Consider the following 126,837-nt stretch of genomic DNA (forward strand, 5'->3'; position numbering starts at 1 on the left):
GCAAAACAACACTATATATATTTTTCCTTTCTATAATGTCATGTCTCTCCGGAGGCTCATACTCTATCATGTGGGGGAAATAAATGAGAAATGCTTTTCTCTCCTTCAACCACCACTGTCGGTGTGCCCTTGAGCAAGGTACAGAGTGTCGGCGCGCTTGCTGAGAAGGGAACTTGTATTTGAGATTGATGAGCAACTTTGTCGCGCAGGTTCCAGGCCGTTGATTCTGTCTTTATCAGTGGATGTTTGTCTGAATTGTATGTAGGCTTTGCAGTTCTGTGGAGTCTCCTAGCAACCATCTTAAAGATAGTCTGAAAAGAAATAGATGTGTGGAAATAACGGCTTAATATATCAACCACGCTACAAAGAAAACATATGAAATGAATACAGGTCAAAGTAACTAGCCTAAAGAAACACGGCTGTACACTACGATGTGTCAGATCTGTCAACTTGAACAGTTCTTTGGCTTTAATAGCGGGCCAGTGAGGCAGCAAGCTGGTACGTTTTATGAAAACAAGTACAAGTCTGACCCAGCATTGTTTGAAATCCAAACGGCTTTACGGTGCTGTTAATGTAGATCTCTTTATTTTACCATAATAGTGCTGATATGATACCTAAGTTTTGGCACAGACACCAGAACGATGCTGATGATTTAAGAAATATGAAAGTTTTGTACAAAACAAGAAAAACCTCTCAAATGTTCAATGTTATCTAAAGACGATTGGCTGTACAATAATTGAACCTAAATACTGTCAGAAATGGGCAAAATTAGGATTTAAACCAGAGACTCTGATTCAAGAAGAACTAACTATGAACTTTTTGGTATTTGACTGTTTTGATACTCAATGCTGTGGACGTTTAGTCGGTACCAAAAAAGTATTCATAAAGTAAAGGTTCGATACTCAGCCCCACAGGACGTTTACGTATTGAGTTGCTTTAAGACATAATAATCTTAAACCTCCTCTCTCCCATCTGTAGGGCTGCCTTTGCCCTGACAAAGCCGCTCAAGATGAACATGGTGAAGAGGATCATGGGGCGGCCGAGGCAGGAGGAGTGCAGCCCCCAGGACAACGCGCTGGGCCTGATGCACCTGCGACGCCTCTTCTCCGAACTGTGCCACCCTCCTCGCCACATGACCCAGAAGGAGCAGGAGGAGAAGCTCTATATGATGCTTCCCGTATTTAACAGGGTAAGACACACCAGGGGTGGAGGGAGGCCTGGAGGCCCTGAGGCAGCGTCCAAACGCAGCCAGATGAATGTGGAGCGTATCAATTACAATTCTGAATAGAACAGAACAGACATCAACTCTCCCTAAGGACCCATTCAAGGAACTTTCATTTGGGTTCTGTGATATGTGAAGCTGGCATTCAAACCCGGTGTTTGTTGTCCATGTAGTTTTTAAAAAAGATGAATTGTCGCCAGGCACTCCGTTGGATGTTACAGATAAGTTGGTGCTCCATGAACTCACACAGTGCCTCTTACATCATGGACTTAATTGATGGATAGCTATAAACTGAAATGAGATGTCCCCTGGGAACTATTTGGCATTAAAATCCTGTGGTTAAAAGCTCATTTCCATTCACACCTGACGAGACAGGATTCAGATGCAGCCTGCAGTTAAATCTGATGGAATTGAGGCCGAAGTTCAGCTGAAGAGAGCACAGTTTTCAGTCCAGCTTCGGGTCACATATTTACTGCCATCTACCATGTAAATGATCAAACTGCTGTATATGGAATCATACTTCATCATAACCTCTAGCATTGACACTGACTTCAATCTTGAAGGCTGATCTCCACAAATATGTAATACACAGGCTGCATCAAAAAAGGATTGAACTGACAAACAGCTGAGACTATCATCAATAGATGGGACAAATGACAATCTACTGATTGCCATAGCATAAAATGCATAAATAACTAAAGGGTAGATGAAATGCTTTAATGCAGGGGACTGAATGGGATGTCAAGTAGGAATATATGAATGTATTAAAACGTGTGCATGAGTGTTTATCCAACAAAGCAGAGAATGCAGGACTCGGTGAAATGATTTTCTTTATATTACACTGATGGAGTAGCATGCCTCTTTGTTTTGCAGCCGGCGCTGCAAGCAGCTCTGTTGAGTGTTCTTGTCAAACTGAAGTGCCGCACCAAGGGTCTCTTGACTTGTCAGCTAATTATCCAGCACTGGCTGTGATTCAGTCACTGGTGGCATAATTCATGTCAGAATTCAAAAGTAGAGTACTCCCGGTGCAGCGGGACGCCAGGCTCCGCGCCTACTTTCATATCAGATTTGCTGGATAAATAAATACGTGATGAGTCGTTGTCGAATTAAGTGTAGTTTATCTTTGCCCTGCTCCCCCAAAGGCTCAGACCACAGTGAGCTTTGTGGTCGTAAAATTAGGACATGCCGGGAAAATCCCAGAGAGATGTAAGCCAGTGTACCTCCACCTTAATGAGTCCGGTGTCCCTGCTTGATGTGATTACAGCTGTAATTGTGAGGAACTGCAGCCTTTAATTCATATCCAATTTGTTTCATTTTCTCTTTATTTGTACGCCTTTGTTTTTGGTTTGTTATTACCTCAGTTTTAATTTTTTGGGGTCTGATTTAACCTAAGCTGATCCGTCTCTTTAGGTGTTTGGGAATGCTCCACCCAGCAGCATGATGGAGAAGTTCTCCGACCTGCTGCAGTTCACCACCCAGGTCTCACGACTCATGGTGACCGAGATCAGACGAAGAGCATCTAATAAGTCCACAGGTGAGCCCTCTGACACTCTGAGATTTATAATGGTGAAAATGTAATAAGAAGTATTTTTGAATACCAGTTTATCATTTCTTGGCATCAGTTATTTCCCATTACTGGTTTGCTTCTTGTCACAAAGATGATCTACTGGTTCCCTTCTCTGGAGGTGTGCTTGTTCTCCCTTCGGCCTTAGATGTTGGAAGGGATTCCTTTACTCCTTCCTTTATTAAGTTTTGCTCTAAAGCCGCAGCAAATGATCAACATAGATAGATGTTTTCATCCATTCGGAACAGTGTCTGTCTTTTCCCACATCCCTGACTAAACATGTAACATTTAAAATGACCTGTTTCTCACCCAGTAGATATTTTTGTACAAAGGACCAGTGCAGTGTGTGTTGAATCTGACATGAAAGGTTAGTCTTCACTACAGGTGAGCCAGCAGCCTCTCCTCAAAGCTTTGACTGTGGCTTCCCCACAGGAAAGACATTAAACAGACTGACAGACGTTCACACGCTTGCATGCACCCACACACACACCAGTGTTTCCCACTGGCTGAGAATTTACTTGTGGTGGGTGGCGCTGCGTTGTGATGGGCTGGTTCAGTAATAAACTAGTCAAACAAAGCTTTATGAATAACACAGCGAGACCTAATGTTAGTTAGCTGTTATGTTAGCTAGCTAGTTAATTTAGCGATACATCATTTCAGGGTGGCTAGGCTAACATTACCAGCTAGCCAGTCCAACTACACTCATAACACATTAACTAGGACAAGGCGTTCTTTTTTAGGCATCCAACACTAGAGGTGGAATGGTACACAAAAGTCATGGTTCGGTTTGAACAGCAGGGAAACCAAAAGATGCCATGACATTTATTTTGAAAAATGTAAACATTCAACGGCTGTAATACTTACTGTAACAGTTAAGACTCTCCTTCCAGGATGTATGGGAAACACTGCACACACAGACAGGGTTGTAAGTCTCCAGCTTCCCGTCTTCATCATCTCTCCCTCGTCTCTGTCTGAACATGTGATGTGTTGTTTTCTTATTTTGCAACACCGCAGTCTAAACACACACTTGTCCAGGTGGTCACCAGGCCTCTGGTTGCGTCACTAGTTGACTCAGGCTCTCCGCAGACTTTGCAGCACTCAAATCAAAACAACAGATTTTGATTCACTCTAAATCAAGCGTGAGCAAGCTAGACTTGAATGCATTGCATTCTCTAACTGTGTGGTGATGACGCAAAGTGACGGTGATCAATAAATGTCAGAAATCTCAATTCACTGCTCACTGTTAAACTAGCGTCTGTTGTACAGGGAGTAGTAAATGAGTGTTTTTGAACACAGCGCTGGTGTTGTTCTCAAGAATGGTTGATAAATCTAAGCCAATCAGAGCCAATAAAGATGATGAGCCAGACAGATTGGATCATCTCATACATAACTGGACAGTCGGATAAACGTCCTCTGTGAAGCATGCTGGTCTTGGAGCCAATAGATAGCCTGTTTATTTAATGGTTTCTGTGTCCAACAGCTACAGGAGCCACGTGTGAGACGGACATCTGCCTTGCCACCCGTTTTTAAAAAGAAATACCATTATTATTAAACAGAGCAGAAGAGCAGAATATACTATTCTAATTCATCTGCAAGAAATTGGTTCCTTCACTGTGTATTAAGCAGGAGAATAAACTTTTCAGAGAGGATATAATCTGGAAAATCATGCATCACATTACGACATATGCTGATAACATCTTAATGTACAAATTCTGTTGTTTGCAGAAGTGGAGTGTAGACAACACAAATGTGACATCCACCAAGATGATTTATTCGTTGCATAACTGATCATTGTTCCAGCAGTCCATCTGCCTGCCACAATGAGCTGTCACTTTCCATCGAGTTAACTGTATGTATTTATTTGTGTGTGTGTTTGGTGGTACAGAGGCAGCCAGTCGAGCCATAGTCCAGTTCCTGGAGGTGAACCAGAGTGAGGAGGCGAGTCGTGGCTGGATGCTTCTGACCACCATCAACCTGTTGGCCTCGTCCGGACAGGTTGGTAGAATAACACGATACATCATCTGCATGACCAAGTGCTCTATCTTTACACAATAAGTATGTTTTTACATTTTCCTGTTTGTGTTCCTTGTTGTTTTTGGTTTGTGAGGATTTCCCTCATACATGCGAGTGCAGATGTAAGATGAAATTGCAGGAAACAAGAGAGGTTTCTCTGTATTCTGTCTCTCTTTGACCCATTTGCATCTCCCCTCTTTGATCTCACAGCAGAAAATAGCATCAGCCTCTGTAAGAGCTGAGAAACAGGCTCTTGAGTACAAAGTAAAAATCCCCACCGGACCCATCCCAGCTTATTCTCCCCAAACACAAATATGTTGCATACAATATTTTTATAATTGTATGCAATGAGATCAAGTCAAATATTGGATTTGTATGTCTAGCATCTGGTCACCATGCAACACTACTCCACATGATTCTGAATTTTAATATGGCAGCTTGGTTTAAAGGTTAGACATTAAGGTTTGGTTTTTTTTTGAGCCTCTGCTCTTGCACTACGGCCAACAGACATCTTTTGAACTTTTCGGCTTGCATTCCTCTGGAGGTCTTGAGGGGAGCACTGCTGTCAGCTGACCGGCTGGCTGCTTTTCCTGCTCCGCTGCACTTCAGAAATTCACTGTTGTTGTTGTCGAGTCAAATGCTTCCTCTCTCCTTCTGCAAACATGTTTTAAAACCACTTAAATCCTCTCTGCTTTCACTTTGACTTTAACAGTATCCATTGGAGAAGTCTTCTGCTTTAGGTTAACTCAAGCTCTGCTACCACACTTACTTTACCATCTGTGCAGAAATAAATGTGGAAGCTTGAGAGAAAGAGTGAGATATACTTGTGTTAGTACTAGTTTGTTTCTGCTGCATTATGTTCAAGACAGTGTTCTCTGCAGGACTAATGCAGAGAAGTTGAAGAATAAATGCCTCAAGGGGGAACATTAAAGTGCCACTGCTTACTGTGTATACAGCAATTCAAATACACACATTCAAGCTTGTACACATGCACAGAGCGAATCCTCTACTGTCAGGGAATAAAACCAAGGGTTATTTTTATACTCTTTTTGCTTTAATTCACACTTGTCTGAAGTGGCCTCCCTGGTGCCCACAGCAAACAGAAGACACTTCAGCATTTAAACCACTCACACGTCACCGAAGTTAAGTTTCTTTTCTGTTAGAGGCTGGTTAAGCTTTATAGTCCCATCAGCCTTTTCTAAATGCATACTTGTGCATTTCATTTGGTTTTAAGGATCGTGTCAGTTTTAAGTGAAGGCAGATTGACTGTATTTTATGGCCAGAGAGACTCCACATTGTTGCGTTTTTATTCTTGCTGAACCAGGGAAGTGATTCTTCTCTGTGTGAATGTATACATCTAAAGCTTTCCTTTGCTTTAGATGCATACATCTAACACAACAGCGGCCCTTTGACATTTAAAGGCATTTCAACAACTCTATCGGAGCTCTTGTGTTTTAAGTGCGTATCATTAAGCAGCCTTGATGGTAGTTATAAAATGAGGCACCCTTCACAAGACTTAACTTCACAGCAACACATGAAAACAAACATATTATACACGTAAATACATGGCTCATTATTCATTTTCAAAGCTCAAAACTTGAGTGTTTGAGCTGGTGACGCTCAGGTGTTGACCCCCCGTTTTGTGCCATCTGCTGCTGCAGCTGCCATATATCGCAGGTGATGTAAGATAGAAGATGAGACCTTTGCACTGTGTTACCCAGAGATCACCTGTCAAGCAAACCATGCAGTTAGTACTGAGATCAATTTGATTTTCTGCTGCTGTTTCTGTAGGCACTCTGTGTTCGGACACAGCGCTTATTGCTGCTCGTGCATCTACCCAGTTTGCTTCTTTGCTCCCAACAAATCTCATGTCAGCCACACACAAACTGGGTCCAAAATTAACACCCGCCAAGTGCCGGCGGGTAGATTTTCCGTTTGGCGAGTAAAATCTCGTTACTGAAAGCTTTGCGAGAAAAAGACAATAAGAGAAATGTTTCAAGACATTTAGCGCCTTGGAGCTGATTTGACCTAAAGGAAAACCAGCTTATTTTATCCCACTATTTACCGCCCGGTGAAGTGGTGCCTTTTCTAGGTGATTTGCCACCATCACTAATCCACTGGTATATTCTTCAGTTACGCCACTTTGACTAGTGTTTAAAATATCTTTTAGAATCAGATGATCTGCGTTAATGAGGTAGCTTAAGCATGGTGAGACCATTTATTCACCATAGGGAGGAAACAACATAGGCCTACATACATATGAGTGTTTGATATCATACATGTGATGTCATCGTCCATTGCGATGCTTCACTGTGGACGTCCTCATATGGGACATCGCCCAACTTGCTCATGTGTCATTCTGATAGTCGATGTCATTATACTGCTGCATAACTGTTTGACATCAGTAATCACAAACTGGCAGGAAGAAGGATGACCTACCATCGAGCAGGGGCTCACAGTGCCGTGTGTGTGTGTGTGTGTGTGTGTGTGTGTGTGTGTGTGTGTGTGTGTGTGTGTGTGTGTGTGTGTGTGTGTGTGTGTGTGTGTGTGTGTGTGTGTGTGTGTGTGTGAGAGAGACTGGTTTTAATGGATTTGTATTCCTTTCCTCTGATGTCTCAGACAGTAAAACAAAGGACTCTCCTGGCAGCTGGCCTCCCATAAACCTGACGTCACCCCCGTCTCTTTAATGCTGTCCCTCTCTCCGTCTTTTTCTCCTCACCTCCTGCTTTCTTCCCTCAGATGATAAAACAGCAATATTTTTGTTTGCAGCTCCACGCTGTCTTCTTCTTCTTTTACAGGATGCCCTTCACGCTCTGCGTTCCCAGTGTGCTCGTCTCGCTCTTTGAAACGCTCTCACGAAGATGTGCTTCTTGACGTGTTCCCTCTTTCTCTCTCTTTGTGTCTCTTTTCCTGTCACTCTCTCTCTCTTTTCCTTCTGTCTTTCTTCTCATCCCTCTTTCTCTCTCTCTCTCACACACACACACACACACACACACACACACACACACACACATCCAATAAAGTCTCCTGGCCTCTCTGGTTTTCTCTCTGATTGACTGTTCCCAGTAACCTTGACCTTAAAGCTGCAGCAGGGCCAATATGTCATTGTCTGTAAACACACACACACACACACACACACACACACACACACACACACACACACACACACACACACACAGTCTACCTCACTTGCTGTCTGTACCACAGGTCTCCAGTCTTCCATTATACTGACTCACTATTAACTACAGACTCTCGTGTAGACCTGCCTCCACTGTCAGTGCTGTTTTTCCTCCCTCCCCCACTCCTCCTCTCCATCCATCAGCTGAGGGACTGAATTTGCGTGTGTGTGTGTGTGTGTGTGTTTGTGTGTGTGTGTGTGTGTGTGTGTGTGTGTGTGTGTGTGTGTGTGTGTGTGTGTGTGTGTGTGGTGGTTGTCATGTGTGCAAGTGAAAGAGAAAGTGAGATAATTTGTCAGGGTGCGCTTCTTTTCTGTGTGTGTTTCTGACTCAGGCTACCTTCTGGGACACGTTTCATACTAATGAAACATAATAATAATATATTGTCTAAGTAAACGTGTGTGTGTGTGTGTGTGTGTGTGTGTGTGTGTGTGTGTGTGTGTGGGAGGCAGCGTTTGATTATCTGAATCATTCGCCTCAGTGAGCACAAACCCCATCTCTTTCTCCAATCCTTTTCCTTGCCATGATGACACACACTTACACACACCATAAACACACACATAAAGCCCTCACATCCACTCTACTCCTGACATTTTTTCAGTAACAACAAAACAAAAATACCCATTTATCAAACGTACAAAAAGCATTTTCATCTTTATGCACTCCGCAGATGTTGTTGTGCAACGATTAAATACTTCGGGTGATACGTGTGATGAAACTGCAGGATGCTGCAAACCTTGCGTTGAGCAGATGGTTTAGAAATCCTTGTGTGTAAATCTCATCACTATTCTGGCCCCCAAGTTCTTTTAGGTCCTTTTCTGAGGTTAATTTCTTATTTATGATTTAACATCCTTCACTTTCATCTCTCCCCCCCATCAGAAAACGGTGGACTGCATGACGACCATGTCTGTACCCTCCACGCTGGTCAAATGCCTCTACCTGTTCTTCGACCTGCCTCACATGGCCGAGGCCCCCGTAGGCCCCACCCCGCAGCCACCGCCGCCGCCGCCGCCGCCACCCACCCAGGAGAAGACCCCAGGCCAGGGTCACACCCAGCAGGAGCTTCCCCTGGCTGACCGCAGGGCGCTGCTCCAGAAAGTCTTCGTGCAGGTAAAAAAACAACAGGATTAAGTAATTTTCAAAAATAGATAACATAATCTATGGACATACATCCCTTATGAACACAAACATTGATATAGAGATGACTTTCTGCCTTTTTCATGACATAGAAAACCATTTTAGTCCTGGAGGAAATGCAAATCTCAGTCATTTGTTGTTGATTCTGCAGAAACTTAATTCTGCATCAGCAGTTTATAAAATGGTTATCGATTTAGTTTGATACTTTTAATCCATATGTGCACTGATAGAAAAGGATTGGCGGATCCTTTCCTGCAATCATGGTGGGAAGTTCTACCTGATATGTGTTACATTTACTATAACCCCTGAATGTTTTGTATTTTCACATATTAAAAATGCCAGTAACAAAGGCACTCGTAACAAACAGTCTTCTGTCTGCATGATGAAAGACTCGACTGTGCAAGCGGCTGTTTCTTCCAGCAGCACTTTTATCAGCTCATTTTCAGGCTGATGCCTTTGGCTGGAGTCAATTTCCTGTCCTTTCCCCTCTTGCAGATCCTGGTGAAGCTCTGCACCTTTGTGTCTCCGGCGGAGGAGCTGGCCCAAAAGGACGACCTCCAGCTGCTGTTCAGTGCCATCACCTCCTGGTGCCCCCCCCACAACCTGCCCTGGAGGAGGAGCGCGGGGGAGGTGCTCACCACCATCTCCCGACACGGTCTCAGTGTCAACGTGGTCAAATACATACATGGTATATACACATGTACTGTAAATGTAAAGTCTATTAGTTATTCAACATGAATCCTGGATGGTTTCATTGTGGTCAGACAGGGCTGAAATCTGTGTATGTAGTTACAAGCCTACCCAAGATACATTAAAGATCCATTCATCCAAACCACATCCAACATCTGGAGTCTAATGCAGTGTAGTCACTCACAGCTGTAAACTTGAATCTACAGATCTCATTTCCGTACATTCTGTCACACATCAATCCACCAAAATTCCTCAGAAATCCCTTCCTCCCTGTTAACCCCTCTGCCTCCACCCCTCCATCTACAGAGAAGGAATGCCTGGGCACATGTGTTCAGAACATGCAGCAGTCTGATGATCTGTCCCCGCTGGAGATTGTGGAGATGTTCGCCGGCCTGTCCTGCTTCCTCAAGGACTCCAGTGACGTGTCACAGACCCTGCTGGACGATTTCCGAATGTGCCAGGGTTACGCCTTCCTCTGCGACCTCATGCTCAGGTGCATCTTAGGGCTTCAGTCCTACAGCTAACATGCCATGTTCCATGAGTGTGTTGTTTGAACATTCATTTTCTGTCCGTATCCAGACTGGAACAGGCCAAGGAGGACGAATCCAAAGATGCACTGAAGGACCTGGTCAACCTGGTCACCTGTCTGACCACATATGGGGTGACGGAGCTGAAACCCGCCGGCCTGACAACCGGAGCGCCCTTCCTGCTGCCTGGCTTTGTTCTCCCGCAGCCTTCTGGGAAAGGTTTGTTAATCATGGCAACTGTGGCTGGTTAATCCTTAAATTCATCAGCGGCTTTCATTATTTCCAAGTAGACTTTTATTGATACACTTGACATTCAAATAATCCTTGCTTACAGAAATCATTAGCTGGTAAAACACTCAATGACAAGATGATTGAAAGGTATCTGACCTTGATTAGTGTCTTTTAGTCGAAAACATTTTGTCCCAGACATAATGAAATGAAACATTAAGTCATCTTTGTCTGTGGCAGCCACTTCCTATTATGTGTAGAGTATGTGTAAGAGAATTGTCTGACTGATCTGAGAGGAATGTCCTTAATTAAATTAACATAAGGCAAACCTACGAGAAAAGAAAGTCACCTCACTTCTTCATTTCTGATTTGCCTTTTTCTTGCATGCAACATCTCTGCTCAGTCAGCTGTGCTCTTGTCCATCATCATCATCTGGAGCTGCTAGCATGTGTGTAGTTTTATTTCTTAACAACAGACAGAGACACGCACAACTTTAAGTAAACTAAATATATCATCTTTAAGCTGATGACATGTATTTTGATTCAGGTGTGCTTTTCCAAACAGAAATTAGTAATCGCCGTATAAAATCAAAACACCTCACAGTTTAGTCAGTTGTCTTGTCAAGCAGTCATTCCTTCAAAACTGACTCGAGTAGTCTTTCTCGTGACATTTGCCTTTGGAAACATCTCCGGATGTATCAGAGAAGTGAAAGGAGGACACAAGACACCCAGAGCAACAAATCAACACACAGAACCCCAGACTCATTAAATCAATAATGTGAAAGCACCTCCCTCTGCTAGAATCATCATCCATTGTCTTCATCCAAAGGAGGACTCAGGGACGCTTTGACAGTAAATGTTAAGTGAGGGAAGATGTTCTCTTTCTCGCCCGTCAAGGATACAAGCCAGTGATTTTCGGATCACATGCCCGCCTCTTAAATCCACACTCTCCCACCACGTCGGTGTGCCCAAAGCCCTGAAACAAGAGAGGAATTACTTGTGGAAAAGTCTTCATGTATACCCCAGCCGCCGTATCTCCCCGTCAGATCTTAATCCCCGAAATGACTTTGATGCTTGGCTGATCCCAGTAAGCTTAACCTGTTGACAGACACCATGGCAACTCTGCTGCCTGTCACACTGCTGGAGATGAATGCCTGAAGCCTCCTGCATACAAATTGGCTCTTTGGAGTCCAGAGACGCTTTAGTGGTTCAAAGAATTGTCTTGGGCCACATGTTTACTTCTACTGCCTAAGAACCGGTCCCCCTTGACCTTCTGTCTTGCATCCCCCTCTTCTTTTTTACATTCGTTAGTGAAGAAACGGGCTGAACTTTATATGGCAGCCAGATCTACCTTACATGTAAAAGAATTGTAATGCACTCAAGCTTCCCTATAAAAACATGTAATCAAGCAGTGAAATTTAAAAGGGAGTGCTTGTGATCCTGTTGACACAAAGGAAATTGGTTTTATTACCATATAATGTCGCTGGTTTGATTCCTGCCAGGGACCTTCGTTCCATGTCATACCCCTCGCTCTCTCCCTACGTTTCCCGTCTATATCTACACTGTGAGCTGTCACAAAATCTAAAACACTACATTTCAAATGGGAATACAGAATGGCAGAAGCCCATTATGCGACACTGGAGCTGCATTTTTGTCTAAATCAGCAGCTGAAAATAGACCCAAACAAATATACAGTACTAAAACAATGTTACCCACAGAAATATACAGAGAAAAAAAGTAACCTTGCATCATCTAATAATAAATAAACATCTTTATTTTGGGTGCATTGTAGGGAATTCTGATTATTATGAGCTATTTATCTTATAGGGATCACTTTTGAAAATTATGAGACCTCGACTTTCACTCATCCCTTCATTTCTTTCCGACTCATTTATTTGATGTAAATTACAAATATGAGGTTTTTCTCTGTTAATCTTTCTTTGTATCTATTAAGACTTCTTCATTTTAGGAACATGATGAAATGCTTCTATGTGTTTTAGCGCTTCTAGTAGCTGTACAGTGTAACGTCGTGTCACCTCCGCCCCACGGCTGATGACCGCTTTCTAACCTCATACACTGTGGCACTAACACAGCTGAGCTCTGCTTGGCCACACACACACACACACACACACACACACACACACACACACACACACACAGAGACACTCTCACGTATACACACTTGTGTTTACCCACATAATGACAGCTCCAGCTGTGTGCAAAGTCATTACCAGAAGCCATCATGGTGTGAGGGTCCGCTTACATGCCTAATTAGCCCGCCACATTCAGTTAACGGCTGTGTGTGTTTTGCTGTGTGTGATAACACACATCAGTGTCACTCTTCTTGTGTGTGTTGCCACGACGTGTGTGAGTCACAGCCCCCCCCCCCCAAACACATGGGACTGAGCTAAAGAACTGAATTTTGACATCAAATAAGGATTTTTCTCCCTTAATGCTTAATGCTCAAATACCAAGCTGACAAATCAAACTGCCAACATTTATCATTAAACAACAAAATATATGAGGAAGATAAGGCCTTATGTTGAAGGAGCAGGCCTTTACTACAAGCCGGAGCCGTCTTGTTGACTGTAGAGTGATAGAGTCAGATGGAAAGGAGCAGTCTAAAGTAACAGATCTCAGGATAAGGTCCAAAATACTTGATCTAAAAATAAGATTTTTTTTCTTTGGAGTCATTCAGAAAGATCTGAAGGAACAATTTGTTGCTTAATAATAACTCCTTTGTGTGAAGTGATGGGATTGTCATTTTTTATTAATGACAAAAACAGGAATTGAGTCCTTCATTACAAAAAATATCGTATAAATCGATTAATGGACTAAAAACATATTAGCTAACCAAGACCCTGCATTATTCAACTAATTCTCTATGAGGGGGCCTCCCAGCCCAGCGTGCCTTTTATTGGTCAATCAATCAAACATTTGTTAATTGTGTATCCAACTAAGGTGTGTAATGTAAAGATAATTTATCCCACAACTCCTGGTTTGTGCTACACTTCCTCCTGCCTTACTGATGCTGCCCTATTAAAGCGAATTAGAGCAACCTTTTGTTTGTTGCAGGTTAAAGTCCGTAACTGGGGTTTGGGTTTCCTTTCAGCAAGTGCTGGACTAAATACTGTGAAAAGCTGTAAAAAGATGATTCCCCTCCATAGTGCTTTTTGCATGAGATTGTTTTTCTCAGTGTCACTCCTCCTGCAGTTACTGCTCTTTAGGTTTCATCCACCTTCCAGGCATTTTGGTCTCTTCTTAGGTAACATCAGGAGTGGTCTCAGATATCGGCCGTCAGTTTAGCCAGGGAGGTTTCAAGCCCAAGAAGTCACTTTCTGTATGGCTGGATTAAAACCATCTGAGTCATATGTAGGTCTGAGTCTGAGAAATGTGTCGTCAGCCTCCATCTGTCCACTCTGTTAATGTTTGCTCTCTTTTTTTATCTTATTCTTAATAATTTGCATTATTGCATTAAATGCATACATGATGCAAAGCAGAGCGATGTTTCCACCCCTCAGTCTGTTAACCTGTGTCCAAGTTTTTTGTTTAACTCATGGTTAGATCCAATTTTTTTCTTTGCAGTTATTTTTATATATAAGATTAGTGCCACAAATTCATTTCATTTAACCTTTTGATTACTCATTCATATATATATTTAGTTATAATCACTTCTTCTTTTTCATCTCGGTTCTTCCAGGCCACACAGTGCGTAATATCCAGGCCTTTTCGGTGCTTCAGAACGCCTTCCTGAGGGCTAAAACAAGCCGTCTGGCCTGCATGCTCCTGGACGCCATCGGAAACATCTACGCAGCAGAGCCGGCCAACTACTTCATCCTGGAGTCGCAGCACACCCTGTCGCAGTTTGCAGACCGCGTGGCCAAGCTCCCCGAGGCCCAGGCCAAGTACTTTGAGCTGCTGGAGTTTGTCGTCTTCAGCCTCAACTACGTGCCGTGCAAAGAGCTCTTCAGCGTCAGCGTGCTGCTCAAATCGAGCACGTCGCACGCCTGCAGCATCACGGCCGTCCGGACGCTGCTGAAGCTGGCCAGGCACGACCCGGTGTTCAGCGACGTGCTGCGGGAGGTCGGCCTGCTGGAGGTGCTGGTCAACCTGCTGCACAAGTACGCTGCCTTGCTCAAAGACCCGGCCACTCAGCAGCAACCACACAATAATGACCAAGGTGAGGTGCTTCTCTGATGTTGTAACAACTTCTCTTGTAGTGGGCTGTAGTCAGGACAGGAACTTTAACAGTCCCTTGCCTTAGTAGCAGCAGCCCAAAGGGAATGTAGTGATCCAAAGTGAAACTAGAATAGATGATAGAGATAATTGACCAAACACACAATAGGAATTTAATGTTGTAAATTCTTGCTAAATGCAAAAAATATCCTTATTACTTCATAGTTCTCAATTCACAAAGCTTTCAATGGGAGTCAAAATTAACACCAGGCTGAAAAGCACCACTGTCACCATGACAGTGATGTCATGGTGACACACTAACACACCCTGGAGTACACTTCCACATCACTGCAGAAAGGGGAGAAGTGAAACCACTGAAGGTCAGCAGATACAGGGTTGTTTTAGCTGGTGTTAAGTTGCTCTTTAGAGAACATTGTGTACACAGGTTGGAATTATTTAAAAAAAATGAGTCGTGCAAAGGAAAAGTGCACCAATCACCAGTAAGTTCGTCTTCTAATAGATCTGTAAATACATACGAAGGAGTCAAAATCAACAGCATCCAGTAATGACTGAGCACACGACAAAAGACAAGTCAAAACTGGAGCCACACAGCGTTAAGTCCAAGACTACAGGCTGACCTGAAATGTACTGAGCTGAATCAAAAGCAGATTATAAACCCATTAGAGCCAAAAATGTCTTCAAATACAGATTGTAGGAAAATTCAATTCAGTTTTTTTTATTGTGTTATTGCCCTTTATTATATCATAGTGTTATTTGCTCACTGTGGGCATTAAATGCAGCCATGATGTCGTCTCATGCTAACCTCTCCCCCTCCATCTTCAGCCGACTGTAAAAACAACACAGTAGCAGAGGAGCAGAAGCAGTTGGCCTGGCTGGTGATGGAGACACTGACTGTGCTCCTGCATGGCTCCAACACCACCAACACTAATGCAGGTAAACACACACACACACACACACACACACACACTTTCAGGCACATGCACATTATGCCATACATAGAATTGGATATTATTATTATATTGGATATTGGATATTTCTTTTATTATGTGATGATAGATTAGTATGGGGTTAGGAGACACAACATAATAATAATATGTAGAACTTTTTCTTTTCTTAATTCAATCAATAATAACAAGAAAGGAGACCAACCTGACCTTACAGGATGTGTCCTCACCTTTGTGTCTTTGGATTGGGCAAAATCTTCCACAGCAGTGGGGGCACATTGAGCTCCAAAACTGCAGTAAACAGGATTACAAAGCATTTAAGCTGAACTCAAGTGATGTCTCTTGAAAAGCCACCTTGCAGCTGCAGGTGACTTGTGTTATGCTCTGCAGGATGTTGTGCAGGATCAGGATCAGTGGAGGACACACATTACCGGTGCCTTCAGAACTACTGAGGACACACAAATTGTACTTTTTTTGTTGGCCTTAACTATTTGCGTCAAGCTTGACCTTGAATGCTGATGACGCAAAGCTCTAAAATCACTGCATGTGATTTAATTCGGCCAAAAAAAGTCCAATCGCCCATCTGTGTCTGCATGTATCCACCTTACTGAAGTGCCCTTGAGCAAAGCGCTTACTGTCTACCATCTCCAGGGCTGCTGGGCGTTGACCTCTGACCTCTTTGAAGGTGGAGAGGAAAGCTTCCCCCAGGGATCAATAAAGTATCTTACTACATTTCCTTAAACCTCCCTCTCCGCCCACATTACACAGTCTCTTATTGACTGTGTGTGTGTGTGTGTGTGTGTGTGTGTGTGTGTGTGTCTCAGTCAGCTGTAGAAATGTAATGAGTCACAAAGATTACCAACAGGCTGCACACCGACAGCTCAGAGCTCTCTTCGACCTTGATGATTGCCGGTGGCTTTCGTCAGAGAAACAGGATGATGTGTGTGATGTTTGTAGCACTGCACTCTGACACATTGATTACATTTCCATTTTACACTCGAGGCTCTCAGCTGGCAGTCTTATCTAGAGAGACTTGCAGTGAGTAGAAAGAAATTCGGTGCATCGCAAAAAAGACAAGACTGCAGTCCTCAAAGTTCAGGGTCAGAGCCACAAGGCTCCACCAGGAAACAGATCACCATCAGTAAACAGTAAACAGGAATTTTAGATTTGGGTTCCATCAACCAATTTTTGAAGTCCTTTTAATCATTATAACATTTTAAATTGCTTAACGACGTCCACATGATGAAACGCAGCCACTTACTACAGTCAGTTGTACGTGTGTCACAAGACCACGTTGTTATCTCACCAAGTTTAACCTTAGTAAATAAATAAATAAATAAAAATGAAATGTCACCTTGCAAAATGCCATTAAAGGCTCTAAAAACAAACGAAGTAACATGACATTAAAAGTCATCAAATCAATCACATTACCTAACAGCAAGTCTCTAAAGTGTAATAAGTGGTGATTTTGCACTTTAGGGACCCTGGCAGCAAAAGCTTTATCAGTCTGAAAACATTCAGAGGAGCAGAAAGAGTTCAGCTGTGCTTTAAAGGAATAAGCCACTGAAAATCTGTGTGTGACCGTCTGGAGGACCGAGAGCTGTAGTCAGCGTGGATTCCCAACAGTTATAATAGAACCAAAGGAGACTTAGAGCAGAAGACATGTCAGAACATTTTAAAATGTCCAAAGTGTCCCTGCAGCATAATAAACTTCTCCACTGCAAGTCATGTTACAAACAATCTTCGATTCACTAATAAATTGCTAAATATAGGGCTGAAAGACCGATACGTAAAATGCCAAACACTCTCTGACTCCTTTGGGTTTTGGACTGTTGTTCACATCACTGGACATCACTTTTTTTGTGACAGTGTAATAATTATAACTTGGCCTGGCGACATTGTGTTCAGTCAAAAACGTTGAGATGTGCAAAGACTACATTTCCGCCCTTTGTCCTTTCCGTCTCCCAGCTCTGTTCAGGGAGTTCGGTGGCGCTCGTTGTGTTCACAACATCGTGAAGTACCGTCAGTGTCGGGAACACGCCCTGCTCATCATCCAGCAGCTCGTCCTGTCGCCCAGCGGAGATGACGACATGGGAACGCTGCTGGGCCTCATGCACTCTGCACCGTCCAGTGAACTACAGCTGAAGACTGACATACTGCGGGTAACAGAACACACACACACACACACACTGTCGCTGTCTCACACACTCAGTTATTCTGACTTCTAAAATGTATTTAATGTCAATAAGTTGTATTACTGTCAGGTGACACACTTTTAAATGTATATATTTTAATATCTACCTCAGACTCACAGTAAAATCCTCTCGTCTGGAAACATACTTCCATTTTAGAGAATTTGTCAACTCAAAAATGATCAGAATCTTGATGTACTGTGGTGTAGCTAATAGTTCAGGAGGTGATGTGAGAACATTGAGGTAAGTAAAGTCTGCGATTTAAAAAAAAATCAATATGCATTTGAAGCTCTGCATACAGTAATTGCTTTAAACCAGGGGTAAGATATACATAAAGGCCTACACACACACACTCACACACACAGGATGAGAGGAAGGCGGCTCAATTTCTGAAGCATAATTGCATTTTCAAATTCCACTCCCTCAGACGAGGTAATTCTCACGCCTTCTGAAAGCTTCGGCTGGATTAACCCGTCAGCATTTTGCGCCTATTTCACTAATCAGGGATTTTAATTATCACCCTCACAAAAACTAAAGACTGCAACGAACTTACATAAAATCCAGTTTGAGTAACATATTTTTCATCAGGGTTTATGTACTATTGACAGTAACACATTTCAGACACACAAATAGATCTCAGAATTAAGCTGATTAGCCTTGTGAAAACATTTAACCCTGTAATCTCTGAGGAGGGCGCAGTCAGACTCTGATATGTTGCATCATATCCTCAAGGCCTCCACATGGCTGCTAAAGTTTACACCCGAAACCAACGTTTTACCGGCACGTAGTCGCAGCCTGGTGGTCATTTCCCAGCTTGGAGGACAGGAAGAGGATGTCTTCAACATCCTGTGATTGGTTTAAAAAAAAGAAAAAAAACCCCACTGTGCTGAGTCTGGCAGTATTTTAATGCAGCAGGAAACAGCCGGCTCAGCGGTGCAACATATCGCTCGTTTTTACTTCTCCTTTCTTCTCTCTTCCTCCACTGGGATTCACCCTTATGTCTGAAACTATCCCATGACTTTACTCGATATGTTAGGATCGCAGATTTCATGATTCCCTTTGTAGAAGTGGGCAAAATGGACAAAATCCTCCTATATGGTGACTTCAATATAATCATGATGTTGTCAATTTTATGGAAACTGAGTTAAGACTCTTGAGTAGAAGTGAGAAGTTCATTATTGACCTGAGAAATAGTAGTTTAACAACATAATCTTAGTGGAGTGTCTGTTTTTGGATATTCCAGTGAATTAAATACCTGAAACGTCATCACGTTGCTGCAAAACTCCTACAAAAATACCAGTATTGCCATGAACATGAGCATGAGCCTGGAGATACTAAAGGGATAGCTACCGTATTATGAACAATATCGCAAAATCACTGTTTATAGTCGGTTTATATCGCCAAATTAACCAACACTTTTTTATTGATTCATATTTTACTGTACTTATAGCATCTTAAACTTATGTCTTAAAGTGTGTCAATGTTTTCTCATTGATTACCTGTGGTGTCTATGCAGTTAGTGTGGGTTTTATTTGGTTTTTTATTTGGTTTTATCCATCTCTAAGATTTCTGTTGCCTCGGCAATAGAGTGGAGGTCAAGGACATTTTATTTATTTTGTTTTATTTCAAAACACTGACCGTCTTTTTGTTGGTTTCTCTGCCGCCATTTTATTGGAGTTGTGGCCTAATTTTTGCAGCAGTGAGAAGTGAGAACATAGTTTTTGTGATTTAAGTGAATTAAGACTTTGATAGATTACAGAAGAGATTCTAAATGAGATGTTGCTATAATGATAAAATGCCAGTATCTTGTAATAATCATCTGTAAGACATACACAACTAATGAGTTTTTGAAATGTGCCAATGTTGTTGTTATATTCTTTACTGAAGCACTGATAATGTACTTATTGTATTACCTTGAAAGGCCGGTGGCATATGCACAGAAACAATACCTTATCCTATCATACAATATATGTTTTTGTCCCTTCATTCCCACATTAGATATTCCTTCAGAAGCAGGATTCACTTTGCTAAAATAAAATCCCCAGCAGCACTGAGCCCAGTTTTCCCTGACATGTGCCTTCACTGCACTTCACCTGTGTCATTCAAAGCCTTCATCTGTTGCCGATCCCAGACGTTTTCTCCACTTTTCAGTTGCTAATTAAAAACTTTGCCGTTCTCTGCTCTCAGGCTGTTTTTAGGTCCCCAAACTCATATCTAGGTTACAGTTTGATGTTTCAGTTTAGGTTACTTGCAAATGTGAACCATAAAACTTGGAAAAATGTAGGCTAGAAAAAAATCTGTGAGTCTGTGCAGCGAGAAAAAGAAACCCAGAGGGGCTCATAAATATGTCTCACCGCAAAAGAGGAATGAGTTGATCAATAGAGATGTGACTGAATGAGGCGACAAAAACCAAATGACGTGAAAACTCAACATGGGAGAGAATAACTGAGTAACAAAATGTAAAATAAGTCAGTGAGAGTTAAAATGATGCAGAGAAAGTGAAACAGAGGCTGTGTGACACCTTCAGAATAAGTTATGCGACACACTCCTCTACCCTGGGGAGAGCAAAATAAATATACATATAATAATACATATTCATCTCCTATCACTAAATGTGGTTTGTGTCTTTGTCAACAGCTCGTGAAATAAAGGATTTTAACAGTAAATATCTCGAGGAAAGTTGAATGATCTCTTCTTCTTTAGGCTTTGTTGGCGGTGTTGCGCGAGAGTCACCGCACCCGGACGGTTTTCCGCAAGGTGGGCGGCTTCGTCTACGTCACCTCTCTGCTGGTGGCCATGGAGCGCTCGCTGTGCCAGCCGCCGCGACACGGCTGGGACCGCGTCAACCAGAACCAAGTCTTTGAGCTTCTGCACACCGTCTTCTGCACGCTGACCGCCGCCATGCGCTACGAGCCCGCCAACTCACACTTCTTCCGCACGGAGATCCAGTATGAGAAGCTGGCCGATGCTGTCAGGTAACACCTGAGGGCCTCTTGAGATTTGTATTAATTGGAAAGCTCAGCTGTGTTCTCTTACATGCTGCGGGTCTATAGTGTCCCGGCACCTGGAAGATTAAACCAAATATTAAAATCACATTACTTTTTTACCATTTATGACATTTATAGATATCAGAACAATGATATTTTTCCAAAATTCATTAATATATTTCAGTCGTCTATTCAGACTTTTTATTGAAAAAAACAAATAATTGGTAGTCCAGTGCAGATTGGGCTCTTTTTAGTACTGCTTTACTAATGTAGTGTATAGGCAGGATAATGCATGAAGAACCTTGAAGACAGTTGGCAGTGTATTTCTATGTTTTCTGTCTGTAGTGTTGCGTGGTGTCATTTTCCTCTTTCCTTTTTAGAGCCAAACCTTCCTCATGTTAACCACTATGTCTACTTCCCGCCAGGCTGCTGGGCTGTTTCTCAGACACTAAGAAGCTGGGTCCCACAGGTGTGTTCCCCTCCAACGCTCAGCCTTTCCAGAGGCTGCTGGAGGACGAGGCTGCCCCTGGAGGGTGCGCAGGAGACAGCGTCTGTCCCACACTCAAACACTGCAGCAAGCTCTTCATCTACCTGTACAAGATGGCCACCGACTCTTTTGACAGGTCAGTAGATGACATAAATGTCCCACTAACATGTTTCACACTGTGTGTGTTATCCTAGAGCCAGTACCGCCTTGGCAGAAACCAGTCTCTTCTGTTCACACAATGGCCGGCAGATATCATGGTCATGTGTTTTGTGTGAGTTAAGAGCCTGTCAGTAATGTATATAGTGCACCATAAATCAGGACAGAAGGGTTGAATGTAACTCGGGGGCTGTTATCTCTTTGTGTGTAGTCAGGCCATTGAGCTAATGAATGAATAACGATGAAGCATAGTTGTCAACAAGTTATTTGTTTACTGTTGGTGGTTAAATAAGTGAACAGGGTAGTGAGTTTCTGTGTCAGTGGGCTCTCAATATAAAAAACAGTCAGCAGATTGCAGCCACATGTTCCTTCACAACATTTCTGTAGTGGATCAAGAACCTCACATGTTTCTCTACAATCCTCTAACATGCTGGAGTTCTTAATGAAAACCATAACTTATGTTTCTTTTTCCCGTGAGGGACCGTCATGTTCCTTTTGGCCTCCTTCGAATCTCTAAAGAACCGAGTATGAACATGTTTGAACATTCAGGATCCAGGATCCAATGTGTTGAGCCTGAGGGGAATTATCGTTTGAAAAACAACTCTGTTGTGCTAACAAGTGTTTTCAAGTGACCTAAAAAACTGTTTCAACTTTAGCTGACATGCTGAAGCCAAATGAGAAATGGTGATGTCTTAAATCTGTGCTGTTTTCCAGCTCTGCATGTATTACTTGATTGTTTGAGTTCCAATTCTTTAGCTTCATCAAGTCATCATATAATTATTAATCAGCCTCGCTCTGTACTGAAAGTATTGAAGCAGCTCCGCAGCTGTGTTTACCTCAGCCAGGTCGCACTGCACAGTGACAGCTCCCACTCAGTCGACCTCTTCATCTGAGACGCACGTGGCTGAACTGTGACAGCTGTAAACTCCAAGACGTCTAATAGAGAAGCTCACCGTGGCCCTCGTGCAGCTGCAGCAGCGCTGGTAGTGTTGTCATGATGGAAATCAGTGTCAATGACTAATATTCAGAAATGAATTACTACTGTGACACCATAGCAAACACGAAGGAGCACCTAGATAATGGTGACCAAATAGAAATACACATTTTTTTAACCATTTAAGGTGGGCTGGGAATTGAGTAGAAGATGTTGAGCTGATTAGATTCACTGCAGTTAAACAGACTGCTGAATCATCGATTACAATCCCCTTTTCTTCTTCTGTGCCTGTTTGCACCACCTGGAGGTCACCATCAAAAGCAGTTCCTGTTTGAAGAACACGCTTGCTGAAAGTATGCCAGCTGTATTACAGTTGAAGTCGCTGGTCGTCGTGACAACACTGCGTGCCCAGCTCACGTGTAGTTCTCGCTGGCGTCATGCATGTGCTCCAGCTGTAGCTCTGATCCTGTTTCTCCTTTCAGCTTTTCACTAACAGCTTCTTTCCTTCTTTTCTCTCTTTCTCCTCTTCCTCCTCTAACCTCTGGTGCTGTCTGGCTGTTCATCCTCGGCCTGGTCCATCTGCGCGGCTGCATGTGTGTGTGTGTGTGCGCACATGGGTGTGTGAATACCTGTGCTTTCGTGTGTGTGTGTGTGTGTGTGTGTGTGTGGGGGGGTGTTCGCAAATGTCTGCATGTGTGTTTATGTGCCCTCTTTTTGGTGTGTATGTGCATGCTTGTGTCTGAATGTGTCCTTCTGTGTGTGTGTGTGTGTGTGTGTGTGTGTGTGTGTGTGTGTGTGTGTGTGTGTGTGTGTGTGTGTGTGTGTGTGTGTGTGTGTGTGTGTGCAGTCGTGCGGAGCAGGTGCCTCCCTGCCTGACTCACGAGACCTCGCTGCCCTCGCCGTGGGGCACGCCAGCACTCGCCAGGAAGAGGTAGCTACAGCGCTCTGCCACTTTCCTCGCCCTCATCCCTTCCTCTCCATTTTCTCACCTTCACTCAACACTAGAAGCAAAATGATCACGCGCCCTTCTAACTGTCGCCTAAATCTTTTAGCAAATCCTAAAAATGAGAAGTATCATTTCTTACCATCAGTTGCAAAGATGAGAAAAACAGAAAGTGAGAAGGAATAATACAAAGTTTTGTTTATACTCCCACCGGCACTTTAAGTTAAGACACTCAACATTAATAGTCCACAGCTGATTATTTTCATTACCAAATAATTATGATTTACCATTTAATATATAAAATGTTAAATTTTATTCTGATGTTTTATAGACAAATAATTCATTAATTAAATAAGAAAATAATTGGCTGCTTAATAGATAATGAAAAACCTCACATTTGAGGAGCCAGCACCAAATAATGTTTGGCATTGTTGCTGATAAATAACTTAAACAATGAATCAATTATCGAAATTGCTGTAAATATATTTTCAGTTGACTGACTAATTGATTAATTGGCAATTTCAGCGCGAGTTTCTATCGCTCGCTATATCAACTATAAAGTCTTCTACCTCAAGCAAGCAGTTTTGCTCTAAACTCCAGAAAGTTCTCGATTCTGTTGGTGTTTAGTGGTTCCTTACGTCTTACTTCACATTAAATATGGGATGAAAATGAACAGAGTGATGAAAATGACTGGCTCCTCGTGTTACACTTCTTCCTCTGGAAGAATCTGACTGGTGACAGGCTGTCAGAACAGTTGGAGCAATGGAAAATCACTCAAAAATCTGAGCTACTGTGTGCGACAAACCAACAAAAAATGAGATTACTGAAGTGGAGTGCATTTCTCTTGTTCCCACCACAGAGAAATGTCTGTCTCACCACTTTATTTGAAACATTTTTCCACAGCTTCGCTCAGGCAGCGAAAAGTGTACAGAATCAGCCAATTTACTGTCGGTCTAAAGTAGGCATTTTTGTTCTCATCGCACCCCCCCCCCCCCCTTTTCTTCTGCTTCCTCTCAGCTGAAGTTTCCCCTCCACCTAAAACCCAGACTCTGCTGCTCTTTGAATTTCATGTACAAAAGGAAAAAAACGGTTGGGCTGTTTTAAATGTGCTCTGCCTTAGAGAGCTGTAATGATTGTCAAGGTGAAACTGGGGGTCTCCTCTCAGTAGTCCCCCCGTCTGTCGGCCTGGATAAGCTCCAAGGCTGCATATTCATGAGGTGGACTAATTTGACAACTAGAGATGAAAAGGCTCTTGTCCTTGTTAATGTACTTCGCTTAAAGCTCTTCTTTGTGGACTTCATAGCATAAAAACACAACCTAAAGGTTCTGTGATTGTAAAGTGATTTCAGAACCCATAAAATGTGAGGAGAGCGAGATGCTAATAGCTTAGAATTAGCTTGGTTTTATTCAAATGAAAACATCTCCTGTGATTTAATCTTTATCCAAGTGATAGTCAGCAGCTCCAGAAGAAGTGGCAGCAGTTTGCAAAGTGCAAATGCAGCAATCAGTGCTGTGATGATCCCGCTTGTGACAGAGCTTTAGATTAAACAAATGGGTTTTAGTCTAATAAGGAAAGCCAGGCTCTTTCAGTGGTGCATGTTGGGATATTTCCACTGCTGACTCCTTAGACTGAGTCCACACTGAGCTCGCTAAATCTAAAAACAGTGGTCATGTGTGTTAACAACATGCACTCACACAAACTAAAACACCCGAATGACAGGAAAATTGCTCTTCACGGCTAATCTGTCATCATCACGCACACTGTTCTCATTTACATATTTTCCCATTTCTGTTGTTAGGCCACTAAACGGGCGTAAAATAGTGATTTGATTTTAGCTGATAAAAGCTTCCTCTTAACCAAGCAAACAGTCAATCCTGCACTGATGGCTTAAGACATCAGTCAAATCACTGTTTTATGATTGTGAAGTCCTCTGGAGAAACACAGTTGTTGTCATCCCCACTAGTTATCCACTCTGGAGGCCGTTGTTGCAGAGAAAACGATGTGTTTTCAAATTCAGCCGAATGACTTAGTGTTGACAGTCTCGAGCTGTGTCCCAAATTCATACTACATACTAGGAATTGAGTATGTAGTGTGTTCACACTGAAATAGTGTATCGCAGTATACTCAAAACAGCCAGTATGCAGACTACAAAAAAACTTTTGAGTGCATAAAAAAATGGGAAAACATTTGGATGTCTACTTGCAAAGCTTTATTAGCAATGCACAATTAGTGTATAGTATGCGCTGTATACAGTTAGCATGTTGTATGGAATTTGGACTCGCTGCTTGTCTCCCCCTCATTTGCTTGTGCAAGCTCCACCACCATGTTGATTCACTGCTGGAGCTTCTTATGTGGCCCACCACCTGCCAAACACAACTAACTTTGTCCCCCCTTGTCTTGAAATGCAGCAGATGATAACTTAGAAGTCCAGTTATACTTTAATAACCATTAAAGTGGCTGCTAGCCTCTGTGAACATGAACAACCCAGTTAGTTTCCGGCCCCTCCAGCACTTTACGCTGACTGCAGCCTTTTCCAGCTCGGCATCTCTCCTGGGGGGGGGTTTGACACTTGCATTTGTATCTCAGCAACACGCCTATTTTGTCTAATTGCCCGACTGCAGGCCGCAGCAGATCTCCTGCTCGGTGCTTTAGATGAAACGGTAGCCGACTGGCACCTCGATCTCTGAAGTGTGAAGACCACTGACTCATGTTAAATAAAGATGGAGTCAAAGTGTTAAATACGAAACTTACATTGATTCAGTGATGTAAGTATCTCTGTGTTCGCACTGAGCTATGAAACAGTTTTCAACAAGTTTTCTTCTGTAAATCTGTAAATATCTGTAAATATTTAGCAGCCACTTTCCTTATTTCTGTGTTACGTGTTTTACAGTAGAGTAGGGCTTCCTGAGAGTCCACGGACTTGTCTCATACAACCCAAATGTCACAATACAGTGTTTTTACATTTGACTCATTTCTGTCACTTGTGTTGTGATCTCTGTTTAGACATGTCAGAGTTTTGTGAATGACTTTGGCTTCGCTCAACTGGACATAACTAAATGTGGCTTTCTCGCTCCCAGACAAGGCTACTACGGTACGTCGGGCCCTCCCGCCCCAGTCAAAGCCCTGACAGACCTGAAGCTCCATTTAGCCAACCCTTCCCACCCAGCTTCCTCCTCGTCTTCGTCTGACATGGTGGTCATCCACCCAGGGGCCGTCCTGGCCATACTGGACCTGCTGCCCTCCGTCTGCTCTGACAGCCAGCCAGAGGTGAGGAAACACGAGAAGGAAATGTGCTAACATGCACTTCCTGTTAAAGCGGGTGAAAGAGTTATGTGCAGGGCAGGAAAGCATGTTTTTATGTCTGTTGGGTTTTACGTGTCAAAGCCAACCATGAAGTTTGTGGCGGGCATGCGTGTAGCTGAAAACAAAATAATATTATAGTACATTTTATTGAGAGCCAATTGAGAAATTGTTTATATATTAAAATAACAATGGGAATGCAATTTTTTTTTGCAAATCAAGTAAATTAATGAAAAGGTTGAGTCAACAGACTGACACAACAACAATCCTGTAGCTCAGATATAATAGTAAATACTGAAATCCACTTCCTCCTCCTGTTGTCCCTCCAGCATGCCCTCGACCTGCAGCTGGCGGTGGCCAACATCCTCCAGCTCCTGGTGAACAGTGAGAGGAACCAGCAGGTGCTGTGTGAAGCGTGCCTCCACCAGCGGCTGTTGCAGCGCTGCAGTCAGGCCCTGGGCGATGAAGACCATCCGCTGCACCCCCCGCTGCAGAGGATGTTTGAGAGGCTGGCTTCGCAGGCCCTGCAGCCGATGGCACTCAGGTACACCACTTGGCTAATATTGAACCTGTCTTACGTAGTCTACTACATCCCTAAAGTTAACATTACCATAAGATAACTACCCAACTCTAGTGTGACGTCATTAACACGAATAGTTCCTGAGTCTGAAGGTTTGAAACTCAAACTACAGGAGTACAAGAAAACTATTATTAGGATGCTGCTGGTGATGGAGCAGGACAGGCGAGATGGCCTTTTCCACCCAGCCACAGTGACTGTCTGGTGGTGTAGGTCCACCCTTTTAGCAAGTATCAGTCTTTCTGTTTCCAATTTTCCTGATTGATTAGGTATTTTCAAAATGACAGACATGTTGATTTGCTATTTACTGGCGTGTGGTTGCATGGATGAAAAGTGAGAAAGATGTAACATTTGACCTGAGAGTAGTGCCAGAAGAAAAACGATGTTGACTTAGTTAGAATTTTTGGTGATTCAAAACAATGTAGTAAAATATTCAAAAATAACACATTTGTTTTGCCTCACATTGCGTTTTTGTGAGAAATCCAAAATCAACTTTTCACTATTTATTTACAAGAAATCTCCCAGACTACATTTATTAATATGCCTCTATTGCACTTTGAGCCAAACGCTAAAATTAGCATGCTAACATTAACATTCGCGCTAACATGCATGTAAAAGGTATCCGACGTTAACGGGCTTACATTTACCTTGCAACATTTAGCATTTTAGCATGCTAACGTTTAGTATGTAATGACAGCCAGACGCAAACTGAGGAATCGTCCAACTAATAAGATGCTAGCTTTTAGTGTTACCTGTTGAAGTATACGCAGAGGTGAGGTTTTTCCTCCAGTGACTGAAAAAGACGTTTGGAAACGTTAAACGCTCTGACAGGTTTCAGTGTGTGACGGACGGCTATGTGTGCAGACAAAACAGAGCCATTCTCATTTCCCGCTTGACTAGTTAAGTGAGGTGGGAGGTTGGGGTTGAGGAATGAGGGGAAAGTTATTTGATATGCTGGGTTTTTTATGTAAATGCGTCCTCCCTGGCTGATATTCTCTCCCCCTGTAATTGTGCTGGAGGTAAACGTATCTGCAGCTGTCAATCTGTTTCCCACCCTCCTCTCCTCTCTTCCCTCCCCGTCTGTCTGCCTCGCTCTTCTTCTGTCACTTCATAATTCTTCTCCTCCTGTGTCGTTTCTCATTTTGTCTCTACTCTGCCAACGTCACCTGCAGCTAATCTCCAGAGTCTTTCTGTTTCTTTGTTTTTTGTTGCTCTGAAGCTGTCGGCTTCCAGCAGCGAGCGACGCTCACTCAGCTCTCTGACGACTGACACAAACCATCACTGGGACTCTTTACATTCAACTCGCTTACATGCCAGTCAACCTCATCGTTGACTTTTAAACAGACTGAAACATGCCGTTAACCACAGCTGAGGAGTTAACATGCAGAGTAACCGCTGACTTAACATACTGCGTGCATTTCGATGGATGCTTTACGCAGAACGCTTTATAAGTTTCATGAGAACATATAGGACGTGTTAATGATTGTTGGTCCCTCTGGGAAAACAACAACAATACTTGGCAGTGTTGGAGCCATACTTATCCAGAGTCATACATCTTATACATGCATTTTGTTTGTTGTAATGGTTTGATAACATCTATTGCATGCGTGTCCGTCCTGGGAGAGGGATCCCTCCTCTGTTGCTCTTCCTGAGGTTTCTTCCATTTTTTTCCCTCATTCACATCGAGGGTCTGAGGACAGAGGGTGCTGTATGCTGTACAGATCCAAGCCCCCTGAGGCAAACTGTGATATTGGGCTATATAAATAAAATTTACTTGATACAGATGGATGTAACACCAACCAGTGACAACAACTAATTAATGCAGTCAAAATATGGTGAATTATACTCCTTTACAATAATAAAAGCTGGTAGTTCAACAATAATAATCATGAGAAGACCAGTAATATTATATTGCCAGTTGACTCGTCCTGTTTCCTCTCTTGGTATATTTCTATTCTTGACATCCTGGTCATCTTCCCATCCAGGGAGTTCTTGCGTCTTGGAAACCCTCTGAACTGCGGCGCCTGGGACAAGAAGCTACTGAAGCAGTACCGGGTTCACAAGCCGAGCTCTCTCAGCTACGACGCCGAAATGAGAAGTAAGACAACAACAACAACAACAACAACAACAACCACCACCGCTCTCATCCTAGTTTTGGTCACATGATAGTCACCGTGCCAGGGCTCTCAGAGGAAATGCTGATCCAACACATTTCACGTGTTTTAGACCTGAAACATTATTTTATTTTGAATTAAGTAACACTGTCGTCACAAACATTTATTTACCACTGAATGATAAATTAGAATGAATTTAATCTTTGACTGTAGCTACTAGAATGTATACAAACAGCACAGTGCTAATGTGCAGTAGCTTTTATATATATATATATATATATATATATATATACAGTGCTTAATACATTTATTAGACCACCTGTCATAAAAATGAGAAAACACAAATATTTTAGAAATCTGTCAAAAACTTGTTTCAAACTAAAAATTGTATTGTTATTTATTAGGCAAATAACAAACTGGAACAACTAAATAGTCCTTATTCACATATATTAACCAAAAATCTTAATATTCTGTACGACCTCCTTTGGCCCTGATAACAGCTTGCATTCTTGCAACCACAAAACAAATGTTTCTGTTCAGGAATGCAAGTAAATAACTGTAATTTGGCATCTCAATCAAAAAATAATAATGTCCTTTACTATTTTTTTTCTGCTTTTTTGTAAAACAGTAAATTTGAGAATTCATGGATAACAATAATAATTATATTTTAGCATTAAAGATGTCATTTTGATTAAAGAGCTTGGCTTGCACATACTGGTGGATTAACCATTACAGAAACATAAAATATTTTGGTCATCAGCAATACTGTTAATTTAGGGCAGCGGTGGCAAACACCTTACACTGGGTGGTGGGCTAATACATTTGTTAAGCACTGTATATATATATATATATACACACACACACACGTATATATATGTGTATGTATATATGTATATATGTATATATTTATATATATATGTGTATATGTATATAAGATCTTGGAATATTTCTTCTGTACTTTTGTTCTGTAAAGATTGTTAGCTTTCAAATTAATTTAGGCAAAGTGTTTTTTTTGCCTTATCTTGTAGCTACAGTACATCCCTGAAAACTATTGGTAAATTGCTGAGAAAAAGTTGGACATTTTTATTGGAAGACATTTTTATTATGTTAAAAGCAGTAAAAACAGTCAAGTCAGTTTTTGAGGTGCACATTGAAATTTCACTTCCCAAAAACATCTTTAATGCATTTTCTAGTGAATAAAACATCTAGTAATGCATATATGCAGTTGGCAATGTATTTTTATAACATGTTTGTGCCTCTTTACGAGTGAACCTATCAGTTTTTAATAGCTGAGAATTGAAGAGCTTCATCCACAGCAGTCCTCCAGTACGGTTATGAAATGATAATGTCCTTTGGGGGGCCGTTCCCATCTTCCACAGCGACAATAGCTTCTTCTGAGTAGAAACTTTTGCTCTGTACTAAAAGCTTGTGAAAAAGGCCACCAATCTTCTAGCTATTCTGCTGTTTTTCTTTGCTCACTCTCTGTGAGCTCATTGGGACGAATCCTCCAGTGAATAGGCTGTGATTGAAGAGGATGAGCTTTCCGTTGCCATTTAATTGCCGGTGGAAATGACTAGCACCGGCTCAGCGGTGGAAAGGGATCGATTCTATAGGTTTTCAGAAGGGTTCAGATGATTGCAAAATCAGTAGAACAGCCTGGCTTTAGTATGTGCAGAGTTCAGAGTTGGCAGGAAGACGAATCAGAATGTGTCACTGTTAAATACACTCTGTAAACAAACAGTTTAGGTGAAAAAGTACATGAGCTGCATATGAAGTAGGGTTGCTTAACGGCAGCTCTGCAAGTAGAATAGACCTGCATCCATTTTTAAGCAGCAAGTTGTGAGCTTGTAGGAAACCCAAAGTAGTCTTCTGATTAATACCCGGTTGATGTGTAAACTCCCTGTTTAAACAAAGACTGTCATGCCACTGTGAGTCTAATGCTAAATGCTTTGTTTTCTATTAACAGCTGTTCATGATTGTAATTTTGTGGGCTCCTCAGCATGTCCTAATTGCTTATTGTGTCTCCTCCCAGCTGAGAATGGATATTAAGTCCCTACTAATTACTGCTCTTTATAAACAGCCACTGTTTGAATGCACAGTGCCATCTTTCTCTGTCTGCGAGAACATAATCTCACATGGTTTATTGGCTGCCATTGCTGGGTGTTGTAATACCTGTTTGGATCTAATTTGTCTTTGTCAGATGTGCTGACTCCCAACAAAATAAGAGAAGCAATCCATGTTCTTAGTAGAAGGTAAAATATCGTACCTTAAACCAGGAGTCTAATCTAGGTCATTCAGGAGCTATAGGACTGCAGAAGTGATTATTTAGAGCCTGTTTGTTTTCTAGTTATTTTGATGCATCTACTGTTCATGTGATGCATCTAAAACAAATACAGCGTTTTTTTTAGTGTCTGAGCTCAAAGAGATGTGTGACGAGCAGGAAAGCAGGTACAGAAGTGAAAGAAAGTAATCAACAACAACCCTGCGTATATGCATGTTGGGTGTGATCATAAAGAATCTCAGCTGATAATCATGCTGCTCTGTTGAGTTATAGCTTAAGCCTAAAATTATGCCATAACCTGTTTTTGCAGTAGAGGAGCTAAACAATTAGAGGAGGAGAAAAATGTGCAGAAACCTCATCTATTCATATATATTGCATGAAGGCTCTGGAGTTCTTGGTTCCGTTCACAGAGCACAAGAGGAGGTATTTTATGGAAGGTGTCATCATTTTCACTCGAGGCACTGAACCAGAAAAGAGAAAAAAACGCATTTGTGTCTCTTTTGTTGGATCACGGACTACAGTATGAATTGGATGTGAAAATGCCTTAAAATTGGATCAAAACTTTTTCATGTTCAGTGTTGCCAAATTAAAGCTGGAGAAAGAGAAAACAAGTTTACTGTCCGCACTAGTTTCCTGCCCCGAATGTTGGATTATCATCTCAGCACTCGTGGTTGCACCTCCTGAATTTAACCCCCCCCCCTGACTTCACAGACAGCATGACCATGTCCATGGAGGGCTTCGGTCCTGACAGCGTCTTCGCCACACCCGCGGAGGACAACGGGCAGTATCGCATCAGCCGCAGCCTCGTGCGCTCCGCTGAGGGCAGCACCGTACCCCTCACCCGAGTCAAGTGCCTGGTGTCCATGACAACGCCCCATGACATACGCCTGCACGGATCGGCCGTCACGCCTGCGTTTGTGGAGTTCGACACCTCGCTGGAAGGCTTCGGGTTAGTCGGCATGAACATTAACAACTGAGTGTTTACGTGTCTGGTTTTCTATAAGTAGGCAGTGACAATTGTTTCTTTTTTTGCACTTTTTTTGACCCGGGGAGGCGGGGTGGGTCACATGCTCTTTAAGGAGGAAGGAAATGTGTATTATATACAATTATCCCCTCCAGACAGGACTGTAGCCCCATGTGCTACATTAAATTGAGTTTCATCTGGCAATATGTACAGTTTTAGCCATCGCTGTTTTGCCTTTTTGTACAGCATGTTGGCTGTTTGTAGAACTCTTCTTCTGCCACTTAATTATTAGTCACTATAATTAAGATCCAATACTTTCAACAGACAGATTTTATATGTAATAACAGTTGCAAGTGAAGTGTCACACCATACAGATTTGTAATGATAACCTTTAAAGCTCCATAACAAGCTGAAAAACAAACATACTGTCTTAGTTCTCATGACTTCTATGTTACCTGTCCAATATTCACTCTCCTTTCAGCTCTGGTTTGGTCTCCACCAATTCCTGAGACAAATATCTGGCTCTTTAGCTGCTAAATGTTCCACCTTCTTCACCAGCTAGTCGTTTTATACTGCAGGTTGTTTACAGTGGGTTTATTATCGTGAAAACAGCTGCCTGCTGCTGCTGGGAACAGGGTTGATGAGAGCTGAGACTGAACCAGACAATAATTATGCCGTGAAACTGAAACAATGAGCTAAAAGAGGCTAAAAACTTGTGTAAAGCTGAGGAGGACTTTAGTCACAATTCTTCAGTGATAATAGTTCGCCACTTCAAGCAACGCCTTTCATTTTTCTGTTCATTACATCTAGTAATTTGATCCATTGTTAAAATAAGAACTATTTATTTCAGGAACTTTAAGAATAGTTATCAGCAATACTAATGTTCAAAGGATGTTGGATAAATGGATCCAAAAGGGTTTAAACTTCCTCTCAAGCTCCCTTGTTGAGATTGTTGTCTTCATCCTCTTCTCCTCCAGGGATGGACCAGTCTTCATTACATGCTTTTAAAAATGCTATTGCAGCAACAGATGATGCCAGTCGTCTGTAAACCACTTCTCTCTAAATCTTTCCCTTTGTGGAGCAATTTTCCTCACCAGTGACACCCACCTCAGGGTGCCACATGTTGTTTTTTTCCCCCTGCAATTAAACTGGTTGTGTGTGTTTTTTTCCATCTCTCAGCAGCACCTGCAACTGTCTCAGCAGGAGGCTGTTATTCGCCTCCAGTTGTGGAGCCGCGCATACAAATAGGCTTATTTTCCGCCTTTTATGTCATGCGACACCCTTTACTGCGCTGTGCGGGTGCTGCAGCTGACAGGCTGTGCTGCACCCCAGGCCTTGTGTTATATGTTAGCGGCACAGTGAATGTTGGGGTCAGTGGAAATGATAGCGAGTGGGATGTGACCTTGGCAATTCGCCCACGCACTTCTTTTAGCAGCACATACATGACACACAGTAAACAACTGAGAGACTTAAGGCTATGATACGTTATAGTCTTCATTAATATTCATAAAGACACACATTTAAGAAAAAGGGAGACGTCTCGCTAAAGGTCATTGTAGACGTTTTCTGTCAGTCTAGCCACAAAATGCCAAAGGTTATTTCCTGTGATTACCTGACCAGCGTTCAATTACTCGATAGCATCAGTTTGATTGGGATTATCTGTATATATTATGCTGTTGTAGACTAAAACAGCAAAGGCATTAATTAGAGATTTGAAATCTGTTAGAACTTCACTCTCAAAAGAAAAACTTTGCCTAATTGTTATTTCTAAAGTCCCTGAATCATTCGTGTGCTGTTCTTCAAATACACTTTCAGAGGCAACACACACACACGCTGCGCTGCAGACACACATTGTACAAATGCCGGATTTGTCTGTGTTAAATAAAGTTGATAAAATTGCTGCGTGTGACAGTTTATGCACCACAGCATCCTAAATCAATACAATATTCTGATTAAATAATCTCAACTCAATTCACTAGCTTTTTCTGGAGTTTTTAACCACAACTCACAGTCTTCATCAGTGGATAGAGTTTGCTCAGGTCATGAGATGCAGTTGAAAGCTCCAGAAAAAGCTAGTAAGCGGACATTGAGTTACAATTTTGTCAAACTACTTTTTTCAAGGTGAAGAATGAGCACAGTGTGGAATTTAAGGTCCTCTAAAGACGCTGGTGTCCAGGTCGTTATGTTCTAAGGAAAAATATCTCCTATAATTTACCTACTTCTTTGATTAGTTTCAAAACTTCCAGTCCAAACGGCAAGATCAGTTGCCTTTGACTTAGTACTTTTAGAAACTCCCCACAGCCCAGTGACCATATTTCCTGGTCTATAATTTCTCAGCTCTCCTGTTTCTTTTACTCAGAAGAACCCATTTGACTCGTCGCAGCAGCCGCCTCAGAATAGAACATGGAGTTTCTCCTGAAAACACAGCAAAGCAGCAGCACACAGGCAACGAGGCACTGGCCCACTTTCTACTCAGCATAAACAGAGGACACACACACTCTCTCACACACACACACACACTCACACACAGGCTACCCCTCCTTCCTCTCCCATCTGTCACCATGAAATATTGATGCCCCTGCTGCTATTAGGAATCACACATACATGCACATATCCACTCTCTGTCATGCACAACATGCTTACACACACTCAGACACACCAGTGCACGCTCACCCAGCCGGCCATCTCGTAAGGGGCTGGGTGAGCGGATAAAGACTCATTTCTTTTTGAAGAATTAAGAAAACTGCATCTCATTCTGACTGGGAAAAGAAGAATTAGCATATCAAGCTGGCGAGATCCCTGGAGTGTTTGTTTTTTTCTCCTTTTGTTTAACCTATTGAAGGTGATGACTAATGGGGGGAAAAGACAGCATACATGTAGTTATTCTGAAACAGCAGGGTGGTGTGCTTGTTAGTTAGACAGACAGTCTGTTAAACAGAGTGTCTGCCCTTGAGAAATGTCCTTGAGTAAGTCATTGAATCCCTGCCAGATTCAGGGATGCTGTCCTGCAGCTCACCCTGACCTCTGGCCATCCTGTCCAGGTGGAAAACCAAAAGGAGAAAAAACAAAATCCATTCTTTATTTTCAAGCTCAATCAATGCATCATAAAAGTGCTAATAAAAAGAGGTGAGTTATATATAAGGCTGCAACTAACAATTTTTTACTATTGATCATTGTAGCTTATGCACATAATCAATTGTTAATTATGTCTCTCTCAACAGGGAGGTGTCTTCAAATTGTGTGTTTTGTCCAACAAACCGTCCAAAACCTAAAGATATTTCATTGACAATGATATAAAACAGAGAGAAGCAGTAAATTCTCAGGTTTGAGAAGCTGAAACCAGAGAATGACAACGACTTAAAGGATCAGGCTGACAAAAGTCTTTCTTTTTCTTATTGTCAACCAATCCCAAAACAATCGACCATACCAACAATTATTGTCTTTGTTTCCAAAGCCAGATATGTTTTCCTCTGTAGTTTATTTTGACTTGACCTCACACACACTGTACTATATATATACACTATATGCGCTAATAAATAGTTGTAGACATCTTGAGGTTTTGAGAAAAGCAGAATTGTATTTTGCCTGTGCTCAATGTGGTGCTAGCTTACAGGAGAAGCCCTTTCAGTGCTAATTTCCTCTGATTCTTCCTGGAACATTGCTGCAGTTTTGCTCTCTGTATATAAGAAAACTGACTGAAGTTATAGGGAAGGGTATTGGTATTGATATTGATATTGGTTTGAGATAGAAACATCTTTTAGTGCATGACATTCAAAAAGTAATTTGCTGTATTTCAGTATAAGAGGAGTTCATAAAGGGATACAATAGCTAAATGTATAATTGTATATTGCCTGTGTAGATATGTAGTTATGGTGTTTCAGGCTTTCTGCTGTCATCAGGGGTTATCCTCCAGTGTGGTTCGGTCCAGGCTTTTCAGCTTTCTGTTTGAGGTCTTGTCGTCTCTCAACAATGGATCCCCATGTTCATTTCGTAGAGCACCAGTGTCTTCGGTGCTGGTTCAGGATGATTAGAAAGGAGAGAATAGCACCTTCACCGGGAGGCAGTGAGTCAGCAGAGCACAACGCCAACTCAAAGTCAAGTTCTCTGCAATTTTGTGGAATGATTGTCAGTCTTTGTCTGCTGTAGAAGTCCTTGAAAAACTGGATGACAGTGCACCCAGACGTCAGCCTCAAATGTTCATCAAACAATATAAATGACCTTCATGTTGGAAAGATGCTTACGGGAAACTACTAAACCTTTTATGTTTTGATATTTGTATGCAGTTGTCATTCTTTTTTCCCCCTTTTTTTTTTGCAGTTAATTGTTATATTATCATCAGTATTAGCAAGTACCCAAGCTAACATGCAAGGAGATGTAACCGACTCAGTACGAGCAGATTCCTTTTGGAAAACCAGCCTGAATACATGCTTTCATCCCACCTTTATCCTGCTCTCATACACAATTAATTATTGAGTATTAGGCAGTTGAATCTCCATATTTTAATACAAAGCCCCTCCAGTGCCTCCAGTTTCCAATAGTTTATCTCAGGCATGGAGGCAGACCGCAGCAGTAATTCAGCCAACCTGCAGTGCATCTCTGTTACAATAACTACATGTGTAAGCTGACAGCATGTTTTGTATCTGTTACAGCTGCTTCCCCAGATAACACTCATTCATCTGTTCTCTGTTGTCCCGTGCAGGTGCCTGTTTCTGCCCAGCCTGGCGCCCCACAACGCTCCCACCAACAACACCAACGCCTCGGGTGTCAGTGACGGAGCGGTGCTGAGCGGGATGGGTACAGGTAAAAAGGGCTTTTCATTGTTCTGGGTTATGTTACAGTTGGATAAAACCGTGTTTTTGTGAACAGTTTATATTCTGGTGGAGCGGGATTATATAAAATAATATTGCACAGCATTGCTAATATGATATTTTCCTCTCTTTTCCCCCAAAGGTCAACCATGTTAAGATGGTTTGCAATTGACCAACAGTGCGAATTCACGTGTCAAAGTTCAAACCAGAGTTAAAGCCAATACGAAAGCTGTGATCTTGTGTTTGCAGATTTACTTCCATGAGCGATTCCACAGAAATATATGAGTCACTAACCTCTCACCCATATACAAAAATAAACAAAGTCCAGTTGAAATAATGTAAAGGGTTTAATAAATTGTTGCTAGTATCCATTAAGGGAAAACAGTATAGCCCATAACCAATATAACCCCCCCGGTATACGCCATGTTTCTGCCAAGTTACTCCGAGGGGGGAGTTGGAGAGTTAGTATGACTTGGTGAACGCACGCGATAAACAACAGGATGCTGATGTTTAGCAGTGGCATGGTGTTGAAGTGCGACTTGTTGGATTGTTGGCACATTTCATTTTCTTCAAAAGGGAGAACATTGCATAACCATGGCAAAGTATTTTAATATCATGGGGAGATTTAACCACCAACCAACAGACAATTTCTGGCACATTTCTGTTGTTTTAGCAGCCAGTTTGGCAAACAACAAACTGCTAGCTGGCAAAGTAAGTTGTTTTTTTGCCCCCATGGTATTAACATGTTCCCTCATTGTTTCAAAGTGATTAAGGTATAAAAACATGTTTTTACTGAAGCAGTGAAAGAATAAGAATAGATTCTCCCTGCTGCACATCCCACACACACACACACACACACACACATGAAACACATGATATCTCTCTTTGAACCCCACACAGCACTCACATCCTTGTGTTGGCTTGTTACGTCTTCCTCATCACTTCCATTTGTTTTCCTGTTTGTCGTCTTGATTCTCACTTTCTTTCTTTCTTCTTCTTTGGGTTCAGAGTTTTTGTTTTAAACCTCACAGGATTTCTTCATCTCACCCTCAAAGAGTGTATTTTTTCCTGATGTTTTCAGTTTTCATCATTTGTACACAGAAAAGAAACACTACAACACCTAAAACCCAAACAAGCAGCCCCTCTGATCTCTGTCTTACCTCCCTCCGTGGATTCATAGCTGCAGTTGCAGCCCTCGTCTGTCCTTGGGCCTTTACTTTATTACCAACTGCTGATATAGTTTGTTAAAAACAAATCTGTTTGTTACAAAATGCACCACTGAAAACACAATTTTACCAGCAGAGATTTTACAGAAGAGGCTCTCAGAGACCTGAAGGCAGAGATAAATGTAATCTATGACGTTATGGTAGATTTTCTAGTCTGTAGCCTCATTTAGTATTTATGAAGCACAGCTAGACTCCTCTCCTCCTCTCCTCCTCTCCCCTCCTCCCCTCTACCCTCCCCTCCTCTCCTCCTCTCCTCCTCTCCTCTCCTCTCCTCTCCCCTCCCCTCCTCTCCTCCTCTCTCCTCTACCCTCTCCTCTACCCTCCCCTCCTCTCCTCCTCTCCTCTCCTCTCCTCTCCTCTACTCTACCCTCCTCTCCTCCCCTCTCCTCCTCTCTCCTCCTCCCCTCTCCCCTCCTCTCCCCTCCTCCCCTCTCCTCTCCTCTACCCTCCCCTCCTCTCCCCTCCTCTCCTCCCCTCTCCTCCTCTCTCCTCCTCCCCTCTCCCCTCCTCTCCCCTCCTCCCCTCTCCTCTCCTCTACCCTCCCCTCCTCTCCGCTCCTCTCCTCCCCTCTCCTCTCCCCTCCTCTCTCCTCTCCTCCCCTCTCCTCTCCTCCCCTCTCCTCTCCCCTCCTCTCTCCTCTCCTCCCCTCCCCTCCTCTCTCCTCTCCTCCCCTCTCCTCTCCTCCCCTCTCCTCTGCCCTCCTCTCTCCTCTCCTCCCCTCTCCTCTACCCTCCTCTACCCTCCCCTCCTCTCCTCCTCTCTCCTCTCCTCCCCTCTACCCTCCTCTACCCTCCTCTACCCTCCCCTCTCCTCCACCCTCCTGTACCCTCCCCTCCTCCCCTCTCCGCTCCTCTCCTCTACCCTCCCCTCTCCCCTCCTCTCCCCTCCTCTCTCCTCCCCTCTCCTCTACCCTCCCCTCCTCTCCTCCCCTCTCCTCTCCCCTCCTCTCCTCCCCTCTCCTCTCCTCTCCTCTACCCTCCTCTCCTCTCCTCTACCCTCCCCTCCTCTCCTCCCCTCTCCTCTACCCTCCTCTCCTCTCCTCTACCCTCCTCTCCTCTCCTCCCCTCCTCTCCTCTACCCTCCCCTCCTCTCCTCTCCTCTCCTCTCCTCTCCTTTCCTCTCCTCTCCTCTCCTCCCCTCTCCTCTCCTCCCCTCTCCTCTCCCCTCCTCTCTCCTCTCCTCCCCTCCCCTCCTCTCTCCTCTCCTCCCCTCTCCTCTCCTCCCCTCTCCTCTGCCCTCCTCTCTCCTCTCCTCCCCTCTCCTCTACCCTCCTCTACCCTCCCCTCCTCTCCTCCTCTCTCCTCTCCTCCCCTCTACCCTCCTCTACCCTCCTCTACCCTCCCCTCTCCTCCACCCTCCTGTACCCTCCCCTCCTCCCCTCTCCGCTCCTCTCCTCTACCCTCCCCTCTCCCCTCCTCTCCCCTCCTCTCTCCTCCCCTCTCCTCTACCCTCCCCTCCTCTCCTCCCCTCTCCTCTCCCCTCCTCTCCTCACCTCTCCTCTCCTCTCCTCTACCCTCCTCTCCTCTCCTCTACCCTCCCCTCCTCTCCTCCCCTCTCCTCTACCCTCCTCTCCTCTCCTCTACCCTCCTCTCCTCCCCTCTCCTCCCCTCCTCTCCCCTCCTCTCCTCCTCTCCTCTCCTCTCCTCCTCTCCTCTATTAATCGATCCCCCTCCTCCTCATTACTATCATTCCTCCATCTGTTTGCCTATTCATCTGCTCCCTCTGCACTCCTCCACCCCACGATGTCCTCCTCTTGTGTTCTCCAGCCAGTCACCCGACACTATTTATAGACCTCCTCCATTTCTTCCTGTCACTCACATTTCCCTTTTCTCTGTCCTTTTCATCGCTCATCTCTTTCTCCAACCCTTGTCTTTCTTCCTCCTTTCTTTTTTTTCCTTTCCCTCCATCCCTCTCCCTATTGTCTCCTTACCTCCCCTCCTTTTTTGCCTCATTTGTCTCGATCCTCGTCCTTCCCCTCCTCCTTCCTTCCCTCTGCTCTCCCACTCCTCTCTGACCCATATCTTTGGATGACATCATCAAGAAGCTCATTCGTCAAAATATCCTCCGTCTGCTCAGGAACTCGTAGCACCTCTGTTGTATCAACCAAACCAGTTTTCATCACGGTGTCTTTGTTCTTGCAACAGGTCCTCTGCATCTTTTCCTGCGACATTAATGGATTTTATTTTCTGTAATCCCAAATCTCACGAGTCCACAATCAGCTGAAAAGTAATGTAATGGTACCAGTGAGCTTACATTTAGCTTGTAGTTGGGTCTCTCCTCCAGTAAGGCCTAATACAAAAATCAATCCTGGCTCTGAGCAGATTGTGGTATGACACTGAATTGTGGTCTTCCGGCCATTTTGAAATTGGTTCGGTCTGATAACCTGTTGAGCGGCAGCCTGACCCCGAGGCACAGTGAGTTTGCAGTGCTGTGAGGTGTTAGTTCACTGAGCTGCGGGACAATGTAGCTCAAGGACTCATTTCTGCCTTCATGCTTGGCAGCTTATTTTGATGTGGCTCCGTAATTTAGCTCTTTTTAATGGTAGCATAAGATGTTGTCTGTGTGATTCTGCCCTGCAGGGTGAGTTTAGATCTTTTCTATACACTCAGTGTGTTGTTCTGCCGTATTGTCTGACAAGAAGCTGTACTTTATAAGTCAACTTAGACATCATTTAGTTGGGGGGAAGTTTTTCAGAGAGCTCCAAATGGTGGAAACTGAATATGGTGGACCTGGAGGCAAATTTGTGCAGAGCAAGAATGTGCGTGTCCTATTTTACGCAGTTTAGTGTTGCAGCAGCCAGATTTACATTTACTGGTTGGTAGCAGCTCACTTTGTGTTGTATGAGGAACAGAATGGTCTTTTGAAATATTAAAGCAAATTTCACGTCTCTCTTTTTCTTCCATCTTACTCCACCTCCAGGAGAGCGCTTGTTCCCTCCTCCGTCAGGCCTCAGCTACTCCACCTGGTTCTGCGTGGAGCGCTTCAGCGCAGCTCCTCAGGCCCACCCGGTGCGCCTGCTGACCGTTGTCCGTCGGGCCACGTCCTCCGAGCAGCACTACGTCTGCCTGGCCGTGGTGCTGTCTGCCAAAGATCGCTCGCTCACCGTCTCCACCAAGGAGGAGCTGCTGCAGACCTACTGTGAGTACGGCAGTCAAATTCAACAACCTGCTTTATTGCATCCGATGGTGTTTTTTTTGTTGTTATTTTTACACCAAATAGAGTCCAAATAATTAGAAAAGTCGACATGAGTAACGATGTAGCTCAGTTTACTCACAGAATGGGCCACAGCGGCGACACAGCAGTGAGTGAAGTCAACTTTTACACATTACTCCGAGCAGTGAAGATATTTAGTATGTTTGTGTGAATCTGACATACAAACACATCATTGCCTTTTAAGGGTTTGGTCTAGTGCATATTGTCAAATTTTAAACCTGCTTCTGTGTTGTAGATAACAGTGATGATATAATATTGATAAAAACTGCTCATATATTGTGTTTAAAAGTTTACATTTTTTTAAGTATTGCCTTGTTAATATTGGTGAGTTTGGGGGGTAAATGAGGAGGGAGGGTGGTAAAATGGGAGATGTCTGCATGTGTAAAACGTCGTATAAAGCTGTCCCTTGTGGGGGGGTTTCGGTCAGTAACCCCAGAGTCGATGTTTTTACGTCTGCCCGAGCCGTCTGACTCATCGATATCGCCCCCCCGCTTCCCTCTCCCTCCCCACATCAAGCAGCGGACGAGTCGAGTGAGGAAGCCTCCTTCTATGAGATCCTGCCCTGCTGCGCTCGCTTCCGCTGCGGCGAGCTGATCGCTGAGGGCCAGTGGCACCACCTGGTGCTGGTCATGAGCAAAGGCATGCTGAAGAACAGCATGGCCACGCTGTACATCGACGGCCAGCTTATCAACACTGTCAAGGTAAAGTTAGAGACTGGACGGTATCATACGGACACAACGTCTCAGGAAAAGTCCTCAGCAGTTTGTTTGACTGAGCCTTTAATGAAAATACTGGTGTGCAGCAGATGTTACTGTTATACGTTATTACAGTTGTGTGTGCATCATTTAGCCAAATTATGGCTGCAACTAATGATTTCATAAATGATTGAACTATTAATTAGTAATAATTATAAGCTCATCACGGATCAGTAAAACAGGACATGTCTTCAGATGTGTCTGATGAAGATTAAGTGCTGATATTAGTAGTTGTTTGAAACCCTCTTTTAGTCCTGCTGTCCAAATATTGTACAATTACCTGAAACGCTTCGATGGAGAAGAAGCACAGAAATACATTTCTAAACCAGGCTTTATTTCTAAATGGTAGCCTTGCAGCACAGCAGTCAGCAGACTGTGACGTGTCTTGTGGTTTAGTGACTTTAGATTCCTCTGAGATTAGAGAGCAGAACAGCGACCGCAAGTCTCAGCTTCCTCTCAGCTCCACTGATAACAACGGTTTCATTTCCTGCTGAGGTCGTCATACAGGAAACAACCAGCGGGTCATATGCACCTTATGTGTCTGTGTGCATGTACCAGTGTACTTGTGGTTGTGGTTGTTTGTAAAACACAGATCTTCTCTCTTTAGTATAAAGTCTATAAGGATCCTGTGGGCTCTTTTCATAACAAAAAGTATCTCCCCAGTAACAACAAGAACTCAATAATCAGCCCTCAAACTGATGATTTATGAATAATGAATAGATGTTTGACCAAAGAACTGTTGAAATGTCACTTTGTAGTGAGTGCGAACAGTATTTATTGGCTGCATTTGAATCTTAACCCTCTGTGTACCCTTACCTCTCAAAAATAAGCAAAAATAAAACGCTCGGATTAAAATGTTGCCTGCATATCTAAAACATGAAAGTAAAAAGCTTAGCTCCCTGTTCTGGTATAACACAAATGACTGACTTGTTTAAAGCTTCAGGTACTATTTCTGAAGGTCACGTATCTGTATCGTTACCCTCCGCTTCCCTCTCCTCCAGCTTCACTACATCCACAGTGTACCAGGCGGCTCCGGCTCCACCAACCCCCCCGTGTTGAGCACCGTGTACGGGTATGTGGGGACGCCGCCCGCCCAGCGCCAGCTCTCCAGCCTGGTGTGGCGTCTGGGACCCAGCCACTTCCTGGAGGAGGTCCTGCCTGCAACCAGCGTCGCTGCCATCTATGAACTGGGACCCAACTACGTGGGCAGCTTCCAGGCCGTCTACCTGCCCTGTGAGTGGTTTCATCTTCCAGTGTCTCTTTCTTTTAGTCTTCTGTCTTATTTTTCTATCCTTTCATAACATTTTCTCTCCTTTTTTGTCATTTTATCCTCTTTCTCCTCACCTGTCTCTGTCACCTTTATTGTCCCAGGTAAAGACTCAAAGACCGAGGTAGCACCCACCTCCCCAGTGGCGTTGGTACCAGAGGAGAAGGTGTCCTTCAGTCTCTATGCGCTCTCTGTCTCTACTCTCACTGTGGCCAAGATCAGGAAAGTCTACAACAAACTGGACAGCAAAGCCATCGCCAAACAGGTCAGACATACCGCTGCTCGGTAGACTGAAAGTCACCATTTTAGTTTGTTTTTTTGTTAAAGCTGCTGATGTAACTAACTTGAATGAGTTTAAATGTAATTATTGGAGAAACTTAAAAATACAGGCTGCAGTCCAAAGTGCTGCTGTGTGTAAATGATTGGGTTCATTCACTGTAAGAGTTTTATTTAAAAATCAAATTTCATCAGACATTCGAGACATAACTGAGTTCATTCTTTTTCAAGAAAATTAGTAGATTTTTCTTGGTTTGCCTGAATTAATTTCATATGCGGGGAACGCTTGTTTTCATTAGCAAATGTAGGTGTTTTTTTTCTTAACTTTTCCTTTGAGAGGAAGCTGGAGTCTGACTGAGCGGAGCGTGCTGGAGTGTTGAGCTCACAGACTTTCATTACATCACGTCTGACTGATGTAACTGACTGAAAAAGAGCAGCAGCTCTTTGCTTCGGCCACAGTGCTGATGTTTTCAGTGCAGACCTTCAGCAAGATGGAAAAGTTTGCAGAGAGGAAAGATTTATATCTTAAATAATAAATAATCTGTGGAGGTTTCTATTGCTCACTCTCTATTTATAAATGTAAGCTCACGCATACATGCATATTGGCAAAGGTCAAACTCGCTCTTCAACAGAAAATAGACCGTCTACTTGCTTTCATTCACACATACAGTGCATATATATGCATTTACAGTGACTAACATGCCATCCTTTTATCCCACCAAAAGTGTGTGCTGGAGCTCCAAATGAGCTCCCTCCTCCGTCCTTATCTCTCTCCCCACCTGTCAAGTTATTTCCCAGCCTGCTCTGCTCTCCCCGCTAAGCCTCGGCTCGCGGTGACTCACAGGAAGCAAGCGGCAAAGAAGTGCGGAGGCAGCGTTTTTTGTTTTATAAAAATACAGACTGTAACATTATCGCATCTCATTAAAACTAGGAGACTGCCACATAAAGGCCGTTGTTACAGTATTTTTCACACCTTTTTCACAGCTAAATTGGCCGTCATGTTAAAATGAATAAATAGATCTCCATAAATACAGTATTTTTCTACAGAGCAACAGACTGTGGTGCCCCTTTCTTCTCCTTCTGACTTGCTAAATTGGTCCCATATTTCATTCTAAGTGTCTGAATGAAAGCCTTTTAGAAAGTTCAGACTTTGGTGTAAGACTGCAGATTTCAACTCTAAATTCTGACACCCCCTCCTTCCCTCCTCCCTCCCTCCCTCCCTCTTTAGCTCGCTGTGTCCTCTCATGAAAACGCCACTCCGGTCAAGCTGATTCATAACGCCGCTGGCCACCTCAATGGGCCGGCGCGTACCATCGGAGCCGGAGTGATTGGATATTTAGGTAAACCAAGTCTGTGAGATAACCCATAATATCAGCAAAAAGTCCTGTTTTATTGTTGTGACTGCTCAGGGGCTCATGGGATTGATTTGTTTTGGTGCGGTTCTCTTCTGCAGTGCAAACGTCTTCTTGTCAGAACCTCATGCTTCGCTAGAAATATCTTTGATGATCCCTCACCTTGTTATATCCATCAAGCTGTTAAAGATAAATGAAGAAGCATGATTTATGCCCCTTGAGTGATGACGAGTAATGATCCTTTATACGGCACTGACACTGTGAGGAGCTCATGAATGTCATTTGAAGTAGTCATATTTATACTGCAGCCTCACCAAAGGAAAACACACCTTTCCTTTATTTTCACCCCTTCAGGTGTCCGTGCCTTTGTGGCCAAACCCGTGGCCACCAACCTGCAGTATGTGGGTGGGGCGGCGGCCATCTTGGGCCTGGTTGCCATGGCGTCAGATGTGGAGGGGCTGTATGCAGCTGTCAAAGCTTTGGTGTGTGTCGTAAAAAGCAACCCGTTGGCCAGTAAGGAGATGGAGCGCATCAAAGGCTACCAGGTGAGATACGGTTTAACCCTGGTCACATAACAAGTTCCGATATTCTGGATTTTGCTTTTGGCTGAAAACAGAACAAAAACTTTTTGATAAATATTGATATGGTGTGGAGCATTTTGGGTTTCACTATATACAAAATCCCCCACAGTATTCTCGTGTTTGTTACCTATGTTAGATGTATGAAATCCAACTTACTACTGTTCATTTTCTGGACGCAGTTATTTTTATTTTGTGTGATGACAAAACCCGAAACGTGACGCGACATGAAAAATGTAATGAAATATGATGGTTAAAGTATGGTCGCTGATGTCCGTCCCTTGCAGCTTCTGGCGATGCTGCTGAAGAAGAAGCGCTCGCTGCTCAACAGTCACATCCTCCACCTCACCTTCTCTCTGGTGGGAACAGTTGACAGCGGCCACGAGACCTCCATCATTCCCAACTCCACCGCCTTCCAGGACCTGCTCTGTGACTTTGAGGTGAGGGCTCGGGGGGGTAAATGGACCCACTATGATAGTAAATGCTATATGATTAAAGTAATTAGATTACACAGAATGTTGTAGTCCAGCAGATGGAAGGACTTCGTCTGTCATTTTGGCAGCATCTCGTTAAACCGCCACCTGGCTGATGAAACCGTGAGAGGTATATTTTGGGATGTTCTGGCTGCTGTGACCAGATCAGAAAAAAGTTTCTTACGCGGCGGTTGAACCTTTGAGAAACTGGCACCTCTCCTTGCCAGTAGTCTGAGGTGCCAAACACGACTTGTGTCGCAGAGGTCTCAGTCTGCTCCTTCTGCTCCTCAGGTCTGGCTCCACGCTCCCTACGAGCTCCATCTGTCTCTGTTTGAGCATTTCATCGAACTGCTGACTGAATCCAGGCAAGTGTCAAGACTTTTTTTCCCTTGAGATTTGCCCTGAAATGAAAAATGATTGAATAGTGAATCACAATTAATATTATTTTACTTTCTTTTTGGTGTCATTTCAGCAAAGAAGCTAAACTGATCTAACTGTGTGTGTGTGCACTTTCTGTGTTGAACAGTGAGGCGGCTAAAAATGCCAAACTGCTGAGGGAGTTTCAGCTGATCCCCAGACTGCTGCTGACCCTGAGAGACACCTCGCTGTCCCAGCTGACTGTAGCTGCCATCAGCAACGTGCTCAGTCTGCTGCTGCAGGGCTTCCCCAACCCATATGATCTGCTGCGGTAAACACATGTTCTGACATACCTATCCACAAGTTGTTGTTCATCTCAGCTATGTATGCATATTGCATTCAGTTTTTACTGTGTGCTTAGTGCCAAAAAGTGGAGAATAGAAAGCAAAAACAAAACTCTCCTATTTGTTTTTCACCTCACAGATTTGGCCAGTTCATCTCCTCGACTCTTCCCACATTTGCCGTGTGTGAGAAGTTTGTCGTCATGGAAATCAATAATGAGGAGAAGATCGATGGAGGTAAGGATCATTTAAATGCCGTACGGTTCTTGTTTACGTGGCCAAATGCCGGCAAATACAGAAGCAGGTGTTTTGAGTATTTTTTTGGCTTGTAAAATACACATTCAGTTGTTAGCCCCATCAGCCTGCTCTGGTCAGTGGAATTAATGGCAGATTTTCCTCATGAAAACGTTCTTGTGTCTCCAGGTAATGATGATGATTTCGGCGGTCTCCTGTCAGCCAACCTCATCCTGCTGAGGAACCGACTGCTGGACAACCTGCTGAGACTGCTCTTCACCAAAGAGAAGTGCTCCGTCAACGCCCAGTAAGACAAAAGTCTGATCCCATATCTGCTTATCCTGAAGGCTTTGAGCTCCGAAACAAAATTCCCAGATCACCCATTCATTCTTTTATTTTAGAAAGCTAACCCTAAGAGTAATCTTGGGTGATTGTGAGAGTCATGAAATAATAATTACAAACAGGTATGAGACTGCATTTTTAGCGGTAACGCTGGCAGTAGATCGTCAGTTTACCCCATTTCCTCTCTGTGTCCCCCTGCAGGGCATGTGAGGAGCTGGTGCGGACGCTGGGCTTCGATTGGCTCTTGATGTTCATGGAGGAGCATCTTCACTCAAGCACGGTCACGGCAGCCCTGTGGATCCTGGTGGTGCTGCTCTCCAACCAGTCCATCCTCAACCGCTTCAAAGAGGGCCTGTGTGGAGGAGGCTGGCTGGACCACACCGACTCTGTCCTGACCAATAAGATCGGCACGGTGCTGGGTGAGTGTTCGAGCCTCGGGTGGCTTCATGATCACCATGGCGACACAGTTAATTAAACAAAATCTGAAACATGATATTAACTCCGAAGTTGCATTCAGGCAATTTTTGGCAATTGGAAAGACCTGCTTGATATTAGCTCAAATCGTTGTTTAATTCTTTAAACTTGACCATTGACGTTCCCTTCCACAAGAGTCAGAAGCGTGCAGTAATAATGTCCAGTGTGTATGTTGTAATATGGCTCAGCAGACGCCTCTCCCCACTCTGGCAACGCTTTCCGTCGGAGTTGGCCTTCGTTCAGTAAACAGAAAGCTGCGCAGTTTGTGCGGCGCACAGCCAAGGGTTGGTCCTCTCATTCTTTGCCTCCCTGCACTCCCTGCTGCCGCGACCGTAGTCCCCCCTGAGCTCAATGGTTTTCAATCTCGTCAATTCCTCATTTGAAGTATTTGCAGGTATAAACTTGCATAATTGTGACCTTTGGCTGGTAACTATGATTTTTATTTTCTCTTTATAGGCTCTCATTGTTCACTTTTTAAGCACATTACACACATTCTTTTTCTGTCTTCCTTAAACAACATTACGACCTCACCAATATCATCTCGCCAGCCTCCAGGTTGAGAACCATTGACCTTGCTTATGAAAACCACGCTGAGTAGTGCCATTGCAGAACTTGCTGTAGCATTGTCAAGAGTGTTGAAGCCCTTAGGTTTATTCCGATTCGGAGATTGTCATCCAGCTCAACCAAATCCTTATCTTTTAAGTTGTTTTATTAGTGCTCAGTTTCCAATTTAAATCCTGCTTAAATCTTGGTTATTACTAAAACCACCTCCTTGATAAACCCCATTAAACCGCAAACCATGTACGACAGCTGTATTCACAGTTGCCAGTAGGTGCCTCAGTCAGAGTGTGTATGTGGTCCCCTCCTCCCTTAACTCTCCAACCCCCCCTCTTTAGGCTTCAACGTGGGCCGCAGTGCCGGCGGGCGCTCCACGGTGCGAGAGATCAACCGGGACGCTTGCCACTTCCCAGGATTCCCTGTGCTGCAGACGCTGCTGCCCAAACACACCAACGTGCCGGAGCTGTACTTCCTGCTCATGGCGCTGTTCCTGCAGCAGCCCGTCACCAAGCTGCCAGACAGCCTGCAGGTACATGTTAGTATACCCAACCTTTTTTCTTCTTCTACTCCACTCTCTATAATAATGCATCTGCTCAGTTTGCTTTTGATCTGAATTTTACTGAGCAAAGCTTTTCATCCCTTTTCTCTCTTAAATCAATATATATGAAAATGAAACTTTAATGTCTTTAAGAAAGACTTTTTTTCCTTTTTTTCTCCCTCAACTTAATTTTTTTAAGTAATTCTTCTTACGAAGGATGCAGCTTAATGGTCTCTGACAGCTTAATAGCCATCAGAGTCTGACTGTACATTGAGGGGAATTTACGTTTGCATTTCCTGCAACTGTACCCACTTTTCTTTAGCATGACTTACAACAAATCAGTAAAATATACAGACATTAGTCGGCTTCAAGTTGTTAAAACAACACACGTGGAAGAACACACATGAAGCTTGTTCAAATGTCGTCATTTATAGTTATATGCAGTGTGTGTGTGTGTGTGTGTCCTCTCAGTTTGACCTGGACTCCATCTGGACGTTCATCTTCGGCATGCCGGCCTCCAGTGCGACAGTGGTAGGCTCCATCCACAACGTGTACACCGAGGCTGCCTTCCTGCTGCTGGCCATGCTGCGCAGCATGCTCAACCTGGTGAGAACCGCCGTTCAGCCTGCACTGTGGAAAAAGAGTTCTTTTTAAATCCATCTTTACTGTCATTTTTAAGAAGAACATAATTATCAAGGGTCTAATTTAATGTGACCGATACACCATGAGATTCCACAGCTTTCCTCTTTATTCCATCGACAGAGAGTACAGAAAAAAATGTTTCATTTCTTGAGGACGAAATGCTCTCAGGATCAATATTCCAATTGCATAGTTCAGGTTTAAGAGAAACCTCTTTACGCATAATTTGACTAATTAAATCCAGCACCTTTTCCCAAAAGCAGATTACTTTTGAACACTCCTACACAGAGAGCTTATGTCTTGGGAGACTCTCATATGTGAGAGGTTTCTGGTGTTCATCGGTCCTCTTTAAGCGGCTCTTTATGTAGGATTTCCCTGCAGCTGCTGCCTGGATTTAAAGGTGTCCTTTTAAACTCCATTAATCCAACAAAAATGACTGGGTGCACACGCCGTTTTCATCCTCATCCACACAGTCACGCCTGGGAGTCTCTCAGAGAATCGCTCAGTGCTCGCTGCTGGTTGCTGAGAAGCTTCACTCGACCTCCTGCGAAGGTGGTGTCGCTCTGACGCAGGCTGCTGTTACTGAACGAGCTCCACTTTACTTAGATCCTCCAAACCAGTCTGAGACTAAAACTTCCACCGCTTCTAAATATAAAGTTTGAATGAGAGTGATTCAGTCAAGTCAGTGCTTGATTACTTGTCTTGTGTTTCCAGCCGTGGCAGTCAGAGGAGGAAGGATCCTGGCTGAGGGAGTACCCGGTCACCCTCATGCAGTTCTTTAGGTATCTTTACCACAACGTGCCCGACCTGGCACCGATGTGGCACAGTCCTGAGTTCCTCTGTGCCCTGGCAGCGTCCGTCTTCCCTTTCAACATCAGGCCCTACTCTGAGATGGTAAGGCCGCACGGTTTAGTTGAAGCCAAATGAAGCAATAGGAAATCCTTTAACGTGACCTTTACTGGTGGCTACAAGGAAATGCAGGAACTTTAAAAGCACTTACACAAATGTCTTGTCTCAAGACTTTAAAGTTCAAATCCAGGAGGAGATTTTGTTCCAACACTGAGGTAATGGGTCTGAGATCGGGTTTAAAAGCAGAAAAATCTCATCACCAGAGCAAGTAATCACAGGTATTGATCAGTAACCCTATCAACCCACTGCAGACATGTTGTGATTCTCTCCTATGGGGCAATAAAAGCTCTAATTAACGGCACCTTTGGAGTCTCCTGCGGGCACTGTAAACTACTGCAGTACAAAGAACAAAGACACGGCAGTTTCTCTCAGAACAAAGTGTATTTTCAGACCAATTACTACAGTTTAGATAATTGTATATGATTTTAATGTAATAGAATGTCATTATTTTTATCCCTTACTAAAGTGCTGTTCTGTTGTAACTATTGACAAATCGACTCCCTCCCATCTGTTCCAGGTCAGTGATTTGGACGACGAGGCGGGTTCTCCCACCGAGGAGTTCAAGGCCTTCGCTGGGGACTCGGGTATGAACCGCAGCCAGTCTGAATACTGTAACGTGGGCTCCAAGACGTCCCTGACCAACCACCCGGCCAAGAAGTACGTCTTTGACTTCATGAGGGTCCTGATCATGGACAACCTCTGCATGACCCCGGCCAGCAAACAGACGCCCATCATTGACCTGCTGCTGGAGGTGAGGAGATAACCAGGGTGGGGGTGTCGCCAGGTCATCCAAGCATCTTAATTAACTGATAATCACCTATAATTCAATTTTCTCTCATTTGATTAATAAAAGCATGCTATTACTGCTGTTAACCGTACTTTTCTTTGTACTAAAGACATAAAGCCGATACTGTAGCAGACCCACAGACTCGTTTACTCATCACAACTCTTAATAAATAATGATCTTACATGTGTGTCTGTTCTCCGGCAGGCCTCCCCGGAGCGCTCCACTAGAACTCAGCAGAAGGAGTTTCAGTCCAACATCCTGGACGGCGTCATGGAGCATCTTCTGGCTGCTGATGTCCTTCTAGGTCAGAACAAAGTCCTCAACCCCTCATACAGAGGGATCCAATCCGTCTCAGTTGGTTCAGTTTGTAGTTTACCTGCCACAGCGGCTAGTAGAGAAGACAAACCCGCCGCTTATTTGAACAGTATTTGTTTCAGTGGCTGTCAACAAAGATAGCTGATGATTAGACAGAAAGTGGCCCGGTGAGCATGCTGCAGGACCGCCTGGACCCATTTCTTGGCTCTGAGATGCTTTGATGGATGCATCATGAGTCAGCAAATCAGTCTGAAGCATCTTCAGCATTTTACATTTTGGCTGCTTGTGTTATATTTAGTCTATAGTTTTAAAATGAAATACATATGCATATAAATTATGCGACAGTACACAAAATGTATATTTAATACACACCTTTAAATTGATCTCAGATAGTAAACTATGTTTCAGGTTGTTTTACATAATCTGTAACATGAAAAATCTAATTCTTTCTATTGATAAAGACACAAGACTCTATCCTCATGGGAGAATGTACTTCTCAAAATACTGTACTGACGATCAGTCTCTGAAAGCAGGACAAATAATTATTAAATAGTTGTTTTCCTCTCTCAGCTGTAAGAAGGAACAGATAGTAATCTGCTGAGTAGCCACGAGGGAAACACACAAAGCCTTCAATATCACATTTAGGATAAATGCAGCTATTATCAATTAAATTCAGAAAGCTTTATTGGCGTGAACGTGTGGACAGTACACAATAACAGTAACATGAACTTTAACACAACATTCTTCTCTTTGGAGTATTTTTGTTTTGAGAGCTCATTAAACTCTTTGAAATTACGGAGTTGAACTTGTTAAAAGTTAAAGTTAAAGTTATTTAATTTAATGTTTTACTTCTCCGTCTCAGCCTCACCTGTCCAACAGTGACCACATATTCTGAGCCTGTACTTGGTTATATTAATGTGGATATATTCTGCCAATTCATAATCTCTTTCTAGGGCAGATAACGTTCCTGTCTACTCTGGCTTTTAGTTTCTTCTTTCCAATGTAACCGTCTGTCTTCGTGTTCCTCTCCATTCAGGTGAAGACGCCTCTCTGCCCCTCAGCAGTGGTGGCAGTTATCAGATTCTGGTGAACAACGTCTTCTACTTCACCCAGCGGGTGGTGGACAAGCTGTGGCAGGGGATGTTCAACAAGGACTCCAAGCTTGTGGTGGACTTCATCGTGCAGCTCATAGGACAGGTACAAACCAAACCGCCTTTGAAAATTCCTATTTCACTGACAAAGACATGAAGTTATCAAGCTCACAAAAAGAATCTAAGTTAGTGTTATCGTAGATTGCAAACTGTAAGTTAGATTTATGGTCTTGTGGTGCTAAAAACAAAATGAGTCTGATCTTAAAGGGAATGCTGATGTTCAGTTACTCTTTAAAGGCTTGCTGAAGTTGAAGGGCTGCATTTTTACTCAAATTAAATTGGAATTTCCTGCCTCTCTGTGAGGAAATGTACAGTTTCCCCTCCTGTTACAGCAGAATGTTGCAGACACAGGACTTTAAGAGGCCTGCCTGCATTCGACTCTGTGCCGGAGTCAAATCATAGTAAACAAACTTATCACACCCAACAAAATGCAGCAGCATTCAGCTTCTCAGACTGGACGCTTTTCTCCAGAGCAGCCGGAGGCAGACAGACAGCGTGGATGGAGAAAGAAAACAGGCCTTCTCTGAGTCCTCTTCCACTTAATGGAACCAGCGAACACACTCAGGATTAAATTAGATAAGCTGCATCCGTCTGACTGCAGGCCTCACTCACTCATTTTAGCCCTTGAAGGCACAAACATTCGATATGGCTGTTAGTCCACTTAGGGCCTGACTGACTGACAGGTGTGTATGTGTTAGTGTGTCCGGAGTTGGATGCATGCTTTCCAAATATTCACTGTATGTAAGATTAAGTACAAATGATAAAGGATGGTTTCATAATTGATCATTTGTGTTTCAACTCCCCGGTAAATAAAGTAAAAACAAACATGAGCTTGAGTGCTGAGACATGCGTGTGGACTTTGTACTCTGCTTTTCATGCATTTCCTACATGCTTACTATTCATTCACACTGCTGTGCTGGTGAGAAGATTAGGAGATTATGCTCTGAAATTAATTTTTTAAACCATAATGCGCCTTGGAAATATCCCGGTGTGACCACGTACAATTGTTTTCTTTTCATTTCATTCAATCTACTTGAAATATAAGGACCCAGTCCATACATTATGTCTCTCCCACTGCAGATGTGTACAATTTAAACACATTCTTGAACTAAGTGAGACATTAAAAGAACAGGTTGTATTGTTTTATTCAGTCTCCTCTCAATTAGGCCTTGAAACTGTTCTTCAGTCATCTTTTCATCTATTTATCCTATTCAGAGCAATGAATGTAATATCAAGGACAACTTCAGTGTATCTCAAGCAAGAAGTTACTGCAATATTCTGTGTAATTAACAGCTGAAAAGACTAAAGACTCTTTAACTTGACTTTCTTGATAATATAGACGTAGAAGGACACACCAGTTGTATTTCAGCTTCCTTAACTTCTTTCAAGTCAAGTCTTCTTGTTTTGTTTTTCCCCTTGAAGTCTTTAAGCAGCTTTCTGCCCAGACACTAAAACAACACTAGAATAACAAAGCTACTTTCACAACCCTCTAATTACTCAACCCAGTTCAGCCCTAGTTGCTCAAACAAATCTTCTTTCTGCTGACATATTTCCACAGCAGCCTTATCCATATCCACAGGAACACAACTCTCTTTTCCTCAGCAGTATTTCTCACCTTTCTCTCTCTTGTTTTAGCACTTTCTGTTGTCTGTTGTTGAAAATACTTTCCCTCTAACCTCCCACCACCTGTTTGTTTTCCTCCAGTCCAAGAGGCGTTCTCAGGGTCTTTCCCTCGACACGATCTACCACTGTCTGAACCGGACGGTGCTCTACCAGCTCTGTCGACCCCACAAGACGGTAGCTCAGCAGGTGGCCCTGCTGGACGCCCTGCGGGTCCTGACCGTCAACCGCAACCTGGTGCTCGGGCCGGGCAACCACGACCAGGACTTTGTGGCCTGCCTGGCTCACTGCTTTATCTGCCTGCACAGCGGGAGGTAAGGCAACATTAGGCTTGTCTGGTGGAGGGTGTGTAGCAGGGTATCCCCAGATACTATAAACACCTTGAAAGTTTGTAGATTGAATTTTTAAAATGTTTTAAAAGTCTTATTTTTGATTATGACAGCATTTTTGATCCTTAAAAGCAGCTCAGCATTGGGCAGACATCACGTGTGTAGTCATGCTTTTGTGTTTACTTTGCTAGTTTGACAAGATTAGAGGAATAAACTACATTTGCTGCATTCAACATAATGAAGGAACATGAGTTGTGTTGCATCGAGGTATCAGCAGCATCAGGTTGTGGCTACACAGGCAATATTTGTTAGCTTGATGAATTCATTGTTGCTTTCTGTATTGTAGGGGAACGTTTTTATAGTAAAAAATTCAAAACTATGCCAACCTTACTCTTGAAACCTTGATTCCTGAGTTCTTTGCAAATGTGTATGTAAGTGGAATATATATTTTTGCACCTTTTTATAAATTCTTCTAGGTGTTTGAAGAAATCCAAGAGCCAGAAATGTTCACAAATCGACATTGTTCTGAAAGTTGTGCAAATCACAGCTTCTTTAAGAAGACATGTTAGCGGCTTAATGTGTGCGTATTTACTTATAAAGCAGTTTGTTTAGCAGTAAATGAGCTACGTGACCTTTTAAAGCTCATGTAAAGCTAGTTTGTTATGTCAGATAAAGATCTGTCCATGTGTTATATTTGGTTCTGTGAAGCACGCGTGATTCATAACACACTCATCCCACGGCTTCTGTTACATGTGCTCTCAGTGTGGAGGATTAGATGAATGATGAGCAAACATGTTTCTGATGAAGACACAAATCATGGCCTTTATTTCTGGCTGAATCATTTAAGACAAACAGGAGATAGTCACTGGGATTCATATCCAGCCTTGCTATTTATCAGGAGTCTTAACTTGTTAGCCTAGCTTAGAGCTAGTCAGGTTGGTTAGTTAGTCTGAATGGGAGTATCATGAATGAACAAGTGATCACCAATTCTATTCTATAATATATTTTTTATCGTATTTTGTATAATAGTTGTAGTTAGTAGTTCTTCACGGGTCGCGTTTAGGTTTAAGTCAGTGGGATTATTTCTGAGCCGCTCTGCCTCTGAGGAATGTTTGTGCAACTAAAACACCAGTTAACCACTGACTCTCAGCGTTGTGTTTATCTTCAGTGACTCAGACTGTGGACACTTACCGATGGAGTGTAATTGTGGCAAGACGTGTTTTTTTTTTTTTGTGCTTTGCGTGCGTTCTGCCAGAAGTACAGATAGTTTCCAGAAATGCAGCAGGTGGGGAGAGACTGAGTTTCCTACCACGCTGGGGACACAATATGCCTTGACACAACACACTGTACAACTGCAGAGAGCAGACTTATCTGCTGCAGAGAAGCCAAACAATCTAACTCTCCCTGTGACGCCCCCCCCCCCTTCAGGTCTCTACCTGGCAGGTTGGTACTAAGTCGCTGTGTGTTTGTCTCTGCAGCAGCGTGGAGGGCTTCGGGCTGGAGGCGGAGGCCAGGATGACAACCTGGCATGTCATGATGCCCACGGAGAACGAGGCTGACGCTACGCACAGCCACGACGTCAGCGAGGGTGAGACACTCTTATATATATGTGTGTGTGAGTGTGTGTGTGTGTGTGTGAGTGTGTGGACAGTGAACCTATTCAACCCTGCAGACTGTTTGAATGAGTAGGTTGGTGACAACCGTTTATACAAAACATCTCCTGGTGAGAAAGACACTTTTGCATATTTGTTGAAAATAGAAATATCGTTGAAACATCTCAGTACTTCTTTGGCTATGGTCTTGGTCTGTGTCCTCTGGTACACCCCCATTTTAGGATTTTCTCCAAGCTTACTCAACTTGGATGGGCTGTTTTTCAATTCATTTGTAATTTTAACAGATCCCATTTGACATGAGGTAATATTATGTGTGAATCTGTGACAAAAATCAATATTCAGCCCGTTCATAATCCAGACTCTAGCACCATATAATCCACAGAAGGTTGCAGGGTTTAGCACTCATTAAAATGCATATATTCTAGCATGTTTTGGTGCACATACGTGTTTGTGTGTGTGTGTTATTCAGCACTTGTGTTGTTTGCATGGAGCAAACTGGGGGACAGAATGATTGTAATGAAAATGTCAGGTATTATATAGGTGTTTTATAAATGTGCAACAAAATAATGACTGCATTGTATTTGACAACTTGTGTGCAGTTTGCAGTTTTAGAGGGCTTGCTTATTAAAATGATTATTGTCGTCCGTCTGCAGGCCGGCAGCTGCTGCTGAAGGCGGTGAACCGCGTGTGGACAGAGCTGATGCACAGCAAGCGTCAGATGCTGGAGGACATATTCAAAGTGTCTCTGCCCTGCAACGACAGAGGCCACGTGGACATCGCCACGGCCCGGCCTGCCCTGGAGGAGCCGGCCCTGAAGAGCTGGCAGAACCACCTGGGTGAGGGGAACACACACAGATATAACCACAGACTTGCTGATCATTTCCTGAGCCATGTCTGTGTTTTGTGGTATCCTTTTTTCGCAGTGAGTGTTTGTGGCTTCTCCAGATTTACATAACTTAATCATCTAGTTGGGAGCTCCTCTTGTTGTTTTGCAAAGGGAACACTGGAGCCGGGCCAGTCGGGCCTATTACTGCTGATTTGCCTCTTTTCCTGCTGGTTCTCTCTCGCTCTTCTGCTCAATTCATCAGTGTTGTACTTTCGCTGATGTAAGCAGAGTGGTGAATTACTACCAGCCACCTGCCAAAGTTTTGACTCAGTCTGCTGAACCAGACAGGTTTTTAGGCAGGTAACCAGATATAGTTGAAGTTTTCTCAAAGTTTGCAGTAAAGTAAAAGTAATAAAAGAATCTTAGAAGAGTTTCCTGTATTCTTGGGATTTTCTTTTTGGTAGTCTGAATGGGAACTGTTGACAGTGTGTTTGAGATCACAGTTTCATTCAACTTCACTGTACTGTGTTGGAGACCGAAATCTAGGAGACAAATATCACGTGCAAAATTCAGAATTACATTTGCGTTGTCTGGCAGTTTTCACAACATGATATATTTATTTTTTCAAAGGGCTGAGTGGTAAACATTGATTTATTTTTCTTTCTCTGCTGTTCAGTCCATGAGAAGAAGTGCATCAGTCGTGGCGAGGCAGTGGCCCCGGCGACCCAGTCCAAACTGTCCAGAGTCAGCAGCGGCTTCGGCCTCTCCAAGCTGACAGGCGTCCGCCGCAACAAGAAGGAGAACAGCCTGAACAAGAACAGCCTGTCTGCACAGGTACACGCGCTGACAGTCACTGCACGGCTGCAGCAGATGCACGCAATATCCTTCAACTGTGTGTTGTCAGCTTCGTTCCGTTAACAGTCTCGTATTTCTGATCAACAGGAGACGTTCCAGTGGATGTTCACACACATCGCTGTTGTTCGAGACCTGGTGGCCATGCAGTACAAAGAACATCAAGAGGTACCACACTGACGCAGATAGAGCTTTCTTTTCATTTTCCAAACACAGTGAGGGCAGAAAGAAGAGATGATTTATTCCAGCACAGTTATACTGAGAAACCAGCTGCAGGACAAAACAACAGACTGTTACGTAACAGTGCAGTCAGGATGTTACTGCAGGACAGTAAACCAAATAAAAACACAGTTCGTAACATTTTCACAGGCTGGTGTCGCAGTTGTGACAGCATGAATAATTTATAGCAACATTTCTGACTCACCGCTCACACTTCATCCATCCCTCCGTCTCCCAGCGGCAGCAGAACGCCCTCAAGTACGTGACTGAGGAGTGGGCGTCCATCGAATACGAGCTGCTGCGGGAACGGGGCCTCTGGGGCCCGCCCATCGGCTCCCACCTGGACAAGTTTGTGCTGGAGATGACGGAGGGGCCCTGCCGGATGAGGAAGAAGATGGTCCGCAATGACATGTTCTACATCCACTACCCATACATCCCAGAGATGGAGCCGAACACCAACTCAGCACAGGTATTCAGTCCTACAGCACTTCTAGTTAACATAAAGGGTCTTCCTTTCACTTTTCCATTTTTATCTCTGCTTCTTCACCCTCTGAATATTTTTAACAGTGACATTTTAACTGATGGCCTCATCCAGAGTAACTTACAGTGAGAATGACTCCAGAAAAAGCCTCAAATCCTTGATCTAACTAACTAGCAACTAGCAACCAATGAATCTCCAAAATAGGGCAAGACTCACAGTCACAGGGCCATAACAGTAGACGTAGTAATATTCAGTATTTGTCCTGACACTCCATCAGTCATGTTAGATGTTAGTAACAGACGTGGAAGCAGAAGAAAGAGATTAAATTACATTTATAAAATGAAAACTAGCCTATTAAAGCAAGTGTGATATGTGAAGTAATGGCTTTACAGGCACAAACATACTTGATTGCAATAATAGAAATGTACTATTCCTTTTTGAATGAAAACACAGTGAACTTGTAAGAACAGCTCTCCTGAAATAGAGCTCTTGGACCATCTCATCGGTGTCATGTGAGGAAGTGACACCAGCAGCCGGTGGCTTCCTGGCACCGCCGAGACACATTTAGCTTTGTTTGCTCTACAAATAATCCCTCCTCTCTGTTTGCCAACGGGTGCCTCTCTTCACTGCACAATGATTTATTTGGTTTGGAAGATACAAAAAGATAGCTCACAGGCTCACCCGTTTACGTTTGTATTCACGTCAGACTCTTACAACACAACCGTGTCTAGAATACCAACTGTACAAGCGGCCAGAAGTGATTAAAGTTAAAATCATAATGCTCTGGCTTTGACCCTGGATTGATCACATAATACAAACTCGCTTGGTAGAACTGGCTGAGTTCACGAACGCTTGGTGAAGACGCTCAGAACCCTTCAGGGGAGAAATTTCTGGCTCATGACGCCTTAAATCGACCAAATATAATTAACTCCGGCGTCCCCCAGGCCTGATCGTCATACATCATTTAAACACTCTCGGGGAGTAGCTGCAGGGTGTTTGACAAAGTCACACACTTGTGCCTGAATATCATCACTAGCCATTTGCTCCACTTGGTCTTTGAATATTTCAGCTCAGCAGTTGTGGCTTTCCTGCCTTGCTCAAGGTGTCAGTGGCAGTGGTAGAGAGACTTGTAGAGCATTTGTAGTGCTAATATCTACTGCACTGACTTCTTTAAACACCCTCATCCTGGTATCCTGGCAAACTGGTATCTACGCTACAACAACCTCACCTACTTCTCTTTTTCGCCCCCCCCGCCACCCCAGAAGCCTCTCCGTTACCGGCGAGCCATCAGCTACGACAGTAAGGAGTACTATGTGCGTTTGCTGTCTGGAAACCCTGGCATGTACCAGCACTCTGTGGAGCACAACACAGAGGGGGAGACCACCCAGCACGAGCCCGAGCACGGAGAGGACACCATCGCAAGAGTCAAAGGTACAGAGACAACCAGGGAAGACGCATGCTGTCTTAACTGCAAACTGCTGTTGGTCCTTTTTGCTCCAGACTGTTCTTCTTGGAGTTTTAACTCGCTCTAACACGTGGCTGTCCCCCTGTCCTCTCCAGGCCTGGTGAAGGCTCCTCTGAAGAGGTCTCGGTCCACAGCGGACGGGGCAGACGAGGACAGTCAGGAGCAGCTTCAGGAGCAGCTGTTGGAGTCAGGAGGCCCTGAGGAGGAGCAGAGGACCGACAACACGTCTCTGCTGCGCCTCCTGGAGGAGGGAGAGAAGGTCAGAGAGGGACAATGACAATTCAAATTATACAACAACGTCTCCCACTCCAACTTCATACCTAATACTAGTTCTCAACATGCTTTTCTTTTATATTTTCTTAGTATTTCAGTGGACTTTGTATTATTGATTAGATCCTGTTTGAGTTTATTGTCATTGCGTAGTTCATAGTACATCGTTCTTTCTTAAACATAGATTCACTCTGTGCTGTCAATTTTTTTCCCAAAAGTTGGGAGAAAATTGCAAAATTGTTTGGAATATATTATTTTTAATATTGGGATCAATCATTCGAAACTCTCCTCCTTTTTTGTTCTGCAGTCTTAAATCATTTATTGAGCGGATGGCATGAGCTGATGAGGGAACTTTGTCACATTGTCTTATTCACATAAAGTGACTTGGTGCACCGGCCTTCTAATGGAGTACTGCTGTAGTCTTTGTGATGACCACCGAGCAGCTCGACTGCAGCACCTCGGGATTATTGCTCCAGACTGTTACAGCAGCAGTTACTGAGTGAGGGGAAAGCTCATCTCCCCACTCATTTATTCTTTCTTCACACATTCTTGCCTGAAGGAATTCTTACGTGTGACTTTTCACTTGAAAACTGTTTAACTAAACTTTAGGAAATGAACACTCTTGTTTCTTACATTCACTGATCCAGATCCAGCACATGTACCGCTGTGCCAGGGTGCAGGGTCTGGACACCAGCGAGGGTCTGCTGCTGTTTGGGAAAGAGCACTTCTACGTCATCGACGGCTACACCATGACCGTGTCCAGGGAGATCAGGGACATCGACACGCTGCCCCCCAAGTAAGTCCAGGCTTCTGTATCTGTCGCTTTACATCAAGGGTAGGACCCCTTTTAGGAGAATCCCCACTTTACACCAGGGCTGGATAATTCGTCCTGAACACATGATGACACAGTAGCTGTACTTTCTCTTCCCGGAATAAAAGATGACATCATTGCTCCGGACGCTGCAGTGGGAGTTTCTGCTGCCGGAATGATGTAATGCTGCCGATGGAGCATGCGCCGTGAAACTCAGCAGAGATATTGCGTATTTTCTTTTTAGGGAACTTTTCCTTTGAGACACAACGTGAAAATAGCCAACAGATGCCTCTTTGATTTCACTGTGTTCCCCTCAGGTGTTTTACTGTCTCACACAATCCTATACAGACACGACACGGTGTCCTCCAGGGCTGAAATGAGGACGCGGTTAGCTTACCGTGGTTACCGTTTGTCAAGAATGACTATAAGCTTACTGCCTACTTTTATATTTTTGTTTAAATACTCATTGCATTACTCTTGGACATAAGATGAGATCACGTTGGTCATTTTTCTGAGTTGACGGTTGGTAAATGCAGCACTGTCTGTTGTCTGTGTCCAGCTTGCATGAGGCCATCATCCCGAGAGGAGCGAGACAAGGACAGAGCCAACTGAAGAGAACCTGCAGCATCTTCGCCTATGAAGACATCAAGGAGGTGCACAAGAGACGCTACCTGCTGCAGGTCAGTATGCACATATTACACACACACACACACACACATGTGCTGCAGCACAGACACAATGCACATCTTTGAGTTTAGATTGAAATGCATTTCTAGTCTCTTGATCATTAAATGTCCTGTATGTCATCACCTCTCAGCCCATGGCAGTGGAAGTCTTCTCAGCAGATGGGAGAAACTACTTGTTAGCCTTCCAGAAAGGAGTCCGCAACAAAGTTTACCAAAGGTACTGAATACAAATGGAAACACAGAGTTTGGACCGCATGCTGCTGAACTGCTGAGCTTCTGCGCCACTTCAGTAACAGAAAGAAAACTTTTTGTCCTCCTTTCAACCCTCAGAAGTGACAAGCAATGATTTAGTACTATTTACTCAAGAGACACGGCAGTTTTATATTGTAAAATACTTGGATAGTTTGTTTTTTCTACATACTATTCAGCACTGATGCAGGCTGGATAGTCAGGATTCAGGGTATTTGCGGAAAAGAGGGATTTTACAAAGGTTACTGCTGTGTGACATTAGAATGAAATCCTCAGAGAGGACATCGTAAGCTTCTCACAAAGCGCCTTGTCGCCACGATATTTCCGCTTTGAGTAGATGACTTTAATGCCAGTATTGTCAGTTTCAGAAAGTCAGACGAAACTGTAATTTTATTATTTATTCCCTGCAGGTTCTTGGCGGTGGTGCCTTCACTGGCTGACAGCTCAGAGTCGGTTTCAGGCCAGAGGCCCAACACCAGCGTCGAACAAGGGTAAGACCTCCTCTGTGTTACATTCAGCACAAACCGTGTTCACTTGACCAGCGCTGGAGGTTGTGAGATGATTTATGGAATGTGTGGATACATGTTCACATTTATTATCTTGTTTTTAGTCTTCGTGTTAAATTCGTTTTCCTAAATAATAGATATGGAAATAAAGATTTGGTATCGCAGCACACCATGCTACATATATCGCATGCAGCAACTTTGTGATTAAATGAGGTTTTTCACTGCCCACATGCATCAGGTCTGGGCTCCTCAGCACGCTGGTCGGTGAAAAGTCAGTGACTCAGAGATGGGAGGTAAGGAACTCGACTCGTTGGTTTAACCCCAACACGAAGTGAAGAAGTCACACTGTAAGCCTCACTGACGTGTTAACCGTCTGTTTTCCAGCGAGGAGAGATCAGTAATTTCCAGTACCTGATGCATCTGAACACGTTAGCGGGACGATCCTACAACGACCTGATGCAGTATCCCGTCTTCCCCTGGATCCTGGCCGACTTCGACTCAGAGGTGATAGCAGGGTTTGGGACCACATCAGTGGGAAAAGTAGATGCCTGTTCCCTCATTAATCCTGTTTTGGTAACGGCGGTGATGTTTGTGTTGTGTATGTTGATCAGGAACTGGACCTGAACAACCCCAAGACGTTCCGTAACCTCGCCAAGCCGATGGGCGCCCAGACTGACGACAGACTGACGCAGTACAAGAAGAGGTACAAGGACTGGGAAGATCCCAACGGTAAGATCTCAGATCAACAGACTGCATTTAAAGGAATGGAGTCGGGGAGATGACTTTCATTTATGTTGTTAAGTTAAATAGACACAGAGTAAACACGTCCTCTTCAAGCCAGTCACTCAAGGATTGTGTACACAAGATGTTAAGTTTTAAAACATTTGTGATTTGACCTGCCCAGCCTGCACTGAACCTTTAGATTTCAAACACTAACAAATAGTCGGTCCGTTCTCTGTTTCAGTGTTGTCCCTGATTTCTCATTATCTTATCGAATGGTATTCAGAACTGCATGCACACGTCGAGGGTTGTGTTTTCATTCGCCAGTGTATGTGCTGTTCTCTGTCCCACCAGGTGAAACCCCAGCATATCACTACGGCACCCACTACTCATCAGCCATGATCGTAGCCTCTTATCTGGTCCGGATGGAGCCCTTCACACAGATCTTCCTCAGACTTCAGGTTTGATCTGAACTCTCGTAGACCTGCTCAGTGTTTTGCTTGTCATCTTCATTTTCCCACTGAAATATGCGATGCAACCCAGAGATATTTCCGACAGAGAAAGAGAGTTCTCAAACCACCTGCCTGTGTGATTACCAGGGAGGTCATTTTGACCTTGCTGACAGGATGTTCCACAGTGTGCGTGAAGCCTGGCTCTCTGCCTCCAAACACAACATGGCCGACGTCAAGGAGCTCATCCCGGAGTTCTTCTATCTGCCCGAGTTCCTGCTCAACTCCAACAACTTCGACCTGGGTCAGTATCAGGAAGAGTGGACGGTAACGTCGGAAGAAGTCAAACTGACCGAGATAATTGAGCGCATGAATATTAATGTTCTGTCTGCCTTCTGCTGTTTGATGTACCAGGTGCCAAGCAGAACGGCACCAAGCTGGGTGACGTCATCCTGCCACCTTGGGCCAAGGGCGACCCCCGGGAGTTCATCAGAGTCCACAGAGAGGTAGGACATCAACCCACCGGTGTCACTTTAGCTCAGACTTTCGGTGACACACGCACATTAACACTCTGTCTTGTCCTCCCGCACGGCTGCAGGCACTGGAGTGCGACTACGTATCGGCCCACCTCCACGAGTGGATCGACCTGATTTTCGGCTACAAGCAGCAGGGCCCGCCGGCCGTGGAGGCGGTCAACGTCTTCCACCACCTGTTCTACGAGGGTCAGGTGGACATCTACAACATCAACGACCCGCTCAAGGAGACGGCCACCATCGGCTTCATCAACAACTTCGGACAAATCCCCAAACAGGTCAGATACTGGCTAACACCTGGAGCCACTGCTGCTGTTCTACTGCTTCCAACAGTTGTGCTACTGTAGTGGTGCTAGTGCTGTTGCTATTTAACTACCACTACTACTGTCACGTTAATAATTTTACTTTTAACTTGGACTACAATATAACTGCTGTAAGGAGTAATACAACTCACCAGCAGCTGTGCTTTTAGCTACATTAGCACCATCCTGCTAACATGCTAAGGCCACACTCAGGCCAGTCTTTGCACTGTGGTCTTTTAGTTTTGCTAGAATGCATCAAGACATCCAAATTGTTTTCGGTTGCTAAACAAACCTGCAGAAACCCACCAATCTACCAGTTTTTGGCTGTTGGTAGATGTTTGGTCACTGACTCTGTGTGTGTGTGTTTGTGTTTCAGCTGTTTAAGAAGCCCCATCCTCCTAAACGGGTCCGCAGTAAAGCCAACGGTGACGTAGCGAGCATTCCTCCGAGCTCCAACAGCGACAAGATCTTCTTCCATCATCTGGACAACCTCAGACCTTCTCTAGCACCTGTCAAAGGTACATGTACCCCACACACAGTCACAAATACACACCAGTACATAACAGGCATAACGCAAAGATTCCCACACTCTGCCCATTATTCTGCGCAGCGCCAACAAGGTGCATGAATCCCTTTAAACTCGGCGCTCACGTGTTTCTTTGTGTTACCGTCGTCTAGAGCTGAAGGAGCCTGTGGGACAGATCGTGTGCACCGACAAGGGCATACTCGCTGTGGAGCAAAACAAAGTTCTGGTTCCTCCAACCTGGAGCAAGACCTTCGCCTGGGGCTACGCCGACCTCAGCTGCCGTCTGGCGAACTATGAATCTGATAAGGTCAGTCGTTACTAGGACCGCTTCTGTTGCTCGTGGATCTGTAATGTAATGTGTCATGACCTGATTTTCCATGACGTCACTTGGGTGCTCGTAGTTTTGTAAGAAAAATATTCACACACCATAAAAATGTATTTTATAATTGTAGTATTGTATTGTAGACTTCCTCATCCAGAGTTACTTGTAATGAGTCAACAGTTCAGTCTAGTGTTTTGATTTTAAGGGAGTTGTGACTACCTCTTAATTAAAACATGGACTACTGTATGTTTACTGCTTATTTCCCCTTGACACTGACAAGCCAATGTTAAAAACATTAAAAGACAATGTTTCCCCCTGCTGGTGCTTAATAAAAATGCACTTTCCTTACTGACCCCTCAGTTTTTACAGCAGCAGCCATTACAGAAGTCTCTAATGCAGCAGATTCAGAGTAGAAACAGATCTGACCAGACCAGACTGTTACCTGTCAGTAGCAAACACTTGACTTTGACCTGCCTCTGCTCCCCTCAAATCAATCACCAATCGAAGAACCAATCTCCGTTCTTAATCTTCAATCTTGTTTTCAGGCGCTGGTGGTGTACGAGTGTCTTTCAGAGTGGGGTCAGATCCTCTGTGCCATATGTCCAAACCCGAAGCTGGTTATCACCGGCGGCACCAGCACCGCCATCTGTGTGTGGGAGACGGGAACCTCCAAGGAGAGGGCCAAGTCGCTTACGCTCAAACAGGTAAAGACGCACATAAAGTGTTCTCCAGACACCTAATACAAAGTCCTGGAGCAGCATTTATACCGAGGGCTTCGAAACAAAGTACTGATTCTTAAAAAGTGAAAGCAGTGCTGCATAAAGACTAAAGGCTGTTCCAATTTCTTTGTCTGTGCTGTTTCATTGTAGGCGTTACTGGGCCACACGGACGCCGTGACGTGTCTGACAGCGTCGTCAGCGTACCACATTGTTGTCAGCGGCTCGCGGGATCGAACCTGCATCATCTGGGACCTCAACAAGCTGTCCTTCGTCACGCAGCTCAGGGGACACCGGGCGCCCGTCTCTGCTCTGTGCATCAACGAACTGACGGTGAGCTGGAGCTTAAACTTCTCCTCCGTCACCGTAGATGGAGATACTCCAGGACAATAAACACTAAGATGCACAGAGGTCGTAGACAAGGATCAGTGACATCATGATTCATAAAAGCTGTTCAGTCGATGCAAGGATAAACATAATGTGTGTGTGTGTGTGTGTGTGTGTGTGTGTAGGGGGATATTGTGTCCTGCGCAGGCACATACATCCACGTGTGGAGCATCAATGGCAGCCCCATCGCCAGCGCCAACACCTTCACAGGGCGCAGTCAGCAGATCCTGTGCTGCTGCGTGTCGGAGATGAACGAGTGGGACACGCAGAACGTCATCGTCACCGGACACTCGGACGGCGTTGTCAGGGTAACCGCGCCCGCTTTGGTCTCACAGAACATCGGCCGTCATCCTGATCAAACCTTATTGTATTTTTTAATGCTGCTTGTGGTAGTTTTCACTTGTCAGGGCTTTTGTCTTTGCATGTGTGAAGGTTTAATTTTCTAACAACAGTGTATGACGGCGATTAAGAGTTATGAATAGCACTGCAAAGTTAAAGACAATGTCTACGTTTGTTATGGAGGAGCTAAACTCGAAATATTGTGCTGTGACTTGATTTAACTAAACGATAATTAATTAAACCTTTCTTTAAATATTTCTTGTAGTTTTGGAGAATGGAGTTCCTCCAAGTCCCAGAAACCCCTGCTCCACAGCCGGTAGAGCCAGATGTGCCTGACTGCCTCGGCGAGGAGAAGATTGGTGAGTCCTTGAGGGAAAAAATAACTGATCAGAGCTGCTGGACCAAGTGATGGCAGAACTAGGATTTTGTTTGCATTTGCACAATAAATTCATGATGTAAAAAAGTACTAATTAGTGAACTTTTCTTGGTCTCGCAGAGGGGGGCGAGAGTCACAACGGGGATGACGACAGCAGCGAGTCAGATGGAGACGAGCCCAGTCTGAGCCAGGAGCCCAAAGCACCACGCAACCCCTCAACAGGTGGAGGCAGCCAACCGGGCAGCACCGTCCACAGACCCAGAGGTACTCAACAAACAGCTCCTCTTACCGACACTTAGAGTTTATGGTTCTCAGTGCAGTTTATTAGTTCCATGCTAATGTTCACGTTCCTGACCTTAAAATACCTTTAAGGTCCTTCGGCCCGAACGGGAGCCTCGTGGTCGATGGACAGCAGCTCTGACGACTCTCACCGCTGGTCAGACACCCTCAGCATTGATGAGAAGGACGGCTTCGTGTTCGTCAACTACTCCGAGGGCCAAACTAAGGTCCCTCACCCTCATCTGGCTCATCCAGGCCAGAGCTCAGTGCCGCAGCCTCTCCAGCCCTCCACCATGGACGCACGGACGTATAACCAGCTCAGGACGGGTGGGTGTCCCCTAAAAAGGTTTTCAGCTCTTGAGAAAACGCTATAAAGGAACGGGGGTTCTTCTCTGATCAAAGAAACAGGAAATCCTGAAGAGTGTTTCTCTTTGTGTGTCCACAGGCTACAGATGGGAGCGCCAGCTGGTCTTCCGGAGCAAACTCACCATGCACACGGCGTTCGATCGCAAGGACAACGCTCACCCGGCCGAGATCACGTCCCTTGCCATCTCCAAGTAAGAGAGCTCAGTGTCTGGTGTGATGTTTGTTTGATGCATCTGAAGAGCTTTTTGTCCATACAGTATGTGAGGGACGTAACTCTGTCTGCATGTCTGTTCATACTATTGAACACAATTCAAATATTGAATAAAGATGTCCTCCCTTCGTCTTTCCTCCACTTCTCTCTACTCTTTCTCCCCGCTAACGTCCTCCCCTCAGGGACCACAGTAAGATCCTGGTGGGCGACGGTCGGGGTCGAGTCTTCAGCTGGTCGGTCAGCGACCAGCCGGGCCGTTCGGCGGCCGACCACTGGGTGAAGGACGAGGTGGTGGACAGCTGCTCCGGCTGCACGGTTCGCTTCTCCCTCACCGAGCGACGCCACCACTGCAGGAACTGTGGACAGCTCTTCTGCCAAAAGTACGTCCGTTACAGCAGCAGCCCCTTTGTAGCCTTCTTTTACTTTCACTTGCTGATGGTGACATTTTTAGAAGGTGGCAGAACAGTGAAGTAGATTTGCAGGTCTGAGGTCAGATTTAAGTTTTTGATGTGTTTTGATTTAACACGTCTGAGTTTTTGGTCTGTTGGGCGGAAAAATAAGCTTAAGGTCAGTGTGTTCCAATATGTTTAGTCCTTTTAGTGATTTCTTTAGTATAAATATTACCAATAGTGGTACTGCAGCTTTATACTTGAGTTGAGTATATTGACATTGTTTGCTGTGTATGCTCATACACACTGGTTGTGGAGCGTATCACGTGTCATAAATGAGATGAAATGAGATTTCATAAATGGGTTTTTGCTTTGTCTTTACGGGTTGTTGTGTGTTAAATTAATTGCCAAAAAAAAGAACATTTATTCCATTTTAGATTAATTTAACGACACAGTAAAGTCTGAGTACTTTCCAAAGCCGCTGCACACATTTTTTAGATTCTCACTTTTTACTCTTCACCGTCTTCCTCCTGTGAGAACCTTTTTTAAAAGTGTCCACCTCCGTCTCACCTTGTTCTGCAGGTGCAGTCGCTTCCAATCAGAGATCAAGAGGCTGAAGATCTCGTCGCCGGTGCGAGTTTGTCAGAACTGTTACTACAACCTTCAACATGAGCGAAGCGTCGAGGACGGCAGCAGGAACTGAGCTCCACCTCCACCTCCACCTCCACCCGCCGTCGACAAAAGAAACGCCTCCTCCTGAGGACTCCGACCTGAGGAGCGCTTCATTCCTCCATCTGCCTTGTTGTTCCCTCCACACCTCCTTCATATCCCTGGAAGCCCCCTTCATCCTCTCGTACGTCCAGTAACCACACGTACTGTAACACACTGACAGACTGCAGGAGGGACTGTCGGCGGTGAAGTGGGGGAAAAAACCCAGAAAGGACATGTAATCACCACTTTCACCACCTGCACTCAACACCTGGAGGAAAAAAAGAAATAAAAAAAAGACCCACGACGCGGCACGCTTGAATCAATCACCCGCCACCGCAAGACGAAACAAACTTGTTCATATTGTAAATACGTCCCATGGCCTTTTTAACTCTGAGAGGAACAAACAGAACAAAAAATAAGGTCAACGAGAAAAAAAACAAACAAATTGCCTGTAACATAGCGTTGTGACTAACCACTTCTGGCTTTAAAAAAAAAAACTAAATGGGTTGTGTGTAGTCTGCGTCCCGAGTCACGGCGAGTCCAGAGGAAAAAGACGGAGGGGAGGAGGGATATGAATGTCAATAATTAACGTCTGTGGGTGGACTTTACTAGTGGGTCTAGTTATGCAAAATGACTTCTTTTCCTTTTTAATTTGTTGTTGTTGTTTACAAAAAGGTGATTTATTTTTGAGTGTGTTGCCCACAGCGTCAGGCCATCACCGTCAGAGAGATTTAATATCAGATTGTCTTTTCCTTTCTTTTTTTTTTGCCAAATTATGATTTTTAAAAAAATGTTTGTATTATTTTTTCTGTCCTTTATATGAATTCCCATTTTGGAGAATTTTTGTTGTCGTTGCTGCTTTCTGAAGACTGGACACACGATCACGTCAGATTTTCTTTTTTTTTTTTTTTTTAAACCATATCACTCCAGTTATTTCGATGTGTCCATCATCTGTGAAAAACATATGAATTAGGTAAAAGATAACGCACACACGTGATGTTGCTGCACATTTACTTTTTCCATCATGTTTCTGTTAGTTACTGTACAGCGTCAAAGCGGCTTTTTGAATGCACGCAAAAAAAAAAAAGGGACTCTTAGTTTGTACCGTGGTTTTTATTTTCTTGTATTATTACAGCAGATGAGTAAATGTTGCACTCCGCACACTTTATCGTCAGTCCTTTATAGAAGAAGTTTCACTGCAGGAGGCAGCAGCCGAGCACCTTTTCACTTCCCTTAAACAGGACGGGCAACGTCGCAGCTCAGAGCTCCAAAACATCTCGGGGTGTTGAGTCTAACAAGTCAAGGACCTTGAGACAGTCAGACAGAACGTCCATTTCACACTTGTTTTGCTACAAATGAGATTTTGAGTGAGAATTGCAGCATTAAATCCACATCATGGCTTCATATTTCACCAGTGACGTACCCTGCTTTTGTATCTTTTATGCGCGTAATTTAATCAAACCAGTCAAGTTGGTTTGGACGCCCAGAAACCAATCAAACATCCATGATTTCAACACGTTTAAAGTGAAGATACTCGCTTACTAAAATGACTTGAATTTCGACACTTATGTTGTTGGCTAAAGATGTAAGCAGTTGATTGAAGGTTTTGGTAATTAAATAATTAAAATGTGGGGACAACATGTGACCGTGATATCAAGGAATAACTGGGCCAAAGATATAATGCTTTTACATTTAGCAATGTCAGTGTCCTCCCGTGAACTCACATTGGAAGACGAGACAAAACAAGACATGACAGCAGGACAAGGACAGATTTAAAGAAAAAGACGTCTCATCATCGTTATGTAGTCAGAAAAACAGATGAGGAACTAAAAGCAACACAGATAATGACGGCAGACAGTGACAAAGCAAATGAAGATCAGTGGCTTCAACGGCCAGTTAATGACGTATTCAACAGTTTTATGTCATCATAGCAATTTCTTTTCATTATTCTGTTGGCATACGTCTTTTGTTTGTTCAAAAATGTCCTTTTGTAGTGTTTGATGTCACCACGAGTCACCAGAGTGAGAAATGTCCAAAACTCAAAGATCTAAAACAAAAAGCTGCCATGTTGGTTGATATGTTTTTCTGCTGTTTAATGTAACTTTCACAGCAGTTTCTCATCATTTGTCACCACAGAACCCGTTAAACTCTGCTGGGTGTCTGCTGCTGCTGCTGCTGCTGCTGCTGCTGCTGCTGCTGCTGCTGCTGCTGCTGCTGCGGGGGTTAGTCGTTCCACATAAAGAGAGTGTTTTTGTTTTAATGGAAAAGTCTATACATGTTTTCTTTCAGCCCCTCTTCTCTCTTCATACATGCGATCGTGTTTTGTTTTGTTCGTAGTTCTGTGGGCAACAACTGTGCATTCAAGTGCTGCTTTCTTTATTTCCCAGAGACCTTTTCTTCTTTTGGTTTCCCACTAGTCTTCACAAAGTCTCAAACATGTAAAAAAAAGAAGACAACACTTCTCAGAAAGTACTTTAATATTCACCCCCCCACCACAGCTCCCTGATGTTATGATGATAATAATATGCACTCTTGTTAATGTCCTTCTGATATCATTCTGCGTTTCCGTACTGTAACTTAGCGTGCAATCATGCCATCTAGCTGAAAGGCCGAGTCGGCTTCTGTCAATCAAGAGTTCCTTTGCACCTTCTCGTGTACAAAAAGAAGAAAAGTGGGGAGGAGTCACAGGTTTTTATTGAATGCAGTTTTACGTTGTCGTTTTAACAGGAAGGTGCATTTCACAGCGGATAAATGAACTGTACAAAGTATTTATGCAATTATAACTGGTTTTAGATTTTTTTAATGATTATTGCGATTTCAGCAAGTTTTGTTACTTGTTGCATGTCTATTAACACAGCTGACTTTCTGTGTCAGTGCATTGTACATGTTCTCGGCATTATATTATTGATTTCTTTCTTTTTTTTGTTGGTTTTATTCTTTTTGGGGGGTTTTTTGGAGGCATTTGTCTGAGGAGTTGTCCCGAGCGACAGGCCGATCGTGTCCCCAACTCTGGGTGGACTTTTGTACTCTTTATGGGAAAAAAAAAATTAAGGACTAATGAGAGAAGAAGAAGGAAAAAAAGAGAAAATCTTGGATTATTTTGGTGGTCTTGTATTAGACTGCATTACTACAGTATCTGGTGTGCAATCTGTGATAGCTGAATGTTCCTTGTATATTTGTGTTCACTACATCCTCCAAGAGAAAAAAACAGTAGAGTAACCCCCCCCCCCTTACAGAAACAAAATGTTCCAATAATGCAATAGATCTGGTACTTATTCTTTTTAATTTCATTTCAATAAATAATTGCTGTTTACCACCAAAAACAGACTCTTTTCTTTTCTTTTGAATTTTGATGTTATGATGTAAAATTGTGTAATTTTCAGGAATGAAAAAGTATGAAATAGAGTAAAAGACATCTAAACATCAACATTTAGAACACAAATTACGAGTTTGAGTGATGGATTTAACAAAACAGCTACTGAGCTCTTTTTTACACATCGAATAACTTACAAATTAGTACAAAAGTTGTATTTGTGAGATACAAAACAAACATTATTTTTAGCACATTTATTTGTCAGTAAACTGTAAAGGCTCGTGTTTATTGAAGTATTTTTGACTGTGACGTTGCCTTCAAGGTCTCTTATAAACAGCATCAATCCTGAGGGTTAAATTATCAAAAACGAAAAAGAGGAAAAAGCCTGAAGTCGACGTCTCCAGTGTTGCCCTTAAATACAACACAACATGGTGATGAATTAGTCGCATCACACATTTACAATATTAAGACCTTTTGATAATGACACTGATTTATTAAATGATTCTCATTTCAGACGCTGGTCGTCTACTGCAGCATGAAGCAGAGCTGGTCAACCGAGTACAGACTGACTACAGAGAGAGAGAGAGAGAGAGAGAGGCTGTCTGCAGCAGCACCAGCAGACCTGTGGGAAGTTAGACAAAGAAACGCAGACTGAGACCGGAAGTTGCTTCGCTTGTGCTTCAAAATAAAGGCAGTGGTACTTAAGTATTACATTTGTTGACACTTTCTGCTCAATGATTTTTACTCCAATCATCTATCTGATGGATCTGCGCAGTTTAAGATTTTACATGAGAAACAAATTATAGAGTAAGCTCACAAAATAAAACACAATGTGTAGTTTACCAAACAGCTTAGCACTGTGGCAACCGCAACAGGAAAGTCAAAATTAAATGAAGAATCAAACTATGCGAAAGTGATTTTCTCGTTGGAGGAAACATTTTTGGGTAATTTACTGCTTCTTTTTACGTAAATGAAGGATTCTGCTGCTTGTGGAGGATGGAGCTTCACGTGGAAACAAACGAAACCTAAAAGATCCTGTTTGGCAAAAAGGTCAGGTTTATATTGTTTAAATCACATGTGATTAGATCACATGTTTAAAATGATTATTTCATATAATGACGAGCCCCAGATGTACTTAGTGAGTACATCCCAGACAATGAATATGATCAGATGCTGTAAATACAATCACATAAGCACTGAGGCATTATGGGCTGTGGCAATAGTTAAATATATGGCCTTAGACTTCCATTGTAGGTTGGTTGGTTGGTTGGGTCTAGAGGCCAGGATCAGAAACAATCCGTTTTTTTATTTAATAAAATCGAGTTTTCGCTTTATTCTAGCAATGATGTTGAGATTTAAGTCATCGCTCCAACGCAGAGCAGTGATGGAAGAAGTACTCTGATCTTTTACTTTAAGATAACCAACAATGCAGTTCAGTAAAAATACATACAAGTTCAGCGTACAAAAGTTTCTACATGTTATTAACAGATTATTATACTATATATACAGCTGAGTAGTTTAAAGTGTAACAACATCTTATATTTTATAAGGTGGTCATATGTTTTCTTTGAAAAACCATAATCAGCAAGTAACAACAGCTGTCAGGCAAATCTAGTGGAGTAAAAAGTACAATATTACCCTCTGGCATGTAGAAGTATAAAGTACATGAAATAAAGCATCCAAGTACAAGTAACCTCAAAATCGTACAATACAGGGGTGAATGAAGTAGTCAGTAGCAATACTACAGTATAGAAATACTCTAATAGGAGTAAAAGTCATGCATTCAAAATGTAACTTCAGTAAAAGTACAAAAGTATTTGCATCAAAATATAATTTAAGTACTCATTATGTAGAATAGTTTGCTCAAGGTGGAGCTACTTTTACTCCAACTGATCAATAAAGTTTTATCTTATCTTAACATAACAATACATCATCATTTTGTTGTTAATCTCAGGCTTACCAACTAAACTGATGTGCCGAAGTACAACATCTGAAGAGAGACGTTACTCAGCAAAGCCTTTTACTTTGAAAGTTAGTACCAGAAGGTGTGCGTTTGATTTGTCGCACTTGACTCCGGTGGGAGGGGGGCGGGCAGGGACGGGGACTGCGGTGATAAACAAACACACGCAGCGGAGCCGTTTAGTATCTTCTCGAGCTCTGTAGCGGCGCTCCGGCAGCTCCGGGTGACTCTCAGGGAAGCTGACCTTCACGGACCGAGCTTCAAAGACAGAACCGGGAGGAAGATCCAGGACTTTATCTGGGGGGGAAAAAAAAACAAAAAAAACAAAACCCAAACAGGATTTGTATCCCCTTCTCCCTCCCTCCCCCCCCTCCCTCCTTCCCCCGGAGTCGGCTTATGTGACACATTTAACGTCGCGGGCAGCGAAACGAGAGGAAACATGACGGAGCTGAGGAAGCGAGGCGGAGGCGGAGGAGACCCTGACAGCACCGACAATATCAGCGACAAGGTAAACGGCACCGTAACGGGTGAAAAGACACCCCCCACCCGCCCTGCCCCCCTCCCTCAGACCTCGCCCTCGAAACAAGTTAGTCCGGTTGTTGTCAGACGCTGTCCAACTGGCCAAGCTAGCTGGGTTGCCAGGTTAGCAGGGGAGCTAAATAAGCTAGTTAGTTAGCTGCTGGCTGCTGTAATCCCGCAACAACATCAACACAGTCACGGAAACGGCTCCCTGCCGAGAAATAACGATGTGTATGTTTATATTCGGCGTGTCCACGTCCTCGTCGCGGCCGGGAGTGTCACAACATTTTCACGCTGTCATTATGAAACACGCTCATCAGTGTCACGCTGCTGTCGGCTCAGCCGCAGCCCGCAGCTGAACGTGTGAGCTCGGAAGTTGGATGTGTGTAGTTGTGTCGGAGAGTCGGAGCAGGTGAAAGGCTCGGGAGGCCTGTTGGCTCGCAGTGTGGGAGATAACAGCACGCTCAGGTGGAAGTGAAGGCTCCAGTGCTCTTCCATAACGACCTTATATCTGCAGCGTTTTGTGCCTCTTTCTCCATTGATTAGTCTTTTCAACGCCAGATGCTTTACTGTCTGCATGGGTGCTGCATTCACAGCTTTCAACCTGATCAAGTCAGTTTAACTAATATAGCCAACTATCACAACTTCTCTGCAGCGCAGCACACCCTCTACCCTTAAACTCCCCACCAGGAAAAAACAGCCTGTAATGGGGGGCAAAGGGGAGAGGACTGGACGTGGACCTGTACATGTTCAAACTTTTCTTTGTTCTCGACATTGCCAGGACTTTTCGTCCACGTTGGCAGTTCATTCTTAATCTTGACAGCAAAGAATTTTGATGGCTGATTCATTGAAATGTCATTTATTAGGCAAAATGAGCTTCCGGCTTCTTAACTCTGAGGGCGGTCTGTTAGTTATCTCTGTGCATTGAATATCTTTGGGTTTAGGACTAAACAAAGATTTGTAAACCAACTGGCAAATCTATTAGTGACAGAAATGATAAATAGATTACCCAACAATGGAAATAAGTGGTAGCAGCAGCCTTCGAAGTGCTCATAGTGCACTTACAACTCAATGCTTTTGCCATACAACAGAAGATGGAGGAGATGCCACATTTCACAGTTATATTGTTAATAGTTACCTGCAGTAAACCATCAAGACTGGAGGTGAAAACCCTCCACAATAAGATCATATGGTCCTTGAGAAGAACCCCCAAGTCACTCTGGGAAATCTGAAAAAGTGAGAACCGGACGCTTTGTTCTCTTTATGAATGTTTGGACGGTTGCGTGCTTGGCGTTTATGGACGTCCGAGACTCCAAAGATAAATTGTATTTGAGTATAAGTCTTGTTTGCCTCCTCCATCTTTCTATAAGCTGAAAGCTGCTCCTGCACATCTACGGGCCATCTACATCTCCTTGAACCTTGAGTCTGACAGGACTCCCCCTCAGTAGGACTGAGAGTCAACCCCCACCTAACAGCTCCACTCAGGCGTCCGATCACCAGCCCCCCCCCCCCCCCCCCCCCCCCCCCCCGTGTAATGTATGCAGAGGTCGTTGAGCGACCCGGCCCACTGATTAACTCGCCTCGCAGAGAAAAGCACTCGCTCACCGACACTCTGCATAATGTCTCTGAAACTGTGCCAAGGAGTTCAAAATGGCCCAGAAACTCCGGAGACCTCCTTTTAAATCATACACGTCTGCTTCACACAAGGTCACCTCTCTGGGAAGTGTGCCGACACAGTAACCAATTTCCATATTACCCCGATACCTGGAAGTTCAGTGTGCCTGGAAAACACACTTTAATAGTTATGAGTGGCTGCAGCTTTGTTTGTTGTTTGGCCCCCATCATGTCAGGGAATAATAGGGAATAACTCAAGGTGATGTCTTAGAATTTCTTCCTTTTGAGTTTTGGGAAAAACCAGTAAATGTCCTCATTCGAGAGGATGGAACCAGTGAATTTTTGGCATTTTTGCTTAAAAAAACGATAAAAATGTTCAGCTGAAAATCATTAAAAATATATATTTTGTGGCATCTTTGTTGCTCCATAGTGCCAAAACAATTAGTCAATTAATTGTTTGGTCGATGGACGACAAACTCAGTCAACAACAGTTTTGATAATTGATTCAGTGTTCAGGTTATTTAGGAAGCCAAATGTGAACTGCTTCAAGCTTGTTGTTTTAACCTGAATATCTGAGGTGAGACGTGCTGCCCTGGACTCTTCTTTTTCCTTGTGTTGATGAAGTCAGAGTTTAAGTGTTGCTCTTCTTCTTGTCTGTTTTACCATGATGGATTGACTTCTTCTTGTCCCGTGAGCCACCCAGGTCAAACATCTTCTGCAGGCTTTTATTATCAGAAAAGGCTTCATTCCCATTTCGTCAGAGGGTTTTTGCGTGCGTTGTGTTTTAAGGGACAACAAGTAAACGGATGCCATTTTGTTGTTTACAGAGGGAGTGTGGTGATGAAAGAGCCCCAGCTGGCCAGAGTTATTAAAAAAAAATATCACCTGACAATCAAATGTCTGTGACAGCGTAACTTGAGAAGTCGTATCTTTTTTCCAGCGTTAGAGAAGTTTGTGTGGATGGAGGTTTAAAATGAGATGCTTTTTCAAATGTATCCACAGTAACGCAGATGCTCTATTATACATCATATATTGTACATGTAGAGTCAAGATTGTGAAATCCTATTTGTCATAAAACAGGTAGGTTGCACCATGATAGTCCTTCTTGTGCAATGATGCAGACCACCAGGAGCCGTCCAGGGTCTGACTGACAGTGTGTGGAGGCACTCGACAGACTCCGTGAAATCTGTAAATATGAGTGTATGATTAAATCACTCTTTGCACGACATGAACAAACATTTTTGTGTACGTTTTGAGACATTTTACAGTTGTTTAGATGCAGATGGAAAGACGTGATCAGATGCAAATTCGTCGAGGGCGGAAAAGTTGTGTTTCAACCGCGTGTTTATGAATCTGCTTCACAAAAGTCACACGTACCGAGAGCATTGCTAGCTAGCTTACAGCTAACATCTGTACAGTCAGTGCATTGGCTATTTGTGGCGGATAAACACAAACTAGCAAGTGACGCAAGGCATTCCCTTCACTTTCTGTCTGAACACAGCTTTGAACACTCTTGTTATTGTTCCTGGCTCTCTTGTTAACTTCTTATAAACACTTTCAAATGAATCAGCGTAAAACCTGACATGTTAATGGACTGCGTCTGCTGTCTGCTTTGAGCTGAAGGTTTCCTGTGTGAGCTCATCTCTGTCCTCTGCCGTGTTTTATTAGGTCGGCAAAAGATAAATGCTTGTAGTGTTTGTGGCTAAGAGGTATGAGTTTGCAAACACTTTGGCAACTAACAAGCTGCCACTTGGAGGTCTGCCTCTCTTGAAAGCCTCCAGCTGGTGTCTGATCCAGATACAAATTCAGACACATCAGCTACTGGGTCCTAGTAAAGGGTCATCAAGCATGTTTGGAGCATTTTATGGCATTCACTCCATTTTGCATGTTTTCTTTGGATTGGTAAGAACAGTACCAAGGTTGATGAGTTACCAAACCTCTTGCTACGTGGGAGTCCATGTGGCTTTTTTTTTTTATAAGCCCTGATTGGCTTGTAATTACATGGTGTGAGCCTAATTTTACTGAAATAATGCTGCAGCACAATGTATTTTTCGACTATGATTCCGAGCAGAAAGAACAAACTGTAGGTGTGGTCCACCCTAAGAAACCAAGAGCACAATGTTGGGCAACACTTAGACCGGATGAGCTCTGCTGTCCACCCCCAGAGTGCTGTAACTGACCGTCCTGGGTGTATCCCTTCCCTTTCTTCTGAAAGCAAGAAAGATCTGCAGACTGTCAGAGACTGTCAGTCTAGTGATGGCTAATAAAAACTTCCCTGTCTTTGTCAGCTAGTTTGAGGTGTCCTGAAGAAGAGCTGACAGGGTTTATCTGTGTCTAGTTTTGCAGGTTAAAGGACCAGTTTGTTGTATCGCACACTGTGCAGCAACACCCAAACAGCTCATGTTCACATGAGGCGTACTTTATATAGTCTACAACATCCCACACACAGTCACACATGCCCATATATTCACACTCTCCCTGTGCGCCATCTCCAAGGCCAATGTTTACTTTCATTAATTTGTCAGCCACACATATATACCCAGCAGTGTGTGTGTGTGTGTGTGTGTGTGTGTGTGTGTGTTTCACATATTGACCCGCTGCTCTCCACGCTGCTACTCTCCCTTCATGGTCCTGCATGCTGTTGCCGGGACAGTTAGCGGCCGCTCAAGACTCCACATGACAGTTGACCTTGGTGGGCTGTCTGCTGGCTGGCACTGAAGCCTCCAGCAGCAGCACCAGTGGCGTGGCGGTAGCAGCAGGCCGTTTAACGCTCTGCTGGTCACAGCTTCGTTCTGCACAGCCCTAGTTAGAAATGTCTTTGGACAGCAGAGGAGTCTATACTGCTTTGCGTTGTGGCTCTGCATTCAGATAACCTCCGTTTTTCAACCTTTAACTCTGTGAAGGGAAAAAAAAGGACAGTATAGATTTGAATGATTTTATTTGTTGTGTGACTCCGGAGCCAGGCTACTTCATGCTAACATTCAACACGTTCCAATGTTAACTTGCTAACATGCTACATGCAAAACAGTAGCACATTAGATTACATGCATATTAACTGTAAGACGGTTAACATGCTAACAGCAGCATGCCAATATGCCAAATGTTAACATGCTAAACGTTAGTATTTTAACATCCAATGGGGTGAAACTGCTGACTGTTGGCAAAGGCAGAGCTGTTGAGAGGCTGAAAGTTGCTGCTAGTAGCAGTGCTACTTCAGATCACTGTTGGTCACTGATTAGCCTAATGCCCTGAGGCTTGAGTGTGAGCCCATGTAGGTGATCTTTTCCCCGGTGACCAGAGCCAGACGCTGCTGCTGCTGCTGTCTGCTGGTCTGGACCTCACAGGTGTGTAGACTTGTTTGTTGTGCTGTGATGAGACTGATGTGTTTTCTTCCTCAATAGCAGCTTTTCACTGCTGTTGACCCCTCCAGACTAAATTTAGAGCTGTCTCAATTAAGACTGTGATGAGGACTGTGGTTCACTGCACCTTTGCACCGTGTTGACTTCTATTGATCAAGCTAAATGCCCATACGTTCATTGGATGGTGGCTGGTTGCAGCATCAGCAGCTGCACCACTTTCTTTAAGTTAAGTTTGTGATGTTTTTCAGGGTTCACTCACAAATACAGGCAAAATGTGTTTTGTTATTCAAAAAACCAACTGTGAGCTCATGAGCGGGAGCAATCTTAAGTCATCACACCTGCAGTAAAAATCAGTTTTAATTCCACTGTTACTGAAGGAAGTGTGTCACCATAATAGGTGGCTTTAAGTGTTACAGACCGTACTCTGTATGCTCTTATTGTCATGCTCTTGTCATTCAGGTATAGCCATGCACATCCCTAATCAAACACACACACACACACTTAAATTACACACCACAACAGGAAACAGCTTTTTATCTGCAGGACACAGTGGCGTTACTAGTTAACTCACTCACTCTGAAACGGTCTGTATATTATTAGTTCTGCCATGATGAAACCCGAAGGGCAGAAAAAGAAATGTCCCATGTCCTAAGTTTATAAGCACTGTTTCCAGATTTAGCTGCCTTAGTAGTTGTTAGCAGCAAGTAGTGGTGTTGAGTCACAGATCGCTTAACTTTTCGGATCAGCGAAACAAAATAAAAGGGATTGGGTTGGATTAATTTAATCTCTGTCTGTAGTCACCACTATTGCTGAAGTTTCCCAGTTACACCACTGAAAAGTCACAGCCTACGGGATTTCACTCAATGGAGACGGCTTTTAAATGAGTCGCTCTTCCCAACCCAATCATTGTGCTTCACAGTGAAACACAGAACATGCGTTCCAAACCGTACGGAGAACGGATCACCTTCCTGCCGCTACACCACTATTAGTAAGCCCCTGCACGGGGCTGCTTTGGTGGGGGCGTGAAGCTTCAGATACTGGTGACATGAGTACAGCCTCAGAGTGGACGTGGCTTCAGCTGCTGGTCACCTGTCCTCTCCTGATCCTCTTCCTCCCACCTCTCTGCAGAGAAGGCATTAATAGCCAGGAGGAGGAGGAGGAGGAGGAGGAGGAGGAAGACAATAGTGGGGGTGAGCTGAGCTGCAAGGACGGTTGTACTGCTTCTGCTCTTCGGCTCACAGACAGTAGAAAAACATGGACGCACTGTAGAAAGTGAATTTGTGGAAGCACCATCTGCTGTGGCTGCTGTCGTGTTTTGTTTCGCGCTCCGTTAGCTGTGTTTTCTTTTCATACGTACTGCTGATGTCTACAGGTACTCGGGCCCACGACTTGTTGGGCCCCGTAGCATAACTTGGATTGTTGCCACACAGATTTACAGAAGCGTTTGAAGCATTTACACAGCGGTTAGCATACTTTGCTAGATAAACAAAAGATTAACAGTGTTTGACAGTTTAATTAACAAGCTTGAGTACATTCACCCAGATTAGAACGTAATACTTTGGCTCTGCATGTAACACGTTTGTGCAAATTAAGTAATGTGCTGACCAAAGCTGAGGCCTGTTTCATGTTGCAGAAACAGTTATTGAACTGTAGACTGCAGAGTTTGCCGTCTCTGCCGTCCACTTTATCAGCTAACAAGCTGTTGTGGAAGATCTCCTGTATCCCCGTAATCTGTACTGCAGTATAACCCATTATCTGTCAGTCCTCCTTGTTAGCGCCTTCATTTCTGCTTCTCTTTGCATCTTCATGAGGTTAAATTTAATTTAAAATCTATGTTTTATCCAAATTACCAAAGCCCGTGGTCTTCAGATTGTATGTTTTATCTGCCCAAAACTCAAAGATATTCACTTCAAAATGATATAAAACAGAGAAAATCAGCAAATCCTCACATTTGAAAAGCTGTAACCAAAGACTTAAACTATAATTTTAAAATCAACTCATCAATTAATTGACTAATTGTTTCAACACTAATGGAAATGCAAGCTTGCTCTAGAACTTTCTTTAATGCAAGCACGTTTAGCATTTAGTTTGTGCCTTGTGATTATTGAAAAGAAAAGCTGCAGTCTTCCAGAGTGGCTGTTTTGTTGTGTTTTTCTCTCCGTTTTCAGTCCAGATATGTAGGTAACACTGCCAGCTAGGACCCTGTAGCCTTCCACTGTTTCAATCTGCCGGCTTCAACGTTTCCTCATTAAAACCTGAGTAGAAATCTTCAATTACACCTCTTCTTTCTTGAACTGAACTCCAACACCAACTCAAGTGACCCCCCCCTCTGTTGAAACCTGCGTTTCAGCGCTTTCCAACCAACGTCTGACCAGGATCAGAGACCTGATTCCCAAATGAAAAGCTGTCTGATTTAACCCTGACGCCCCCACTTACCGTATTTAGTAGCGTTTGAGTCAAAGTAACCATGAAAGGAAAAAATGTCCAGGAGCATCAGCGAGCCTCTCAAGTGCAAAAGGAAACTTAATCTCCCACATTGGGTGTGTGAGCTCAGGAGGAATTTCACTTGGTTTTAAAAATAGCCTCTTTTGGGCAGAAAAAGTATCTCCACTCGCTGCTTTGTGACATGATAGACCATCACTGGTGTGAACTCAAGAACAAAGGTGTTGGACTTAACTTCTAGCATGTCACTTTACTTACTTATTCATGGTGATAGAGTGTCTGAGGCCATGTCTGAAAATACACCATGTTGTCTCTTATCCTCACTGAGCCAGCGTTTTCCAAAACCAAGGTGCGGATTTATGACTTTCACAAACATGGCATATGTTGTACTGCTCACAGCAGCAAGAAGGATGCCAAACTTCTGTTGCCTGCAGATCTTGCTGACTGTGATTGCTTAGATTGTGCTCTCATGTAGCCGATCATAAAGTTATTCCTTTTTTTATTTTATTGCATTTGATTAAAAACTCCTGGAATTAGAAAATGTGATTTAAAAATATGAAATGTTTTAAATAGTTTAAAACTATTTTGGGGGATTTTGGTGTATAATCAGCATCACATTTGCATTTTCTCCACATTTTTAACTTAAGTTTTTGTTATCTGATGCATGTGCTGAGTTGTAATTATTACTAGAGGACCTTCTTTACTGTAAACTCTGAACTCCTGAGAGCAGAAACACTGCAACTTATGGATGTGTGTGACACAAAACGTCTATGTGGAACTTATTTTAGGTTAAAAAAAAGAGGTGATTTTGAGTTAAGATTGGTGAAACGTATTTGAAATAAGTTAACTGATGTGAAATGATGGTACACTAATGGGGAAAGTGAAAAAAGATATTGTGACTAGTCCAGATGGTGAATTTTGAATAATTTTGCAAGAAACCCACGAGGACCAAGTTTGTGATGAATGTATATAAAGTGATCACACTGCTCTCTGTTACGTTTGTCCATTCTGTGTTAGAATAAAAATACGAGAATAGAGGCAGTGTACGTTCGACGGTAGAAACTGTGTCTGCTGACTGGGTTAAAATCCCAATATTAAAGATTCATTAACACTAATAAAGACGTTTGCCTCCCGGGCAGCGGCCTGTTAACCTGTCGACGCCAGGTGTAGACTTTCAGCTCAGTCATGCTCAGCCAGTAATCCTCCGGCTTCCTGATGAGATTGTAATCAAACTTTCTCCTTTTATGGACATTTGTGGACCAAATAGTAGTTTTACCTTTTTCTCAAATTGTCTGTTTGTTCACTGAATGTAAAAGTGTTTGAGAATGGATTGGACCCTCTTCACACCCTCACAGTCCTAACATAGCAGATATTATGTTGGAATAAAGTCACTGATGGTTTCAATTCCTGGAGACTGTCACACACACACACACACACACACACACACACACACACACACACACACACACACACACACACACTTGCAGACCGACTTGAATCCCAGCCAAACTTAGAAGAATAATGCACCAGTTCTGTAGTCTCCTCCCAGGTGGGAGACTAAACTCTGGCCTAATTAAACCGCCGTCTGCCGGGTCCTGTATCCTTTTAGACTGGCCTCTATTTGACTACCTCAACATTTACTTATCGTTTGCATCTCAGAAGCGCTCACAGCATACGTCCTGTTTTCTTTTTCTTGTTAGGATGCTGCTGCTTATACTCTTCTCCTTTTCTGTCTGCCTCTGTTTTCTGAACTGACCTGTGCGTCAAGTGAACGCTCACTATTTTAAGTCAGAATTTTAATATCTGTGTCTCATGTCCTGGTAGGAGGCTGATGGTGATGACAGGCTGGGCCTGCAAGGCGACGCAGAGGGAGAATGTGATGGTGACTCCAAAGCAGACACTCCAGATGTTCCTCCCTCCACAGCAGATACAGACAACACTCCACAATACCTGAACAAAGCTCTGGAGGGCCTGCCGCCCAGGTACACGCTGCTCAAACACACACACACACTCACCAGAGATGGATGCCAACAGATGTTGTTTGTTCCTGAAGTGCATCCTGGAGTTGTCACTGCTTAGAAATATCAAAGGAATTACTCTGTAGCCTGATTCTGCCACTCTTCTTTGATTATAAGTAGGTCAGAATGCAAACTTCACAGCAGCAGCAGCGCTACACACCTTGAACCCAAGACGCAGGAGGTCTTGTTCAAATGTACTTCAGCCATAATGTTGCTGTAACAAGCAGTTTTCCCTCCATCGTTTATGAAACGACCCTGACAGAGTGATCGACCGTCTTTCCACATGCGTGCAGAAATAGATTTGAACCTCCAGGGATGTCTGAACATGCAGTTGTTAGTAAATTTGCAGCCAACCAAAAGACTTACACAGTGGGTGAAAGGAACCGCACAGGTAGAAGTTCTCAGCATTTGACCAGTGACTACTGTTGATCTTGTTTTAATTCTCTCTCTTAATTGAATCCAACATTACAGGATCATATATGCATGTTTCTGTGATTCATAGCTGTAGAGTAAGTAGGACATGTTGCCACAGGGCCTTTACAATATTCCTGTCACCCTACAATGGTCATGTATATTACAGTATATGTATAAACAAACACAACAGTGACATAATAACAAGTCAAGGGGTTAAAATAGTTTGTAGAAGGAAAACAAAAATCCAGTTTCAGTCAGTTGACACACCTACAGTAAGTCACTGAACCGTTGGATGTATTCAAGGATCTCTTATGTACCTGAATGTCGAGTTCTGAAACAGGTGTGCTGGCTGCTTGTACTCAGGTGAATAGTATGTTGTTTGGTCGGATTTTATGTCAGGACCCCTTTAAGGTAAACAAACATGCATTGCTTTGTCCTTTTTTGAAGCAAAATGCAAAACTGTTTTCACTGTGACCTGGAAAAGAATATTTTGGTGTGACATCGATGGCTGCTTGTAGGTTTAATTTAGGAGGAACTTTTCTTCAGGTTTTTCGACTTGTGTCTGAAAAGCATGAAAAATGAAGTGCTTCTCTCTCGATAAACCAAATATTTGACCCTTGCCGTTTCCTTTTATTTTGATGTCTATGCCTGTGGAGAATAATCATTTATGGAGATAAATGGCATAGTTAGAAGGGAAAACTGTTGTTTAAGTATAATCTGGGAAATGCATTGAAGGCTGCAGTTGAGACTTTATATAAACAATCTTTAAAATAACTATTCTTGCACAGTTTTCAGTCTTGCCAGCAGTTCAGGACTGTTACATTTGGCAATCTGTGCCAGTTTAAGTTAGCAGCAGCTTGGACACAAATGACCGAAGCCCTGTTTGATATACAGATGAGATGGAGGGTGTGACCAATGAGTGGCGGCCAGGTCACAGGGCTTAAAGGCTCACGAGGAGAGAAGCAATAATCCCTGCAGGAGCCGGTGTGCTGCAGAGAGACCTGGGGATGGACAGACTGCAGAGAGAGAGAGGAAGGGGGAGGAGGAGGAGGAGGGGGAGGAGGAGGAGGGGGAGGGGGAAAAAGGAAGGAAAGAAATTAGAAGAAGTGAGAGATGAAGAGAAACAGATGGAGGGATGGGGAGGGACGGCAGCAGATGAAAGGAGCGAGCAGAGCAGGATGAATAGATGGACTTGAAGTTGAAGAGAGGAGGGAGGGAGGTAGTTTTAGTGAGAGAAAGTGAGTGATGGAGTCAGAGAGTGTGAGTCCACAGCGCTGAGTGGAAGCAGCAGCAGCTTTTTTCATGATGCAGCCGTTTTTCTTCTCCATTCATACAGCAGGCCCCAGGCTTTCTGCCCTGCTTGGCTCCTGTGCAGCTTTTAGCTGTTTCCTCTCTTTTGTTTTGCTCTCAGTGCAGCGCAGCCTCACAGCGACACACGCTGCATGACGTGCTGTGAAAAACACTCGAGGCCTCGCGCCACGCTTTGGCCATGCTAGTGTCACGGTACAGGTAGTGCTACTCAAAGGATGACAACTGTTGGATGGATTGACATGTAACTTCATCCCCTTCAGGGTGAATCGTAACAACCTCAGAGTTGGCAGGAATGTGTATAGCTTCACCCGTGTGCAACATTTCAATTAGTCCAAATACCTGCAAAACTAATGACGTGCCATTCGTCATGCTAACATGCTAAACTAAGATGGTGACATTGGTAAACATTACACCATCATCAGCATATTAGCATTGTCACTGTGCGTATGCTAGCATCCTGACATTAGCATTTAGCTCAAAGTACCACTGTAACACTAAGTACCGCCTCACAGAGGTACTAGCATGGCTGTAGATTCGTGGTCTTGTTCAGCGTGTGCGCCTGTTCAGGAGAACACACTAATATCTAATATCTAGATAATAGCTAAAGGCTAATTACTGGTAATTTTACATAGTTATTAAAACAGCAATGTGACCATATGTGATCTACTGTGAGAATTTCATGGCTCTAATGTTGAATTTTATGCAGTCCATGTTATATCATATCATCATATCATATAATTGGAAATCTAGACATGGAGCAAGACAGTAAATCATACTTTTCACTGTCATCTATCTAATTTTCTTTGAATGGAAACACGAATGAAGCGTAAATGATTTCATGAAATATTAATGTCATTTTGAGGTAATAATTCAAAGTTTCTATTTTCCACAGATGGAAGAACTACTGGATACGAGGGGTTCTGTCTTTAGCCATGATTTCAGGCTTTTTCCTCATCATCTACATGGGACCTGTCACTCTTATATTAGTGGTAAGTGACAATGATTGATACTGTATCATGAAAGCATATATCCCGCTGTCAGTTCTTTTTTTTCTAGATTTAAGTACTGACGTTCAGTTTGTATCTCAGGCCTGAGCTTTCATGTCATATTTCTGCTCTGTTCCAATCATCTGATGTAGGTCATGACTGTCCAAATCAAGTGTTTCCAAGAAATCATCACCATCGGCTACAGAGTTTACCATTCCTATGAACTGCCTTGGTTCAGGACACTAAGCTGGTGAGGAGAATGGATTTCACAGTAAACAGCCGATTTGCTGTAGATGCATCATGAGCAGCGAATGGTTTACCCCTAAAAAAGCAACACTGCAGAGTTTTAACTTTAATTTATGCCCAAATCTCACCGTATCAGTGTGTTTTAGCTTGTGTTTTTCTTCAGAGTGACTCAAATGGTGCAGTTATGTAACCGTCGTCCTGCTCAGAGACACTACAAGACAGTACATGTGTTTAAAGGGTGGAATATTTGTATTTCAAACAGGAAATATCTCGTTATTTTATACAAATACTTCTACTGTCAGGATGTTTTAGGGACTTTTACAGATGGAATATATCAATGCTTTGTTTGACATAAGATGCATATTTGGACAGTTGTGAAATGAATTAGATTGGTAAGTTCACTTTTCTCAAATGAGCAAAAACCCTCAACAAACCAGGAAGTACTTGGATATAGTTATGTTCATTCATTCACTAGTCACATAGTACTTGCTGTCAAACCTCTATACTTTTTTTGGAAGCAAACACACTGTGTCTGTATCATCAAGTATTTTGCTCGATAACTGATTTAGTCACAATTTCGTCAGTTTTACACAAAGTTCTTTCATGGCTGCTTGTGTTTAGGCAATATTTGATGAAAAACATGTTTAAATTTCTCAAAGTAAGGCATCAAAGAGTAGCACAGGAACCCAAGTACCGTATCAGCACTAGTATAAAAAACATTGAAATGATGCCCCAGCCCTACTTTTACATCTTGGCCACCTGAATGTGAGGTCTGTATTAATTCAGAGCTGCCCTCATGGTGTAATGGTCTGCAAGGAGATTTAAAAAGCCAGAAACAGACAGAATCGTTCTGTTAAAATTAGCTCTTAGTCATTTCGTCTGGCAGCCGCTCACTGTTCCTCCAGTAAAACGCTGACACGAGTCAGCTCCGTCGGCAGGTAGTTGCTCTGAATATGCAACACCCACCTACCGCCACAGAGCCTGAGTTTGCTCCTCTTTCTGTTGCAGTGTTGTTGTTGCTGGGTCACCTTTGCATACACACCAACACTATGTGACAGCGGCGCTCGCTGCAGCCAGGAGCAAAGATCACTGCCATGTTGGAAGCAAATGAAAGCTAATTGAAACTTGCCCTTTTCACCAAGGCCACCCGCCATTACAACTACACACACACACACACACACACACACACACACACACAGGTCAATGTACAGCGGACAAGAAACACTGGTAGACATTTAAACCCAGTGACCCACACATCCAACACAAGATCAGACTCTTTTCATACATTTGCACACATTTCAGATTGAAGTGCAGAAAAACAGAAACTCCTGCATACAGTATTTACACAGCAGAACAAACCTAACGACATCGCTCCTCGCCGCCAAGCACTCAAGCATAATGAGGAGAAAATGACAAGAAGCAAATGTAAAGACAAAACTAATTCCCTCTGGGTTTTTTTCCTCAGGTACTTCCTGATTTGCGTCAACTACTTCTTCTATGGTGAAACTGTAGCGGATTACTTTGGGGCTCTGGTGCAGAGGGAGGAACCTCTGCAGTTCCTGGCTCGCTATCACCGCTTCATCTCCTTCGCTTTGTACCTCGCAGGTGGGTCTCGCCTTCAAGACAATTCGACTGCCGTATCTCGAAAAGCACACACGCTCTTTGGCCCCTCCGCTTCCACTCGCGTCTTCTTTAGAGGTGGATTACATTTCACCAGGCACAGTGTGTGGAGAGTTACAACTAACGTTACTGTGGAGAAAACAGAGCAGAAAGGGAAACAAAGACCTCAGGGAGACTTGTAGTATAAACCCATGACTTTATAAACTGATTAACAATCACACGAGCTCATTTCCTCTCCTTCTCTGGAGCTTTCATTTACTGATAGGACGGTTTATTGCTCTGCTAAACTGCAGCCGGATGTCCCATAAAACCACAAACATTTAGCTGTGGCTTTTATCCAAATATACGAATGATTCACGTCCATGATGTGTAAAAAATAATTCTATTCTAATAACACTTCAGCAGGTTTTATTTCTATTTACGGTGAATTACATGTACTTATACACTGCTGCTGAAAAGGTTCAACAGCTACCGTCATGTTTTGAATTTTACGATGTGTTTTTCATACCTTCTCTGCAGCCACTGATTTCCATTCATGTCAGCAGAGAATGAAATTGACCTCGCAGAGATTTGAAAGTTATTGGAGATGATCAGTGGGGCAGCTCCGTCATACTACACCACCATTCTGATTATTTGAAGTTTAAAATAGTTTAAAATATCATGATAGAAAGATATGTACACGTATGTACAGTGTACATATATATTCAGGGCTGGATCTCGCAAATTCAGCCGCCTCACAAGGTAACATGACTTGTGCAGCAGGACCGATTACCACGTTCTCATGTGACGTGAGAGCGACAGTTGGTGGTGGTAATGCACCTCTGAGGCGGTTTTCTAAACGCAACAGAAGAAGAGAGCGACAAGACTTTGTAAATACAGCGGATGAAGTACGATGTGGTTATTTTAAACCATTTCTTTACAGAACAGTTTCTGTATCGTGAGATATAGAGTCTCCGTGGCTCGATCATATCAGCAGCTTTCTGATTTCCATTAGCTGCTGCTGTGACGCTAACGCCCCCTCTGGGATGGATGAGTAGAGGTTCTGCCCACTGATCTCTCAGAGGTTAGTTTTAGAGTCTGAGGCCGGGGTGAACACATTTCTTCCTGAGTGTTGCTGACTTGGTTGTCTTTCAGTCGACCCAGCCAGGCGTCAGCTGCCGTTTTAAGCCCCAAGGACATTCTGAAGCAGACAGCATCTCCTCCGTCTGTTGGCAGTAACGGCTCCCCAGAGGGCCTTCCCAGGTTTATGTAGACAAACCTGACACAGGAGCTTTGTCAGCCTTCAGCCTCCTCAATTCAAATTCACATATCTGAATTAAAGTCAGTGTCAAGTCTGAATCGTCAAAGTCTAAAATGCCCCTAGATGTTTGTGTGAATTGTTGAGTTACAGGCATGCGACACACACCTCCCCACACAGTGTACAGTAAAGAATATGTTATATGTGATATGTATTTTTTTTAATCTACCGTGTACTTCAACTTTGAGTAAAAACTGACAGCATGTTGTCTACTCTTTCACAGGTTTCTGCATGTTTGTGCTGAGTTTAGTGAAGAAACATTACCGCCTGCAGTTTTATATGGTGTGTATCAGTCAAGTAACCCTGTCCTCCTCCTCCTCCTCCTCCTCTACTCCTCCTCTACTCCACCACTAACCTTCCTATCCATCCTCTTCCACTGCTTCTTACGTCCTGTTATGTCCCCCTGAGAAGATTTTGAAAACTCATTTTGAGCCATTGTAGAAGTCTTCTCACTTCTCAGCTCTTTTGAAAATGCTGTTAAATGCTGCGCCGTGTTGTTGTACTGTATCACTCACAGATAAGCTGTCCAGAATCAGAATCAGAAATACATTATTGATCCCCGGGGGGAAATTGTACAGTACCGGTGCTCCCATTCAAGAGTAAAGTAGCATAATTTAGAACTAAAAGTATGTACAAACGTTCACGTTACTATCTGGTCCTGGATTAATGCAGGACTTCTGCAATGGCTTCAGCTTTATTTCACTTCACATCCTTCTGTTTTGCTTTTTCTGCCATTCGTGAGCACCTATCATGCACCACATTTTTATCTAACTTTATTGGTAACTTAATTAGTTATTTATTAGTACTTTGCATGCATTGGCTAACAACATTTTCATTTCATTTATTTATTTATTATTTAGTTATTTGCAGCATTAAAGTGTCATGAGTGCCAACATTTTTTAGATTTCAGGCCCAAAAAGGAATTTGTTTCCATTGTCCCCCTTTTAACTACATCATCATTAACCCAAAAAATCAAAGGTCTGGTTATTATATAGTAATATTTACTGGCACACTTCTTCAGCCTGTTTGGTTTTATTATGCTGCTGTGCTAAGTTATTTTAATAATTGTGTTGCATGCATCTTCTTTCTTATTCTTATTTGGATATGTCCAATAAATTCACGAAAATGTTTAACAGAGCTTTTCCACCTGCTGCTCTTCTCACACTATCATATATGTCTTTGTTGTGATGTTTTTGACATGTGTATCATCTTACTCTGCAGTGTGGCTTTGTGTCATTCACCTCGTCTGCCAGTTTGTTTGTATGATTCCACTATTTCTGACACGAGCCAACTTCTGAGCGGGCGCGACCACATTCCAGTGCAGTGACGCTGTGGTGTTTGTGTTTGTGTTTGCCATTCCAGTTTGCTTGGACCCATGTGACCCTGTTGATTGTGGTAACTCAGTCCCACCTTGTCATTCAGAACCTGTTTGAAGGAATGATCTGGTAAGCAGGACACAGACAGACCAGAGGAACCCGCCATGTTGTCTCAGACTATCGCTGCACATGTGTCGTCGCAAGTGTATTCTCACTGTTGTGCTCTTCATGAAGTCTTTTAAAGTTTAGAGTAATGCAACAGAATGTGATTAATTAACAAAGCCAAGTCATATATACAAATGAAGCAAATTCTGTTTTAATGAACTGCTCTAAGAGATAATTTAGTCCACTAGATTCACAATAATTGTGATCAGAATTTGGTGCGTGGATGGTGAAAGTTCCCCCTCCACCTCTTACCAGTGTGGAAATTCCTTTTTCCAGGTTCATTGTCCCGATCTCCATTGTGATCTGCAATGACATCATGGCCTATCTGTTTGGTTTCTTCTTTGGGAGGACTCCACTGATCAAGGTAAATCAAACATTGTCTTATGTGGTTTCAGTGTGAATCAGAATCAGAAATACTTTATTGATCCCCGGCGGGGAAATTTCACAAAAAATACAAAGTTATGATAAAGGAATAAAGGAAAAAACAGACAGGAGCGACTGCAACAGGCTGCATGCACACTCGTCCTCAGTGATGCTCAGTGATGCTCAGTGATGCTCAGTGATGCTCAGTGACATGCTTTCTGACCGTAGACATAGAACTCAGATAAGTGTAACTGCTGTGAGAACTGAACTGAAATTTCACAGCTAAAGACTTTTCTTCTGCCGCATCTTTAGTTTGGCTGACTGGTGGGGCGTCCTTGTCATCTAAATATTAAAGTATCTCAGTGTCTTATTCATGAGTAAAGGTTAAAAGGCGTTCCGACCTTTACCTGTGGTCATAAAAACAGCTTTACGAATAGGGTGAGGAGCTCAAACACCCAGATGGAGGTCCAAGTAGAACCGATGTTAATTTGTGTTAAAAGGAGCCAGTTCAGGTGGACACCTCCCTGTGGATGTGTTCTGGATATGTCCAAGTGAGGCTAGATCTCAGGGCAGACCCAGAACACACAGTGGGGGTTATACAGTATATCCTATCCTGTCCTGCCAACGCCTCAGGATCTCCTCCCAGGAGGAACCGGTGGAGGAGACTGGAGTGAGTGTCTGGTCAAGAGCCAAACAGGTGTCAGAAAAATAAATGGATTTGGAGCCACATATCCTCCTACACACGATCACCTTCTGTCATCTCTGCCATTCAACAGCAAACTGTTCTCACATCAGCCCTAAATCATCTGGCAGTGTTTCAGCCAGACAAACTGCTTATAGAATATAGTTGTGACGCAGGCGTGTACTTATTCAGGTACTTCCTTGAACTCCTTTCTCAAATGTACTGAACACTACAGGGTCTCCTGCACTCCAGGAACTGTGACTCCACTCTTAAATGAATCAGATGTTACTCTTTCCAACTCTTTGAAGTTGAACTCTTCGGGGGAAGCGCGTGAAAGAGAATTGTGACGATGGCGACTGCTGTACATCCGTCCACACTAGAGCTATTCAGTAACTCGGAGCTGAGGACTGCAGGAAGGGGTTTATTTTAAATCACATGCAGTTTGTGGTGAAGCTGATGTCATGTTGATGTGAAAGACAGCCTCTGTTTCTGTCTCTACCCCCCCTGCCGCCCCCTTCCTCCCCTGCAGCTCTCACCCAAGAAGACCTGGGAGGGCTTCATCGGAGGTTTCTTCGCCACTGTGGTCTTTGGCTTCATGGTGAGTACGCTTAATCTGCTTTCACTACTCACTCACACGATTTGAGGCTTTTCATGAGGCTTTTGGTGAAGCTGACAACAACTATGAGCTCACAACGGCTTCATAACTAATAAATAACACGGGCAACTATTAAGTGAACTGTGTAGCCTCATCAGCCACTCGAAGAATGGAACATAGCCAAAAGTAATGCTCAAATGTTGCTTGGATCGCTGTAACAACACGCAAGAGGGTTACATCCGAAAGTAATAGTTCATTTTGTTCATGAGGACCAATCGGTTCGTGTACAAGCCTCACTTAAACAGCGGGTGGGACGGTGGTGGTCCACTGGGACAGAGAAGGGTTAACGTCATACTGATGTTCTAATACAGAGTTGGAAGCTGATCTTGTCTTTGTTTCGCCCTCAGCTGGCCTACCTCCTGTCTCAGTTCCAGTACTTTGTGTGTCCCGTGGGCTTCAACAGTGAGACCAATGGGTTCACAGTAGAATGTGAGCCTTCTGACATCTTTGTGATGCAGGAGTACACTCTCCCCGCGGTGGTACAAAACGCTCTGAGATGGGTAAGACCCATCGTCTTTAACCTTGTTTTACAAATGAAATGTTCGACACGCTGACGTGCTGAAATCACTGTAGGTACATTGCAGAGATCCCAATCTGCGTTAGCACTGTTTAGATCATTTCTCCAGATATGTAAATATCTGGGTAGAGAGAAAATCAAAATGAGGCTTTTAAATCACTTTTTAATGTTTTTCCCCGTGTCTCTTTTAGAAAACGGTGAACATGTACCCCTTCCAGATCCACAGCATCTTCCTCTCGTCCTTCGGGTCTCTCATCGGGCCTTTCGGCGGCTTCTTTGCCAGCGGCTTCAAGCGAGCCTTCAAAATAAAAGTAAAGAACATCTCCTCCTGCATTGTGTCTCTTCTCCTCTCTTGTCCAACAGGCTTACTTCATTATTTACTTTCCTTCATCTGGGGATATTGTTTTAGTCTTGTTTCCCTTCTCCGCTGGGTACCGTTATCATTTAAATCTGTTTTTCAGATGAGATTTAAGTGCCATCAGCTCCTTGTTTTCCATTTTATTGTCAAAAGTTAGCAGTTAAAATCTCTGACGTGCACTGTGACTCCACCTCAAGCTACAAGCCCACAGTCACAGATTAGTTTAAGGGAGGCATTTGAATATCACAGGAACTGGTTGGACCACTTCAACTGCTGTTGAAGAGCAGAGATTTGATTTAAAGTGGCAGGTAGCTCAGCAGTGCTTTGCGTAATCCCCCACACAGCTGCACACTTTCGCTACTGCAGGCTATGGAGGTAAACTGCAGCCTCCTACTGTGAGCCACTGAGCGGCACCACTGCTGTCACTGGGGTCTCAGCGCCTTGTTTAAGAGCTCCCTGCTGTGAAAAGTAATTTCTCAAACAGCTAAGCCAGTTAATGTTAGTGTAGTCCGTGATTCTGAATCTGCCATTGTAGCACATCTCCACCTAGTGACACCATTAGTCTGACGGCAAATTGCTGCCTTGAAACACCACAAAAAGAGAACAAACTATTTTAAATAATATTGTGTAATAACCTTTTGAAGAGGTAAGACAACAATCTGATGTTATGGTCTCTCCTCTCCTGCAGGACTTTGCCAACACCATCCCCGGCCACGGTGGCATCATGGACCGGTTCGACTGTCAGTACCTGATGGCCACCTTCACACACGTCTATATAGCCAGCTTCATCAGGTGAGACCAGGAGGGAGAGGTGTCGGATAATGAAAGCTGATAAAAATGTGTTATCGAGTTCTTTTCAGTCGTTTAAAGTTTTATATGTTTGTGTGTCAGTTCTCATTAAGCTTCCGATGGCTGTGAAGTAAATACTAATTGGCGGCCTTTGCTAGTGGTGTTACTTGCATTGAAGAAAAAGGAGAAGTGCATAATACAACTGCCTGGAAAAGTAGTCAAACACCTTACAGCAAAGGGACAAACGCAGTGAAGGTTGTGAATCAACCTGCTGCGTTGAGGAGGGTTTTGTCAAGTTGTGATTCGAACAATGCAAAAACAAAACTAAAGGTTAAAGAAAGTCCCTTCAAAATACAACATCGTACCCTCCACGGATATTCATGCAACCACAACTTCTAGTTAACCAAAGTTTCAAAAACTTCTTGAAAGTGTAGGTCCGTCATAAAACATCATTAAACCTATTAGATAACATTGTAGTAGCTGAAACACAGCCAGTAGAGGTTAGCCGGCAGTAAACACACAAGCAGATGATCTCACTAGTACCTTTCAGTTCCCCTCTGTGTAGCGGTCTCTGAGAGTCCCCTGTGGGACCTAAAGAGGGTTTCTGTTAGAGTTCCTGGTTTGTTGTCTTAGAGGCTGTTTCTCACCTACAGTCAACGGAGGCTTTTAGATCCTCCGTTTGTCTATAAGAGCTGCTGGATTTTATATACTCCATTTCCATTGTGGTCACATTTGAATTGCTGTCTTGCAGGGGGCCGAACCCGAGCAAGGTGCTGCAGCAGCTGCTGATGCTTCAGCCTGAACAGCAGCTCAGCATTTTCCACACTCTGCACTCCCACCTGAGAGAGAGGGGCCTGCTCCCCCCAGCTGCTGCCCAGGCTGAATGAAAGACCGCCGGCTTCACAGGGTGATGACTGGAGAGTGTGTGTGACGGTTTGGAAATGTTTGTGTAAGCATGTACACACACACACACACACAGGCACACACACTCTTCAAGTATGGCTGTATGGTGTGTGTGTGTGTGGCCTCTCAGAACGTCCATCGTCATCCTGCCGGCTCTTCATTCGACTTCCAACCAGCTCAAAATCACGACTTTGAACCTGAGGTGACTCTCCGGACTACGTGGAATAACCTTGTAGTTAAAAAATGAAAATTTAAAAAAACACAATTACACAACAACAACAACAACAAAAAATAAGCGGCTTTGGACCGGCACATAAACTACAACACGCTTCACGAGCAAACAGGCAGTCCCCATCCCAAAGACTCTCAGACTGAAGACAAATTGGACTCTAGAGCACGTGGCTTCCTCAGCGCAGGTGGATGGTGGATGAGCAGTTTTCCTGTGGACGGCAAATATTGCACTGACTTTAGCTGAACAAATGGATTTCAGAAGCTTTTACCAGCATAAACTGGGCCCAAAGTGTTGGGCACGTGGACCTGAGCTACAGCAAACAGACACTTGTCTTTCTGAGGTTGTGGTGAGAGTGAAGCAGTGATGCAGCAGGGTTGTCAAACATACTCTAGACACTGTTTTATAGACTACGCTCTATTTAATGGTCTTAAACTCACAGCATTAAAAAAACATGTAGCATGTACGCTGTAGTAGTAAGTCCTGTCCTGGGCTGCTGCTGCTAAACTAAGCCATGTTTATTCTCTTCTTCCACAGCGTGAACTTTTAGCTTTTAGGTTTCTGTCTAAATCTAAAAAACTCGCACAATTGAAGTCAATAACACTTGACTGTAGGCATGTTAACTCAGCATCAACACTCAAGTTAATGTATTGTACATAAATATACTGGAAATATTTAGCTGAACAAATACCTAATAGATATTATAACTACTTGTGTGACCTGCTGGGGAAAAAGAAAACATTTTTAAGCTATGAGAAATGATATGCAAAAAAAAACAAAAACAGATGTAGCCTTTAGCATGAACAAATTAGATTTTTATGAGGTAGGGATGTAGATTTGATCTGAGGTTGCTGCTTTAGAGGGTGTGCTCTGGGTGACCCTTTACTAGAGATTGTAAAAAGAATTTAAAGGAATGGTTTGACATTTGGAAAATAGGCTTATTCTTGCCGAGAATTAGATTAGAAGATGGACACCGCTCTCGCATCTGTGCGTTGAGTATAGAGCTAGAGCCGGGAAGTGAACAGTATAAAGACGCATGGGGAAGCAGCTTGCCTGTGTCTAACCAGACTTCACCTGTAAAACTCACTAATTAACACAATGTTGGCGAACAACAGTAGCTAGGTAATTCTACATAGCAGCTGACTGCATTGGAATGTAAATGATCACAATTTGAATTTTAGCTTTTTCTTTACAGTAAAACTGTTCATAGTGGAGTGGGTTAGGGTAAGTGGAATTAAGTTGAACTTTGGCTGCAAAACACGGTGGAAAACCAGTGGAGTTTGTTGCTATGGCTGGCGTAGCTGCCTGGGAGAGCACAGATGATCTCCCCAGAGCAAATAATGAGCTCGCTCTGCACATTGTTGAACTTGCGCTGTCGGTGTGGAAGCCCTGTAAGGTTACCAGAAACCAGACGCGGCACTGAATGGTTGAGTGGACGGATTAACTGTTCATCGTGAAAGAGTTACACCACGTCTAAAACTACATTTCTGTTCGTGTACCGATTTAAACAAATGTCTGAATGAGCTTTACAGGCGAGCTGTTTCCCACTGCTTCCAGTCTTTATGCTAAGCTAGACTAATCCTAGCTCAAGAATTCATGCTAAACCCACATACATGAGCATGATATTGATTATTATCTAACTTGTATGACTCTCAGAAATAAATAAGCGCATTTCCCACAATGGTGAACTATTCTTTTAAAAAAAAAAGACTGTGCTTCCTTTTATTGATTTCAACGATGACTTCAGTTGCACTGTAGCAGTCTGGGGGGGTGGGTGGGTGGGGGGGGGGTGGATGCTTCAGACCACTCCGAAGGTTCCCACATCCTCGGACTCAATGTTTGTTAAACTGTTCAAAAAACAGAGTCTTCTAATGCATCACATCACTGTTAAATTATTAAGTTTTAGAATGTAGTTTGCAATATAAGATGTTATGATAACATAAGATTTGAGTTTGAATTTGGAGCCTATATTATGTGTATACACAGTACTGTATGTACACATAGAAGTACATAAACTGATAGTCTGGACGGTAGTTTTTTTTTTTTTAGCAATACATTCATGTTATGCAAGTTGCAGTTGGATTCTTTAGGATATGGGTTGGATGATTTAATTCTACAGGAAGTCTGTGGCATTCATGATTAATCACATGTTCACCAGTGTGAGAAATGAGACTTGGATTATCGGCGTGTTACGAGGCTGCGACGGGGGCCGAAGAGATTCTCTGATTGAATCCAGATCTTTTCGGAGAGAGAACTGTTTACCAAAGCACTGTCTGATTAACACTGATTTTCTTCCATTATTGAAAAAGCTCCAGAGCCCAGGTCCGGACGATCGTCTCCTTCCTATTCTGACGTCCTCTGTTTGTTCTGAAAAATGGAAAAAGACGAGGAGAGTTTGGAGCTGGGCTGCAGACTGGAGCACTAACATTTGAATCTGTGGCCTGTGCAATGTGTGTCACTGTGTTCTGTTCACTTCCTTCAGTTGTTGGACAAAGAGGATGTTATAATTTATTTGTCCGGTTTGTTTTGTTCATGTTTTCCTCATAGAAGTGCATTTTAGCGTGTTTTCCCCATTTGAAGTGAATGGGGGTGCTGGATGGAGTTTTGGGACCAGCTGTATTGTACTGTATACATCTATAACTAAACCCTCTCTCTGGTAAAACACACACTACTGCTTTACAGGCTGTTCTGTATTCAACCTTCACTGTCCAACTTACATACTGAACAAGATGAAGCAAAGCATGTAGACATCTGGGCAGTGTTCAGACTACAGCAATCTGACCAAAAATCAACACAAACAGCAGATGGTCAAATGATTCAGATTATTTTTAAAAGCTGTTTTATTTATATGGAGTCTGGAGTGTGCCACCGGAGTAATGGAACACTGTTACCGGTAGATTAATCAGTCAGAAATCAAAGCATCGGAAAACTATGATGTGATTTAATGTTTGTTTTCATGGTGCTATTTCAAAAACTTTGGAAATTTGGGAACTATAAAAAGTATCATTTATCATTTGTATATATTGTGTATTTGAAGTATTTTGCAAATCCAATAAAAAATGTAAATGTCCTTAAAAGACAATATTGAAGTTGGCAGATTTCATAATGTTTTTACAGCAAGTTTAGCCATCAGTCAATATATGTACATTTAATTACTTTAAAGTGTCACTTAAATGCATCAATTTATTATTATAAGAAGTGTATTTATTCCGTTGGCACCCTCGAGACTCCACAGTTTTACAGTTATAGTTGAAATTAGATGTAAGCTGTTTCGTAATTTATATTTTTATTCAAGTTATGAAGGTAAAACACTTGTGGTACACAAATGTAAAGGTAGAAAAGAAAACGGTAGTTTCAGCAGCCCAAATGTCAGGTAATGATGCACTGCAGATGTTTGGTTGCTTGTCTTTTTAATTTATCATTTTGTGCATATTTTGTGTGATTTGCTTGGAGCAGAAATGTTTTCTAATGATGAACTATAGCTTTTGGAGTGGATAAGATTAAAGATTTATACTGAGGAAGTATGTTGTTAATTTAGGAACAAAGAAATGTATAAACCACATATTGATATCTTGTTAGGGATAATGTGAAGCTGTTTACTGTACGGAAGTGAATAAAGTTGTTTTTTTTCTTTAAAGTGTCACATTTTGTTCATTATGTTTTGATAATGACAAGACAGAGAAGGAACAACTTCAGATTTATTCACAAAACAAAGCTCGACAGTTTGTGATTTGACATTTAAAAAACAAACAAAAAAAAGATTACAAAGCAGACAACAGCCAAGCATTGAGGACAGAAAACAAGGGAACATTTGGAGAGAGAGACTCCTCTGGCCACCATGTTGGAGGAATGACAACAAGAGAAAGGCCTTTTTTTAAAAAGCCTGATTTCTGAGTGTAATTTGGTGAAGAGTAAAGATCACGCTGCTGATAGCTAGTTAAATGTCTCTACGACTCTGACCGTAACTTGGATAATATACAAATACAGTGGTTTATAGTACGCGACAACATTTTACGTTCATTATTTTGGATCCAAAGACAGTCACGATGAACAGCAACAGATACAGGCATTTATTCCTCGATAAGACCAGAGAAATTACAGTGCTCCCATCCTACCATCGCTGATTACAGATCATTAGATACACATACCCTTAAAACTTGGATCTGAAAGCAACTGTTAAGCCATTCTTCACAGGCTAAAAACAATACAACCAAAACAAAATGGCCAGTGTCCAACTAATCACAAACAAGCTTTTTACACGCTCACATTCCCACAAAAAGCAATAATTTGACAGCATTCGTCAAGAGTCGTCACTCTTTCCGCTCTCTGTGTTCATTTGTGCATTGTCGATGCATCTAACTCTAGCTCTGACTCAGCTTTGTGTCCCTTCTGAGTCAGTATCAAACACATAAATATACATCATCATTACAGTGTTTAACATGGCTTCAGTAACTCAGGACTCTTTAACGGAAACAGTGACCCCTTGTGGAGAAATGTACGACAACAGTGTTTACAACCTCTCCATAAAAGCAGAGCGATCATTTCCAGTTAAAATGAATTGATTTGTTCTGATGTTAATACAATATAATAATATTGGGTTAACGTTACAGAGTTTTCAAGAAAACTTGAAATTATTATCACTGAAACTAAAACCATGCACAGCCATGCACCAGCTGGACTTCTAAATCTACAGTTATAGGGGTCATTTAAGGGCACTGTCTTCCTGTTAAGAGATCATAGAGATAATTGAAAAAACATTACACACAAATATCTGAATCAAAATAGTGCAATTTGAACTGTTATGGCCGTACCCGGTCAGTACAATGTTTAAAGTGCTGAAAGCTACAGACTGACCCATGCTGGTCAACTCCAACGTTTATATGAAAGGAGATCCATTTGAGAAAAAAACAAAACGTACCTCGTCGTACACAAAGTATTTAGAAATACTTCAACCATCGGTACTCAAGTACGACTTTCTACAACTGTCCCTCTCTGTAAATAGAGCTATATAAATACATAAAGGCTGAATTAAAACAATAGCAGTTGGACGGACTGTTCATCACACCTGTACTTTGCACAGAAAGCGAACTGTAAATAATAAAAACCTGTTTTATTTTGTTCTGCTGCACCTTGTGTGACGCCTATAATCAGCGAAGGTACGCTTCATGCCAAGTCATTCTCATTTATGACCTTTTGTGAGCGATAAAATCAGTGGAAACGTTGATGTGGTCATTTAAAAGCTAGCTTTTGAGTGCTCGAAGATGATCATTCGCTAGTCAAAACTGGCATTAGTATACTTTTCAAGTTGTTGTTTCAAAAAAAAATGAAATGAATGGAAAAGCTTTGGCTGTCAGTATCCTTCACTACTCTGGTCCACTTCCATACTTCACCTTCAACATGGTCACATCTAATCCCCATTTGCACCGATTCCCTCTCAAGAACCAGTTTAAATGTTGAAAAGAGAAGTGGTTCCCAATTCAAACCTTTAACTCTTTCAGAGACTAAGCATTTTAGCAATAACGCCTCACTCATCTGTCAGTCAGCTTGGTTTTCTGTGGCCCCTTCCCTTCAAGCTAGCTAGGTAACTAAAGCGTTGAATGGCACTCTCGTCTCATCATCTTCCTCTTCGATAACAGACCTCGGGTCTGGCCTATCGGGACAGAAAACTAGCCGTAGCAAAGCTGACCCGACACGCACCAACAGCCTCAACACAAGAAAAGCAAAAGGCACTGTGATCTCCATCAGGTGGAAAATTTGGGCGCTAAATTTACTCAAAATACATGTTAGGAAAAACGTCCCTAGAGCTACGCAGGGGTACAGAGCTAGCTTAGCTAGCATAAACACGTGCTCGCGTCCGCCATATCGTACATACGGGTGCAGAGTTTCCTGTTCGTTGTAAAGAGCGACCACCCAAATAGCGAGCTGGAATATACCAGCAAAGAAAATGATCACACAGCTAATCTGAATGGCTTCCAGTTCGTTGCGAGAGTTGTGCGGGAACTCGTGTGTTAGCTGGTAGGCTAAAGGCAAACCTCCGACAAACGCCAGCGAGAAGGTGTTCAGCAGGCCCATGAAGCGCGTTGCCTTGGTGACATGGAGGAAGAGCGAGTGGTGCACGAACCAGAGGAGGCCCACGGTGGCGAAGGAACCAAAGTAGGCGAGGTACTCCGGGCCGTAGACCTGCAGCGCTGCTATCAGGCTGCCGCCAAACTGCTTCTGCACGACGGTCGGGTCGGGAACGTTGTCCTCGCTAAAAGGAAGGAACCAGAGAAGATGAATGTTGAGGTCTTTCAGCACATTTTACACTTAATCCAGGAGCAAAATCTCCCACAAACATCCTGTATTCAGACGCATTTGTGCAAAACGAATCGGGTATTTTTAGTTGGGCAGCTTTACTCAATGCAGGTATAACTGCTGCATGAATACCTGTGTGGATGTCCCTTTGCCCTGTGTCTACCCACTCAAGGAAGTAAAGCGAAACAAACCATATGTCCAGGATGAGAAGCGTTGCTACGATGGCATAAACTCCATCACTGAAAGCCTCCACGCGGTCCTTACTGAGGGGCTCATTAGGCAGGTAGGTGTAAAACAACATGGAGTCTGGAGTCTCCTCCACCTGACCTGAAATGGACAAGATGTGGTTTTAAAAAAGGCGACGCACACGACCCGTGTCACTGTACCCGTGCTTACCGATGGCTTTGCTGCGACACCACTTCAGACACTGGGAGATGTACGGCAGGAAGATGACGATCGCCAGCAGCACGTAAGACTGAAAGACGAAATGAAAATGTCACCACACGGAAGAGATTCTGGATCTCTAATCATCTACGGACGTTCAAATGTTAAATGTAGCATCCTCAAACAGCCGAAGAAAAGAGTAAAAGCCGCCCACCAGCTGGAAGAAGATGAAGGAGAAGATGCTGGCGAAGAAGCACATGAGGGGAACCCGCATGATGACTTTGAGGATGTGGTGTTTGTAGAAGGTCTGGTTCTCTGAGATCTGGATCTGCTCGTTCAGCAGGAAGGGACGGCTGAAGGCGTACAACACGATCACCGACTAGGGAAACCAGACATGTAGGATTATGACGTATGTGATCACACAGAATGGGAATAAGAGGGCAGGTGGTTTACACAGTTTCCTCACCTGAATGACGCCCATCACCATCACACAACCACAGAAGAGTAAAATCCCGAGGACGTTCTCGGGGAAGGTCGCCATCAGAGAGAACTGCCGAGATAAGAAACGCTGTTACGTTACCGTCAACTTCACATTTATTTGTGCGAAACGTGATTGATTCAGCTGCCGGTGACCGACACTCACTGTGTACGGCAGAAAGGTTATCAGCATCATGCAGGCCTGAAACAGAACCCAGAGCAGAACTTCACATTAGAAAGAAGGAAGCACAGAAAACAGGACTGTCTTTTCTCTCAGCAGGATTATTACTATTTGATTGAGTATCAATTACGATATATTTGTCTAGGAAATCAGTATTTATTGCAGAGTTCATGACACAATCAATAAGCGATGCATGTTGCACGTCACTGATTCTGTACTCACGAGGTTCAGCAGCGCGAGGCAGTCATCAATGCGCACAATGACTTGAAACAACCTGTGAAGTTCAACACAAAGAAAGATAGAAAGCTGCTGTCACACCACCACCACTACTACTAATAACAGTGATGACAGAAAGAATAACTCACTTGATATGAGCAGCCCAGGCAACAGTCACAATCAGGAAGGTCATTAAGTAAACAGCGATCTTCGTCGTCAGCAGCAGCTGCACGCTCTCCCTCAGCTCCTGTCACACGCCACAAACACACATTCAGAACACGCAGACTGCTGCAAAGTCAACTCACTGCATCTTTCCACAGCTGCGTGTTACATCTGCTGCACTCAGTGCTGATCCATCACTGCGGTCAGACGTTACCTCGTTATCCTCCACCTTTGTGTGGGCGACAGGTAATATCTGTGGACAGAGGAAACTGCGTGAGGAGAGGCGTCTACAGGCAAGTGATACTACGTCATCTGGACATCTGACGTTTCTGGTCAAAGGTATATTATTAAGTGGGGGCTAATGATGCAGGTCTTCATGCCAGCTCTGAACCGGAGTCCAGGGGACAAGGACCAGCCTAACATGACTAATTCTTTGTTGTTTTATAAACAGCCTCTTAGATCCTCCGCTGCCGGTTTGTTAAACACAAAATATCACACAAGTAAGAAAATCTTATTTTAAATATGCACCAAAACTGTGGAGTTCTCCACCCGAGGCTGCAAGAGATGCAAGTTCTCTGAACATTTTTACACCACAACTGAACACGTATTTATTCAGCATTGCCTTTAACTAACTCTCACTCTGCCTTTGTTGTATTTCTACCTTTCTTTGTAGGTACTCTCTTGTTTATTCACTTTATTGTAAAACACCTTCAGCTACTACACCTCCTGTAAGAAAGGTGCTATATGAATAAAGTTTTATCCTTATCATTAGACCAGCCCTTCACCTCACTACTGGAATAAACAGACTGAAGTCTTTCAGTCAAAACTCTACTGAGAGGAGGGAAATGTATTTAAAGTATCAAAAGTAAAAGTACTCCTTATGCAGTACTGTATTATTACACAGTACATGATACTGATGCATTAGTATGTCAGACTGCAGGGAATGTAGTAAACAGAAGTATTAAGTAGTACAATTCAAATGCTACTTGAGTCCGTGCACTAAAGTCAGTCACGTGGTCTCTGCAGCCCGGGACCGCGGACCGCGACCCAGCACGCGGAGCCTCACCATGACGGTGGCGATGATGGAGATGAGGGCGTCGCTGTAGGCCAGCAGTCTGTGGGAGGACTGGGTGCCGCTGTGGCCCTCTCTGTCGGACGGGGTGACGCTCTCCAGGAACGAGGAGGAGGAGGCTGCGTGGCTCCGCGTGCCCTTCTTCTCCATCTCCTCCTCCACGTGGTGCTCTATGATCTCGCTGTCGTCGTTCTCCCCCATCGCGGAGGGGGCTACAGGACCGCAGAGGACGCGGCTGAGACCATGGACCCGGCGGACGGAACTGTTTGCAAACAGCCGAGAGACAGCTGACTGGGAGGGGGCGGGGCGGGGAAACCGGAAGCAGCTGCCCGGATGTTTTCCTGCAGTCAGCAAAGATCGTAGATTGTGGAAGAGTCGCCACTCGGTGGTTAAAAACGGATCCAGGATAGATGCTCACAAATGCTGTTTTTACTGTCTTTTTTTATTTGAATACGTGGATATTTGTTTTGTGTTCAGTTTGAGCTGGTGTAGTTATTTATGTCATACATTTCGTGTCTGTTTTTAAATGTCCTGCAGAGTTTTGCTGTAAACAAAGTTATGTTTATGTTTAACATATTGTGTGTATTTTTGAGGCAATGAAGTAAATCCATTGTTGCATACATCTATATTTGCTTGATTATTGCTGCGTCTCTTGGTGATTGGTGGAACAGTGTGACCGTGTTGGAAACTTTAACATGTTATAACTTGGATTTGTTTGATTAATACATAAATCTAAATTTGTGTCTCGTATAATTGTACTTTTTAAAATGAACAGCATACGTACATTTGTGTTGATGGCGAGACATTCTGCTGCTTTGAAGCCCAGGGGGGAATTCATAAAGGTAGATATTCAATCAAACAAATGTGGCATCCTTCACATCACCAAATGGGACAGTTATTAGGTTAGTTAGCATTTCATATATAATAGAACACATTCATGTTATAACTGGAAGCAGAATGAGCGAGCAGACTTTTGATCGACTTGGATCTGGGTAAATTAATTGTAAGAATGCAGAAGAAAGCTCAGATTTGAGCAGCTAACGAAGAAGCCCAGAGTTTCCAAGGAGCCTTATCTGCCGGTGAAAACATGTAGAAATGACACAAAAGACATTTGATGCACAGTAATAAACTAAATAAAATATTTTAATAGTAATAGTATGATTGGTGGTATCATTGCACTGTAACTCACCACACAGCAAAGGAGAAACTGGGATCAGTGCGTAGTGGAGTGATACCTCGCCCCGCCACCAGGGGGCAGTGGTGGTGTTCTGAATGGAGGCCTTGGGCACATCAGAGCCTTTTTTGTTTAGTTAAGAACACAGGTTGTATAAGAACTCATCTGACGCTGCACTTCTATCCAGTAAGCCACAGTATGTCTGTAGTTCCACACCCGACAGGAAGTCATCTGTGTCAGTTTTCCTTCATTAGAAATGTTGTGCCACCTGAAGTCTGCGCTGGTGTCAGCTGGTGAAGTGTTTGGTTGGAGTGAAAGCCGAGCAATCACAGTGGGAGGAAAGTGTGTAGGAGTGTAGGAAAGGCCAGACAGAATAAACCCGTACTAGACTGCAAGTAGCAGCACATTCAGATTAGCTTCCACATTCAGGGACATGTGGAGCACTGTTCTGCCTCTGGGGGGAGACATTATACTGGATCTGGTGATGAAGATGTGGGGGGGGGATTCAGCTCTTTTCTGTGTGAGAACTCAGTTGTCCTGTAACTCCACCCAGGTTACAATTTATTAATTATTTACTTATATTGTAGTTTTCCGGCTGGAACAACCTTGGAAACAGGAATATTTCCCCCTAAAAAGAAAGTAAAATATTCCAGTGACACGGACATCGATTATACCTTTTAATACCCATGATCAGGCTCTTCCTCCCCCTCCCTTCTTGTGTTGACACTCTGCTGCTGCCGCCAGCCTCAGGAGCCCCACAGTAGAGCTGTGAGCCGGGGGGGTCAGGGATGGTGGGGCAAAGCCTGGGACGAGTCTGGATTCTTGAGTCTGGCTCCGGTCCCCGCCAGTCTTATTCAACCCAGGTTCGACCAGTGCAGCCAGTGCCTTAGGCAGCACCTGGGGCTGTCTCGACTAATGATGCACCCTGGGGTCCCCCTCCATGAACCTTGCTTATGCAAATCAGTAGCAAGTCTTTCCACTGATCCACTGGTTAACCAGGCAGCCATTTTAAAAGGGCAATACGTCAGATTTTAGCAGAAAAAATGACTGTAGAGCTGCAGGGGGTTGATCATTGCAAATGCTCGAGCTTAGCGGTTGATCGATGACACCGAGATAGCTGCAGAATTCATTCTCTCTACTGAACTACTTTGTATGTTTGGGTGTGTCCCCAAAATAAACTCTGATAAATAAGTATTCTGTCTTTTCTGCTGTTGGTTTGTGTTGAAATACACCCATCTGCCTCTTCTGTGTGACACTCATACTCATCTGAAACACTCTGAAGAGTTGAAGGGAGCTGCAGAGTTGGGTAATAAAAACTCTGTAGGTTTGTCACAACGAGCAGCTCCCTCCACATTACACGTCGTCATTTGAGCCATCGTTAATATAAAAATATTTAAGTTGAACAAATGCAAGGCATGTGGGATGAAAGAGGAACACTTTAATCTGAAGTACGTAAACTCAAATTCTCAATTCAAGCCTATGACACTCCAGTTCTGTCTCGAAGGGTTCCTATTACACACAGCTTTGTACGAACGAGTTAATTTGTCCTTGCAGGCTTTTCATCGTGTCCCCGGTTAGTCGCATTACAATCAAGCAAACCAATCAAGACAGCACAAAGGGAAGTGATAGTTGAAGCGAGTGGCGGACATAAAAGCCCCCTTTTTACTGTTTCCAAAAGACATATTTAATGAGCGAGAGGGCATTCACTGCATACAAATGTAGCCTAGCAACTAAGAGCTACAGCCAACCCCATGCTGAGGAGTTTGTGAGCAAATCGTAGGACAGGCAAGTCAAATCACCACTTCCACAGGGAAGCTGACATTAAAAAGGAGCCATTTTCAGGATCCTCAGAGTCAATTAGTGAAACGGGGGAGTTTCACTTTGTTCTTTAAGTGAAACACCTGAAAGATTCCCAACAAAGTCGTTACAAAAAGCAGGTTGATTACATCCTCAAAATGCCCTTTCTAACTTTCAATAACACAACAACTAACTAACTAACTAACTAACTAACTAATGTAAGTCCAGTATCCACTCTTCTTTTAGCTGTGTTTGGACTCCTGAGCGAAACATCTGGATCTTTAGCTGCTAAATGCTCCACTATGTTCACCAGTTCGTCTCTAACTGTGGACACTTAAAACATATTTACTTCATATAAAAAGAGCAGTTAGTTGGACTTAATTAGTTGGAAGTGCACCATTCAAGCACTGTCCCTTTTCTGTCTCAACAAAATAAGTTCATGCACACTGTCGACTCACTTTGGTGTGGCAACATTTTAGTACAGCCACCTTTCTCCCTGCTGTTACTGGTTGGGAAGCACTGCCCGACAACTTCCTGTATTGCAGATTTATATGGAATTTGTAAAAAGCAAGAGAACTGACCTCCACCGGTGAGCAGACGGTTACGTAACACGATGCAGATTGTGGCTTAACTCCTTCCTCCAGACTGCAGATTAACTCAAGCTTATTTTCCCAACATGTGGTGGCACATTTGCGATGCCGCACATCTGGACGAGCTGAAAAACAAAACAAATTTGTCATATGAGCCAAAAGACAAGAGCGTAGTTTTCTTCACTAAGGACTCGGCGCTGCTCTCCTGGCTGTCACCAACTCTACTGCATGTTGAAGAGTTGGGGATTATGTTGCTCTGAGCCAGCTGCCCTGTGAAGGGGTGAAGTAAACATGCAGCGCAGCCTCACAACTCTGCTGAGCTTCTCTTGCCGTGAAAGAGTATTTTCAGGAGATGCTGCCGCTCAGTGTGGACACAGAAAAATCAATGCGTCCTGTAGTCTGAATAATGAAATATTGCTGATGCAGACTGCTGTTTTCCCTTTAATTCCTTACACTATTGATCCATTGATCATCTTATCTAACATCTTAGTACCTGATGAAAGGATCAGCACACAATTACAATTCTGTATCTACCATTCGTTCACCACTCCGTCAACCCCAATCCACACCACAACACATAGCATAAACCGCCACAGCACCCTCCCCACAAACATCACAGACCACAAAACCACATCAGCAAAGCAAAGGAGGCCTCAAATTCTCAGGATAAAAAGTAGACCACTAAAATGTTCCTCCTAAAAACATCAGAAACCACCAAACTACCCCTGGAAAAGTAGTGGAGGGGATCTCCTGGCCTACTGCCCTTTCCTCAGTTTTTGACATCACATCAAAAGCTATTTCCCTGGAGAGACACCCAGGTGGAAGCCCATCTGTTGAGGAGCCGTCTCGGCGATGGCGCATCACTCTTCGTTTCTCATTTCCCCCTCCTCATCCCATCCTCCTGACCCCTTTCCCTCCTTCCCTCTCCTCCTCTTGTGTCATCCCCATCTGAGTGTTCACATCCCATTATTGAGACATTACCGAGCACCCCCCCCCCCCCCACACCTTCACCCCTCCTACAACAACCCAGCCTTCCTGTCCCCAGACATGAGCCCTGATACCTTAATCAGTTTTGACAGGAGAAGTGGCTGCCATCACAACCCCTGCTGTCTGGATTTGCAGCTCATCACCTCGACTTAATAAACTCTGTCAGATGTAACAGGCCTGCTGACTCCGGCACCTTCCTTCAGAAACCCTGTTATGACCCCAGTTCATTACACACCCTAAAAGACAAGGTTATCGTGGGCACATGTCCGGTTTTGAGCCAAATATTTTTTCATCCACACTCGAAGTATTTTTCTAAGAGATTATGGTCCGTGTGGAAAAGCCCTCGGTACTCGCTGACCCTGCCATGAGAGGCAGTACGCTATCCCAGCATGCCACTCTATTACAGGGCAAACACATTTTAACAGACACATGCTGTGTCCCACCTCAGCTCTGTGCTCTTTGTCCCCAAACCAGACAGTCTAACCTGAAAGAGAACAAAACCTGAGGACCGAAATGTAAATGCTTGTGGTAAACTGGATCCACGATACCCACTGTTTACACTGAAACACATGAGGTACAACTGCCAAAGGGAAATATCTCTGTATAACTTTGTGACGGCCCGCGATGATCCAGGCTGTGACAGTAGGGATGTACCTGAGACCTGTACCAGAAGTTATCATTCGGGGGGTGAAAGGGGGTTCATATGATATATGTTCTAATGACTGACGAGCACCTGAAAAACAAGGATTATTACCTGAATACTTCACTCACCAAGAACACAATGGATGCGCCAGTTGTGGCTTCCAAATAGGGGGAAAAGAAGGATGCCTGTTATGACGTATTCATCTAGAAATGCAGACTTGAGGACCAGGCTGTCAAGCAAGCAGAGGAGGAGGCCAAAAGACCGGCTTAGTGCAAACACGTTGCTGTGATGCAACAGTCCGAGCCGACGAGCGTCACTCAAAAGCCGTACAAAATGTTTAAATCTCTTGCTCCACTGAACCCACCGTGAACTCAGGCTGCTTCGCTTCTCACGCGCAGGGACGTAACAGATATATCAGGGCATGTCGCCTCAGCTCACCTTTCAAAGGTCGCTGGAGGTGAAGCTCAGTGGCAGCAGTTCTGCTGTGAGGTGATGAGATGAGAGGTGACGCACACTAACACAGATATATTACTCCGGATCCTGTCATCATTAGCACCATTAGAGACTGAAGCGATGATGAACTTTGAAATTAGAGCGACGTTTCACTTTGGTGCCACATTTTTACTCTCTAACACGCTTCAGTTGAGAGGAAGTCGGCCTCTGACATGAACTGCCTCGAGGGTCTGGTTGTTTTTATTTTATAACGTGCACTCTGGGCTTTCTCTCTCCTGCGTTGGTAATTACAAAACAGCAAAAACAACCTCTTTTCCGCAATATTTGTTTTTGCTTTTAGTCTTTGTTTAAATGAAAAAAACATTATGAGCCCTCTGAGCAGCATTTTAACGTGGCAGTACGTTCAATTTATTGAAAAAGCTTTGGGACATGTGTGTGTTAAATGTTCATAATCACACGGCACAATATCAGCCCCCGGCAGTTAGAAAGTAAGATAAAGTAAAGAAAGACGATCACAAGGCTGCTAGTTGATTACTTATTAGATATGATTTTAATTCATTATTTTCTTTAATCAAAACGATTGGTCACACGGCACATGGCTTTTTTCAATCATTTGCAAAGAGTCTTGATAAACTGCACTTCAAATAAACGTATTTACATTTGTTTTTTTACAATAAATGACCAGTTAAGTCACGCTTGCATTAGCAGATTGGCCTCAGTGATTTTATCCATGCTTCAGAATCACCAGCTGTTTGGCTGTCAGCTGACTAATAACTAAATAAAGATAATTTAAATACAATTTGGAAAAACACACCTGCTGCTGATGTGCCATTTAGCAAGTCATTTTATCATCAGTTGCTTTAGGAACGCTGCAGTGAGTGTGACGCAAAGCACCATAAAAAGACCTTTTCTGCTCACTGAGTCTTGCCAGGGCAAAGAAAGCAAAAAATTCATTGTATTATGAAGATGAGACGAATATTAATGCATCGTTTCCTCCTAAATGACACCTTTGGCTCATTTCTGTGTAAATGTCCGCTCTGTATTTCTGTCCAGCCGTTAATCTTCTCATTCATGTTCTGGTCATGCGTTGGTGTCCAGTCGTGGTGTGACGGGACAAACCTTTCAATCCTCGTTATGTCACTCTCTAATATTAGATGTCAGAGCTGTCAAGGTGTGATTATAAATCCCCGCCATTAATCAGAGATTCTGGAAGTGAGATAAAGGAATGAAAAAGCGAATAATGACCAGTCATTACGCCATCAGAACAACCCAAATGAGCAGTTTTCTTCCAAAGGCCTTATTATCCACTTTGGGAGAAAAATGCAGCTCCACATTTCAAAACCTCAACTGAGAATTACAGAAGTACTCACATACTGTAATGTGTTTTATATCTCTGAGCCATTGTTTGATATTTCACCACAGCGTGAAAATCAACTTGCACTTCGTCTGCTCTTATTGCTATCAAAGTTATGATTGTGTAGTAATGCAGCTGTGTCAAGTCCACAGCCAGCATCACTGATCTGTTGCACCTGTAACCACACCCAACAGTGCTGTCAAGGTGTAACACCTGGAGTACACGTCTACATCACTGCAGCAAGTTAAACCACTGGAGGTCAGAAAAACCTAGATTTTTTCAGCTGATGTTAAGCTGCTCTTTCGGCCTGTTTGCTGCGATGGCTTAACTATCTGAAGAAAAGCTTGTTCAAGTCGATTCTCACACAAAATTGAAACCAACTGCTGTCTGAAAGGTAGGAAGATCACATTCAGAAATGTAAAAACAGCTGGTATGGCAGGGTGGAGTAAAGTGTATAAACACACGGACACACAGCCCTTAAAGTATTTAAGTTTTCCACAGAATGTTTCTCTCGGGATCGTTCAACATTTTGGGAGATAAGCTGATTTGATGTTAGATGAAAACAATAATACAACTCTCACGTCGACGTGTTCGTTAACTGTGAAGCTAGACCCACGAGACAATTAGCTTAGCTTAGCATAAAGACTGGAGGCGGTGGGAAACAACTAGGACGTCACTGCTCCCAGCCAAGAAATTGTTACAGCACTTAACTCTCAGTAAAACAACAACTTTCATTTTTAAATTTCCGTTTGTGTACACGTTCAACAAGCTGGTAGGCGTGGACAGAGCCAGGCTAGCTGTTTCCCCCTGCTTCCAGTCCTTATGCTAAGCTAAGATAATCACCTGCTAGCATAGCTTCACATGTAACAGACAGACACAAGAGTGGTATTGATCTTCTCATCTAAATCTGGGCAAGAAAGCCAATATGCATATCTCCCAAAATGTCGAACTATTCCTCTAAGACCGTTAGAAAACAATAAGTTGTTAATAACATTTTGTTATGACTCAGCAGCTTTTCAAAGTGACTCAGCTCACCTGCTCAACGATGAAGGTGATATCGTTTGTTAATATGTTTCTGCCTTCAAATGACAAAGTAAAGCAACACTTAAGGAACATTGTAAACCTACTTCTACAACTGATTTAAGTACCATTCTGGATGTTTTTCTGCTCATCCTGCAGCTAAAGAGACTTGATCTCGAAAGAGAGGAAAGGCTCGTCGCTGCTGCAGCCGTCCGACCTTTATTTACAATCTGCTGAGTTCACAGTTCGTGCAGCACCGGCCCGGCGCGGAGGATATTATTGATGTGTCTATTCGCGAAATGGGAGCAGATTGGCGGTGGAGGTCAATTCCATTACACCTGGCTTGCGTAGTGTCAACACGCGTCAGCCCGCGGCAGACGCTCTGAGAGATTGTTTGGAGTTGAGATGAGAAAGGCTCGGTCTTTTGATCAGAGCTCGTTGGGCTGCAGAGAGATTGAAGCTCCTCGCTTTGACCTGCATCCAGCTTCATGGAAGAATGGGCACAGCTCAGGTATTAGGTTGGACTTCAGTGACACTTGAGCGTGTAAAGCATCCTCTTTGTCATCACCATCCCACTTTACATTCACACAGTTGCCAATGCAACCACAGTCTCCCTTTCGGCTGTGTTTACTCCGCAAAAAAACGCATTTTCTCACTTATACTTGTATCTAGCCATGTAGATGTTTTTATGCCTCCATCCTAAAAGAACGGAGCTGAGCTTCATAACGTTGGAGGCTGCACTGGTGTTATTTTCTATGTGTTTCCTTTATTACTAGTCTGGGCTTTTATTTTTTTGTTTAACTACATTAGTAATGAGTAATAAGTGTGTTTTAGACCACACACTGCGTGCACCTCCACACGCCTGCATTGTGGTTTTAAATATATTAAACAAACCGTTTCAGAGAGACGCTTTTGTTTAAAATGTTCACTTGATTCACTCTAATGTCCTAATCGCTTCCTCTTTTCTGTGGGAAAAAAAAAAGCATAAAATTTGACTTCAGCTCATCCGAGCCCACACACATCTGTTCCCAGTCTGTGTTTCAGAATTACCCTGAAGGCCTGCAGTGTGTTTTAGCTGGTCAGAAGGAAATAGAGGAGGTAATGAGCCTTTACTTCAAACCCTATTACCCAGGAGTCTTTGCCGCGACCCAGCCCAACCACGCCTGGCTGCCGTACAGTTCGGTCAAATGGAGAATGAGATGGATGAGGTGGATCCGTCTCTCCTCCCTTCCTCCGCTTTGGCTGGTTAAAACAACTCCTCTGAGGAGATGGAAGCGATTAATTTGGCAAGAAAATTAACTTAATGAGATCAAATATTCAGTATCCTGAAGAGACTTTTTTTTATGATCTGAGTCGGGAAGATTTCATCATTCTGGAGACTATCTGCATTGACAGAAGTATTTGTTCTTCGGTCTCTCGCCTGTTATTTCACATACTTGATGTCAGCACTGGTGTTCCTGTACACCGGCTTGGCTGTTTATGAGATTGGAGCTAAAGCTTTATTTGCCCTAGATAGTAGTGGATGCAGTAAAGAGCTCATGTAATGTGAACAATATGATTTTAGTTTTAAGCTCCTCCATTAATTGAGATAATTCTACAAAATTGTACATCTTTGTGTTTATGAAAATGCTCCCAAAGGATGGCAAAAAAAAAGCAGAATGAAAGACTTGAAGATACGGTATGGAAGTTTATACCTGAGGTGGGCTGCCTCACCTGGAGTAAGGCCCGCCCTCCGTAACCTCAGAATTAATTATTACACAAGCGAAGGCATTTAAAATGTATTTAACGAGTTAGGCAGCTGTTTACGTCATCAAAAAACGTTAATTGGGGGGGAGCCTGTTATGACACGCTGAATGTACACTACTCAGAACAGAAGAATATGATATAATACAGTACGATATGATATATATGATACAACAACGGCACAGTAGAGTGGTGCTATATCTCCAGTCAGCTCATCCTGGACCAGACAGCCGAGACCAAGTCCATCCGACTTTCCCGCCCTCCTGTATACAACAGATGCTCCACAGTATCTTACAATACTTCCACTGTAGCACAACTAACATCTACAGGCTTTACAGATATAGACTTGTGAGTTAAAGGCGGCTTGACCTTCAGTGCGCACACACACAAGGTCACGCCGTTTCTATCTTTAGCACTTAACACAACCATAAAGCCATTAGCGGTTCTCCGGTGACATTCACAGCACAGGCTGAGCTTTATTACTCATCAAGGGGATGAAATGATCGCTGCCCATAGGCTGTGAAAGCTTATCGTATATTGTGTGTGTGTGTGTGTGTGTGTGTGTGTGTGCGTGTGCATGTGCTTGTGTGTGTTGCGATCATCAGCTCACCTCAATCACGATTCGTTGACTAAATAGTTGTGACGTACGGAGATTAAACCTGATTTGTGACAGTGGGTGACATTAAGGGAAGTGCCCATAATCCCAGTAATAAACATGGATTTCATAGTCATGTACATACTTCCTGAAAGGTTTTTCTAAAGTTGCCCACACACACACACACACACACACACACACACACACTCAGTGAAGCAAGTTTAAAAAACAGGACGAGGTAAAAGTTTCAATCCTGTTTTAGCACAGGACCCGATACTGCAAACAACCAATGCTGCTGCAAATCGGCTGTAAAACTAAATGAACCCAATATAAATTTATTCTAGATTCAATTTGCTTTGAAATACAGAAATGCAGTGTATTTCCACTGTGGCCTTCAAGGACCTTAAAGGGATGCTCCGTAGTGCTACTAGAGGTCGAAAGCTCCGCAGGGATCCTTTAATTGTGCCGTCACGAGATGTAAAACATTACTGGTTTGTGTTATAAAGTTCTGCAGTTTTCTAATTCCTACTGAAGTCAAATCAAGTATGCGAACTGTGTGTTCAGACACAACATTCGAAGTATTTTAGAGATGCTGCGGCTGCATATAAAGTCAATAGAAAGATGTGATAAGACACAAATTCAATGCGAGTCAGCGCAAGTTGAAAGTGTTTCAACTCGTGTGAAAACTTGATGAGTCTGCTTCATAAACGTGGTGAAAATAAAAGAGAGTTTCTGGTGAGTTCTGTACAGTCGGTACTGTTTGGCTGTTTGGTGCAAATAAACACAAACGGTCCAGCAGTCAAACGATTTAACACTTAACACCTTAACACCTCACTTCATTATCGTCATCGTGTCAAATGTCATTTCAGTGTTTTCCAGAAAAAAAGGTGAGCAAATAATGAATGAAAAGAAAAAGGAAAAAGTTGCATGTAATCAGTATTTTAGCAACTTTCTCCGTTTCATCGTCTTCTTCCTTTTAACGCCATGTGTATATTTCTGCCACATGTGCGTTTTTATTGTATGTGTGAGCCACTTCAAAAGACAAATTTCAATTTCCTCGTGATGGACAGTAAAGTTTTCTGATTCTGATCCTCTGTTCATTTCACCACCCCCCCCCTCCTGGTTTCCTCTCCTCTCCCAGAAGTGGGTCACCATCACATCCCTTCCAGTCCATCATTCGTGGAGTAGCTTGTAATTGCTCTTTAATCTTGACACCGCTCGAGTGGCTGGTTGAGAAGCAGCTGTGGACAGGCGAGTTTGTGTGTGTGTGTGTGTGTGTGTGTGTTGTATGTAAAGGCCAAGCCATCTGAGACAGTCACCATTAATGGAAGTCAACCCCCCCACCTCCCCAATATCCTGGACTTTCACTCTCCTCTGATGGATAAGATGCGATCATCCGGAGGGCGAGGGCCAGCCAGTGAACAGGCCGTGGAAAGGGCAGCGACAGTAGGGTAAGACAGGATCAGCACAGAGGATGTTATCATTAAAGAGCATCAGGGGAAGGGTTTTAGCGTCGCGCAGAGGGACTGCCCACATCTGATGTCTGGGTTTCAGATACGATCACAGCTGCGAATGTGTATGTGCATTTTTAACAAACGTGCTCGTCTCAAACTGCTTTACAGGGAACACAGGATGTATCTTAAAAAGGCACGAAAACATAAAGAAGATGAAGTGTTTTTATATATGTACATGCAGGTAGTTAAAGGCAAAAGTCTAGATATTAAAAGTTCAATGTGCAATATGCAAAACTTTTATGTAAATTTCCTCCTGTTTTACAAGTAGGAGCGAAATTATTGTTCCGTCCGGCATAACTTTATATAGACAAGGGCTGTATATTATTATGTATATTAGATCTACGAGGCCTCAATTAAAGTTTGCTCCGACTTTCATAAGGCAGGGGCGTAACACCTGCATGATTATTACTAAGCCTGGCATACTGCAAAATAAATCGATGTGACAGTTTCATACTGCATACGACTATGAAAAGCAGTATGCAGTGTGTAGTTCATACTGCGCACTGCGCACTGCACACTGCACACTGCGTTTGTGTATACGGCAGTGGTTCCCAACCCCTGGGAGAGCGGGAGAGAGACTGAAACAAATTTGTTAACATGCATGTGAACCCACAGAAAGATTAATGGGATATTCCCGGTCTATTTCATCTATTTTATCTTCCTGTGGGAGAACAATTATACATCTCGTCTCCAGAGGCTTTCAGAGAACTTTGAGCAAGCTCACACCTGGATAGAATTTGAGATATAGAAAATTTGGCTTTAAAAATCATCACCTGGGCAGTTTGACATGTTCAGTATGTATGTAACAGTTACTGACTTGAGTTTTGGCTAATTACAAATGTCATTAAAAAGTGGCTTTTTGAGGCATATCTGTGAGACAAGTGTTTTATTTTTAAACTTGACATTAAAGTGAACGACGGCTGATGCTCCGACTTGAGGTTTGCGTTGTCTTTGAGCCGTAAATACCTGCCTGTACAGGAGAAAGACAGGGACATCTTTTCAATTAGATGATCTTAAATGGTCTTGAGACAAAGCAGAGACAGGTTTGAGCGTACGGTAGTATGCCTAGACACAGCCGTGGGGGACTTACTCGCACTTTCTGAATGTCTCCATCACCTCTACTTTCTCGGATCAGACACGAAGAAGACAACATTTAGGACCACCATGTCAAGTCACGTCACACAGTCTTGAGGTCTTCTTCATTACAGCAGTGACCTCTTCCATTTGGGACTTTTTTTTTAGCAGCAGTGAATAAATGAGTCTTGAGTCTTAAACTTGTCCGACATGAAGCTGGTTTCAAAGCGAGGGCCCCTGTCGGAAATAAAGGTCCACGGAGTTCACGAGTGAAGCTGCTGGCTGATTTTATTATCAGCAGGAACATTGAGATAACAGTGAGAGTGAGGCAGAGCGTTTAATAACACAGTTAATTGGCTGGCTGTTTTTTTGACAGAATGAAGGTGGCAAAGAGATAAAAGTGACGAGAGAGAATGGACAGATAGAGCCGGGCGTTCACTACAGACAAATATCAACGCACTCTGAGACAAGTACATGTAAGAGGTGATGTGCAAAACCAAAGAATGCTTTTGGAGAACATTATCTCATCTTATTCAATGAAATAAGAACAATAAGACAATTAGCATCATTATCATTGAGTGAAAACTCCACAAGCTTGACCTGCACTTTATTTTGGGAAGCGTCTGTTATTATTTGAATCTCATCAAAACGCTGTATCGTAATATTGTATATACTGTAAAGAAATAAGAGGGAGCCGATTCAAGTGTTTCTGTCAAAATGAACGAAACCGTATAAGAATACCACGCTGATTTAAATAGATTTAGATTTAATAATTAAAAACGGTAAATCAAAAGTTGAATTATTTGCTGACAAAACACTCTTATTGGCTGCTAATAAATAGTGCAATTTCAAAACCGAGTGAATAATTTGAATCATCTGCTGCTGAGCGGCAGTTGACGACTGCTAGTCAGCGCAGCACTTTATTCATTACGTTCGTGTTTACTTTCATTGACTGACTCCGGCTGACATCAGGCGTCCACGTTTGTCTGCTTTTACAAGCACTCCTGCATCATTTAACCCCACGTCTGGTTAGGCCTATATCAGGATTATGGCTCGGGTATTGGCCGTGAAAGGTTTGACGTTTTGGGAACGGGCTAGACCAGCAGGTGATTAGCTTAGCTTAGCATAGAGAGTGGAAGCAGGGAGTTACACGGTGTAACTTCCTTCAGTAACATCCTGGAAGTGACTGCTGCCGGCCACAAAGCCGTTTCAACACACAACAATCAGCTGTTCTTCTGTAACGGACAGATATGAGGTATTGATCGTCTCATCTAATTCTGCAAGAAAACATCGAGCCACTCCTTCGACGTCACACCGGTCTGCTGTTCATCACGCGTTCATTCTCGTACCCAGAAATTCTTCTTCATTTGCGTATCAGTCCAAAGCTGACTTGTGCCCACAGGGTTTTATCTGTTAAGTGAAGAATCACAGATGTGTCACGCCTCATCTCGCTGCACGGTCAAATGCGATTGACCCCCTTGTCGTTTAAAAACTCCCTCCCGGGGGGGGGAAGGACACGATGAAGCCATGATGGGAAGCAATTATGCTCAAGACAGCTCACTACATCTTTGTTTACCCTTTTTAATTTGATTCTGTCTCTTTCTCGCCCTCATTCATTCACCTTTGGGTTCATGTGTGTGTGTGTGTGTGTGTGTGTGTGTGTGTGATTGATAGTGGATGGAAAGTTGAAGCTAATGAGGCTTAAAAAGAGATGAAGTGTAAGAAATTGGTATGGATGGAAAAGAGAGAAGAGAATGAGAAAGACAGACTTGTGATGTTTCTCCACTTTTAAATAATATAAGTGGTTACTTCTGACATGTACGTCTTACGGTGACATGATGATAATGTTGGCTGGTGCAACTACAAGAAGTCATAACGTTGGTGATTTAACAGAGAAAGCCCGTTAACAGCGAATGTTTGTTAATGGGCAGAAACCGTGAATCTAATCTGATTCTATTTTTTTTGTTTGGCCCACGTAAAATGTTCAGCTCTAAGCATTTACCTTTATTTTGATATTGGTTTGATTAAGGATGCAACTACAATGCAATGCACTGCACATACATAGTCATGCATTGTTGATTTTAGGACATTTTGAATGGTGTCTCTGCATAAAGCGACACTGTGAGAATCAAATCGTCCCACAATCGTCGTTACTGCATCAAAAGTCCACTCTGAAATAACTAAACCCACCGCAGTCGAGAGGAAGCGATAATTGAAATGACTCTCTAATAATATTGACTCCCAGTAAACGACTAATTGGCAATTAAACATTAGAGTTGAAAGTTTGGGAGTCAGACATCAGACAGACTTTGTCTTTGCCATTGACTTTCTTGTATTATTGTTTCTGAGCTCATTGTTATGACTGTCTGTACTTCTGGATGTGCTGCCTTCAACTCGTGATTTCATGTTTTCCTTCTTTATTAAGCGACTTGTTTCTGTGTTATTCTCATTATTCTCACACTTTTTACATTTAGGTTATAAATTAATGAGTCTATGTACTGTATGAATATCAAACTAAACATTTAATATAAGATAAGACAAAGAGAGCTTATCTTACCTTCATGTGTTTATTTAGTTTTCTTGTTTTCAGTATTTCTCACCATCTCTCATTGGATTGCCTTGTTTACAACACAAGCAGATGGGTTCATTGAGTTTTGATGATGAGCTTGACGGGTTTATTCATATGCAATCAATTCATTTTCATCCCCCCCCCCCCCATTATTTAACACGTCTATTTACAAATGTATTGATGTGTTTGTTTCGTCCCGTTTATCTCTATTTGACCGATTTTGTCCTGCAGACTCTTCAGCCATCGTGAAATACAAATAAAGCTTATTGGCAGACGGAGACTCGAGGTTTGTGTAACAGTTAATACAAGAAGACAAACAAAAGGGAGGACGTCAGCGGCTACTTCTGTATCTGACATTTTCATTTCCTTCGAGATTTCCTTTTTGATACTGCTGAAAGCATAAATCTCACATCAGATGTGTGTGTTGGTAGACGCACCTTGTGTGTGTGTGTGTGTGTGGAAGCTCTCTAATAATAGTCATCTTGCATCCAGCAGAATTTGATAACATTTGGTGTGACATATTGTGGTGTGTGTGTGTGTGTGTGTGCTGTCACTCAGCAGGCCGGTGGGGAATAGGATGGAGTGGAGGATCCATCTGGTTTCGGTTGATGCATGGAATGATTCAGAATTCACATCATTACCCGAAAAATTGCCTGTATCTCACTTACGGGGGGGGGGGGGGGGACACCATCCCAGAATCAGAATTTTTTTTAATCAAGACTCGAGCTCCCCTCGATGAAAATTTCATGGAAAGGGAGATGGTGCGCCTTTGTGTTCAGCTGTCTGTTTGATGTCGGGAATGATTTCACCTCCCACAACATCTGAGGTCTCGCGGCGTCCCTCCCTTCTTTTTCCTTCTCTTTTGTCACACACAGATCTCAAAAGATGTCATGTCGTACACGACAAACAACGAGAATCAAATGAGACAACATCGCAAGCGTGGCTTCCGTTCGGCGCTGCAGATTTGACTTTGACAATTTCATTTAATTATAAGCAGAATTTAGGCCTGATTGGGAAACACTGTGAGCGTCAAGCAGGAAAATCATCCTTTTTGTTTGCAACTACATATTCAGCAGTTAGGTGGTGTTTTTATTTAACCCATAAGAGCCCATGGTGACACCAGTGTAACACACACTTCAAAGGCCCCAGAATCTTCCTTATACAGCTTTGAGCTTGATCTCAACTCATTAAGTCCCTGAGCGACATATACGTAACATCCTGGTGTGGTGGTCATGTCACAGTCATGTGACCTTTTCAAAATGGTGGTGTGACATGTAAACACAAGTGAAGGAAGCAACTCATTTCAAAAAGCCTGTATTTTGATACTAAAGGTAAGTTAAAACCCATTTAACGATTCTAATGCTTTAATAGTGTGTCCTGTATACAGTCAACCTGTTTTGACCATATTTCTTGAACAAATTAATATAAAACAATAAAACAAGTAAATTTACCATAAACGCCCAACGTAACGTATATGTACCATCGCAGATCTTTGACATTAAGAGGTAGTATTAAAAAAACATCAGAAATGTCTTCAATGTGGTCCACTTGGTCTGTGGTGTACTCCCCATCATTTTCCTTTGAGGGGAAATGGGTCTGGGTACTTATGGGTTAAGAATGAACGAATATAAAAAATGCCGTCCGTTGATGTATTTCTGGGTGGTGCGACAGGCTGTGTGACCTCTGACCTCTGGCCCTTGATTCCAGTTTGAGGCCCCCAAATAGTCTTGACCTCAACCATTAGCATTAACATGAGATTTGTTCATAGCAAAGTTTTGTATTTTTACAAGCATGGAGCATTTTCTTTTATTAGAAATACATCACACGCATATTATTCCAATCTTAAAAATGTCACGCGACTCTGGTTGAGAAACTGTGGTTTATATCTCTGCTTCATTTGTGCCGTTGTGGCTTTGGGAGAGCACAAGGTGGCTAACACACTGGGACTTTACATCTTTCCTTAAGAACTTTGCTTCCATGTGGTCTTACATGCAAAGCAGATTAGGTTAAATTAAGATGCACACGGATGAGGGAATCTCATCAATGAGCACCGCGGGGTGACATTTTGTATGTAGCCTATTTTTGGAGGTGCAATTTCTTTTTGAGGACTTAAAGAATAAAGTTTGGAAGCTTTTCAGAAATTGTAAGGTAGTAACTAAAGTAGTTGGTATGAGAAATGGTGATTCAATGCTATTCCGACGAGTGTGTGCGCATATTTCATGCCACCCCAGTCAAAAAAAGTCTGGGCACGCCACTAGTGGGTAACCGTGTTGGAGCTCTGCTATGAGAGGCCCATGTGTTTGTTTAAAAATCACATGCCAACAAGAATCTATGATGTGGTGTACTGAAAGATACACAAACTAACATAAAAGCATTTAAGATAGCCTCGTAATGTTAATGATTTTCCACCTGAAGAAAATAAGCTAACCTGGTATGTCTGGTACTTTATAATGGGACGCGTGTCTCAGAGAGAGATTTGGGGGAAACTTTCTGTGTTACCTGCCACATTATTAATAGTGAGGAGCTTCCAGCACGCTGCCACGAATCTTTCTTTATAAATGATTTACCAAAGAGAAGCATTTTGCTGCAGGTGCAGGAGAAAAAAACACAACAGCAGTTTAGTGGTTACGTTTGTCTTGGTTGAATTAAAAGTTAAGTCATTCAAACACTGAACGTGTTGCAGTGCTCGTTATAAACCCTGATTTAGAAAACACGTCGGAGTTCAGGGTTTCATGAATATTGATGCTGTGTTCCTACTCCTGCAGTGCTCTCACACAGTGCTCAGGTGACTGTTGTTGTTCCTGAACACACACACACTGCCACGTCAGGTTTTTCCCAGGAGGCTTGGAGACTAAAACAGCCTGCATTACAAATTGGGGGTGTGGAGTTTGAAAGACGTGGGAACCCACAAGGCAAGAAGGTTCTAATGAAAAGATGCTGTTGAGTTGCTTTATGGGATGCGTACGATGTCTCTGAATCTTATCGAGGTTATTTGTTGTTGTGAGCAACGTTCAGAGCATCCAGAGTTTTGTTACTTCAAAATTCAAAGAGATATTGGTAATCAGGACGTTGTCTTTGAATCTGTACAAATCAGCTCAGTGCAGTACGGACAGACCAATATATACGTATGAATATATACGATGAACGATTTGAACTACAGGTGTGAACTCGGCCTCAGTGAGAAGGAGCTTCCTGAGCAGCATTGGCACTTGGCCTTGGGCTGTGAGTCAAGAAGACTAGAGGAAGTGAGTTCTCTGCTGTCTGGGTGAATTAGGGCTCATTTGCTAATGGTGAAACCCAGTTCCCCGCCGGCGAACTCATGGATAAATCACACCCTCTGTTGTGCTGCAGTGCAGGGAGAGTGCAGCCGGTCGTGGTGGCTGGCCTCCTCTTTTCTGTCTCCTTCTCTGTTCCCTCTCTTTTATTTTCTGCGTCCTCCGTCCCCCTCGCACTCTCTCGGGAGCGGTGTCATAGTTTACGAGGTTCGATGATGGAGCGGCAGCTCGCCACGTGGCATTAACGCTGTGAAGATCCATCAGAGGCTCAGAGAGGGTGATTAAAAGGAGAGGAAAAAAACCCCTCTCCATCACAGGCTTCGCTGTGAACGGCTGGGTCTGTGATGCAACATTAGGCAGCTGCTGCAGTGAACAGAGGGAGGGTTGTGTGAGAGAGCAGTGTCACGGTGTGTGGATGTGAGAGCATGTGTGTTTTTGTTATGTGTTGTTAGACCTATAGTGGGCTCGTGTTAACGTAAAGGGTGAGGGGTAGGATTAAGGTAACCTAAACCTAGATATTTTCACAGCGGCAACCGCAATTCCTTTCAGTTATGAGATGCCATTATTCTTATGTATTTGTTAAAGCTTCATTAATTCATTTTTGTACTAGCACTTCATGATCAAGTGTAATCAAAGAATTTAGCAGCTAAAGAGCCAGATACTTTTCTAAGCAGTTGGTGGCGACCAAAACGGTGCTAAAAGGAGAGTGAATATTGGACTAACACGTTCACCAAAATCTTTGATAATATGTTGTGTGGGCAGCTTGCTCTGCTGCCCCCAAGTGGCCATACAAATAAATAATGCTTTAAACTATGTTTTTTATGATTTCCTTCTTACTAACAGGCAGTTATGTATCAGACCAGACTCATTTTGCATTGAAAGAGTCACTGAAACACTGAGTTCACTTGACGGTTTAAAGATAGTGAGTATTGGCAGTATACCTTTCATACAATAATATCAGTACTGGCATTGCATTTCAACATTGGTGTTCATATTTGAGACATTGTTGTCATAAGAGGTGCATTTGTCTTAAAGCAATGTGTGAAATAACCAATATGCACTGACACAAACAGAAACATGTGAGCCACGCTGACATGAATAACAGAGCAAGCAGATAAGTAAATGTAACATTGGTTAGGGCGTTGGGAGGGCAGTCGAACGCACATTACAGAGAATACAAGATAAATAGAGCCTCAGTCTGCTTTATGTGTTTATCTGTACAGTCACATCAGGTTGGAGTGAAGATGATGGTGTCTTTGTTCTTATTTGCACAGTGTGGGCACTGCAGGGCTGTAAAACCACAGGCGCTGCAGTATCAACACATTTCACAGAGTATAATTAACACACATGTGCATATTAAAACACATCTCATACATACACAACCTGTGGTTTGGCTCAGCAGGCTACTCACCGGTGAAATATACAGCTCCTCAGTGTGGCATTAAAGGGACTTCATGGGAGAAAATTATCTCATCATTTGTGTTAACAGACCAAACCTGATTCTGAAATAGCCTGGTTATTTCCCCCTGAGGAGTGTTAACAAAGCTAGATTCAGATCCACGCACCGGGTTCAGTTCCTTAGCTGCGCAGCTCAATTGCTGATTGCAGCTGAATGCTTAAGTAAGCATGCTAACGTGCTCAGGGGATGTTATCATGGTAACATTTAGTCTGCAACGTTAAGCATGTTAGCTAATGTACCTATGGATCTTGTGGATGTTTTACATATCAAAATAGTCTTTAATGTTGATGATAAACAGAAATATGCTTTTTCATAAATCATACATGTATGCTTTTATCAAATTTGCAACATTAAGGTTTACAAATTGCTGCAGCCTGGTCTGTTTATTGCAGCTCTTCTAGTTCTTGTGATGCTGTGGGGCGTAGGAACCTTTTACTTTAATTGTTGGCTGATGAAAAGCAGCATTTCTAATAGAGGAATCGTGCTTTTGAAAATGCGCATGTTTGCTTATTGTTGCCCGCAGATTTGCGTGGAAAGCACTTTTTAGATTCAGCTTTAAACTTGGATTGAAACTCAAGGTTGGTCTCTGCATCCGGACGTGATCTGTGCGGGAGAGCACTGAAGATGGGTGACAGAAAAGAACGACGCTGTACTATTTGAACTTTTAAAAATACCCTGGATTGATCATACTGTACGCGGTGGAGAAACACTCGCTTTGAAGTGAACTCGAGCAAATAAAAGAAGAAAAAAAAACGTCAAAGAGAATTCTCTGGAGGGCCAAGTCAAGTGTATTTCCAGCCGACACATACTGTACACACACATACACACACACACACACGTAAATCCCTCTATCCCAGCAGGGGGGCCGTGCTCTGAAGCTGTGTAGATCATGTAGATTCCCTGCTCCCCACAGCTGTAACAACATATGGAGCTGCGTTTGCCAGCCAAC

General features: G+C 43.3%; 3 protein-coding genes across 4 annotated transcripts; 2 read left to right on the plus strand and 1 right to left on the minus strand.

Moving 5' to 3' along the window:
• Nucleotides 1-994: 994 nt before the first annotated feature.
• On the plus strand, nucleotides 995-69,903 carry wdfy3 (WD repeat and FYVE domain containing 3). The gene is made up of 67 exons (XM_070903811.1): nucleotides 995-1,189; nucleotides 2,633-2,756; nucleotides 4,672-4,781; nucleotides 8,855-8,950; nucleotides 9,020-9,085; nucleotides 9,608-9,800; nucleotides 10,109-10,295; nucleotides 10,382-10,548; nucleotides 14,257-14,736; nucleotides 15,576-15,686; nucleotides 17,666-17,859; nucleotides 20,593-20,864; nucleotides 21,302-21,499; nucleotides 23,301-23,384; nucleotides 26,475-26,664; nucleotides 27,027-27,241; nucleotides 29,260-29,372; nucleotides 32,381-32,618; nucleotides 37,333-37,433; nucleotides 41,587-41,805; nucleotides 42,400-42,581; nucleotides 43,637-43,868; nucleotides 44,007-44,167; nucleotides 45,407-45,518; nucleotides 45,885-46,075; nucleotides 46,396-46,548; nucleotides 46,873-46,946; nucleotides 47,108-47,269; nucleotides 47,422-47,516; nucleotides 47,703-47,820; nucleotides 48,057-48,274; nucleotides 49,226-49,422; nucleotides 49,870-50,031; nucleotides 50,779-50,958; nucleotides 51,491-51,724; nucleotides 51,965-52,064; nucleotides 53,112-53,272; nucleotides 54,931-55,160; nucleotides 56,654-56,763; nucleotides 57,442-57,624; nucleotides 58,291-58,448; nucleotides 58,557-58,634; nucleotides 58,924-59,156; nucleotides 60,395-60,597; nucleotides 60,727-60,890; nucleotides 61,549-61,697; nucleotides 62,272-62,392; nucleotides 62,530-62,615; nucleotides 63,058-63,138; nucleotides 63,392-63,446; nucleotides 63,538-63,657; nucleotides 63,765-63,882; nucleotides 64,228-64,334; nucleotides 64,473-64,626; nucleotides 64,737-64,828; nucleotides 64,921-65,133; nucleotides 65,534-65,675; nucleotides 65,836-65,990; nucleotides 66,551-66,709; nucleotides 66,875-67,054; nucleotides 67,234-67,416; nucleotides 67,713-67,810; nucleotides 67,957-68,087; nucleotides 68,196-68,429; nucleotides 68,548-68,659; nucleotides 68,862-69,059; nucleotides 69,651-69,903. Exons 1-67 carry the CDS (start codon nucleotides 1,010-1,012, stop codon nucleotides 69,769-69,771), a joined length of 10,638 nt encoding a protein of 3,545 aa, XP_070759912.1. The 5' UTR covers nucleotides 995-1,009; the 3' UTR covers nucleotides 69,772-69,903.
• Nucleotides 69,904-75,287: 5,384 nt separating this feature from the next.
• cds1 (CDP-diacylglycerol synthase (phosphatidate cytidylyltransferase) 1) lies at nucleotides 75,288-98,573 on the plus strand. 2 transcript variants are annotated; one of them, XM_070903976.1, is made up of 13 exons: nucleotides 75,288-75,560; nucleotides 84,811-84,968; nucleotides 87,622-87,718; nucleotides 87,868-87,965; nucleotides 89,427-89,566; nucleotides 91,102-91,160; nucleotides 92,241-92,323; nucleotides 92,636-92,723; nucleotides 93,934-94,002; nucleotides 94,407-94,559; nucleotides 94,768-94,887; nucleotides 95,623-95,726; nucleotides 96,475-98,573. In XM_070903976.1, the coding sequence occupies exons 1-13, from the start codon at nucleotides 75,492-75,494 to the stop codon at nucleotides 96,608-96,610; spliced, it is 1,374 nt and encodes a 457-aa protein (XP_070760077.1). In that variant the 5' UTR covers nucleotides 75,288-75,491; the 3' UTR covers nucleotides 96,611-98,573. The 2 variants fall into 2 exon arrangements, with proteins under 2 accessions (XP_070760077.1, XP_070760079.1); XM_070903978.1 differs by having other exon boundaries at nucleotides 84,814-84,968.
• Nucleotides 98,574-102,432: 3,859 nt separating this feature from the next.
• On the minus strand, nucleotides 102,433-104,654 carry tmem175 (transmembrane protein 175). Its single transcript, XM_070904958.1, has 8 exons — nucleotides 104,557-104,654; nucleotides 104,414-104,465; nucleotides 104,177-104,212; nucleotides 104,000-104,083; nucleotides 103,748-103,912; nucleotides 103,546-103,624; nucleotides 103,341-103,476; nucleotides 102,433-103,105 (listed from the first exon to the last, which is right to left on the minus strand). The coding sequence occupies exons 1-8, from the start codon at nucleotides 104,598-104,600 to the stop codon at nucleotides 102,433-102,435; spliced, it is 1,269 nt and encodes a 422-aa protein (XP_070761059.1). The 5' UTR covers nucleotides 104,601-104,654.
• Between the last annotated feature and the right edge of the window lie 22,183 nt (nucleotides 104,655-126,837).

Source organism: Enoplosus armatus, chromosome 4, assembly GCF_043641665.1.
Source record: "Enoplosus armatus isolate fEnoArm2 chromosome 4, fEnoArm2.hap1, whole genome shotgun sequence".
Lineage (NCBI taxonomy): Eukaryota > Metazoa > Chordata > Actinopteri > Centrarchiformes > Enoplosidae > Enoplosus > Enoplosus armatus.

Excerpts from the sequence above, each read along its gene's own strand:
- wdfy3 (XM_070903811.1), top strand. The coding sequence starts at position 1,010 with ATGAACATGGTGAAGAGGATCATGGGGCGGCCGAGGCAGGAGGAGTGC. Across the intron at positions 14,737-15,575 it reads ACCACACAATAATGACCAAG|CCGACTGTAAAAACAACACA; the intron begins GTGAGGTGCTTC and ends CTCCATCTTCAG. Across the intron at positions 69,060-69,650 it reads GGACAGCTCTTCTGCCAAAA|GTGCAGTCGCTTCCAATCAG; the intron begins GTACGTCCGTTA and ends CTTGTTCTGCAG.
- tmem175 (XM_070904958.1), bottom strand. The coding sequence starts at position 104,600 with ATGACCTTCCTGATTGTGACTGTTGCCTGGGCTGCTCATATCAA. Across the intron at positions 103,477-103,545 it reads GTGTCGCAGCAAAGCCATCG|GTCAGGTGGAGGAGACTCCA; the intron begins GTAAGCACGGGT and ends TGTCCATTTCAG. Across the intron at positions 103,106-103,340 it reads CTTCTCATCCTGGACATATG|CGAGGACAACGTTCCCGACC; the intron begins GTTTGTTTCGCT and ends CCTTCCTTTTAG.
- cds1 (XM_070903976.1), top strand. The coding sequence starts at position 75,492 with ATGACGGAGCTGAGGAAGCGAGGCGGAGGCGGAGGAGACCCTGACAGC. Across the intron at positions 92,724-93,933 it reads GGAGGACTCCACTGATCAAG|CTCTCACCCAAGAAGACCTG; the intron begins GTAAATCAAACA and ends CCTCCCCTGCAG. Across the intron at positions 94,888-95,622 it reads AGCGAGCCTTCAAAATAAAA|GACTTTGCCAACACCATCCC; the intron begins GTAAAGAACATC and ends CCTCTCCTGCAG.